Source organism: Thalia democratica, chromosome 4 (assembly GCF_965202585.1).
Source record: "Thalia democratica chromosome 4, ktThaDemo2.hap1.1, whole genome shotgun sequence".
Lineage (NCBI taxonomy): Eukaryota > Metazoa > Chordata > Thaliacea > Salpida > Salpidae > Thalia > Thalia democratica.
The window spans coordinates 51,308,834-51,437,098 of record NC_139168.1 but is presented as its reverse complement, the minus strand read 5'-3'; the positions used below and the strand labels follow the sequence as shown (position 1 = coordinate 51,437,098).

At 25.1% G+C, this 128,265-nt stretch overlaps 5 protein-coding genes across 9 annotated transcripts in view; 3 read left to right on the top strand and 2 right to left on the bottom strand.

The window, feature by feature from the left end:
- Nucleotides 1-9,292: 9,292 nt before the first annotated feature.
- On the bottom strand, nt 9,293-20,158 carry LOC145835006 (uncharacterized). Its single transcript, XM_082942536.1, has 7 exons — nt 19,876-20,158; nt 19,411-19,521; nt 18,667-18,825; nt 16,346-16,506; nt 13,902-14,052; nt 9,622-9,757; nt 9,293-9,397 (listed from the first exon to the last, which is right to left on the bottom strand). Exons 1-7 carry the CDS (start codon nt 20,143-20,145, stop codon nt 9,309-9,311), a joined length of 1,077 nt encoding a protein of 358 aa, XP_082798662.1. The 5' UTR covers nt 20,146-20,158; the 3' UTR covers nt 9,293-9,308.
- A 4,529-nt stretch (nt 20,159-24,687) lies between these two features.
- On the top strand, nt 24,688-30,410 carry LOC145834616 (uncharacterized). The gene is made up of 13 exons (XM_082942088.1): nt 24,688-25,104; nt 25,312-25,518; nt 25,630-25,728; nt 25,830-25,916; nt 25,981-26,028; nt 26,098-26,157; nt 26,349-26,558; nt 26,617-26,886; nt 28,346-28,738; nt 28,796-28,942; nt 29,002-29,149; nt 29,347-29,673; nt 30,001-30,410. Exons 1-13 carry the CDS (start codon nt 24,883-24,885, stop codon nt 30,033-30,035), a joined length of 2,253 nt encoding a protein of 750 aa, XP_082798214.1. The 5' UTR covers nt 24,688-24,882; the 3' UTR covers nt 30,036-30,410.
- A 1,779-nt stretch (nt 30,411-32,189) lies between these two features.
- Nucleotides 32,190-54,543, bottom strand: LOC145834848 (uncharacterized). Its single transcript, XM_082942366.1, has 6 exons — nt 54,255-54,543; nt 42,635-42,749; nt 39,986-40,201; nt 39,591-39,757; nt 35,925-36,009; nt 32,190-32,789 (listed from the first exon to the last, which is right to left on the bottom strand). The coding sequence occupies exons 1-6, from the start codon at nt 54,480-54,482 to the stop codon at nt 32,614-32,616; spliced, it is 987 nt and encodes a 328-aa protein (XP_082798492.1). The 5' UTR covers nt 54,483-54,543; the 3' UTR covers nt 32,190-32,613.
- A 19,383-nt stretch (nt 54,544-73,926) lies between these two features.
- Nucleotides 73,927-93,743, top strand: LOC145834150 (PIN2/TERF1-interacting telomerase inhibitor 1-like). 4 transcript variants are annotated; one of them, XM_082941509.1, is made up of 13 exons: nt 73,927-74,045; nt 74,384-74,490; nt 75,185-75,277; nt 76,388-76,484; nt 76,634-76,669; nt 81,055-81,158; nt 82,322-82,441; nt 84,786-84,848; nt 86,046-86,141; nt 87,386-87,472; nt 89,489-89,545; nt 91,977-92,102; nt 93,348-93,743. In XM_082941509.1, exons 1-13 carry the CDS (start codon nt 74,027-74,029, stop codon nt 93,408-93,410), a joined length of 1,068 nt encoding a protein of 355 aa, XP_082797635.1. In that variant the 5' UTR covers nt 73,927-74,026; the 3' UTR covers nt 93,411-93,743. The 4 variants fall into 4 exon arrangements, with proteins under 4 accessions (XP_082797635.1, XP_082797636.1, XP_082797638.1 ...); XM_082941510.1 differs by having other exon boundaries at nt 91,977-92,110; XM_082941512.1 differs by lacking the exon at nt 93,348-93,743 and adding an exon at nt 87,594-87,628.
- Nucleotides 93,744-112,083: 18,340 nt separating this feature from the next.
- Nucleotides 112,084-128,265, top strand: part of LOC145833866 (T-cell immunomodulatory protein-like) — a 16,862-nt gene continuing 680 nt past the window's right edge. The window contains exons 1-10 of one of the 2 annotated variants that reach the window (XM_082941097.1): nt 112,084-112,160; nt 112,548-112,660; nt 113,135-113,225; nt 115,092-115,259; nt 118,225-118,396; nt 119,717-119,918; nt 121,199-121,356; nt 122,761-122,859; nt 125,634-125,973; nt 126,584-126,676. In XM_082941097.1, coding sequence (XP_082797223.1) covers nt 112,139-112,160; nt 112,548-112,660; nt 113,135-113,225; nt 115,092-115,259; nt 118,225-118,396; nt 119,717-119,918; nt 121,199-121,356; nt 122,761-122,859; nt 125,634-125,973; nt 126,584-126,676 — 1,458 coding nt within the window. In that variant the 5' untranslated portion in view covers nt 112,084-112,138. Of the gene's footprint in view, nt 112,161-112,547; nt 112,661-113,134; nt 113,249-115,091; nt 115,260-118,224; nt 118,397-119,716; nt 119,919-121,198; nt 121,357-122,760; nt 122,860-125,633; nt 125,974-126,583; nt 126,677-128,265 lie in introns of both variants that reach the window. The other variant, XM_082941098.1, reaches the window with a different exon arrangement.

The window sequence follows — 128,265 nt, the reverse complement described above, 5'->3', positions numbered from 1 at the left end:
TAAAAATAATAATAAAGCCAAAATATTTAAGATATTTTTAAGATTTTAAGTCATTATCTGTTACTATATAACATTTTTAAACGGAAATTAAGCTAGAAAATGTTCAAATAACGTTTAGGAAACTACAGTAACTTTATATTTATAAAAGTTAGATTTTAATTTCACACTCAGATTTTTCCTTATAATTACAAAGATTACAGCCGTGTTTTTAGTAGTGATCTACTGGATCTGGGCTGAATTTAGTTTTAGAAAAGTGTCTGGATTTATCTATTTTAAAAAGCTTGAGAGTTTTTTTTTGTAGAAACAAATCATATATACTTTTTATTAAGAAATTTGTAAAAATACACAAGTAAAACACCAAGCATGGAAAATCTACAGTATTCGTTGATATAAAAGTTTCAAACATGTTTAATGAAAAATTCAAAGATAAGTAGTGATCTACAGGATCCAAATCTAGCTTGATTCAGCTATTTTTTGCAAAGATGTGGTTCATAGTTTTAAAAATAGATTCGGATCAATTATTAGAAAAATAAATTTATGTTTTTTGTAGGAGAAAAACTTTTTTATAAAAAAAAACAGTTGCACCAAATTTTTCGAAAAGACAGATAAACCATAGCAGGGACGTAGCTAGCTCAACAAAGTTACGAATCTGCAAAAAAAAATTAAAAATAACGTGTGATGACGTCATAGTGGGAATAGAGTAGTTTTAACTACCTTTAATTTTATATGAAAGTGTGCAGTTATGTTAAAAATTTGAAAATAAATTGAATGTTGAAGTATAATGAACAACTGAATACAAGGCAATTTATTGCCCTTGACCCCCTATAATTCTTTATGTGTTGCAACTCTTGTGAACCTATAAAATATTTCATTTAAAATATTAATTAAGAATTTAATTTTAATAATAATACTGATAGGCCTAAAATATATAACTTTGAAAACAGTTTCCCCAATTCAAAAAACATTTGCTAAAATTGTTGCTTTTATTAGATAAAAATAATAAACTTTAGGGAGTTGAATAAAAAACAAAAGAGATATAAAATAAAAAAGTTCACAATATCAGATAAAATTCAAATGCACAATTACCTTTATTAATGTCAACAATAGTTCATAATAAAATGAAGAGTACACATCTTTCTAAATGTTATTTCTAGCTTTGGTAGCATAAAGATTTAAGCTGAAAAAAGAATGAAACATTTTCTTACTAAAAAAAATTGTTAAATAAAAGCTGTAAAAAGAATCAAACTTTTTTCTACAAATCAAATTTGTTGAATTAAACAACTTAGTTAAATAATCACAAACTTTGAATATTAAACATTAATATTTTTAAGATACAGTGTAATACATATAAATAAACTCAAACATAAAGATTTCAAAACATAAAATATATTAAATTTTTTTCTAAACTTGTTATGAATTAATAATACAACTATACACTTGTTAAAATAAATAGTATTAACTTATTCTTTTTAATCTTAGATTGAAAAAGTTATATAAAACTCATTTTAAAACCTTTCCTTTGAGTGTGTGGCAACAATGTACAACTTAAATCTTTTAACTTTGCTAAAAAATGCAATAAAAAATTTAACTAAGGTAAGCATTTATAAAATCTTTAAAACAAGTTTTGATTAAAAATAAAGTTCTAAAATACAATAAAAGAACTATAAATGGTTTATACTATTCTTGAAAAAATAAAAACTTAAACTAACCTAAGCATTTGTAAAAATTTTAAAAAAAGTTTTAATTAAAAAATTAAGTTTTAGAATAAAATAAAACTATAACTTGTTTATATTATTCTTGAAAAATGTTTATATTATTGGTTTTTCAGTTTGTCTTCTTGTTGCAAGCTATTTGTCTGATAAAATAGATTCTAATCTTCTTAATAAAACTTCAGGAAATGATATTATCATCACTGTTTCAAAGGTTTTTCATTTTTTAATATTTATCAACTACAGGGATTTAATCTTAAAACATTCAACTCAGAGAATCAATTTGATTTAAAACAAAAGTAAAATCTTCATGTAAGTTTACTTTGAGGTTCATCTACTTTAAAATTTATCTTGTTATATATCTTCTATCTGTATTTGCAATTTTGTAACACGTAAAAATATAAATTTCAAAAAATCCTAAGTTATTTTTGACTCACCACAAAAATTTCAATAGTACAAGATCCTCCCTCACACTTACTTTTTTTTATTCTCTGACATCATTTAAACCAAATTTACAGCTTTTAAATTGATTTTTTATAATATTGATAAATGATAACATAAATCTACACCAAGCAATTTGCATACAATTTAGATGTATTCAATTTGTTCAATAATTACAACACTAAAAGTGCTATAGAGTACAGTTAATGTAAACATTATCTCCCAGGAGTGCAAAACTAAATATAAACGAATACTGAAAGCTAAAGAAACAAGGTCCTAAAAGCTGAATAATCGTAACAAAAGCGACTTTTTTCGCACAAATATTTACGTTTCTGTAGATTTGTAGAAACGTACCAAGTTACGTGCCTGTATAGTATTAAGACTTTAACAAACTGCAGTTAACATCTACTTCAGATTATAAAATGTTTGTAAACATCTGTTCGTTGCTATAGAGCAGAGGATGGCAAACTGCGACCAACGAGCATGTAAATCTGACTCGTTAAATAATAATTTTTTGAAAATTACACTAGATATTCTGGGATTTTTAATGAAAATAATTAAATTTACTGGATTTGGTAGGATTTGAATTTAAAAAACAAGATCCGGATCTTAGTTTGTAAATCCGGTAGATCACTAATAGACGTTTCAATTTGCACTTTAATTGAGTCAATAAAAGCATTTTGATTAATTCATATAATTTTTCATGATCCATTTATGATTTTTCTGTATTGTTTCAAACTTAATTGATTATTTAAAACATGTAATTGAATTAATATTTTTATGATTTATTCAACGCTTTATAACAGAGTAAGCAAACTCCTTTAGTCGGCAGGCCAGATATAACAGTCTTTTGTTCACAAAGGCAGGATATATTAGATATAGATTTCGTAAGCCACTTTTATTTTGTTAAGTTGTACTAGTAGAGAGATTTTGGTTTGTCTAAGGACCACAACATAATAATAAGTGGTCACTAAAAAGTACATTTAATTTCAGAGTTATCGTATTTTTAAATAATTAAGCATTTAAAGAGAAATATTTGTTTAGAAGATATTAGTTAATTAAAAAATTATTCGACGGCCGAATCCAACCTGGAAGCCGTATGTTATATAACAAACTTTGTTTAGTTGAAAATAGATAAAAAAGAACTGGTTCAAACTGTTTTATTTAATCATTAACAGAACACAATTATACGTGAAAAATAAATGACAAAATATACAAGTGTACTTAAGTATTAAAATTATTTGGATGAAATTAAATTTTATTTAATTAAAAAGATCCGGTTCGGACGGGTCCTAGATTGTGGATTCCATAGTTATATATTTTTAATTAAAGTGTCTTATTTTTCGTGCTTAAAATCTATAGCTAAAAATAAAGTCTATATTTAATTTTTTGTTCCTAATAAAATGTTGAAAGACCGTTTCTAAGTTTGTAGTTACTATTATGTTTTAAATACATCATGCCTCGTTAAACTGCTATCACCGTTTAAATTGATTAAATTAAGGACTCAATCTTGCTTACAGACTATGTACCTTTTTATTTATGATTTATTAACAAAATTACTAACGAGATTCTTTTTTTAAAGGCCTGTTAAATAACTGTTTTACGAAATAAGCTGGTACTTTATTCAAAAGTGTATAAATATAAATCCAGATAAAAATAGGAACATTTTAAAATAGTAAATAAAGTTCTTATACAATTAAGTACTTTAGTAAATTAATAATTTTTACTATCTGAATGTAGTGTTTATGTCTAATAGAACCACAAAGGTAAATTATATACACCAGATTTATTAATTTCTATTTTGTTTAGATTGTAGAAAAGGCTCAAAGCAATTTTTGACTGTAATTCAAAAATGAGGGAAGTTTTACTTGACATCCAAAAAATTAAGTAAGCTGGACCTTTAATCTAATAACATTTAATCGACTGATACACTTGCGTTTATCTCTATATCCCTAAACTTATAAAAATTTAAATACATAAGTTTATATTGTTATTAATTTAAAATAAAATTTATATGGTTTTTTACATTTAAAAAGTTTAATAAATTTATAATTTTATTCTGAATTGATTGGGTTGCAGTTGATAGTATACTAACTTTGTTTTTAAAATAAATTGCTTGTACAACTTTAGCATATTAAGAAATATAATTAGTTTTATAGCAATATATTATGTAAATTAATCTAACTTAAACTAACTTAATCTATTTAAATAAAGATAGGTTCTGTAAAACCTGTAACATCTACAGTATATCTATAAATGAAGACTTATAGTTACTTGAAGTAATTTCTTGATGAATAAGTAATTACTTTTACAGCACATAGAGTTTATTTTAAAGTAGGCTGAAAAAAGATTAAAGTTATAAAAAATAATTTTTTTGTTAACATTTAAACATATAACATTAAACCTTGTATTAAAAAAATTACAATAAAAACAGGTCCTTACGAACAGTTGATAAATTTACTATAGAACAATGAAAAAATATTAAATTTTTTGAAGAAAATATTCCCATTACTTTTCAAATGCGTTTTAATATATTTTCAATGCTTTTCTTCAGAATGTACTGAATTCTACTAGAATCAAAAATTCAGTTAAAAAAAAAACAACAATTAGAAATTATATTGTGGTTAATGACAGTAAATAAAATACTAATCAACGCTAAAACAGTTACTAATCAAAACAGATTGATCAGTAAATTAAATAAATAAAGATACTTAAAATTCAATTCTTTTTTTTTGCCCGGAGATGTTTCTCGCGGTTCTTATGTTGCCACCTCTTAATAACATATCATAGTTTTATTAGAAGAAAATAAAATTTAAAACACAATCAAGGTATAGTCAGATAAAACTCAGGGCTGTTTTTCTAAACCAACTTCTAGGATTGGAACTCAAGGACCCAATATTCCACCTAGATAAAAGCTTTGTCGTATACATATTTAATTACTTCTGTGTAAGAAGTTGTATAGGGCAGACATCTCAAAACAAGGGTTGTACATATACCTAAATGTGTATAAAATTTCATTGAGGAGAAGACGTAAGTAAGACGAAAGCAGTAATCAAATCAACAAAAAGATCATTTATAGCGCACCATGTGATTGACGACAGAAAATGCTAACTAGATTTAGAGTTGTTAAATATTGTTGTAACTACTTAAACTAGTTAGACTAGAAGCTATTTCAGTTTTAAAAACAAACTTGAGTTATGTAAACAAAAATAGTCTGTTTATAAGTGTCTTTATTTAGTTAGTTGATCAAATCGTTTCGTTTGTACTTAATATAATAATGTATTTGAAATAATTGCTTTTGCATTAATTAGTGTTTTACTTGTGTTACTATCATTAATCGCTTATTATTTGTCTTTTTTAGTTAAAAAACTGTAGTTTTTTTTTAGTAGTCTGCAGTATGTTTCTGAATAAAAGGAGTAAAAATATATTAAAACGTCAAAAAAAAACTTAAAGTATTTTATTTATATACTGATTAGTTTACAAAGGCTTCAGCTTATATTGCTTTATTAAATTTATATAAACTCAGCTGCTTAAAACTCATTTCTTTATAAAAACCTCAAAAGTGATATACTTTCAACAAAAGTACTCTAATTACAAATAAAATAACTAAAGGAAAAAAAAAAAAACTCTAGAAGCATTAATATTTTGTTTTTATGCTATTTAAAAAATTTTTTTTTGAGTTTTTATTACAATATCATTAAATACTTGGAAATCATTTAAGCTTTCCAAAAAAAATGTCGTCATTAGGTATAGTATTTCATTTATAAGCTATTTGTTTTAGTTATTTGAATTTAAAAACACATAAAATTAGTACCTCGCCATTTTCCACCATACAAAGTTGTATATGTTCTTGCAATTTAAGCTACAATCTTCAAAATAAGCCTATTACAGACAAATCTTAACTTATTTTATTTTGAAAAGACTGATAACTTTTAGATTTTATTACTATATGACTTCAAACACAAATGTAAAAGTTTCGCCATTCAGATCTTATGTGGATTTCGGTTGCAAAGTAATTATGTTGAATAATGCCAACTTCATCAAAAATAAGCTTAATAAAACTAAGTCAGCTGCTCGATGCTTTAAATTTTTACTAACTCTAATTAATAAAGTATTATGTATCTAAAATATATATATTAACACTTTTTAGTTTTTTTATTGCTACTTGATTGTTAAATCTGACAGTAAAAATGAATTTTGTGTTGTTATAGTCCTATAACTCGATAACCGAAAGGTTTTTTCGTACAATAGGTCCTAGGACAAAATATTTTTAGCGTATTTTTTGTCGTTTTATAAAAATACAATAATTGTCTGTTTTTTTATTACTTTTTTTAAACAAAAATATTTGTGAACTACGTTTAAATAATTTTATTTAGATTAATGTTTATAAAACTACAAAGCTCATATTTTTTCGTGTCTTCCATTTTTTTTAAATTTCTTTATTTTGTCATGATCTATATATGTTTTAATTACATTAGTTGTTTATATTGTTTTATTAGTTATTTTAATATTAGGTAAACTGAGATAATAACTTACTTTTTTCATAATAAGTTTTAAAATAGTACTAGATTTAAATCTAAAGCACATTTAACAGTACAGTGCTTCCTCGATAATCCGGTCCTCGCTAATCCGGTTCCTCGCTAATCCGGCCGGTTTTAGTCGAGAAGTCGACTTATTTACTTTAGCGTTTAATTTCATTTTACTTCGAAAAAGTATTCAATTTACGTTTTATAAGTACGCAAGCAATATATTGTTACGTCATAATAAAGTATCATTTGTATAATCTTAATTTTTTTTTCATACTTTTCCCGCTCAGTTGTAACAAACTTGTTTATTTGCAATTTTTCTGTCTTTGCTAAGCAAGTTATACTTTAATATACTACAATCAACATATCTGGTTAAAAAATGGATAAGACAGCAAAGAAACGAAAACGCGTTCAACTAACAATTGAAAACAAGTTAAAAGTTTGCGAAATGGCAAACAATAATGTGCCTGAAACTGTTATGTTGAGCTAGTTTAACATTGGTAAGTCAACTTTAAATGACATTTTAAGAGGCGAAGAAAAATTCAAAAAGTTTATAGCCGAAAAGAAGGAGCTGGGACTAATTGGAGCTGCTAAAACGGCAAAAAAAGTAGAGGGAGGCGTCTTTGACAAGCTAGACAGCGCCCTTTACATTTGGTTTCGTCAGGAACGTGAAAAGGGTTGTCCAATAACTGGCCCAATACTATTAGAAAAAGCCTCCGAGTTCCATCGTTTAATTTACGGTGAACACTCAAGGCCCTTTTCAGCAAGTACGGGGTTTCAATGGAGGTTTTGCAGGAGATTTGGCTTGCGTAATCATAAAATATGTGGCGAAAAATTAAGTGCAGATAGTTCAGCTGCTAATAAATTCATAAATGAGTTTTCTGTCATAACTGAGGGCTATTCTGAACACCAAATTTTTAACTGCGATGAAACTGGGCTATACTCCAGAATGTTGCCTGGTCATACATTAGCTTCAGTTAACGACCGGCCAGACGGAACGAAGAAAGCAAAGGACAGGGTAACAATAAACGCATGTGCTAATGCAAGTGGCACAATAAAGCTACCTTTATTGTTAATTGGAAAGGCTAAAAACCCGCGTTGTTTCCGTAACCTCAACAAGGAAGCGCTGCCAGTTGTCTATCGTAGTCAAAAAAATGCTTGGGTCGATCGTGACATTTTTCGCGATTGGTTTTTTAACTGTTTTGTTCCCGAAACAAAACAAAGACTAAGTGAACTTGGGCAAGAAAAGAAGGCAATTTTGTTCCTTGACAATTGTTCTGCTCATCCTAGTGAGGATGAACTTGTATCAGCTGATGGAAAAATCACTGCAAAGTTTCTGCCTCCAAACGCTACTTCACTCGTACAACCAATGGATCAAGGTGTACTCGAGTCCATAAAAAGGGTTTATAGAAAGTTGATTCTTAGAAATCTTATATCGCAATCAACTTTCACAATTGAAGATTTTTTAAAAAGAATCGACATGACAAAAGTTGTCGACACCGTTTCATCTGCTTGGGGTATGGTAAAGCCTTCTTCCATTAGAAACTCATGGAAGAAATTAATGCCATTACAGCAAAGCTCTTCCATGCAAAACATAGACCCTTCAGAAAAAACTCAAGACAACGAGTTTGTACAGCAATTTGCGAGATTAAATATCACATTTACAGAAGATGATATTCAAAGATGGATGAGTTGCGATGGTCCTGGATATGAGCATATGGACGAGCAAGGAATTGTTGAACTGGTTACTGGGGATAACGAAAAAGAGGCTGTTGAAGTTGTTGAAGATGAAATTGGTGTTTCCCAGCCTTCTAAGTGTCCATTTTCTCATGCTGAAGCCATGCAGAAAATTGACGATTACTTAGCTTACTATCGTTGCCAACCAGAAGCCACACCTGAAGATGTGTCAAAACTCATCCAATTTCGTGAGTTTTCTGCTAAGAAACGAGAAAGCACTGTAAAACAATCTTCCATTCTTTCTTTTTTTCAAAAAAAAATCTTAATTTAGTTAAAGTGTTAACAGTGTAGTTTTTTTCCATTAATTTTGAACTTATAAAATTTTGTTTCGTTTAGTTTTGTCTGTTTTTATTCTTTTTTCTTTGAATAAAGTAAAATAAATTAATTAACAGAAATTTTATAGTACGTTTTGTTATATACATTCATAATATAACTAAGGTAGATAACTTGTAAAAAAAGCGATATTTTGTTCTTATCCGGCCAAAGGCAAATCCGGCCGTATTTTCAAAAAAATCTTGTCAAACTTGGCCGGATTAGCGAGAAAGCACCTATAAACAGTAGTTTGTACACTAATAAGTATTAATGAACGTAATATTTAATTTAAAAATAACTAAAATAAAATTCTTTCGTAACAGTTTTAAACCATATGAAAATATTGTTTTAGCAATTACACTTTTAAAATATTTAGAAAGTTAAAAATAGATTTTTTTATAACACTTTTATTTTTCCTATAAAATATCACACTTAAAAACAAAATAAACTACAACAACCATTACTATATTTCAAACGCTATATAGACAAAAACATTCAGTAAAAGTTAAAAGCAATTTTGTAAACAAAAGTTCTAATTTATCAAAAATAATAAATTAAACTATTTAACAAAAGCAAAGTAATTTTAATTAAATTGATATCCAACAGAAATTGCAACTGCATGATGCTGTTCTGATCTGAAGTAAACGGAATACAGAGCATTGACAACGTTCACTGTTTTGTTAATTATACCGTTTTAAAGCTTAAGATGATTTTTCACAAGTTAAGATGCTAAAAAATGAGTATTTTGAATTTTACTATAAATTTTCTTTTCTTCAAGGATTATTATTTGTGTTACTTAAAAAGAAATAGTTTTTTCACTTTTTTTCATACGTTTAAAATTAATCTAAAAAAGTATAACAGTTTAGTGTAATGTACATGCATTAGAAAAAACTAACACACTTGACCCTTTCTAAGAATAACTTTTGTCACAGCACATTTTTCTCGACATTCATGTTTTGGAACAAGTCTGAACTGCATGACACCGTGTATTTGAGCAATCCACATCCCATCCATGTTTTCACGAAAACGTGCCTACAAAATCATTTTTTTCTAAATGAACTGTTTCATACTTAAAAAAAAATATTTCAATCAAAGAATTATCAAACCCTTCAATCAAGAGTATTTGTAACTGTAAATTTACTTATACTTAACATGTTTTGCTCGACTATTATAATTTATATTCTCACTAAATTAATAATTTATTTTTCAAGTTCTGTTCGTGTAGAATGTTTTTATTGAAAAAAAATGCTTTTAGTAGACTAAAAGTTTTATTTTGAAAACTATTTGTATAAAGTAAGGTACTTAAGCGCAAATGTTAAGGTGTTAAGTTTTAGTTTTGTACTTTTATGCAACCCTGTTTATTTCGTTCTTTTTTTACTTAAAAATTTAAAGGAAAATTTTGTTTACGAAAATTTTGTTTTATGTACTTTTTCATTTGTGTGTTATAAAAAGTATTAAATCTTTTATAGAGTCTTTGTTTTTCTTGATATCGAATTTCAAAATGCTGCTCAGATAAGAAAGACATTTTAATGTGTTTGTTTTGAGCACAGTCTTGATGAAGGCATTAATTAATATACTGTAACTTTTAGACAAAAAGTTTAACTTAATCTAAAAAAGTGTTCAGGTACAACATACGTTTTTCAGTAAGTATTATTGTAAAACAAAATACTATTAAAGATCATAATCTGACAATCATAAAAAGACAAAGTAATACATTTAAACATATTATAGCTAATAGCTAAACTTTAATATTTCTTTTCTATCAACGTGAAAAACTTAATCTTGTATTAAATTTAATTCTTTGATAAAGATGTTCAACAGTTCTTAATAATCATAATAGAATAAAGCTACGTAGTTGCATTATTTAAGCAAGAACGAAGTACAGAAAAAACAAGGTAATATTTTAAAAATCTTAAGTAAGATTTTTAAACTTTGAACAAAATGACGTCATTTGAACTTTCCTTTTAATTATGAAACAAATTAGAATTGACTTTACCTCTTTATAACTATAACAAACCTCTATTTAAAACAAAATGATTTTGAATTTGCAAACCATAAACATCAACACACTATTTTACTATCAAATTCTAATCCTTTTATAAATCTAATATAACCACCAAATATAATTTTCAAGTTGTAAGTTTTACAGAAAAAATTCCTAAAGTCGAATTTTTATCACTTACAACCATAGTTCTTATAAGTAACCGAAAAAGCCAAATTTTATTGAGTATCATAAAGAAACAAACATTATGCTAAAGATAAATAGAAAGTTATGGCAACTGTTTTACAGCTTTTGAGTTTTTCATAGGGTTATGACACTGAGACAAAAACAAGCTAAGACTTTTTTTTTGTTGTGTATATAACTCAACATAGATTAAAACTATCATATCAGGAATTCTATAAGTTGTAATAGATTAATTTTTTTAAGATCGAAAAAATAAAACATTTTAAGCAATTTTTTATAGTTTTTACTGTTTGTTTGGTAGATAGCAGGGACGTCGCTTGGGGTGGCACACTGGAGCTGTTGTTCCACCTATCAAAAAAAAAAAAGAAGAAAAATAAAAATTTCAATTAATTTCAGTTTTTTTAACTCTTTTCATTGAATTTATCGATAAGTTTGTTTGTTTTTCTAGCTTTACATTCAATCTTTAAATATTCGGTAAAATGTCGCTGCAAGCTCAACCTGTGTCAGCTGAATTTTAAACATATACAAGTTTCCATACTAAATAATTTTTAAAAGCTTAATTTTAGAGCTCCATTAAATGCAGCGCTATGTGAATTAAAACATTAGTTTTAGAACATAATACATTGAAAAAAGTTAAGTATAAACAAACTGAATATACTGAAAGTATAAGATGTAACGTTAAAAGGCGTTAAATCCTGGAGATCCTGATAAGCTAAGCTTATCGGAATATATACCACAGATGTTTTTGTGTCAAAACTTTATTCCGACTTACGGCGTTTCACTGCTCTCAAATAAATTTAAGAACAGAACTACGGAGTCTCAAAAAAATTATTCTTAGATATTTAATTTTATTCTTAGAGCTTTTTTGAGACTCCGTAGTTCTGTTCTTAAATTTATTTGAGAGCAGTGAAACGCCGTTAGTCGGAATAAAGTTTTGACACAAAAATATCTGTGGTATACTGAAAGTATATATATTGTTTATTGAACGATAAAAAAGCGCTCCAAATGTTTGGTCTAAGGACTTGGTGTACAAAGGAACCTTTTGGTTATCGATTTGGTATTGTTTAGTTTCTGAGTTGAATGTTACAAGATCAAAAGCAAGTGGTCAACACATATACAAAAAAAACTATCAGAGCCAAAAGTTATAACAAGCTTTTAAAAGGAATATTAACAAAATTACAAAACTAAACAGTTTTGTGTGTGTTTTATTGACAATTCTTTTACTAATTGTACATAAAAAACTAAACTACTTTTTCACATATCATCTTTTATTTATCTTAAAGCAAAAGAAAATAAAGGCTAACTTTATTATTTACATATGATACTTGGATTTATTTTAGATAAAATTAGTTTTGTTTTTTGATAGTTTTTACTATTGAAATCAGCTATACGTAGCTAACAAGTTACATGCAAGTTTTAAATGTGTTTGCCCAATATTGTAAAAATAAAAAACATATCAAAAATAAAAAGTACTCGTTATAAATAAGTTTGGTATTCACTTAGTAGTATAAATTTTATGTAAAAATAAAGTCTAAGTTAAGATCCACATCCTTTTACTAATTAAAGTGGGGTGGTGAAAAACTTTTTTTAAGTTGTTTTATAAATCTTTCGCTAGCCTACAAATTCATTTTACTGGTTTATAAAATTCAAATTAACCATTTAGGTAAGACCAGTCAAAGTAAGAGCCTCTTATTGGAGGGGGAAACAGAACAATAAATTTATAGATTTATAAAACTTATCTCTTCTTTTATTATTTAAACTAGCAACCTAAATACTTCAGAAAGTGTTCCTAGCTTGATTTAAAACAAATTTTCTTGGTCTAGTTTAAAAATACCAAGAAAAAAGATTATGAAAAAAGATATTATAAATTTTTTTTAAACTAAAAACATACTCAAAAATTAAAAAAGCTGTTTCTACAAAATTTTAAAGTTTAACATTTTTTAGATATTTTATAAAAACCTTACACTTTTTATATAATTTCTTTTTGATATGATGTATTGTTACCTGTAGGTTGTTTAAAAACTTTTAGATCAAGTCTGAATAAACATTACCTTTTATTTTGTTATTTGTATAAAAAGTTTTAGACGTTTTAGATAAGTATTTTTTTAGTTAGATATTAATAACTCCTTACTTTTCATCAAATTACATGCACAAAGTTTTTTTTTATTATAAAAACCGTTTTTTATTACTAGTTAGTTAAGTATTAATTTTAATTCAGAAAATTTATTTTTGAGCATATAAAAAAATTATAATGAATTTTCAATTCAAAAAAAGTAGTTATGTTGTTAAGAAAGAGTAATGATATATACAGGTATGAGACATTTTTAAAAAATTCATTTATTTTTTATTTAAGATTTATTTAAACAAAAATTTTATAGTTTTTTTTTTAATTAGCCTATTTCTTCATATTCCCTATATGATTTTTATTTAAAGTTTCAAACTAGGAGGTTTTTTAATATTGAAAACGTCAATCTCTAACACCCTTAACAAAAAGACCACGCAACACTACTTGTAGATAGTCACAAGGGAGTCAAAATAAGTTAGTAAATTTAATATTTAAAATGCTTTTAGTAAAGAATATTAATACACAAAGCTTCTAGTGACTATGCTATATGTTAGATTTTTCGAACACAAAATCAAAGTTGCCAAATATTCAATACTTAATGTTGCAAAGTCAGTAAAAAAAAGTATCGGATATTCAAATATTGTTCTTTAGAATTCTTAGTGCTTAAAAATAGTTTAATCAAGGAATTTATTATCATGTATGCTACAAAAGAAGCAGTATATTATTTAAAATATAAACACGAAAAAACTAAGTATGTTGTTGTGTTAATAAATTAAATACAATAACATTGCTTTCAACAAAAGTAACTTAGTTCTTGTTTTTTTTTAAATCGTTAGAAACTACTACTCTTGTTATTTCATACAATTATTTATACACAATTAACCTTGCACAAAAGTTTTTGTTAAGTTAGACTAAGTTAAACTTACCCAAATTGATGTCTCATTATTCTCTATTACGGTTCGACTACTGAGTAAAACAGAGTTTTTATATCGATTTACTTCTGTCATATCAGGTAAGAAATATGCCTTATCATAATAATCCCTTATTGCGTTGTAACTTTTCTTATTGCAGTTTGTCCTGCAGTAATATTTTATCATAAAAAATATAATTAAAAATATCCAGCAAAGCTCAATGTTATAATAATTATGTTGAAGTTGTATAAGTAAAGATTAACATTTGGAAATTATGTCCCAGTTTTAAATAGATCGTTTCAAATTAAAAGCTTTTAAGAAAATTTATGCTTGTAAAATAAAGATTTGACTTAATTTTGAAAAATACGGAACATGAGCTATTTCAAAAATAATAACACTAAACATAAAACTTTATTAATATGTAGTCAAGTACGCAATAGTAGTTTTACTCAAGAGCTTTGCTAAAAGATTTCAAAGCTTAGTAGCTTTAAAGTTTTATAAGCGAATAAAACACTAAAATAAAACTATCTACAGTGTTTATGTTTGATAACATAAAGGAAATAGTAAACTTTTTTTTTTGTTTTATTAAGGTAAAAAATGCACAAAAACAACTATGCATATACTATTAAATATTTTTAAAGATACAAATGGGGAAAGATAAAATTAAACTACGAAAAGTATAGTGAGCTACAAAAAAACTAAATAAGATATTAAAAGTATAGTTATTTTAAGGAATTATGTTTTATTACATATAGTTAATTAAGAGATAAAAAAATCACAAACCGTTTATATAAAAAAGTTTTTGTTTTTAATTAAAGGATTAAGTGTATTGTTTGTTAAAGTTAAAATCAAACTTGTTTTTTGTAATATGACATACAAATTACCTTAAACACTTAAATCAAGGCATAAATTTAACTATTTTGAGGAATTTTAACTTATGTTCGAACATATAACAAAGAATTTTAATTTTATTAATATATTTCTACATTTATTTAAATCATAATCTAGAAACTGATCACTTTGAAAAGGCTAGATTTTAAACTTCAATTGTATAATCGTAACACAGCAGTTATGTAATATTTTATGTGTAATTTTGTTTAACACTTTAGTACATTATATATACTTTTTATCTTGTTATATTTTTAATCAATGTGTATGTCAAACTTAAACTTTTTTCAAAAAATATATACTTTTATACACTTATGCTTATTAAACTTTGGTAGTTAAATGTTGAGTCAATCTTTTTTCCTTTTACATTTATCTATTTGCTTTTCAAATTTACCTATTTTAACTTTTATTTAATTGTAAATAACAGCACTAATTGTTTATTTATATTTTCAAAACACAGAAAATTACTCCTCAAAAACAAAAAAATATAATGAAACTGGTAATTTATTTATTATAAATTTAAAATAGCTTTATTTAAAGGACTTAATCTCTATTTTAAAACATGTTTCACTACTCTATAGTATAAAATACATGTATATGTTGTTATAATATATAAGACGTAACTTGATTAAAATTTTAACAAAACTATTTAATTTCGAAAACTACATTTCTATTGTTTTTTATCTCAAACACGTAAAACAAAATGGTAAAACTTCATTTACTAATTAAAATAACTGCTTCAACTAACTATTAAAAAAATATGGTAATTAAGTTTTGAAAAGTTAGAACTTTATAAACTTTTTAAGCGGTCAAAAAAACATTTAGGAATTATAGAATTTGTTTTGTTTTTCAAAAAATAGTTAGGTTCATGAATTAAAGAATTTAAAAACACTATCTCCATTTAACTTATTGAATTTTATCAACTATTCTATTATAATTTAAAAATAAGGAATTTGTTAAACTACCCAAACTTTTGCTAAGTATATCTGAATTTCAAATAACAAAAAAAGAATCTAAGTTTAAAATTATTAGAAAGTATTGTTAAGACAATCTTATAACATTTTGTAATTAAGCGGTAAATTAATATGTTATAAATGAAGCTAAAATAAGAATAAAATTTTTCAGATAACAAAAATAAGTTAGCATTTGTATAAAAATTTTGATACATAATTTTTTTTATTAACTTTGAACGTTTAAACAGACTTTTTAGCCAATCGTTAGTTATTTTTTTGTTTTACTTCTAACAGTTTTTGCTTTAATGAGCAAAAGTATTGTATTGTAAACACTAATTTAAAATGTTTTACACAGTGTAACTCTGCAACAATTTTTATATTATTCAAGTTCAACTAACTAAGATCTAATTGTTACATGTATTAGATTAAATCATATATGTTTATCCACAAGAAAACTATAGTTCAGTAATAAAATGTATAATGTAAAAATGCATATATATATAAACTTGTAAAAAGATCTATTGTGTTAAACATATACACAAGTTAGGTCCAGTAATCTGAATTAAAAAAGTACTTGAAAAACAAAATATGTATAAATATGTGTATAACAAAACAAACCAAGATGCAGAAAAGTGTAACTCATTTTTATTCCAATTGCTTACAATGTAATCAAATAAGCTTGGTATATTATTAATTGAATTAGTTGAGTTGTTTGACATTTTAATCATTGGGCTACAATACGATGAGCTCCTTCCTAATTCAGGCAGTATGAAGTGGAGCTATTAACAAAAAAATAAACTGTAAATGTATATAAAAACAGTGTCCAATGAATTTAATTAATCAAGATTTACAAAGTTTACTTGCCTCCTTAATAGAAAAAGTATGCAGAGTTTTTAGCTAGCTATAAGTTGCAATACTAAAATTGTTTATTTTAAGTTTTACTTTTTATCTGGATGTCTTTTACTATTAGAGTACGTGACAACAAGCTTAAGTCTTCATAAAATTGTGTAAGTATTAAATAATTCAAATGTCGTAAGTTTTTATAAATCAAGTACACTTATAACTTACTTTTATTTACTTAAAAAAAAATTCAGAAAAATAAGTTTCGCTCAAAGAGCTCGTCAATGCAAAATAAATAATTCTGAAAATATGTGAAAACGTCATACAAGTAAACTATTTACTTTAGTATTTTATCGGTAGGACTTTTTATGGGTAGTTTTAAATTTTGGGTACTTTTGATTGCAGCAATTTTGCAAAAAAAGTACCCAATATTTTGATGACACCATTGACTTTACTTTGGGTAGTTTTGAAGCAAAAATAAAGTATATAGACTTTTTATGGGTAGTATTTTATGGCCACTATTTTATGGGTAGAATTGCTGCAATCAATTCTGCCCATAATTTAATGTGATGTCATTAAAATTATGGGTAGTATTTAGATGTTGCTGCAATTAAGTTGCTGAAATTTATTGAAAAAAAAATGTCTAGGCCTTATATAAATATTATGGATAGTTTTTGTTGTTTTAAATTTATAAACAAACAAATAAAAAATAACTTGAATACACATAAACCAATAGTTTGATTTATTTGTACATTTATTTAAATTATATTTTGTAAACTAAGAGAAGTAGTGGCTAGAATTATTAAAAGATATATGAATAATTTTTTATTTAAGATTTAATAAAGAAAAATAAACAAAAACTTGTATACACTTAAATCAATTGTTTGATTTATAAGTTTTTCTATTTTATTTATATTTAGTAAACTTATAAAAGTAGTGGCTTGGACTTATGTGTACTATTCTATGGGCACTATTTTATGTGTAGAATTGCTTCAATCAATTCTGCTCATAATTTGATGTGATTTCATTTAAATTATGGGTAGTATTGATATGTTGGTCCAATTAAATGAAAAATAAAGCAGTGTCTAGTTACAAATAAACTTATTGTTTGATTTATATGTCCATTTATTTAAATTATATTTTCTTAAAGTTTAATAACTAAAAAAATTGTCAAAATTATAAAATAGTGTCCATAAAATAGTACACATAAGGCCAAGCCACTACTTCTATAAGTTTACTGAATATAAATTACATATATACAATTATAAATCAAACAACTGGTGTATGTGCGTTCAAGTTTAACTTTTTAATTTTGTTTAAAAAATCTTTAATACAATACTATTCAAAATATCTATAATAATGAAAGCCATTACTTTTGCTAATTTACAAAATATAATTTAAATAAATATACAAATAAATCAAACTATTAGTTTATGGGCATTCAAGTTATTTTTTATTTGTTTGTTTATAAATTTAAAACAACAAAAACTATCCATAATAGTTATATAAAGCCTGGACAGTATTTTATTTTTATTTAATTGCAGCAATTTAATTACAGCAACATCTAAATACTACCCGTAATTTTAATAACGTCATATCAAATTAAGGGCAGAATTGATTGCAGCAATACTACCCATAAAAAGTCCTACCAAAACTACCCAAAGTATGGCATGACGTCATCAAAATATTGGAGCCTTTGTTTGCAAAATTGCTGCAATTATATGCTGAAAAGTACCCAATATTGCTCAAAAAAAAAACTACCAATAAAAAGGCCTACCCCACATAATAAAAACTTATACTACATTATAGTAAATTTGCTTATAAAATTTAGTTTAGTAGGAGTTCAAAAGCTGACTTTAATTCGATATATGAAAAATCATTAATAAAAAGAACATCTGTTTACTTCATAATCTAAATATTGTTTAAAAATTTTTAGTATGCTTTCAAGAAATCATAATAAAAACCAGTAAGATAAATAATTTTAAAAGTAGTTTTTATATGTAAACTGTTTTATAGAAGTAATTACACGAGTGCTCTAGTGTTTTAGAATTCGAAACGCTATTGTGTAATAATAACACATTTTTTATACCAAAACATACTTTAACAAACTCTTTTAATCTGAAATCACTAAATAATTTAGTAGAGTTCCATTTTTTCATTGCATCCGTTATAATAACTGGCTGCCAGTCTAATAGATTTTTAGAGAAGTTTTTTGGATCCACATCACGTAACTTTTCGACAACTAAATGTTCACAGAGCTGTTATATAATTTATGATACTTTAGAAAATTTAAAATATGCTTTATTTATTAAATTTTAAGTATTTACAAAACTATGTTTAACAACTAATATTTGAAAACTATAAACATTGAACTATTTAATATATTTTTAATTTTTGTCTGTTCTTGATACAATAAAAAAACACTTATTTTGTAAACATTTTTATCTGAACATACGTAATATAACGAACACATATTTCTTTTCTTACTTACTCTTATTATTTTACAAAATCGAAACTTAGTATTATGATAAACAAATCATGTTAGTTTTTTTACCATGTAATTAAAGTAGTACTTAACTTTAATGTACGAAACAAAACTATTTTTAAGTGTTAAAAACACAATTTATTAATAAGTATGTGTGTGCATTTGGATATTTTAACTTTTCTTTGAATTAGTTCTCTTTCTCCAGCTTTAGTAAAACAGTCTTAGCTTTTTTACAATAAACTAGTTATATCTAGTAGGTAGTCATTTTTGTTAAAACTTTATATTATGTAAAATAAATTTAAATTAAATAGTACATTACACTTTGTTTTAAGCTTTCATTTGTTTACAGTATTCTAACCTTACATGCGGCTGGTTCCAGTCTTCCACTAGCATTACTTTCTTTAATATAGGGATTGTTTATCAAACACTCAGCATCAAAGTACGAGTTGTAATCAAAGTCAGGAAACAACTTAATTTATTTGTACAAATTATTTTATAGCAACATTAAGATAAATAGTAAACTCCAGTTTTAGTTTTATACAATATAATGGTTTTAAATATTATTTTATTGTAGTAAAAAATTGGTTTTTAAAGTGTTAGTGCATAACTTGTATTTTCTAAATTTAGTTTATAAACAATCGACAAATTTTACTTATTATTTAAAGCAACAATATTTATCATATCTTATAACTTGAATACGAATAAGCTTTTTCAATTTTTAATTTAAAACATTTTAATTTTTAAATAGAGCTCTATTATGTGTTCCTAAAAAAAAAAACCGTTTACTGTTCATTTTTAAGTGTATTATATAATTAGCTCGAACCCAAATGAATGATTTTTTAGTTGTTGCACGAATGTAAAACATGTCAGGATCCAACATTATGAAAGCACTTATTGCTACAAAAACTGATAATATTAGCAGTTTTGGTTTTTGATTTCTACATACTTTTTTTTCTGTATATGTTAAAATTGGTTTTAAAAATTGTTTGCGTTTTTTTTTGGGGCATAGTTTGTAAAGATTTTTAAGCCTTGTTTCGATTGATTTCAAATTTTCTTCCGTAGTTGATTTGTTGTTGATTTTGTTATTTTTCATAGCTATAAAAAACTTAAACTGCTAATTTAGTATTTTCATAGAATAATATTTGAAAGTTTAGTATACAATAATTAAAAAACAGAAATCAAATGCAATTTTAAAACATTACACTAAAATTCTAATAAAACTTTTTTAATTTATAACAAAGGTCGACAGCTTTTTAAAACAATAACCAGTATTATTAGAAAAAAAACGCAAGCCGTCAAAATAAAGTTTACAAATAAATTTGTAAAAAAGTGGTTATAAAATCAGCGAAATTGCTTACTAAAAACTATACTTTATTTGTTTTAGTAAGTTTTTGTTTTAAAAACATATATTTTTTTTAATACTTTTTCAACCAAAAGATAATTTGTGTATAGAAAATTTATGTTTAACGTGGTCCGTAATTTGCTGGTCATTTAGTTTAAAAAAATGGGCTCAGCAAAAAAAAAATACAACAATAGAAGTATTATACCTATTTGCTTAAGGTTTACTTTTTCTCAACAAATACTTCGATTTAAAAATTTTAAAGTTTTCAAGTAAACAATAAAATAGGAAAATAACAAAAATGTATAATGATGACAATAAAAACAAAACAACAATTATAATCTTAATGATAGTAGTAAGAATTGTTTAAAAAAACTAGAGACTATTGAAAAACTTAATTTTTAAATTTATTTATTCACAAAGGCAACAATGTTTTACCCCTAAGGGATCTTCAGGCCTGCAAAATAAAATAAACATAAGACGATGGATTACTAAAAAAAATACAATAGTGCAAGAAATTATAATTAAATTCAAATTAAATTAGTTGATGCCTTTATGAATAAATAAATATAAAAATCAACTTTGTCTCCAAACTAAAATTGTCGAGACCTGTTGTGCCTAAGGAATAATCCTTGCATATATACTATTGAAAAACAAAAATAATTGTTTATCACTATATTTATATTTAGATAAAAAAGCGTACTACTTACATAAAAACCGTTTAAATTTAAATCAACTTCAAAATACTGAACATAAATTTCAGATGTAACACTTTGTTTATTTATATTGTATAACGTATTTAACGTATAAAGCTAATAAAATAAGAAGAGGCAAAAGGAAGTTGACATAGTATAAACAAAGCTATACTAACAATAGTATTATTTTGTTCAAACATTAACAAAATGTTACATTAGCACTTAATTTATCTATTTATTGTTTAAATTTTGACAAAAATCTTTAAAGTTTAAAAAAAAACAATATGTTTTTTAACATTTGTTCTGTTTTGTAACTAGATAGGTTCTATATGACTTTTTTCAAAAGGAATTAAATTCTAAAAATACTACAAAAAAACGTTTTTTTTTAATTAGATTAGGTTATTTTTAACTTTAAAACCTTTGTGTGCATTTAATATTGCTAAGTTTAATTTAAAAAAAAATATTGCAAATAAGAAAAGAAGATATCAAAGATGAATGTATGTATAAGCCATAACTGTAGTAGATTACGAACTAATAGTAATTACAATACATATTGATCATTCACAATATAATGTAAGTGTAAATTCAAATGTAAAAATATAAGGAAATAAATAAATTTTAATTATAGTTCTTCAAAAGATTTTATTTGATTATTCTATACAACTTAAATTAGTTACGTACGATATTTAAAGCTGTTTATGTAATTATTTTAAGTTGTAATGAACAATAAAATATAACCGTTCATAGCTCATAGTTTAAGTTTATTATACAATGCTTATCGTTTTACTTACAATTAATTTATTTTACACTGTGAATGACTAGTATGTAATTTTAACACTATTAGTTATTAGTCTATTTTAGTTATGGTTTATAATTAGTTATACACATAATAATCATCACAATTTTTTTTTGGACCTATTGTTTTTCTTTCAGAACTCCGTCGAACTATGTAAAATGTTTAGCACATTTGAATAAACCAAGTTCTGTTTAACTTTTTTTGATAGTTGTAGATTCCAACGAGCTTGTTTTATTAGATCATTGTTAATAATTAGTTTTGAATACTTTTAAGTAATTTTCAACAATATAAGTAACTTTTAATTAACTTAAATTTAAATTTTTGCTACAACAAGACTTCGTTTGACATGAAGTACTAAATGTTTTATGAACATAAAAATGCAAAACAAAAAAGATTTATTGATTACAAATAATAAATTATTCCTTTTTACTATGCTTTATAAGTACCACTAAAAATAAGTTTTCTATATAATTAAAAAAATTCTTAGCTTTCCAGAAATTGTTATGTTTTCAACATAGTATGTTCTAAATAGGAAAATACGATAATTTTTATTATGATTTAATTTTCATATTTAATTAGTATTTAGGAAGTTTTAAATGTTTTTGAGAATAAAATGAAAATATATGATATTTTTAAGAATATAATAGCTATTCATCATGATAAAATATAGATGAGTATGTATGTAAAAAGTTTCAGCCATTTGTAAGAACCTTATTACAATTTTCGTAATTATATAAATATTAATTATTGGTATAGCAAAATACAATTTTTAGGTGTATGTATTAAAAAGATAAATAAAAGAGTCAATATAAATGTAATTTGAATTTATAAAAAGAACTATTTTTCTATCATTTACATATTATTCAATTTTCATACAGAATTATATGTTACTATAAAAGTCTTTGAGCAATAGTATTTGTGATGTTAAGTTTTTTTTTCAACTTCAAGTTATTTTTATATATACAAATAAACTTCAATTAGTTTAGTAATATTCATTAGTGTATATAAACTGAAATTATTGTGTATTTAATCAATTAATTTTACAAAGCAATGATAATTTTAGTAAATCGTTCCTTATCAAATTTGTTACTATTATAATTACTCTTTTGCGTGTTATTGAAATCGTCGTTGTAATGAAAGTTTTATAAACTGTTGTTTTAAATAAAGAATTTTGTAACATTTATCTTATTTAAGTTTTTATAATCACAAATTTCTTAAAACTGTAATGTTTTTTTATAAAGTTAGAACTCAACTAAGTTTATATTAATAAAGCTTTCGATAAATTGTTTATTTGTACCAAACCTTTGTCTTAAGCGTAACCTAAAATAAATTAGTAATCTTACGAAGGTTGGACTAAGCAACTGTGAAGTTAAATAAAATTTCGAAAAAAACTACAAACAAAATATTAGACTTAAATGCAAACAAAAAAGCTAACTTAGCTAAACTTTTTTAGTATAAACTATGATATATATTTTACTGACAATTAAAAACAAAGTAGTGCCACATCATTGTCTTATAACGCCCACTGTATTTTTAATTATTAAAAATTTAATTACTAAAAGCTTCTTTACTTAGCATAATCAAAAAAAAAATTTTTACAACGTTTAGCTTATTGCTTAGTATTGCAACTGTATTTCAAACTACTTCCTGTAAGTTAAATAGATGATCTACAAAAAAAAATAAATAGCTATTACAAATTTAGTTTAACAATTAACTTGTTCCATTATAAATGAAAATTTTACAATAAAGTAGTGAACGATTCACATTAAATGTTTAAGCATTTATTTATTTGCTCTGAAAAGTGTTTTTAAAAGAAATTTTTATTTGATCTAAATGATCTAATTATATTGATATTTTAGCTAAAATTGTACCTGAAATTACAATTTCTATAGTTACTTACTGTAACCAATATCTTAATACAAAAGCAATAAGACCAATATGAAAACAACATATAAACACAACTAAAAAAAGCTTTTATTCTAAAATTTTAGTGTTACATTTAATTTTTTAAAGTCTTTTAATATAATTTTGTTATTTAGAAAGATTATTACTAAAGACAATTAAAAATATAATTTCCGTTAAATAATTTATCATGATATTAATTTTCGTCTGTCTTTACTCATTTTGGAGTCTGTCTTTGAGTACAGCTTTAAAATACTATAACACAAATTTTAGAAAATAAAAATTGTAAAGTATATGAACATAATGTTTTTTAAAGTAATATCTGACTAGAATTGTTTTAAAAGTCGATTGTGTGAAAAATATTTTTAAGATTGATTTTAAATTACTTTAAGTGCACATTTAAAAAAACTTATTACATGTATTACATAGAGTTTAAAGAATTAGAAGTTAATATTCTAAAGCCGATGTATGTAAGTTTTTTAATCTCTAATAAAAAAAATTTATGCCATCAACTGAAATTAGCTTTTGGAAAATGAAGTAAAATAAGACACTTTTCAAATACAACGTATGTACTTACTTAACAAATATTTTTTATGTTGTGACTTCGAAGTTTACGTAGTATAAATTTACTTCAGAAAAACATAAGTTTTTTAGAATTATTAAATAGATATCTTAACCTAGTAATACTGTAATACAAAAATACTTTAATACAAAAAAATTAAATATTTAAACATTTAAAATTTAACGCAGCAATGCAGAAAGTTTGCTGAAAGACATGCTTCACTTCGCATGATTGCGTCAATGAGCAAAAACAATGACTATTTTTAAACAGCTATATATGTAAGCTTAACTTTCTTTCTTTTTTTTTGGTTTCCGGATGGTTTTACCATTATTTAACCTAAGGTACGCTGATGGCTGCAGACGTCACTTGTCGGCATTAAAAGAAGTGGTTGTCAGGCAAATATAAGCTTTGATATAAGGCAACCAAGTCGGACGCCAACGCAGTTTCAGTCTGCGTTCGCGTCTCACGTTAGCTCTTCTGAAGACGCAACGGCATACAATCAGAAGTAATCCGTAAAAATCGGCGCCGGACCAAGGATGCGTCCTTTTTGCCGCATCCTCCTGTTGGTCGTGGTGCTTGGGATTTTAACTGCACCTTTAATCGATGCCAGAGGTAAAGGAAAAAAACGGAAGCATAAAGCAAATCGTAATAAAAGACAAGAAGAACTGAATGTACAGCCGGCAAATGAAGAACCTGTGCAGCCAGTAAATGAGTCACCTGTGCAGCCAGCAAACGAAGAACCCGTACCACCCGAAGAGGTTTTTTTTTACAAAAACAATATTCAAAACATCTTATCTTAAGCTCTAACTTTTGTCAAAAAAATTTAAACTAACAATACGAAAAAATAAAACTTATAGATTTATTAGTTTTTAAATGGAGCTGTTATAAACTCGATAGTTTTTAAATTTCTTTATACGAACTATGCCTCAATTATCTTTAATTCTAAAAATGATAATTTTTAAAAGTGTTTGACATGTCCTGCTGGTCCTCCTGGAAAGCCAGGTGCACAAGGAGAACCTGGAGCAGATGGTCCAACAGGTGCAGCTGGTCTACAAGGACAAGATGGACTACCAGGTATTGACGGAATAAATGGTAGTCCTGGTGTTCCTGGCGTTGAAGGGCCTGCTGGAGTTCCCGGAGCTGATGGCATTCCTGGCATTGACGGTGCTGAGGTTTAATCTTTTTTTCAATGTTTTTTAAAATAGAATAAGTTTGTGTCAAAAGCTTCTTATTTTCATGTTTAGTTTACTTTAAACATCAAGTTACAAAAAGTATGCTTTTAGGGACCTGCTGGTCCACCAGGACTTCCAGGTGAACCAGGATCTGATGGTCCTCAAGGAGAGATGGGTCCTGCTGGAGTTTCGGGAGCAGCTGGCGCTGTTGTAAGTTTTAAAAGTTTTTAAGTTATTGTATACAATTTAGAATTAGCATATACATACAAAAACTTTATTTCACAACAAAACTTATTCTTTCGCTACTCAAGGGTGCACCTGGATCTCCTGGAAAACCTGGACCTGCAGGTGTTGGAGCACCAGGACCCGCTGGACCAACTGGTGAACCAGGACCAACTGTAAGTTAAAATATTTAGTTGAAAACTTAATAACTAACTTTAAAAAATGAATACTATTTTTTAGGGACCACCAGGACCACCTGGCCCGCCAGGACTAACTATTATTGGAGAGGTTATTTTGTAGTTTCTAAACACTAATTAAATATAAAATAATAACTATACTAATTAAGCTAAACCACAGGGTCCTGAAGGTTCCGGTACAGGAGATGGTACCGGAGGAGCAGGTCGAGGTCCAGATATTGTTAGTTGATAATGTTATTTAAACTTCTCTTAATGATCTATGATTTTTTAACTAATAGACGAAAAGCAACCATAACTTTAAAATACACACGGTGGTTTTTTTCTGTAACAAACAAAACTTTAAACGACCATGTTCTTATTGATGCTAAAATAGTTTTCAAAAGCGTTACAAACAATAAGATACACGTACAGTACGGACCTATTGGACCTGCGGGACCACCAGGCTTACCTGGTATTAAAGGCCACAGAGGCTTACCTGGACCAGAGGGGCCAGATGGAAAGCAAGGTCCTCAAGGAGAACAAGGAAGTCCTGGTCTTGAAGGACCTCCTGGACCTGGTGGAGAAGCTGGACCACGTGGACCCCAAGGATTCATTGGACCACCTGGATCTAAAGGAGAAATAGTAAGTACATTTATTATGTCTAAAGAGATTTCGTTTAATAACTGATACATTATTTAAGGGTGAAGCTGGTATTCCAGGTGAATCTGGTAGACCTGGAGAAAAGGGGGCAGCTGGTGATGAGGGCCCTATAGGACCAGCAGGTGGTGATGGTCCTAAAGGAGCAACTGGTGCTCGTGGAGAAACAGGTAACCCTGGGCCACCAGGTATTCCTGGCGAAAGTGGCCCTGCTGGTTTTGATGGTATCGATGGTCTACCAGGAACTCCAGGTATGAAAGGTGTTCCTGGTGATATAGGAAAAACCGGACCAGCTGGAGAGCCAGGTCCTATGGTAAGTTGAGCATTTTTTTCCATATACAACTATAAAGCTCATTCTTTCTAGATTACAAAGTGAACTAAAATAAATAAAGTGTAAAAATAGTCTGATGTTTTATATCAAAAAATTTTTCTTTCTTAATTCTTGTTAAGTTGTTAAAGGTATTTTCTATTCGTTTTTAAAAAACTTCTTTAATCAGTAATTATATACTGTTTATGGCTCTATAAACAGTTTACTCGCCACATTTAAGGTTTCTTATTTGTCAAAAAGTGATCAGACAATTAGTTTTGACAAAACAAAAGTAAAACACAAATTACGAATGTATTAACATTTCTTAAAACCGTTTCAAGTAAAAGATATTTTTTAATTAATCACGATTAATATATAAAAAAACACTTGTAAAGTATAAACTTTTTAACATTTAATTTTATCAAAAAATCGTTTATGTAAAGAAAACTTTTATTTTTTTGACTATTATTAATTGATAGTAATAAACAACTTTACACTAAATTAAATTCGGGTCTTCATTCTAAATCATTGTGATTATAATATTGTTTCTCATCAAGCAGTAATACATTTTAAAAAGGGCTTAACTAATTAATTTTTTATACAGAAAAGATTTGTACGACTATATAAATTCCGGTACTTCAAATTCTATTGAATATGAATTATTTTGAATCATCCTTTCATATAATTAATCTTTTTTAATATTACTATCTTAATCTTTATTAGTTGGGCCTTCTGATGCATTCTTAAATACCTTTGGTTTTAAGTTAGTTTTGAGACAAGAATAAAATAACTTTTAAATTTACTTGAACATGAAACTTTTTAGTAATATGAAATTCCTATTTTAATAAACAATTTATAAACATTTTTTATTATATAATACTATTATATGTTGTTATATATCTAATATGGTATTAGTATAGTTTCTTTAGTTAGATCTTCCGGTATTTTTTTAAATTTAAAATTATTTTTAAGGTATAATTTCTTTAAAAATTCATAAGAATCTAATAGGTCATAAATTGAACTTTTATACTAACTAGAAATGTGTTACTTAACCTTGAACTTGAAGTTGATTTACAGCTGTTTTTAAATAATGTAGAGGCATTGATTTTTAATAACGAAAAATTTTTGCTATGCCATTCAATTGCTTTAAAATTTCCATTAGTAATTCATAACCATAAAAATAAGTTATTAATTTTAACAGTATAACTTAACTTCACTAATATTTAGTTATTATTATTCTTTATTTGAAGCTGTTTGTGTTGATCACTTAGATTTATTTATCTAAACACATTTGCGGTTTGCAAAGTTTTTTACTTTCTGCTAACTTTTTATTTAACTATTGTCGTAGCGTCAAGATACATAATTAATTTTGAAATTAATACGATCATGTTTATTAACTATTTTTAAACTGTTTACAAATTATCTTTTAAGCTTGTTAGTTTTAGGTTTTTATAATTTTTTAAAGGGACCAAAAGGTCATCGAGGTGATGCCGGAGATATAGGTGAGACTGGTGAACCTGGTGTACCAGGTGAGTCTGGACCTCCAGGCATTCCCGGAGAAATGGGAAGACCCGGACAGCAAGGTATTCAAGGGATACCCGGAGAAATGGGAAGACCAGGACAACTAGGACCAGAAGGACCTGCGGGGCCAGCTGGAATAGCTGGACCTAAAGGAGGATTAGGTGATCAAGGAATTCAAGGAATCCCAGGAGAAATGGGAAGACAAGGTATTAAAGGTCACAAAGGACAAACTGGTGATAGTGGTGAAAAAGGAGCGTCTGGAGAAACAGGTGCGGAAGGGCCTGCTGGACCTGCTGGACCAAAAGGAGAAGGTGGAATTCCTGGAGAACGTGGATCCGTACGTTGTTGTATCATTTTATATAAATAATTTTATTTTTTATTTTGTTACAAACAGCCCGGAGTGCCTGGTGAAAACGGCCAACGTGGACCTACTGGAAGTCAAGGACCTTTAGGACCATCTGGACCACAGGGACCACCAGGACCCCGAGGGATACCTGGACAACGTGGACTTAGAGGAAGAAACGGCCGTCAAGGACCTCCAGTATGTTTTATTTTGTAATACTTCAAATTTGCCTCTAAAGTTTTTTTTTTGTCTCTAAGGGACCTGAAGTTAGCGAAGCAAAAATTCTTGAGCTTTGTCGCAAAATTTTGAGAGAAGAAATGAGACCTGTTCCTGCACCTGGCAATTTTAGATCCGCACCTGGAAAACCAGGTCCCCCAGGCCCACCTGGATTTAATGGCCAAGATGGTAAGACTTTTTTCATAAATATTAATTCTAAGAATTTATTTATAAATCATGTTAATTTGTCTATATATATTAAGTTACAGTCATATCAACTTGAAAAAAATAGTTCTTAAACAATTTATACTGTTTTCAAATTAAAGATATTGTTAAAATTAATTTTTTAAGTTCAAATTTAAAATCAACTACTTTAAAAAATTTAGGTGCACCAGGAGCTCCTGGTAAACAAGGACCTACTGGGTTACCTGGCCTCCAAGGTATTGCCGGATCATCAGGTCCAAAAGGAAGCTCTGGTGATAAGGGTGACCGTGGTATATCTCAAGTTGGACCACCAGGTCTTCCTGGGCAACCTGGCCTAAGAGGACCCCAAGGACCAGCTGGTTATGGAAAGGACGGTCGAAATGGTGAGAGAGGCGAGCCCGGTATGCCTGGACCACCTGGATACCCTGGACCTCAGGGAGCGATGGGTACTGCTGGCTACTGTGATCCTTCAACTTGCTATGCTGCCACTGCAAGAAGAGAACTGAAAGGTATACATTGATTTTTTTACGCTTTACTTTTTTTTTGAATTACATCTTGATACATATCTAAACTATTGTAACATTTTGTCTATTGAATTATGATTACGCTCTACGATTTAGAAAATCGTTTAAATTTTTTTATTAAAAACGAACTCATATTATTGTAAAAAAGTAAAGCTATAATACATCTTTAAGAACGCTGTATATGTTAATAAATTAGTAGTACTGTCGTAGTATTTTAATGTCAATAAACTGTATTTTAAATACCTCTAAACTGTTCTTAAATAACTGTTATAATTGATAAGTTGTGTATAAAACTTAATTATTCTTTTATAGGGCCTTCTCAGAAAGGGCCTACCGTCGAAACGTAGAACAACCGCGTGACGTTACAAAAAATTTATCTGAAAACGCCCATAACATGGTTTAAGAAGGTGATCATGCGTGGAGAGTAATAAGTGATGGAACAGTGCATTTCTACGTTGAATTTTTAAGTAAATTTTCAACTATTACAAAAACGAGTGTAATTTGAAAGTGTTTCAAAACATATTTTGTTTAAGTTGTCAAATTATTTGAATATTGTTGTTTTTTGTTCAAAAGTCGTTGTCATCGCAATTTTTTTAACTCGTATAACAATACCATTATAATTGCTATGTGTATAGCTGCTAAAATTACTTGTGCGTAGCGTTTTGTTATTTTTTTGTCGTTTTGATTTTTTATATAAAGTTGTAAACAAAAATGCAAATGCATTTATTTTTGTACCGTTTATTAACAAATTAGTTTTTGATATTTACAAACTTTATTTATCTTTATGTAACTATTGAAATACTTTAAATAGTTTGATACTTTACTTCAATTTACTAGTAAGCTTTAAAAAATATGCTAAAAACTTAGGATATAAACTTTAACTCATTATATGTTAAGTTTAACTAAAATATACTTTTTTAATAGTAATAAGTTTATTAACTTAAGACTTAAAATAAAAAGCTAGTAGTATTGATAAGGTAACAGAAAATAAAATAAATAAAAATTAGATACTAGCTAATTACAAAGCTAAAAAGCGAGCTTATCAATACATAAAAAAACAAAAATTACTTAAAGTTTTGTAGGTTTCTTAAAAAATGAAACTAAAGTTATTAATTCATATAAAATTATAGAGTTTTATTTTTTAAGTATATTAAAACTAACAAATTTATAATATAAACCTGAAAATCGTTAAATTTTAAAGTTTTATTCATACAAATATGACATTTAAAACAGTTAGTTTTGTCCATAACAAAACACTTTTCAATACTTTAGGTTAAAGTTTTTATCAGAAGTAAATAAAAACAGGAGAAAAAGCTAAATCAAATGATAAATATTACTATTTGATTAATCCTACTAAACAGAATAAACTAAATAATGTAACTTGATGTTTATCAAAAACTGAATTGCTTACCTCTGTTTTTTTTTGAGAACTGCTTTAAAAAGCAATAAATTTTCATTAAATCTAATTTAATAAGAAATGTATATTTTGTCGGAGGCTGATTGCTTTTGTCGAAACGTTTTACTTCTTTATTAGTATTATTAGTTTTATTTGTGTTTAGCTATAGATTTTAAACCATTTTTTAATACTAACACACAGGAAAAATAATACTGCATTTTAACTTTATAGGTTTAGGTGAATTCTAGTTTGTTCTGTATAAATCAAATGAATATAATTTTATGTTGTTTATGAGATAAGTACATTTGTGCTTTATACTTATTAGCTTAAGTTTATTCTACTTTTACTTGAACTTGTTATTGGAAAAAAACCATAGTTTTTTGTAATGTTTTTTTTTTTCAAAAACCGCAATAACATAAAAATTAGTGACAAACCTGGGCCGTCTTCTATCATTAAATTAATTAAAAACTATTAAGAGTACTGAGTACAATGTAGTATCGTTTTTTTTTACATATTATTCCTTTCTTTAAACTGAATTCGTTTACATATATAACTATAAATACTAGCCTTTATAATTGTTTTAGTATGAAAAAAATTTTTGCATCGGGTTAAATACAAAACCACAAACTTAACTGCAAATAAAGTTACAACAAAATATTTTGAAAACTACGATACTTTAATTTAAGAGAAAAACATTAAAGAAAAATAGACAACTTACAACGGTTAAAAATAATAAATTTGTTTAAAAAGAAGTAGCAGAGTTACAAAAAAATTTTTACGTAACTGTTTTATGCATAAATAAAATCAACACAAGGTTTTAAATTTTTTTTTCTTAACAAATGTCATATTTTGCAAAAAAAAAACACAGAAGTACTATCTTTTTATGCATTATTGGTTGAAACTTAAAAAATATCATACTTTTTAATTACAAGCTTTATTTACATACTTACAGTTTTGCAATACAAAACACATTCAATACAAAACTTTACATTAATCACTATATTTTGTTAAGTCAGTATAAAATACGTTTTTTATTCAAATAATCAATAAACATAATAAAGATAAAAAACTTACACGAAATTGAGTTTTTTATAAAAAAGTTCGTTTCTAAACTTCCCCTAAAACATAAAGCTTTTACAAAAATATAAAAATAATTGACTTAAAAATAATTTTCTTAAAAAGGCTTATTTTAGCGGCAGCTTTAGACTTTAAATTCTAGTTAATGAAGTAGCTTTAACAATGTGGAGATGTGACCTGCACAGTGCACACTTAAAACTTCACATATATCCACTAGAAATCTAAGTTGTTATTAGTGTAATTAATTCAACTTTATTTAAATTTATAAGTACTGGTGATTTAAATTTTTACTTGAAGTTGAATTTTCAATAAATACACATAAAAAAATTGTACTAATAAAAAATTTGAATTTAGTTTAACTAGAAATATTTAGTGAGTTTGAGTTTACAAGTTTTAGGAAGCTTAAATTACTTATGCACTTAATATATTTTCATAAAACTGCGTCGTTAAATTCAGACAGTAGTAGTTTTTTTTATTGATCGTTTCCACGGAAACAGTATATTTCTCCAATCACGAAAACTGACAATTGTGCAAGTAAGTAACACAATTAAATCTGCATCATATACAATTTGCCTATATAGTGAGTATGAAGCTTGGAGGCAAAATATTATAATAATTCCCATAACACCTGTAATACATGCTTAAGTCAACCAACTAAGTTAAGTCATTTAAATTGAAAGTTTTAGTTAATGTCAAGCGTTTAATTACTACAGAAAGGAGTTAAACACAAATTTGATTTTAAGTAATTTTTAATTAAAGTGTGTAAGTTATTAAAAAGTGTAGTTTTATTGATAGAAAGTATAAAATAACAAATTTTCACTGTACTCTTTCTTTATTAAACTACCATATGTTAATATATTTTATGTTAATAAAATGTTAATATCATATGTTAGTAACTTTTTCAAATAACACATATTTGTATGATCGTCATAATAACTTCTACTATTGATAAACTTTGTCTATAAGTAAATATTTTCTCGACAAATATTTGATCATAAGCCAAATAAATATTCTATATTCTTCAATGTTCCAATTTTGAAGTTAATGGTTTGCTAATAGAGAAGCAAGTTTACTGGAATATATAATAACAAATTTTCACAGTACTCTTTTGTTATTAAACTAACATATGGTAGTATTATTATAACGATCATACAAATATGAATATTTAAAAAAAATATATTTACACACGTCGTATTGAAATGAAACTAAAGCAATTGTAAAATACAACTAGTAAATATATAATCGAGCTGTTTGTTTGTTTTATTTATTTTTGTTAGTTTTCAATTTATTTTAACTTTATAACTTGCATCAGGTGGGTGTCACTTTTGCACAAAGCGTAATTTTTTGCACGGCGTCACTTTTGCACGGCGTTAATTTTCTCGTTTTCACCCTAACCTGGACTCTAACCCTGAACCAAACCAAAACTTTAACTCTAACACTAACTCTGAACTTAAATAAGACCCTAACCCTAATGCTGAGTTTAACTCTAACCCCGACCCTAATTTTAATTCTAACCCTAACTCTGAACCTAGCCCTAACCCTGACCCTTACCTCGTGCAAAAGTGACGCCTTGCAAAAGTAACGCTTGTGCAAAAGTGACCCGTTCCAACTGGCATTATACACAGTTTAAGTATTTAAAATATTTCCTACACTTAAGTTTTGACTATGTTTGTACTTATATAATCTTTCAAATCTTACATTACGTTTGTATTTTCTATCAAGCACTGAAGTTTTAATTTATATTTTAAGCTATCTTTTAAAGTTGGAGATATTATGAAAGAAAGACCAAAAAGTGTTATAGATGACGTTTATATGGGTGAATGACTATTCAAATTCGGACAATTTAAACTCCGATAATTCAAATTCTCAAAATATTTCAAAGACAACCACTCAACCAGTAACATATATTTGAAATATTGCGGTTTTTGGTCTAGTTATTACCTACAGAGCAAAACTTTAAACACTTTTTGAGATATGACTAAAATTTTAATATAACAAATTTTTCAGTGAACTTCATTCGCTAGGATCTCTATTAGCAAACGATTAGCTATAAACTTTAAATATTTAGTTTTAAAATATCATTACAAATTTTCACAGTACTATTTCTTTATTGAAATAACATATGTTTCTGTGTGTTAACTTGTAGAAACTGTAGAGCGAACTTGCTTTGCTAGGATCCCTATTAGCAAACGATTAACTTTAAATTTTGAATATTTGTTTTAAAATATAGTAATTTTCAGTAATTTCTAAAATTATCTTTTGATTTTTTTCGATTATCATAATCTTATTAATTAGACCTAAACCACTTTTTTTTTTTAATATATTACTTTCCAAGTTGTAACCTTTAGAAAAAACTAAAAATTTGAATTGTCAGAACTTGAATTGTCCGAATTTTAATTGTCCTGTAACCGTTTAAATATACAGTAAGAAATTAAATACACGAGGTGAAAGGTATAAATCTTTGAAGAAGTAAATGATGTAGCTGCGGAAGATGACAGCTTCGAATTCAAATTCACACTTTTACCAAAGTCGGTCGGCGATCTCAAAACATGGAAAACTTTTCAAATCGTACTAATGAACCCTGTGCGAGACGGAGTTAAATGTACAAGTTTGATTCTTTCTTTAAACAAAATAAGTAATTTTAATGAAATTTCAATAAAACACTATGAAAAATTATTAAAATTTTAAATTTTTAAAGATTACAAATATGCAGTGGTAAAATTTTAAACGATAGTATAGCAAAAAATAACTTGATACCTTAAAGTACTTGACATAATTATAAACAATTTTAAAAAAGCGCATATAAAACATTTAGATTTGATGAGAAAATCTTCTTAACAAACCCTAAGTGTACACTTAATAACCGTACTAAGTCCGACGTGGAACGTTTATGTAAAGTGAAGATTGACCGCTCGAATAAGGCTGTTTAAATATGTATTTTCAAATGTAAACTAGTGCAGTCGACTGACACAAAGTCTTAAATTAGTTTTCTGGTTTAGACAAAGAAACTTAAAGTTTTATTTTTATATTTAGAGCGAAAAACTAATAACAAAGTCACTCAAATCTGCTGAATATTACACAAATATTCTTATTGATGGTTTAATCTTAAAAAACCTTCAAGTCGATACTAAACGATCAGTAAAACTTGTTGAAAAAAATAATACTTTATCAATTAACATTTAGTCATATGCTCCTTCTATTTTTAAAGTACAAACATTTCTGTTTTAATATCTTCATAATACATTTAGCACACAACTTTATCATGAACCTATGCTTTAAGCAGGGAAGGGCAACTTCTCAAGTTAAAAAGCCAAACGTGACAGTGGTTGGTATACATGACAGATTTATTACAAATATACTTTTGCAAACCTACGTATTTTGTAAACATTTTTGATATCTAATCATTAAATTTCCACAAAATAATCACAAAAATATCAACACAGTTTACTCACAATTAAACAATAAAACCACAAAACAACAAATATGTAGCATTAAATCAAGCTTATTTTTAGTTTTACTCGATTTGAAGTAAGATAACGGCATCGCGTTTTGAAAATAAAAGTTTTTCATTGCTTTCAACTTCGAAGAATCAAAAGTAAACAAAAACATGTTTTCATTTCAGTTTCATGAGTTTAGTGCTTTATGAGAACTTAGTTTGTTTATACTATCTCAAACATATTTATTTAGTTTTAAATTTATTCAGTTACGTTTATACTTTTAAAACTTTTAGTTGGAGTTGTAAAATCATCATTCAAAAAACTACCGTTCCAGCATATGGCAATTACAGCACACATTGAAAGTCTTTTCATTATTTGAAAGTTTATTTTCTGTGATGAATTGAAACTAGCCTAAAAATAAATAACAGACTTTAATAAAGTTTACTCAGATTAATTAAAAAAAAAGTATTTTCATATTTCAAACGTGACCTTTTATGTTAAGTGATAGAAAATAAATATTAATCATTAATACTTATGTAATAACAATAATTAATAAAATCTTAAAATATATATAAATTAAGTTCAATGCAACTATTTCTAATATTTTTAAAACTTTTTAAAGCTTCTAAACTAATCTTACTACAGTAAAATAAGAAGAATTAAACATTATTTTTAGAAATTAGAAAATTTATTTCAAAATAGTAAAGTTGTGAGTACAGTTTCCAAAATTTTAGGTCGTTTCTACCTTAATGTCTGTTACGATCTAACTTTGAAGACATTTTTAGCTTTTAGACTACTTTGCAAAATGTAGGTATCATTTTAATACGCTTTTTTCTTAAATCACATATATATTGTCCTGGAAAAGACGTTGAAAGGTATCCGTGGTGTGCGACTCGGTAACCGTAAGATTTTCTTGTACCAGGTCCTTGGGCCAAATATTTTGAGCGCTTTTATTTTTGTCGTTCAAAAAACAGTATATTTAGAATTTTTAATGCATTCAATCAACTTTATTTTAGAAAAGTATTTCTACTAAACAATTTTTTCTAAAGAGTAGTATTTAGTTTTGCACAAAATGAAAAATATTGTTTAGCATTTTTAAGTATGTATATATATTTTTATTTTACAAAAGTAAATAGGAAAGGACAACCGTAATTGAAAAGGTTAAAAAATATTGTTTTTCAAGCATAAGAAATTTATACCTAGTTTTAAAGTAAGATAAAATCTTTCTAGATTAACTATTAAAAAAATTTACTTAGATATAATCTAATTTTTTTCTAAGCTAGGAGTGGAAAACTTGTTTAGTCAGTAGGCCAGATTTAAGGAAAAGAAATCATTTTCAAGCCGAAATTGTTAAGGGAAGAACTTAGAGGGCCGCTTAAATCATAAAAATTATCCTAAAAGACTTGAATAACATTTAAATAACTTAACTGAAAAAAATTGTTCATCCTATAAAATAATGAAATATCAAAGTAAGAACACATTCTAAAACACTTTTTACAAAAAAAAAGCTATTTTTTTATTTGTTGTACTTAAGTCAGTTTCAACCTATAACGTACGCCTCGGACAAGAGATTTCTGCATTTGGCCTTTATCCGTCCAGCAGCCCTACGTTGGTCATCCCTATTTTAAAGTCTAGTAACTTTTTTTTGATTTGTACAAGCTTCTAAAAATCTAAAACTAATCGCTAATTTTTCACCATGTATTTTTTATGATCAAATTATTTCTAAAGCAATAAAATATGTTCATTTTGTTGAATAAGGAATCAGACTGCGAAAATTATGGTTAAAGATGTTACTGAAATATATTGGATTTGTAAAATGAACATTAAATTGGAAACAAGAAATATGTTAAAAAAGGTATGACTTATGTAATTATAAAAAAGAATCACGAAATTAGTTGATTCTTAAACAACTATTTTTTCTGAAACGAATTGAAAGAATTAATAATTTTTTAAATTTATTTACAACTAATAAACTTGTTATAAATATCCATTAAAATTATATTTTAAATTAAATTTCATATAATACTGAACTCGTAATTATTAGTTTTAAACTATCTTCTCCATTTTAAATTCAGTTTTATACAGTTTACTTATATTGAAATTAATCAAAATATTTTCTTGTTTGAAGATTGTTATATACAATTTTAAAGAAAAAAGTACATTTTAAAAACCTCATATATTGTAGATATTAAATACTTTAGATATCAATTTAATAAGTCTAAACCTTTAAAATACTTTAAGATGAAGCACGTGTAAAACAAAAACACACAAGATTTTGTTCATTTACTAAATCTCGTCAAATTAAAAAGAACAGCTGTTAAAATGCAATAAACGTAAAAAATACAAAAATTAATTTTATATATAGTAAATTGTTTTTTTAATGAATTAATAAAATTTAAAATTTTATAAATCATAAATAACCCAGAAAATATGTTTGACTAAATAATTTTTTTTAAAGTAACTAAATTTTTATGTTTATATGTGTTTTTTTAAACAGTAAGGCATCATCTTGTTTTAATCGAAAATGTTATTTTGACTTTTTTGTTTACTTAATTTCAATTTAACTCAGTGTATGGAGTCTTTGCTAAGTTAACTTTGATTTTAATCTGTTGATTTTAAAATACCTTTTATTTTCTAGTTTCTGTTTATCTGACAGGACGACGAAAACTTCTTTGTATGATCAATCTAGATCGAAAGGCAGTTGGCTATTGCTTTAATGGACTCAGTTTTAGTTACAACGTGACCTTTTTTTAGTCATCATTCAACTTATTTTAACGATATACAACGGAACTTTTTTATTACTCTTCTTATAACTTATTTAAATAGCAGACTAGATTTAAATGCTTGCGGGCAACAATTTTACTTTTCGAGGGCCGTATTTTGTTTTAAAAAACATGCTTGCAAGCCACGGTTTACTGATCCATTGTCTGTAATGAAGTTCTTTATATTTTTTAAAGATCCATGTTATGTTATTTGAGCAAAGCTGATTCGTATGAATTATCTTTAAAATTATGTTATTTGTTGAAAGTTTTACTATCTAGGTTGGTGTGCAGCCATTCTTGTATTAAGTTGTTAAATACCAGTTTACAATAACAGTTTAGGTTTGAGTTGATCTTTATTTTTCTGTTTTCTTGAGTTTTTATAACGCCTTTTTCATACAGCATACTGTTATGACTACCGTGATGGTCACATAGTGCACATTTATTTCATTTCTTACTATGAGAAATATTTTTCTTTCTTTGTTTCACAATGTTGACGAATGTATTTAGTAGCTATTTCAGATTGGAGGGCTTTAAAATAAAAGTCTTCAAATTTAACTAAGTTATTTTCTTCTTTAGCGAACTTTGACAGTTCATTAAACTGTAGCAACTGTGTAGATAAATTCTTATTACTTGTTTTCTAAAAACTATGTTTCTATTTTCTATTGTTTTTGACATATCGTTTTCAATGGTTAGAAACTGATTTGTACATTATAGACTTTAAATGATTGTAAATAAACGTTAGCTTATGTCTGCTTATTTTTTATTGTGTCACACCAGACACTATTTGTAAACTTTATCAAAAAGATGGAACTGTGTCGGATTACTTATTTTTGATATTTGTTATAGACACCAGTTAATAAATGAATTACAAATTCTTATTGAATACGTTAGATTAACACTTATTGTGTGTTTAAGATATATTTTTTTTTAATAATTGACAAACTTCCTTAAAAAGGTGTTTTTTCTTAATTTAGGTGGTTTCAAACCTATAATAAATTTTGAATTTTTTTTTAAATTTTATATGGTATTGCTAGAATTATAAATAATTATTTGTAGTTAGTTTTTTGTTAAGAACAAATAAAAAGTCATTAAACTAGTAAAGCATACTAAGATTAATGTTTATAAGTTTAAAATTATATCTATAATTATAGATTTTGAGGTAGTTTTCTCATAATCTACACAAAAATTTGCTGTAAAGTTAAGTAATGAAGTAAATTAAAACAGTCTTACTGTATTTCTCGTGTGGTGTAATAGAGGAATAACTAGGAGTAAAAGTAGCAATAGTTGAAAAACAAGTGTGTATGTAAAAATAATTACAACTCTCAAGTGTTGACCATTTACTTCTAGTGTTGATTTATATTCACACCCTATGGGAGAACCTTTGTATTTTCGCAAACCTAAATATTTACAAAATTCGTTTTTCTTAAATTTATCTTAATCACTGTACTGATTATACTTAATATTAACACAGTATAGCTTTTTGAATGTTTTTATGATATTGGAAAATAAAGAACTATTTTTATTATTTTATTACAATTTTCTGTTAGTATATAGTGAAAAAATACTTAGTTTTGTATTTAAGCTTTTTCACTGTCATAAATTTTAAATGTCTAAAATAGGTTAACCTAAAAATATTACTAGACAGGCTGCACATGATATTGATATTAGCATTAGAACGAAATAGCTACAGAACACATGAAAGTTGTTCCACCATTCCAACTTCATTGGAAGATTTATATTAAATTTTCTTTGTCTTAACCACAACACAATGTATACAAGGGTTAGAGATGTTATAAGAAGAACTGTTTTGATATTGTTTATAACTGTGCAAAAGGTTTTCCCTGTAAAAAAAAATTTGTTAAATACAAAGTAATAAACTAAAAAATATATACTTTTTAAAAACTATTTTGAAAAGCTAGAGGAAATATAAAAAAGACAATTTCGATTTAAAAATTGTTTTTCAGAGTTTTTTTATACATCTTAAATAGAATAAAAATATAGAAAAAGGATTTTATGATTACTTATACAACTTTATTTCAATTTTTCTGGTAAAAAATACTCTACTCAAATGTATATTGATGCTTAATGATTTATACCTTGGAGATGTTAATTTTTTTTTTACAATTAAAATATTATAATTATTTCAATTAGATACTAAAAAAAACACATATATATCAAGTGTATTTAGTTTAACTGATTATTGTATTTTAACTTTTATATCTATAGCAGGATTTCCCAAAGTGAGCCAAGTGGGCTCCTTAGGGGCCATGACAGAAATTTAAGGAGCCATGAGCAGCAAAGTGGCCACAGGGGGGCATAAGGTCATAATTTGAAACTTACACTAGATATTCTGGAGTTGATGGTACAGAAAAAAAAGGTACTAGGTGTTTTTAATGGTAGTTTTGAAATTTACACTAGATATTCTGTCGTTGAGGGGGCCATAGCTTTTTTATTTTCTTTAAAGGGGACATTTATAAATGTTTGGGAAATCTTGATCTATAGTCTTTTCGACAATAAATAAAGTATATAAGTTTAATAAGGTTTTGAAAAAATGTTTAATTATGAAACTAGATTTAGTTAGCATTTTACAGTAGTTGCTTATGAGCTTACAAACAAAAAATTTTTCATCTAATTACAGAAAAAGAAAAAATGCGTTTTAAAAACTGTACATACGAAATGAAAAACGTTTCATATTAGACAGCAAATTTTGAACACATAATTATAATAACTTTATTTAACAAATCAAGTATAAATAAAAGAATTTAAGGTTCTACCTGTATAGTTAACAAACAAGATGCAAATTTAGTATTTATTCTTTTATTAATTATAACATATTTTATAAGTAGGTTAAGTTAACAAAAGGCTAACCACACTTTTATTAACATTTACAAGCTTATAAAGAACTATTTTTAATTTTTTGAAATAAAATCTAATTTGATTTAGTTAGTTAAAACTTTATATTCCAAAAAACAGTATTCATGATATGGATTTGTATTACTCTACTTGCAAAGAAAGAAACTAACTTTTTAAATATATTCTATATGATTGTTTGAAGCTTTTTACGTAGATTTTACAAGTTATAGTGTAAGTTACAGTTTTGATCCTAGACTCTTGTTATTTTTTAATTTACGTCTGTTTAATATTTGTTTACTTTGAGGTTAATAAATTTTGTTTAAGTATTTAGCAGCGGCAACGCATAGTTTTTTGTTAGTGGTTGCTAAAAAAATACAAGTATTTAAACAACCCCTAAGTTCGATATTTAAACTAGTTTCAACTAGTTTGGTAAATTAAAAAATAGACAATTAAAACGAATCGTATTTAAACAGAAGTTTTTTTAAAGAAAATTAATCTAAACACACTATAAATTATATTTTATTAAAAAATTTCAGGTTGAGCACCTGCTCAAATGCTCCATCCCACATGACTCCCCTTGTATTAAAAATTAACTAATTTTAATTACGTAAATGTTTACTTTAAAAAGCTTTAGATAAATTTTTAAATAGTTACAATTTTTTTTATAAATGCTTCAAATACAAAAACTCAAAAATCTGAATATTAGTGTTAAGATTATAATGTTGTTTGTTAAATACCAATTTTTTTTATTTCAAATAATTTATGACACTTATAATGTAGTATGAGCATTAATCAAGAAACTATTTTTAAACGTCAGGATATTTTAATTTTTTTAGTATGTAATGTAGTCTATAAGACCTATTTATTATTATGAATAAATCATTGTAATAATACTTCCAAAGTAATTACTTAAATTTTACAAGTATTATCTAATATTGTAACTAAAGCAAGTGTAACTATTGTTCTGCTAATAATCTTATTTGATTTTACATAAATTTAAATACAAAGAATGACAACCAAATGTAATATGTATTTTACTATCTCTTTATAAAGGCTTCCAAACTCAATATAGTTACAAGTAAATTGATTTTTGAATAAAATTTATTACAAAAAAAATATTTAGGTTATTTTCATTATATAAAAACCGTAGCGACGAATTGTATTTTTCTTATGGGGTTTGGAAAATTTACAAAAAAAACAAAAAAGTTTTAAACTAATTTAATAAGAAAGAAATGCAACAGTTATAGGAAATCGTTTGTTAACAAATTTTTTTTAGGTAGTGAAAATTTTATCATTTTAGTAATATTGTAACAACTTTTTTATCGGGTGGAGCAACTGCTGCAATGATCTATCCCACGCGACGCACCTGTATAAAAAAATAAACGAAAATATAAAGTTAGTAAGCTATTGATAATCTTTACCCGGTTCATTTTTGTAGAAAATTTCCAAAACCTCCAGAGCAACTTTAATAGTTATAAGTAGGGCAGAAACTGACAACAAGATCCGTGCATTGTTTGTTTTTAAACAACAGTTTTTCTGAAAGTATAAGAGAATAAATTTATAGATGTATTATAATTAATAAATAAATTATAATTAACTTTGCAAACAAAAAATCATTAAACTTTTAAAAAATAAAAGTCTTCAATATCAGTCAAGAGGAATATAAAAATTAAAAATGTACGAGACACGATAAAAATTAAGTATGCTACGGTGTATCGTTATAAATTAAAAATAATAACTAAACCTAAAAACTTAAGGTTAAAACTATAAAATATAAACTAAGCTTAAAGAACAAATAAAAGTAAAAAATGAATTACAACAGAACTAAATGTCTAAATCATTACTTCAATTTTATTTTTACGTTTCTTAAACTAAAAGCTTTTCTTTTACTCATTTGTTATTTAACTCGTGCATCAGTCATTTGTATTATGTAATTTTAGCCATTTAGCAATAACTTATATTTAAAGTATCTTTGATTGTATAGTTTTATTCATTTTCAACGAGTTCTCAAACTTTATAAGTTTAAGAATATATTAAGAAATTTCAATACAAATATCCTACATGTTTAACTCTTAAAAGCGGTAAAGTCACTAGTTTAAAAGCATTTTTAACAAGTTATGCAGATAAATTTATAATATTATTTAAATTTATTTCTTAGTCAAACAGTGAACTAGGGAATTTAATTTCTACCAGGGGCGTCGCGTGGAGTGTTGCACTGCCGCAATTGCACCACCTTAAAATTTTGTGAGTAAAAATTAAGTATCAATAATTTTTTATTTGTTATTTAGAATAAATTCTCTTATAAAACTCCAATTAGACAACGACCATTTTGCTTTTTACACTGCCGCAAACTCGTAGCTGCCTGCCGCACATAAACTCAAAAAATCAAAATTTCTTCAAGAATTACCGCAAAATCAATAAATTGCGGTAAGTAAGCTAAGTTGAAAATTCTTTAAAACAATACAAGAAGCTAAACATTCCAGAAGCTATTGTAAACAAAAAATATAAACAAAGCTAAGCAGAGCAGAGGCGACTCGAGTAGAGGCGACTCAAGCATCGGCAACTCGAGCACGGGCAGCTCGGAAAATTTTTATTTTTATTTTCTGAACCACCTAAGAAAAATACCACGTAACGCCGCTGGTTTAACTATTTAAAAAGATATTGGAACAAAGTATGTTCAATATATAGATATTAACTATAATTTAGTCTGAAAATAAACCCCTAAATCTTAGAATATATTTTAAATTTTATTGCATAGTGTAGACCAGGGGCGTGTTTTGACTGGTTTCCTGTTTCCTGTGAACCCCCTGAAAAAAAAAAGGAAAAACAAAAAGAAAAAAAAAGAAAAATATTTTAATTTAATTGTATAAGTCTAAACATTTTTTTAGTAAAGTTTCAATTTTTAAGATTAAATTACTTGAAAAAAAATATTTTTATTATAAATAGATATAAAAATGTAAAAAGTTTAAAATTTAAAGGAAAAATTTGTAAGAACTCCATCTATACTAACATTTAAATCAAAATTGAAATTCTCTTTACATTTTATTTAAATGTTTTTAACTTACAGATTGTATATCAAAATTCAAATCTGTTATTTAAAATAAAAATATTACAGACATAACTAACTTACTCTATATAAAATTAACTTTTTTATCAGGAAACAATATTATAAAATATTTAAAACTAGAATAAATTTTTTTAATGATATTTTAATTTAATTGTATAAGTCTAAACACTTTTTTTATTGAAATTTCAATTTTTATAGATTAAATTACTTGAAATTTTTTTTTTATTATAAATAGATATATTAATGTAAAGAATTTAAAATTTAATAGAAACATTTGTAGGAACTTCATCTATACTAAAATTTAGATCAAAATTGAAATTCTCTTTATAAAAATTTATTCTAGTTTTAGTCATTTTATAATATTGTTTCCTGATAAAAAAGTTAATTTTTTCTTAAGTAAGTTAGTTATGTCTGTAATATTTTTGTTTTAAATAACAGATTTGAATTTTGATATAAACTTTGTAAGTTTATAACTTTTTTCTGGTTCTTATAGTTTTAATTTATCTAAATTTTATAGAGTATATTAAATAAAAAAAATTTAATATTTTTCTATTACTAATTGTTTTTTTTTTAAGTAGAAAAAAAGTATTTTAAACATAGAGTTTTTCGACTAAATATTGCGTACTTAAGTGGCAAATTAAGAACAAAAATAATTGTGATCGTTTTGAAAAAAGTCTAGAAATGCCCCTGGTGTAGACTGTAGAATATAAAAATGTAAATTTAGGAAAAAGAAACTACTGAATTTGGACAGTAAAATGAGTTCATTAATCAAGGTATACAGCTGTTTTTGAGACTTTTCAAGAAGTTTAGAACATTGCTTTCTTGAAAAAGCACCGACGAAAATCAAATAACGAAAATCGCTTAATCAAAGAATAAGTTAAATTGGTCTAAGTTAGACAGTACATGTAAAATAACAGGGTTCCACACACTAAGTGTACTCAGGATAACTCTGGACAGTTAAAAAAAATTTCAACTCAGGATAAACGTGTTGTAAGAACAGGTGTATCACTGTTTTTATCTGCTGACTTCATCACTGACGACAGATAAGTTGATTAGTTCTTACGACTCCAACTGACTTACCAATAATTGTTTCTTTCTTAAATGATATTGGTGGTAGAGATAAAAATTATCTCAATACAAGTTTTTCATATACTTAAAATATTACAGCAATACAACTAAAGCAATTTTTTCCACTATCAGGCATAAATGGACTTTTCCAAAAAACCTTCTGGTGCATTGGGTCTACAAAACTAGTCCATTATTGGATGCCAACTTAAAACAAAATGCTTTATAAGTTTCTGTCTCAGGAAAACAACATTTATTTAGTTTTTAGTAGTTCCTTCACTATGATACAATTTGAAAAGCATTCACACCAAAAGAGTTAGTAATACAGTGATTGGCTTTCTTCAAAAATAGAACTGTGTATACAGCATTCATAGTATGGCTTTTGCCACTTTTAGATGTAATACAGGGGGAAACGGGTCTAAATTGCACAATGATAAAACTGCACAAGGTTACTAAATTGCACGAGGGGACTAAATTGCACGAGATCAAAGTTGCACGAAAGCACAAAATTGCACAAGCCCAAATTTGCTAGAAGTGAAATTTGCACGAGGGCACAAAATTTCACGAAGACGATTATTGCACCAAATGTCAATTTTGCACGAATTACATTTTTGCACCAGAGTAAAAAAATACAGAAACAAAAATAAAAAATAAACAGAAAAAAACTTTTTAAACAATTAATAAATAAATAAAAGTACTGACTGAGGGTAAGGGTTAGGGTAACAGTGATAGTAATAATAAAAATAAAAAAAGAACTAATAAAAATTATAATTAAACTTTTTTTTTTTAATTTATTAAAACCTTTTTTTTAAGCTACCGACCGAGGGTAAGGGATAGGGGTAATAATGCTAGTAGAAAATTTTTTTTTTTAAATAAAGTTTAAAAATAAAAATAAAATAACTTACCGACCGAGGGTAAGGGTTAGGGGTAACAGTGATAGTAAAAAAATAGAGTAAATAAAAAAGATTAAAAAAAAATATTAAAAAAAAAATAACCCGTGCAAAATTGTCTTCGTGCAAAAGTATCTTCGTGCAATTTTATCGTCATGCAATGTTAGCCACTCGTGCAAAAGTATCTTCGTGCATTTTTGTGCACTCGTTCAATTTTGTCCCCTCGTGCAATTGTGTATGCTCGTGCAATTTAGACAGCTACCCAATACAGGGTGCTACTCATTTGATTGTGTGTAATTTTAAAACTGTCTTGGCAAGCCAATATAACAGCTAGTTTGCAAGCATCATGTACTAGAGCTGGTACTTTATAAAGTTTTTTGTTCTATATCCATAGAAAAACGAAAATTTTTCGAATAAAATATCTTAAAAAAATATAAGTATCAATGAAAAAAACCTTGGAACACAATTTTTTTAAAGAAACTGAAACGGTTTGTTTGTTTTTACATAAACTGCTAACTGTTCCCTAAAATAGTTATATAATGTTATTCCCTATTAAATCAATTGTACTTTAGCTTCAGTAGCTCCTGGCAACGATTTTGGATTTAAAAAACACACTTCAAAACTACAAAAGTACTGATTAGTCATGTGCAACCTTTGCGTTAAGCGCCATGAATCCTCATCTACGGTATCTTATTGAAAAACTAGTTGAAAATCCTTTGAGTTTGTTTAATAATTATACCAGTCAAACAGTCAAAGATAAGGTTGCTTATACTTTAAATCATCAAATGAATCAGGATAAACCCGAAACATTTAAAAAAACAAAACAGTTACCTATATTTCCTGTTAGGTCTAATGAGAAGCAAGATCTAGTAGACTTTGTTAGAAGTAATTCCATGCTTTTTTTAAATCATAGATAAATTTATTTTTTCCTATCAAACCTGCAGAACAATAGACTACCGACAAGTATTACTTAGATGCAAAAGTAATAGTAAAGTACATGAGTGTTGTCAACGACGATGCCGAACGAGGTATTAAATTGTCCAGCAGTTGTGTATCGTTCTTCGAGAAATTAAGACACGCATTAGGATAATCTACGAACCATCGAGAAGGATAGGAAGGACGTACCAAATCTCATAGTAAAGAATATTTCAAGAAACTAACTGTTGTAATTTGTTTAATTTCATTTCTAATTTAAAAAGAATCAACACTCAACGAATGCTTGTTGCTTTTTTAAAAAGACAAAGTTCAGAATAATTGTTCAAAGTTTTTTTTTTTGATAATCAAAAATGTATTCTAAAATCTAATCGCAATATCAAAAAATATTTATAGACTCTGCTGTGAAAATAAGGATAATACTATTTTTTTTAAATACATTGGCTCTAATTTACTGACAGCAAGGAATCTTAATTTTTTGGTGGTTTTTCATTTGAATTTCGAGGCTAAAAGCTTTTAACTAAGTTTTACTACAAAACTTTTATTTATGAAGGGCAACAATGCACCCTACTGTATAGTGTGTAGTCTCAGTAGACAGCAAATGCAAATAAATAAATGATTTTAAAAAATGCTAACTGTAAAAGATTTTTAACAGTTTATTTTATAAATACGTTCAAACTTTTTGAATTGCTCAAGTATGCATAGTTTAGCAAATTTACTTGATATTCTAACACATAATAATTAAAAAAAATCTATAGGTAAACCGAAGGAGAAAATTTTATATTTCAAAAATAATTTATGTTAATTTAAGGACACCACAATTTGTTATCAATATAAATTTAAAGCAACAATTTTCTGGCAGATTAAAGAAAATTACTTTGACTTTTTTACGTTTGCTCTCGTAAATAAATAGGATATTACAAAGTCACTGTACTATTACTTCGAGAGATTTTAGTAAAAACAATTAAATTGTAAGTGGTTTGTAATGCGATATTCTTATCATATTACTTACCTAAGTAGGTAATGCTTGTTGAGATAAATAAACTATTAGAATATTTTTTGAAGTTTAGAAGTGTGTAAAGTCTTACAAAAAGTATTTGAAAGTTCTTCATAACCATTTTCATTTTTTGCTAGAAAAAATTGTTTCTAAAAAGTATTTTCAATGTTTTAAAAGTGTTTAAAATTCTTCTTACAAATTCAATATCTTAAAGCATTTTTTGAAGTATTGAATTTGTGCTTATCTCCTTAAACTCGAGTTGAAAACTCTAGTCGTTGCTTTTAAAGTAAACCAAAAGTAAAAAATGAACATAATAAACAGCTAGATTTCTTATACTTTAAGTACTTTGTATGAACAACGTATAAGCAATTTTTTAATTAATTACATAGAATGTACAATGTACATATTTCTTGCTTTTGCTATATCTAAGATGTATTTTGTTTGTTGTAGTTAAGAAGCAACTAAATTAAAATGATTTATGACAATAAATTTTTCTGTTTTATAGTATCTGCTGTTTGGTTTAGAAAGCGTTTGGTTCATAAGTGGACTTGTACTCTTTTCAATGAAAAGTATGTCATTCTTCTCCAGAATTACTACTTGATGTATAAAACAAAATATATAAAACGAAAAAAAAAGCTAGCTTTCTCAATTCTATGCTATAGAAATCTAAAACAATCTTATTTAGATTTTTTTTATTTTTGTAAGAAATACTTTTTTTCACTAAAAGCACTGGTATATAATATTTTTGTATGTAACAAAACACTACGCAAGTAGTATTGATATAACCTATAGTTTCATGTGCTTGATAAACTAGAAATACTTCTTTTTAAAACTAAATTGACCTATTATAGATATAAAAACCAAACATGTGAAGCTTTATTCACAATTAATTATCTGCTGAAGACAAACTGATAAATAATTCAATTTTTTTCAAGAATAAAAAAAATTGGGGCTGAATATTCTACACATGTGTCGCTGATTGGCTGATCTATTTTCATAGAAATAAAACTATCCAACCGTAAATTTTGATGCTAGTTATCATATTTTGGCACCACAAGTTGTTACAAGTTAGCAAAACACTTAGTTTAAAATTCAAAAGTCTGTTCTCAAATATTAAACCTTACTAGTTTCAGAAATTTGTATACAATTTAACTGTAATACATATGTAGGATAAGAAAAAAATTTTAAATAATAATTTAACTTAGGATTATTTATTTTTACTGCTAATAAAAGGTTATGAGTGGTGGGGTCCATTATTTTTGTATAAAAATTCACAGTAATTACCTAGGATGAAGTTGCACCAAAGTTTTCTCATTTTGAAATATTTTCTCTCCACATTTACAACACAGACACATATCTTTCTTAAAGCACACTTATTTTTAGTTTAATAACCTTTTAGAGGAAATCATATTAATCTTTTTCTTCTTTTCACATTTACCATGCACACACACTTTAGAACAACTTTGTTTACTTTATGTTTTTTCTTTCTTTATGTAAATATGTATATAAAATTAAAAAATAAAATAAATAAAAATATAAAAGTTCTTAAAAAAAAAATATTTTCTTACTTGTAAACCTGTTAAAAAAAATCTTTTTTTTTTTATTTGTTAATACTTTTAAAATATGTACATAAATTTTTAAATTAAAAAGGTTGAGTTAATTTTTGGTTAGTTAAAGGTCAGTTATTCATTCAGGTAATTTTTTTCATATTAGAGTTAGTTTATTAAATTTTTTAAATACTTTTTGTGAAACACATTTAGTCTTTGATTTGAAAAATTTGAGTTAATTTTTGGTTAGTTAAAGGTCAGCTATTCATTAAGATAAAGTATTATTTCTTGAAGTATTACCTTATAATAATTACAGTTATAGTTAATTTTAATTAAGTTCAGGTTAAATCTATAAAATAAAGTTCACAGGGTAACTTAGGTCTCTGAATGTTTTTATAACTTTGTTTTGGATCTAAAACATTGTTTGAACAACAGATATCTAATTTGCCACAAGAACTTTTTTTAAGGGTATAGGGGGTTAAAGCCAATCACTTCCATGTTTTTGTATATTTATATAACTATGATTCTTCCATTAAATAAGCAAAAGGAAATTACAGTTGAGGGCAGGGGATTACATCCATGTAAGGTACTCAATAAATTTTTAAAACAAATATGTTTTATATTTAAAGGGTATCTTTAAGAAGTACGCATCCGTGTAAGGTACGCAAAAATTTTTCAAAATGTTTATCTATTACATTCAAAGAGTATCTTTAAGAAGTATACATCCGTGTAAGGTAAGAATAAACTTAGGGGCATAGGGGAGTTAAAACATTTTTTTAGAAATAATTATTAGTTAAAGGTCAGTTATTCATTAAAATAAAGTGTAACCCCCCTGTAAGAATAAATTTAGGGTGTAGGGGAGTTTAAAAATTTTTTATGTTTTAATGTGATTTTGTTTTGTATAGTTTTTAATAAGCTACAAGTTGTTTTTTACAGATTTTAAAAATTCAAAATAACTTTTGAGATATAGCCGGTCAAAGTCAAAGGCAACAATAGGTTCCATATGGGATGCAAAACTAAAACAGCTAATAACTAGAAATCACTAAAAATATATCTTCTAGTATTCCCAGTAGTTTTTGAGATTACTACCACAAATTTTTAGGAAATGTTCCTTGCAATATTTAAAAATACTGGTGCAAGGAATTATTAAAATTATAAAAAAATATATATATAAAAAATTAAACAATTTTTTTTTGTTTGTTTGTTATGTTTTTTTTTTGCAAAAGACTTTTCTAAACATTGCAAGGAACATTTCCTAAAAATTTGAGGTAGTTATCTCTAAAAACCTAGGAAGAGATAAATTCTTATTGATTTCTTGTTATTTACTGTTTTAGTTGTGCCTCTCATAAGGAACCTATTGTTTCCTCCGACTTTGACCGGCTACATCTCAAAAGTTGTTTTAAATTATTAAAATCTGTAAATAGCATCTTGTAGCTCGGTAAAAACTTTATAAATTAAGATCACGTTGTGAAAAAATTGTTTTAACCCCCCTATGTCCTTAAACTTATCCTTATCTTACACGGATGCGTACTTCTTGAAGATACTCTTTGAATGTAATAGATAAATAATAATAGGCTTTTTATTTATTTTTTTATAATTATATGTGCTTACTTACATAATTTTAAAAATATGGCAGTAGTGGGCTTTGAACCCTAAAACAGGTGTTTCTGAGCAAAAATACGCCGCTTTGACCGCTCGTCCATGTTGCCTGGGCTATAGTCGCACATTTTGCAATTATAAATGTTAAATTTTTAGTAATTTTTCAAAAGTTTTTGCATTGAAATTTATTTATAAATACTAATTCAATAAAAGTATGATAACATAACTAATTATGTACCTATTTTGTTAACATACAAACAAACTAAATCAATATTTGAATTAATTTAATCATTGTATTTAATCAAGTATAATACTTGCTATTTAAAAAAATAAAAAACAACAAAACAAAAACTATACGTAATACACACAACAAGGTAATACATATAACAAACAAGATAATTGACTTACTTAAACTAAATAATAGTAATAGTTATTTTAATTTAAACTGTTATGCCTAAGTATAAACTTAATGTTTTAACCTACAATTAATAAACTTTTTTTAATTCTATGCCTACCCCTTACACTCATTTTATGTCTAATTTATATGGATCTCATAAAATTTACTACTTTGTTAAACTAATTCTTAATTATTTTTAGAATTTTGTTTTTCAATAATTTTAAAACTTTTTTAACTACACTTTTATGTTTATTTTCGCCAAAAAATAATTAATGTAAGTTTATACTAAAAACCTGCTTAATTTTTTTTACTATTTTTTGTTTATATGTGATAAAAATCTCGAATCAAGATGTTTTTTAAGCGTTTTGTGTTACTTTTTATTTAAAATTTTGTTTTCTCTTAGTGTTTTCAATGAAAACAGCTTTAATACAAATGAATTTTTTTTTTTTTAAGTACAAACAATTAATAAAATTTATTACTAAACGGGTTATAAACCAATAAGAATTTAAAATAAAGTTTTTGAATGTACGAACCTTGATTTAATTCCTTTGGTAAACCTGTTTTGACCATATATTTAATACCCTGTCATTTATGTATTAAAGAGTTATAAGTAGAATTCAAAATGTTTTTAAAGTGTATTTTTGTCTCTTTAAACGTTAAATTTTATTTATACCTAGTTTTTTTATTAACTTCTCATCAAAACATCTATTAATAATATTTTGATATTTACATACAAAAAATTAATCTATATATGACGTTTAAACGATGTTTTATTGTTTATTTAATATACAAAATGTACTAAATACCATTGTTTTTGTTGAAACTGATTAAGTTATAAAGTTTATTGGTTTTCTTCTTATTTTTTTGAGTTTTAACAGAAAAATTTAATCACTTTTGATTATTCTTTATCATTTTACCAAAAAATACGTTTCTTTTAACTGTTTATTTATAAATTTACGTATATTTGGTTTTTTATAAGTATTTATTAAAAAATTTAAATAATATTTAGTGGTTTATAAAAACACTAATTTAATTAAATTAAAACTAACTGTTTAATGTTATATTACTTAGATTAGTTATTTTTCAAGCTAACTTAATACATCTAAGTTAAGTTTAAAGTATTAGAGTTTTTTTAGATTTTTTATAAATAATATGTTTGCTTTTTTAATGTTATCGCATCATTTTGTCCCTGTTTTCGTAATAATTTTGAAAAATTTATTAAACTTTTATGCTTTTTAGCGCCACAAATTTTAAACAAATCAGCGACGCATTGGTGGAATATTCAGCAGAAAAAATTGTCGTATATAAATTTCATCGCAAAAAAAGAAAGCTGTTTCAGATTATTTTATAAACCATAAATTTAAACTTGCTCTCATTATGACTAACGATACTTTACAGAAAATAAAATATTTATTTTCTATATTCATGTATGATGTATTTAATTGCCTTTTTTGTGGAAACAAATCAAACTACAAAGAACAAGTATTAAAACACTAAATTTATTTTAATTATTTTTTTCTTTTCGAAGAAAAAAAACGTTTTCTTCTAATTTTTTAAAAGCTTTTTGTACTAAAAGTTTTATAAACTGGTAGCAAGTAACTTTTTTAACCTGACTCTACAGTATAATCTTTTTTTTTAACAGAATAGTATTAGTTAACAGAATAAATCCGGTAGGAAAAAAAAAAATTACATCTTTGAAGTATGAAAACTATTGTTTTCTAGTCTAAACAACTTCTTGATGTTTTATAAAATGTATCTGCTTACAAAAGTTTCTAGGTCTCGAATTGAACAACTAGTTACAGAATTAAGATTTCATTAATACTTTCATTTGTAGTGCTCATCTATGTCGTTGACAAAAAAAGAAAAACATTTTTCTGATCAACTTACCTAACTGTTGTAAAAAACAAGTATAGGTACTACACACTTGGTCAAAATCGCGTTGAAATATAAAAGGGAATTAATGATTTGAAACTTCAGAAAAAGTACTATAAATATTTCTGAAAACTATCTTTTAATGCAGTATAAGACTCAAATGATATTTTTAGTTAACTAGAAAATATATTCATATAACAAAAGTTATTTAATCTTAATCAGAAGCGTTCTAAAATGTTGTTTCTTTATGAGCACAAAAAAGTATTCGAACATAGATGACCACTGACCAGTAATTATACAATAAGATATACAAGACGCACAAAATCAATAAAATTAAATATATTTCGAGCAATTTTCATCAGTAGAGAACAAAGCTAACAAAAGATTAGATCATACAAACTTATATAGTAACCAAGTAATCATAAAGTAATCAAAAACTGATTACTTAAAAATTACTTTGTTACTATAAAAATTTGTAAGATCTAATTTCTTGTAAGCTTTGTTCTCTTTGTTCTCTTTGAAGAGAATTGCTCGAAGTATGTTTAGATAACTTAAACTTAGTTTTAAACTAATTTTGTCTTTTAACAGCTTTTATATGCTTTATAGATATGAGTTATAAGTATATAATGATTAAAAAATACATGTTTTCTACGTAGTTTAATAAAAAATCTTACCTTCATATTATTATTGGTACAATGAGGTTTTCCAGGGTTTGCGATTGAAAACTTCTTGTCATGTGTAAACGAGCTAATCGTAATGTAAAATGATGAAACCAGCATTAATAAAGTTAAAACAGCAACTGCAGTTATGTCTAATAAATCCTTATCATTGGAAGGCAGGGTTGTTTGAAGTTTGCTGTCATATATTTTCTTTACTGTGGTGTTAACAAAAGAATACTCCATAACATTTTTAGAAGAAAAAGGAGCTTTTTTAGTATACTCATAAAACTTCGTTTGAATTATCATTTTGTTTTTGTAATAGCAACTGTGAAAAAAATTTCAAATACAGTATACAATAAAAATTTTTCTTTTTTAAAGATTTATACTTAGATTTTAGTTTTCATTAAGTTTTTAATAAACTATATAAAAACTTTTTATTCTTTATTTTACAATAGCATTGACTTTTTGAAATATTTCTAAAAAAAAAATCTAATACAATTACAATTTAACATGAAAAGTATGTGTTAAGTTTTATTAGGTTGTTTTAAATGTGCTGTAGTTTGATAAGTTAGTTTGTTCTCTTAAGTAAAATAAATTACTGTTAAAACACTTTTTCTTTAGGTTTTAAAGTTGCTTAAAGCGGTTCAAAAGTTTTTTTTTTTGCGTACAAACAGTTTTTAAGAAAATTTGTAAAGTATTAAAATAATTTATTGATAAAATATTTTTAACTAACTAATAATTAATTCTAAAGATAAATAGCACATTAAAGTTAAGTTATATGCTTGAAATTTACAGCTCCTTAAAAACTTAGTCCAATATATTTATAATGTTAGTAAGAAAACACTTATAAGTTTTAAAAAGAAAATAGAAAATTTTCAAACCATTTTCTTTAAAAATATATTTGTACACATTTAAAAAATATAAAAACTACTATTAGTATTTAATTTTATTACACAGAGAAAATAAATGTCAATTTTAAAAAATATAAAGTTTGAAGTAATATTCGTAAATTTAGTTAAATTCAAATGTTAATCAAACTGTAATTTTATGTAGAATATCTGATAAACACGTTTAAATCTCTGTGAACAATAGCAATGCCTTCCTATTTTTAACACTTTCAAAATATATTGAAACTAGGTAACAAAAAGTTATTTACGCCTTACTTATTACTTACTAAAAAATATTGGTTTTAAACAAAATAAAGTTTTTAAGTTATGTTTTTAAAAATTATTTACAGCTTAAAATATAAAGAGAAAGTATTTTTATTTAGACGAAGCTAAAGGCACAAGTTTTTACCCTACTTAGTGGAATAACTATAACTTTCTAATGGAAAACTTTAAAGAAATACTAATATAATTGAAGTTATTAAAAGCTAAGTATGAATTATATATTAAATTGCTGATAGTGATGCTTAATGTTGATACAGTTTCACTTATCAATTTAGGTTTTTGTTCTTCGACCACTTTCGATCTCAGTTTATAATGTTTGCTCTGCTTGCATCGTTTTAAAACTTTAAAACTTCGTACATTTTATGAGTTTAGACAGTTTATCTAGTTAATTAGGTGATCGAATATTACGCTAGTTTTATCACTTTAACAACTGTCTAAAACTCTTTGGAAAACTTGTCGTGATGTCTCTAATATTAAGGAGATGCTCGGATAGACAGACAAGTGAATTTAAAGATGGAAGTCGCATTAAATTTTTCTCACCATTAGCTGTTGATATAGTCAGTTGCTGTTATGCTAGTGTATTGCGATTTGTAAAGTTTAAATTTTTTGAACGACAAAAAAAACCGATCAAAAAGTTTTAAGGACCTGATGTACGAAAAAACCTTTCGGTTATAGATTCATACAAATTGTGCAAATGTGTTTGTATGTACTAAGTTATCGCATTTTATATAAAGCAATTAAGTTTAAACTTATTAACAATTTTTTTATAACTCTTAGTTTGTTTGATATTTTGTTTATGTTTATTTTTTGCTATATAAATGTATTTTATTTTTACTTTTCTCGTTGTGTATCCTGTTTAAGTGGCTCAGGTTTTGATGCCTGAGTCCAACATTGCACAATAAACAACATAATAATAATAATAATACACCACGGATATAATTATAAGTCTTGTGCAATTTTCGATGTTCAGGAGAAATTTTTTTTATGTGTTTTATTTTATTTTAATAAGCAATGACCTACGTTTTTGTCGTAGACAACAATATTTTTTATTTGCAGCATATTTTTAATATTCAAAAAGCAAATATATTTAACGCTAAGTTAGATAAAAGTTTATCAAGTCAATATTTAAGTTCAAATTATAATTAATTAATAATAATTTAAGTTATTATAGTAAGTCAAAACTCTTTACATCAAAGTAAATTGAGCATTCTTTTTTAGTTAAGGCAAATAACTATTCAAGTCAATATTTATAAAATATAGTTTAAGTTATTAATAACTATTTCTTTTATTTAGCTATTATTTCTACTGTTTTACTTTCAAGTTTAAATACGTAGCTGTTGTTTTGCTTTTATAAAGTTTGAAACACATTTTATAAATACAAAAGGGGACATTTGAACTTTTAAAAAATATTTGAATGAGATACACATAACAATTTATAGTTTATTTTACTTTGACAGCGTTTCGACTTTACACCCTTCTATATAAGTAAAATTCAAAAAATATGGTTATCCAAAGAAATTTGTTTATGACGTAATTATAATATCTACTTTTAGTAATAAAGAATGTATTAGTTTATTTTATTAAACAAAAACAAAAAAAAAATTGCTCCAAAAGTTTTTGGTTCAATGACCTGGATAACAAAAAGACCTCTTGGTCATCGAGTGGCATACCCAAACTTAATAAAAATTATAATGAGCTAAAAATAAAAAAGAAGTAAAATTTAAACTCTAAAACGAAAAGCTCTATGATAAATTAGACTATTCAACTTAACAACATTAAATATTTTTCTTAAAAAATACAATAAACAAATATCAAAAAAAAAATAATAATTTTTATACACACATATATCTAACATTATATACACATAAAATATTTATTTAACTTTTCGTTAAAAGGTTAATTTTTTATCTGAAGTTTTTAATTTCAAAATTCATCCAGAATTTTGCAAATAAATAAACCTTTAATAAGGTTTAAAAAAGAGAAAAAATAATGTTAATAATAAAAATATTTGAAGCTTTTTTTTTTTTTTTAATTGTGTTTAAGAATTTCGACTTTACTATCAACTTATTTTAACTTATTAAAAAATAAGTAACAGTAAAATAAAGCTGTAACATTGAAAAAAAAAATAATAATAAAAATAAATAAAATAAAGCTGCAATATTCAAAAAAGTAAAATAAAGCTGTATCCATAAAAAAATTTGCTTAAACTAAATAAAAAGTATAAAATAAATATATCCTTTTTATTAAAACTTTTTTTTTTAACTTGAATAAATGTCTAAATATATAAGTTTAACTATACCAAATAATAATGTAAAGAACCACAAAAAGCACTGAAAAAGGTAAAAAGTTTTTTTTTTGAAAAAAATAAAATTAATAAATAATAATAACAAATAAGATAAAAAACACTAATAATCATAAAATAAGTGAAACCTATTACTAGTTTAAAATTTTATCAGTGATTTTAGCTCATAATTTAAACTTTTAACTTTCTTTGTTTTCTGGCAAAAATATATTAAGAGACTTTTAATTTTATTTACACTTATAATATGTAGACTATAAAATATAATTGTTTACTAATACACTAACAAACTACAAACAAAAAAAATACATATATTACAACTTTCTACAAATTAGACTGGACCAATGCTATTAAAACCCGGTTTATAAACCCCCTACTAAAAAAAAAACCTACTCAGATGAAAAATGGATACTAATCTACTGTTTATTAAAAAAAAAAAAGTTCCTGTTAATCTTATTTAAACTCTATTGAATAAATTGATCGTTAAATAAGTATTCTTTTAGATCAACCTGGAACCTTCCAAAATGGCTTTGGTCTTTTAACTTAATAGGTAGGTCTGTCCAAAGTTTACTACCCTGATAAGCTAGTAATTCATGACTAATGAAAGACTAATTAGTTTAGACTTCAGAAAATACTCTAAAAGTAGCTTACATAGTAATAGTATACTAAGTATTGAATATAAAAACAAAGTAGAAAAAGTTTGCTAGACAAGACGTTAAAAGGTATCTAAGAGGTGTGCGACTTAATAAAAGAAAGGTTTTTTCGTGCACAAGGTCCTCCGACGAAATATTTTGTGCGCTTTTTTGTCGTTCGATAAACTATAATAATAATAATAATAATATAAAAAAAGTTAGACTCTAACATTAGCTTAAATAGTTTTGCTCAAAGAAAAATTTCATTTAAAACAATGCTATACTTTTTATATAAAGAAAATTGCAAAACCAAATCGAAATTTTTCGTTAAGTAAAATCAAAGTTAAATTTACATTAGTTTTTGATTTTTTTTATTTTTACCCGAAATAAATTTAAACCTTTAGCTTATCAAAATTTTTCTGATAAAAACAGTATAGACATGATAACTTAACAAATTATGAAAACTTTCATCTAAAAATAAGATACAGAGCTAATTTAGAACAATAGGCAAAAACTGTTATAAAGCTGCCGCACAATAGATGATTATTTTTTCATCAAAATTTCTTTTATACTTTTTACCATACAATTTTATAACCAATTAAAAATTATGTATAAAACACTATGTTATTTTTTTGACATCCTTCCTGTTCTACCGCGGTACTTGCGAGTCTACTTTAAAGCTTATACTCAAAAAACCATACACTATATTTTAAACTACAAATCCCCGTTGTTTTGATCTGTTTTGATGTATCTTATTTAAATTTGTAGATTTTTTTTTGAGATTCATCTTTACATTAATTTTTTATGAACAGATATTGCCGTGAGAAATTATTTTGTTGTAAATTTGTTAAATAAGTGAAAAGTTTGTTTTATCTCGTTTAAACACTTTAAAACATAAGTATAAGTGTTATGTATAATATGCTTACCTAGTGTTATAACGTAGTCTTTATCCTAAACCTTAACTCTTGTTTAAAATATTGTATACTTTTGAATTTGATGATTTGTTTATTTTTACAACTTTTATTGACTATTTATAGTATGACTTGTATATTTAGGACTAAAAATCTACTTTAAAAACAATTTATATATAAATAAAGTTTACATAACAAAATAAAACTGTTGTCTCTAATTCTATTAGCGGTGTTGAAATTTAGTTTGTTTTAGACCTTCGATCTAGATAAAATTTTGTACTTGATTTATTATTAAAGGTAATTAAAAGTATACACTTAATACATAAATAAATATTATACGCAATTTTTTCATGTTTCATTTTGATTTTTTTTGGTCGGTACAGACTCGCAAAGTTATACAAAAATTTTGGGCAGCGAAACCGCATTAAATGAAAAAAGTACTTTTGTACAATAGTTATGATTTTTATTTTCCTACAAGCTTTGCTCGTTTGACTATCTGTAATTTAGTGACTTATGTTTTACAATAAGAATATATTTTATAAATTTATACTAAGACTTAAATATTTAAGACTTAAATACTATATTTGTTTTTTACATAACTAAAAACTAGCTAAAAGTCTCTAAGCATATATAACAATTTACAATTACTTTAAAAAAAACGAAAATAAAATAAAACCTGCTAACAAGTAGTATATTTTTATTTAAAGCTATTTAAAGTTTGAAATAGTTCATTTGATAAAAAAGATTAATCGATTGTTTTTACAATCTTTAAATATATTAGAATTGATTTTTGATCTGATTGCGTTGAAGTGCGAAGCAAATAAAAATAGGTTTCGATATTAAAACTGCTTCCTAGTTGTAAAATCTTATAATAAGTCGGTAGTTAATGTTTTTTTTTTGAAAGTTTGTATTTTGTTAACTTCTACTTAAAGTATTAGTATTTGTAAAAACGTTTATACATTTTAGCTGCTAATGGTATGACAGAACTAGAGTTTTAACAACTAAGTCCACAATTTAAAAGTTATGCTAACATGTAAGCTTGTAATAAAAAAGTTATATATCAAGTTAAACAGTATCAGTGAGAACTATTTATTTATAATCTAAGTGTATTAAAAAATTATGTTGCTATCTATTACAAAGTTCATTGGTTAGTTTTACAACAAGTTAAGATAACAAGGATTTACAAGCGATAATAATAATAATCTCATAGGTTAAATAATTTAGTTTATTTTGATAAAGAAACTTTTAAACAAAGTTCTAAGAAAAAAATTATCTTAATGCATATAAATTCAAAATTCTAAACTTTTTTTTTAAGAATATCATAACTTTAAATTTCTGCTTTAAAATATTTAATTATATTTTCTTAGTTTTGTAAAATATTTTTTGATAGATGCTAAAGCTTTTAAAATATATATTTAATTCAAACCCTTTGACAAAAACATCATTTTTTCTAGTACTGAAAGAACTTTAAAAACTTTTGGCTTCAAAGAAACTATTTAATTTCAAAAAATTGTTATACAGTTAAGTATTTATTGTTTTATTTTTAAAATATACGTTTTTACTGAAAACTTTTCATTAAAAATAGCAATGACAGAATGAATAATTTGTTTCAAAATTTGTTTGCAGCTGTTTCTGTCACGATATTTTTAATTCCTTAATGTGTAATTCGTGCTCTATAATGAAATAAACTCTTCATAAATTAATTACGTTGAACTTTATTTTAAACTGTAATACAATAACATTCTTTAGCTACAAATATGCTACAAAATACTTATAATGAAATTTTTTGCTAAGAACTACTCTAAATGAGTTTTATAACATTTTAAAGACATGCGTATTATTATTTTTCGCATTTTATATGCTTCATATATACTTAAAAATATAAATATTCTATATTTAATAGCTTTAAGGTAAAAAAACTCGTGTAGGTGTACCGGTAGATTATTTTTCATTAGTTTTGAGGTTTTCACTTTAGCATTTGTTAGGTTAGGTATTCAATGAATACTGGAACTGTTTTATTTAAATTAAACTTATTTAAACTAGATTTGTTGAAACATGAAAATTTACAAAAAAAAAATAGAAGTTAGAATTTTTTTATCTGATTTGAACAGATTTAAAATGTTATGGATAGGAGTTGAAGCAAATAAAAAACAAACCATTCTTGCTTTCTATGGTAATGATTTTTTTATAAGTTGTATTAATATTTATATTCTTTTTAAACATAAATAATAACAAATCTGAACAATTTTTTAATTTTTGATATAGCTAAAAACAAACTTTAATTTTTTATTTTTGCTAAATGTAGTATAAAAATGTATTAATATTTATTACTATTCTAAATTGAAAAATTTGTAGACGTTATATAAATTCTTACAATTTACAGACTTATATTTATATAATACCATTAATACCATATTGTTTATTGTGCAATAGTGGACTCAGGCATCAAAATCTGAGCCACTTAAACAGGACACACAAAAAGAAAAAGAAAAATAAATTAAACTTATATTCAACAACTTATTTATGCACGTATAGCAGTTTTAAACTGTAGGAAAAACAAATTTACTTCTTTTTGGTAAATTGGAAATATACTCCAATTTTTAAATTAAAAATTTTCTAATGTTTAAAGTTCCTTTTTGAACAAAACTATTAAAAATATAAAGTTAAATACAAACAACTAGTTTTAAGTTGAAATATTATTATAATACTAACTTATTCTCAAACAAAATTTTAAAAAACTATTTTTTTCCAAACACTATTAGAAAGATCATATACTTAGCTGTAATTTAAAAAATCACTAGTTTTATTAAATTTCAAAACAGTGTAGTGTTTGTAAAATATAGTCAAATTTTGCTAGAGTGTGCACTTTGAACACAGCCTAAAAGGTATAATTAACCGGAAAAATTAACAAAAAAATTTTGGTCTAAAAACTGTTGCATTAGGACTAGTCTAAGCATGCTAGAAATCAATAATATTATACATTGATTAAAAGATCCCTAAAACAAAAGATAAACATTCACTACAAATATTTTTAACACAAAGCTAATAGTTCTTTGAATGATTTAATATTTTATACCCGTATTTTCATTTTATAGGTAATAATAAGAAACTATACAGTATCCTAATTATATTACACTGACATATGTTTCTGTGTGTTAAACGAGTTAACACACTTCAACAGAGCTCTGTAAAATAATAAATACTGTAAGGAAAGAAAAGAAGCTAAATTATGTACATAAATGTGTCCATTAAAAATAAAAAATAATTGCTTTAGATTTTTATAGGTTAACGATAAATAATAGGTAAAATACTTAATATTAAATCCGACTGTTATTAAACTATATAATGTTTGTAATTATTAAGTCTAAATTAAATAAATTAATATAAAAATATAAAATAAAAAAACAAATCATAATATAAACTACTAAAATGAATATGAAGGAAGTACTAATTCTAAATATTATTTTTATTATTAATGGACAAATGTATATACCTACTTTAGCTTGTATTCTTTCCTTACAGTATTTATTTTTTTACAGAACTCCATTAAAGTGTGCTAACTCGTTTAACTCACAGAAACAAATGTCAGTGTAATAAAAGAAGGATACTGTATTGTTTGTTATTATTATATATTCCAGTGAACTTATTTCGCTAGGATATTTTGTTAAAAAAAGCTTAAATTAATATTTAAAATAGTTATCTTATCGACATTTTTTTAGCTTAAATTAATATTTTAATAGTTTTCTTATAGATAGTTTTTTAGCTCTTAAGGTTCTGTTTATTTAATAAGTGATTAACAAATTATATGAAGAAATTATTAATTTTTGCCCATATCATTAAACTTTAAGTATATAATAGTTTTAGAACAAAATATAGCTCAACTTTAACTTAGTTTTATTAAAAGTTTTTTTCATAAAAGTTATGGTCAACTAACCTTTTATCAACCAACTTCATTAACTATTAATTAAATTTTGTATAAGATTTTGTTTTTTTATGTTATATCTTACTGGTAGAGCTTTTTAGGATTAAAATTAAGTTTAGAATTTAAATTTAATTACGAATTAAATTAAGTTTGCATTTTATAAACAGCCTTTTTTATGAAAACAAAATTATTTTTATCAAAATGTTAAATGGTATTAACCTGATAATTTTCATCAGACTACTTTATATATCTAAACATATAAATAAAACTTTTACATATTTACCAAAAAACAATAAAAGCTTTTAAAATTACTCGTGCTATTAGATTTAACGCTTAGCTTTATTTTAATATACTTTAGCTCTAATCATAAAGAACGTATCTGTAAAACTCATCGATTGAACAAAAAAATTAAGAAAAAGTATTTTTGGAAAAAATACTGAAATCTCTTGGTAAAATCACAATTACAACTATTTAACTAATTTTGTAAGACTTAAAGAAGTTTAATCTTTCTAAAATGTTTAAAACAAACTATTCATAGAAAAGTATCTCAAAAAACTGCAAAAAATTAAATCAAAAACTTTTATTTTTAAAATACTGCTTTTTTTAAATTAACTTTACTAAAATTAAAGTGTGTTATTTTTCGCACTATAAACAAAACATGACAAGATAAAGCAGCAACAAAGTGCAACCTATCTTATGAATTTTAATCGCATGGCTTCGGGCTGCAAGTGGTTTCCATGTTACCTTCTCAAATCAAAACGCTTTTTTTTGTGGAAATTCAGCATCAATTAAAGATAGACTAAGTTATTTTATTTAATACAGTATATTTATTTATACATCTAAAACTTTATTATAAATACACTTAAATAATTAAGTAGTCTTTGAAATTATTCGTTTAGATAAGTAAAAGCGTTCAAAAGCCGTTAGGTAGTATTAAAACTACATCCCTTTTCCGAGTAGTTTAGTTAGTAAAAGTTTTCATTCTTTATAAAAATGATTTTAAATAAGTGTTTAAGTTTTTAAATTAAAAACATAGAAACTTTTTTATTACCGTTTCGTATTTTGGTTTTCAGCTAAACAATTAATAAACAAGGGAAAATATGATTATTTGAATGTTTGTTTATATGACTATAATTTTTTTTATTATCGATTTGTTTTTATGCGTTTGACAGGATAGACTGAAAAAAACACAGATTTTTCTTCCTTATATAACTAGCTTTTTTTATTTTATCGTGCGAGCTATAATTCTTTACAAATCCACATTTTTAAATTATGCTTTTAACAAAACAATAATTAAATTTTTTAGTTTATTTTAATTTCAAGTTAGTTTACATCTTTAAAAATAAAAAACAAAAACATAACTAATAGAAAACTCAAATTTTGTTACTTTCGTTAAAATAATTGATAAGTCATATAACTTTGAAGGTTGCGCATAAAAAATACTAAATGATTAATAAAAGTTTATATCAACCCAATCATAGTTGTAAGTATATATATTTTTTTAATTCACCTATCTTTTTGATTTTAAATTAATTCTTTCTAAGTTTTTGTTTTTACAATCTTTTACATGCTAGAAGTGGCATAATTTTATTGACGCCTACGTAGCCTTCAAATACTTAAGTCTCCTCACAAAGCATTTAAGTCAGGGTTTCAGTCATTGGAAAACTTATCTAGTTTTTTTTTTAAGTTAAAATAGACCGCTTTTTAAATATATTTTCATCTGAATATTTGAAACGTAATGAATATGTTCTACAGTTACCTTACTTTAATATTTTACAAAGTCTTCAGAAACTTTTTCATAACATAATAAAATGTGGATTCGGTCAACTTCTAAAGCTTAACAATCTTAATTCGTCTTTCCTGTGCAATTAAACTGAACTACCTAATTTTAATTCATTTTAAAAGTGTAACAAAAATGTTTATATAAAAATACTTCCTACTTTAAAAAAACAAGTAGTTATATTAAGTGCTAAATTAGTTAAAAAGTGAAAAGTTGTTTTAATTTTTTTTTAGTAAAATTAAAGTTTATTGACTTTTCGATCACCCTGTGTATCGTCAGCTTAGTTTGAATGCTTCAACAACAGACGTAAAATTAATACAGACGTTTAGATTTAAGTTTAATACTAACATTTTCGGTTTAAACTTTCTTTTTAGTTTTCTCAACAATGTTTCGAGAGTTTTTGAGTAAAAGTCTTATTAATAAAACATATTTTTAACTGTTTTCAATATATATCTTGATAAATACTTATGTAAGTTGTTTAATCAGCCTAGCTTTAATTTTTATATGTTCTACTATATTCAAATAATTATTTTAACTCTTTTAGAAAATTGTGATAAAGGTTTATAAGTGGTTGTTACTTATTTTGTTTAAGCTATCAACTCTTTTTGTTTATTTATTTAGTCAAAGTCATATAAAAAAGTTTTATGTTTCAACATTCAACAAAATATATGCTTAATTTTATTAGAACAAAGTTTCGTTTGTAAAATAACTTTTTTACGATGATAAATTTAATAAAGATATTTTTCTATCCAGGCTAATTATTAATATCACGTATTTACCTTTTACAAAACTTCATCGATTATATACATTGTTTATAAAAGTTAAACTGTTGTTTTTATACATTTGAATAATTATCAACAGAATGTTGTAGTTTTTATTAATGCATTAATTTTTTTTTTAACTTTTGTTTTAGATTGCATAAACAAAAAAAAAGGCTAAAATAGTATAGACTAAGGATCTGGGTAAAAAAATATGTTAGATATCTAATCATACACCAGGGATACATTTAAATATCTTTTACAATCAAATAAAAAAACAATAAACTATTCAAACTCGTTTGTAATGTTATGTAAAATACTTACAAAGTATTTATCTGTATGTTGCTCGGTGACAAATAATTTTTTTTTAAGTTAGATCTTTTAATCATATTTATTAGCATCGACTTTTTTTGTGTTCAATAAAATTAATTATCTGAGTTTAATAATAAGTTATAATAATTTTTTAACACTTTTTATTGAAATGAGTTATAAATTAATGTTACAGTTTAAGATACAATCTTTTCGATTGTTAGCTAGGCACCTCAATTGTTGTGTATTATACTTTTTTTAATAAACTATGGGGGAAAAAATTATATAAATTAATTTTCAATTAATAATAAAGAAAACTAACTTACCTAGCTTAAGCGTTTAGGTTCTTATTAAGTATGATTAAAATAATTTTTAAGCATTTAGTCTGATTTTTTTTTTATGTTTGGCTCTGATTAACTTTTCAAAATTTATTAGATATTTTCCAATAAAAAAATGAGCACAGAAAACTCAATTAAAAAATGATTTATCTTCATGAAGAGCGTTTTATTGTAACTATGAATTACATAGTTGACACTCTACAAAGTAAAATAAAAATGATCTGAGTTATTAAGTAAAGCTGAAAATGTATTATTAACTCCTTACATTTTCTATATAACTTTCTTCCATGTAAAACTACGAGTACAATAATTTACAAGAGATTTAAAAAATAACTACTTGAAAATTAGTTTGTTTAAGAATTTTATTTTTATATTACACTAATATTTTTAAATTTATCTTGTAAAAATATACTTTCAAGACTTATTCTTTATACTATCGTTAAAATTTTTTTATTCAGCGTTACACTTAAATATCCTTGAAACAATTATAAAAATTAAAAAGGTGAACGATTGGGTTTATCTGGCACCAGTAAAAATTCTATTAAATTGGGTAGTACTGTGAAGTGGGCTCGCAAGTGCACATTGATATTTTTGGTGATTGTAAAATAAAACCAAATTTTGTACAGCTGATTAAATTTACAGTTAATTCAAGCGGCTTTTGACTTAATTAAAGAGGCATTAGCGTGTAATGCAAGTTTTAAACAAAACATAATTTAAAGCCGCATCACATCTAAAACAATTTTAAACACTTTTATACGTATTTAATACACTAATAGACAAAATAAAGCTATCATATTTGTTTAATAAATTCAACGGACGCCCACGTGTTTTATTTAGTTGTAAAACTTAAAAGCTTTAAAATTATAAAAAGCTGCTATTTTTTTCTAAACTTTTTTATACCAAGTTTAAATACATGAAAATGTTGTTTGAAGAAAAATACTTTTAAGAATTATGAAATTAGTTGAGATAAAGTTTTTTAACATTTAATATAACATTTAAAGTTTTTAATTTCCTTTTTTAGTTTAATCATTTGTCCTGGACAATACGTTAAATGGTATCCGTGGTGTTCGACTCGATATCCGAAAGGTTTTTCGTGCACCAGATCCAAGGACCAAACATTTTAAGCGTGTTGTTTTGTCGTTCAATAGACTATAATCGATTTTAATAAGTCGTTCCGCTATAAAATGTAGTTTTTAATAATTGAATTCAGTATAAAGCTTTTTTATTAAAATATAATTTCAGAATAACGTAAGTTATAGTTTAAAATCAAAACAATATTCATTATAGTTGTGCCGCTTACGCGGTAATTGTCTCTTTTTTACTTTCTTCTTTTCTCTCAAGCGAGTATAAATTCAACAATCTCGCGTGATTTGAACTTCTTTTTGTTTTCTACTTTAGCAAACTGAAGTCAGTGCAGCTTTTCGCTGCACTTAAGTTTTAATGGTTTCAATCTTGTTGTCGAGTTAATTTCGATTTTAGAACACTTTTTGAGTTTGATTTAAACGTTTAATTTTTTGTTTCTTTGATTCGAGTATTGTCGTCTTTTAAAAGAATTGATAATTTGATTTATTAGTGTAATGTTGTGCAGTATTTTATCATCTTTTCGTTTCGCAAATTCATTGTAAATATAATCATTATCACAGATTCGAACTCAGTTTAAATTAGTATAAGTAACGGATTTATTAAGCCTTTAGTAAATAGTAAGTAAGTCATATTAGTTTATTTAAGTCAACTATAATTTAAGCGTTATCTTGGGGCAACTACTATACAAGTTAGAGCGCACGTTGCGTTGTAAATCAGGCCAATACTAGTGTATAAGTAAAATCCTTGGTGATAGCGTCATAGTTTTTGATAAACAAAACCATACTTCTTTAGAGTTTAGACTATGACAAATTAAATATAACTAAAGAGTTAAAAATACAGTAAAAAAATAATTTTTACTACGAATATTGCCAAGTTTTAACAGGTTAAAGCTAAAAAAGTAGACTATGTTAAAAGTTTTAATATTTAAAACATCAATCTAAAAGCTGACAAACTTATTAATCTCAATTACATTAATAGATTTTTTAAACATATTTAAGTTATTTTATTAAAAAAATTCAATTTGTTTTTAGATTATCAAACTTATGAATATTTAAATTTTGATAAAGTACTATAATATTTCACTATTTAAACAAAAAAAATCCTAATTTGTTTTTACTGCTGCGTTTTATCAGTTTTGAAAGGATCATGTGCTTATCTGAAATTTTTAGTTAAAAAGTAATAAAACTTATATTTTACATTCTGCCGCTTTAAACAATTAAAAAAATGCTTTAATGTTTTTAATTAAAGTTTGAAAGCGTTACAATTTTTTTATGCTGCCGTTTTAAACTAGTTTTAAAGGATAAAATGTTTATTTAAATTCTTAAGTTAAACAGTTTTAAACTTATATTAGAGGTACTTCTTTTTTTAACTATTTTAAACTGATTTGCAGTCAATAAGTAAAAAGTTTAATTTCTAGTTGTGTAATTTCAATAACTAAAAATAAATAAGTAGCATCTGAGTAGAATACTAACTGTCTTTCATTATTTATAAAAGAATACTTAATATTTGCTAAGCATAATAAATTATATAAAAATTTTGAGACAACAATTCATTTTGCAGTATATTTTATTTTTGTTAACTAAAAATTTTTCAATCTACCCAAATTATTGTTTGCGTAAACTTGGCTTATTAGTTTTAATAAATATAGAAATTATATTTATTAAAACTAATAAGCCAAGTTTATGCAAACAAAATTTGTTTATAACTCTAATTTGTTTAAATTATTGTAAATTCGCTACTAAGTTTTGTTTTTGTTGTTTAATTTTATTTTAAGAAAGTTTAAATAAGTCGGTTTCCTCTTATTAAAATTGCTATTAATATTTTCAATTTCTATTACTTAAGCTTTATACTTTAAATTTTGTTAAACAACTCTATATTAGCATCGCCTAGTACATGTAATTTTATTTACCTATTATGACGCATAGTCTTACAATTTTATTAATTTTACTATTTTAGAAAAATCTATTTAGTTATCTACAAAAACTATTGAAAAGAATAGATTAAAAAAATCTTTAGTTAACAAAATTAAAATATACTGCAAAATGAATTGTTGTCTCAAATTTTTATATAATGTTAGTACCGAAAAGAAATTATTTAGTACATAATTAATTAAATATGTTTAGAGCAGACGATAATCGTTCTAAAGTAAGGAGAAATTTGAGTTTTTTTAGAATTAAGGCTTCAAAAAACAACAATTTCATGAATCTTAAAGAATGCTCGTTATATAGTTTGTTGCTTAAAGAAAATTTTTGTTGTTATTCTCCATTGATATTGCTTTATTTTTTTGTTTACTTTTTTTTCTCATTAAGTTCATAGTGTATGAATGTAACAGACAACAGTACTTATTTTTATATTATTATACATATAACTTAGATTGAGTTTATGGTTAAATTCACTTCTTTTTATAATATAAAAAAAAGATAATATATATTTTAATTTTAATTTAATTTTATTTAAGTATTAACTTCTTTAAGGATTTCAACCAATAAAAAAAATAAAAAAAGTGAAAAATAGTTAAACTTTTATCATAAAATACTGATAAAATCCAACGTAAAAATAATTCAGCTTTTTACAATTTTACCTTATATAAACTTGTGACCTATTATTTAAGTATTGTCATGTCTGCTATTAGTATTGTTTATCTGATTTTGTAATTCAAGTTTTAATTATTTTTTTAACCTAGAAATGATATTTTCTTCTTTGTTAATTCTTTTGAAGTTTAGGCTTAACTTAGACTGTATTTTCATTTTTATCTTATTAGACAAGTTTTTTAGTACAATAATGAATAAATTTTTTTTATGTAAGCACATAACTTCGTTAATTTTCGTTTAATTTTTATTTCTAATTGTTCATTTTATTGATTGTTTTATTTCTTTTAGGTTTAAAAGTTTAAATTATTTGAATTTTTTTTTGCTCATTAAAAGTTGTAAAAACATGCGGTGTATGACTCGACAACCGAAAGGTTTTTTCGTACACCAGGTCATTAGACTAAAATTTTTGAGCGCTTTTTTTTATAGTTCAATAAACAATTTATGATACAGTTAAGACAATTTTTTATTTTTGAGCTTAGGTCTTTTAGGTCGGTGCTAGAGCCCATAGAAAAAGTGGGACATAATGGCTTTTTTTAGTACTCACAACATATCTCAAAAAATATGTATGGTTTTTAACCATTTTTTTAAACATACGTTAGAGAAGTAACTACGTTGGTGAGAAAATTTGTTTTTTATATAAACTTAATATTTATTGAGATATAGGCAAATTTTATATTTTTGGTTTTTAATTAGGGTCTTCTTGCTTAGTCAAAAAATATCTTTCTAAGAAAATCTAAATTTATCCACTAGTACATATAGATATTTTTGTAAGAAAAAAAAAAAACTTATTTAAATTTTTTTTAAGTAGTAAGAGAGAACTTACAAGAATTTATAGACCCTTCTTTTGTGGTTTCTTGGTTCTCTCAACATATAAAAAGAAAAATTTAAATAAGTATCCTCATAATTAAAAAATGTTTAACAAAAATATCTTTATTAGTGAGTGAATTTAGATATTATGTTCCATTTAGAACTGTTATACAGTTGCCACATACTCAGGGTTCTCAGGATAATTCAGTATATTTGAAATTCTAAAAAGTTTCAATATGGCACCCTTTTTTGGTTTTTGATCTTAATTTATATAGTATTTACTAAGCCACAATGACAAGATGCTTTTTACAGATTTTAAAATTTCAAAATAATTTTTGAAATATAGCTGGTCAAAGTTGGAGGCAACAATAGGTTTCTTATGGGAGGCGCAGACTAAAATGGCAAATAACTTGAAATCACTAAAAATTTATCTCCTTCTACGTTTTTTCAGATAACTACCTCAAATTTTCAGGAAATGTTCCTCGATATATTTAGAAAATTCTGTTGGAAAGAATTTTAAAAAAATAAAAAGATAAAAATTTTATATAAAAAATGAACAAAAAATCATTTATTTTTTTTTTTTTATTATAGAATTTTTATTTTTTAATTTTTTTAAAAGGGGATAAATTTTGGTCTATTTTTGTCATTTTAGTTTGTGCATCCCACAGGGTTGCCACTTGGTCAGGAAATCAGGAAAAGTCAGGAAAAATTTAAGAAAATGACAAAAGTCAGGAAAAGCAGGGTTCGTGCGCGTCAGGCTAAATCAGGCTAAGTCAGGCTAAATCAGTTTTTTGAAAAAAGTTGAAAAACGTCAGGCTAAATCAGTTTTTTATTAAAAATTTGAGATTCTCAGTTTTCTCAGTTCAAATGCTTGAAAATCTTTGATTAAAAAAAATTGAGAAATCTTTTTATGATCAAATTGAAATGTGTTTTTATTTCTAAATAAAGATATAGTTATTATAGACAAAATCAGTCGGTATTTGTAAAAATAAATGCTTAAAACCTTAAATTTTTTTAAGAACCTTCTTTATTTTGTGTTGAGTAGATTATATATGTCATAATTATAAAAATTCATAAAAAACACAGTTTAAATATTACAGTATAGTTCAAAATCTTATCTGTTTGTTTGAATTTGTTTGCATCAGCTATGTTTTTCAGAGCTTAGTTGGTTGAACTGGTTTAATTTATAATTTAAAGGCTTTACACCAATACTTTTAAGATTAAAACACTTATCAGTTTATTCATATATTTTACTATTTGTTTGTAGTTATGGGAGATATTCACAACACTAAAACTTAGCTTGAAGATATAAGTACTAGGTTTTGTGGGAGGAAAAATTTTATGTACAATTCATTTTTCTTTACAAGAACAAAATTTTAAACGTTTTTTCAAATTAAAGTGTAAGCTTTTTAAATCTGATACAACATCAACAATCACTGTATTTATTTAGAGTTTAGGATTTATAATTATGTATCAATTTTAAGTATTAGTCAAAACACTATAATAAACATATTTTAAATATTTAATACTCGTGTAAGCGTTTCATTTTAAATGTTAATAACACACGACAATGCACGTCGTTTTATAATAAATCTTCTGGTTATAATGTTTTTACTTAGTGCTTAATTAAATTGAACAATTGTGTATAGTAATATATATTAAGTTTCTACACTAGTAATAGATTAGATATAACACTTATTTTAAAACTTATCACTGAATTTGTTATGTTAAGGGCATAGGGGTGGGGGGTCAATCACCTTTTTCACAATTTAGTCTTATTTTATTGAGTTGTAACTAAGCTATGAGTTGCTTTCTGCAGATTTTTGAAGCTCAAAATATTTTTGAGATAAAGCTGGTTGAAGTTGGAGACTATAGTAGTACTAATCAAGCCCTGGAATTTTAAATAATTTTAACATTTTCAGTAGTAAAATTTTGATTTGACACAAAAAATCTATCATATAAATAATTTTTTTTTGTCATCATCAAAAATTTTTTGATTAAAAAACACATTTAAAGTAACTTAACAGTATCTTTTCAATGGTTTTATACTATTAAACACAGTTTCTTATATAGAAATTAGCTTAAAACTAAAAATAGACCCAAAAATGTGTACTTTTAAAAACCTGGAAGAAATTTGGAAAACCTGGAAAAATTTTTGAAAAAACAAGTGGCTACCCTGATGTGTAGTTTGTTTAACTTTAAAAGATTATATCAAGCATCTTCAAATAAAAGATAATAACAATTTGTCACAGCCTATCTGCACTACTTTAAAAAATATTTCTAGTCATTTAGTATTTTTATTTATGTAGTTGTTGATCTTGTGTTATAATTTCAATTTTTTCAAAATAACTCAACTTTCAAAAGTTTATGATCCTCTATTTTAATACCTATACAAATACAACTAAAATATTCAAACTTTTAATCAAAACTTAATAGCAAGTGTTAAAAATATACTTTAAATTTGTCATGTTTTTCAAATAAACTTTGTGTTTTGTGGTTGTAATTTTCTAACTTAATACTTATATCAATGTCTTGTTTGTTAAATCATTTGTTTTTAAATAAAGTTTTTAAATAACTAACTATCAGTTGTTACAGTTGTTAAAAATATTCAGAATAAGTTTTGAGATATAAGGAAACAAAGTAAATATAATTCAATAGGTTATTTATGGGATATGCAAACTAAATAGGCAAAAATAGACTATTTCATTAAAAATCTATCTTTAGTTTTATAGCAATTCTTTTAAGGATTTCTCAATCTAATCTTTAATAAACTTGAACAACTTGTAGGAAACAAGTTTTAAAGTTTTCATAACTTTTTAAATAAAATGTTAACAAAGAAAATTTACTTTCATTTTGTGATTTTTTTGAAGATAATTGGCCACGTAAATTTTTTTATCCATACAGTTGTCAGAATTTTCAACAAAAATGGTTGTATCTCAAAAGTCACTTGATTTCTTTTTCATGTTCTCTGAAAAGTGTTTAATATTGCATAAACCAATGTTAATTTTTTATAAAATAAAATGTTGGACCCTTTATGGCCTTGATATAAGTTATTCAGATCAGATTTTTGTTTTTTTTAATTGCAAGTAAAATTTTTAATTAAAATTTTAGATTTAGATTTTTAAAACTAATTCTCATAGAGTCTTATTGCAAACATTTTTTAGGACTTGTTTTTATTCACAAGAATCATGTCTATGAATGAAGCTAGTGAGTTTACACCTGTTTTAAAAACAATATTTTAAAATTGTTACAATAGATAAACTTGTTGTATAATAAAAAAGAAAGATTCGTATATATGTCTATTATTATTAGTAAAGATTATCATTAGATTATAAATTTAGGAAAAGTAGTTTTGAATTCTTACTAAGAATTGATTTATTAAATATTCATTGCTAATTGTATAGCATTTTTGCTTTAAAGCTTTGTAAAAATCTGTGTAAGTTGATAAAAATCATTGTTTTATGTGTAATAAGTTTTCATGGTTATCAAATGCAAAGTCATATTAAATTGTGAATTCAATTAAAACTAATTAGAAAGTTTTTTAGGACACAAGAAATTAAAATGGTCTAGAGATCCAAGAAACTTAAGTTGGGTTCATGATGAAAGCAGGTATTCAGTAACTTTAATGAAGAAGATGGGTTGGAAGGGAAAAGTAAGATTTTTGTTAAATATATTAAGTTGTTGCTACTTAAAGAAAAAAAAATATGTTATTTAATTTATTTTTCAATAATAGTAAACTTAAATTTTGTATATGAATTGATATTTTTATCTGGAAGAATATAAAAGAAAGTTAACTTTAAAAATTCTTAAATAAACATCCTTTTGAAAATTAAGAAAAAGTTAAAATCAAGGTTTAAAATAAGTCAAATCACCCCTTTGGTGATTTTGCCTACCAGTTAAAGAGGTTATTGGGTAAATCACCAGTAAAGTGTTTATTTCTTAAAGAGGACAAAGATTATTTAAAAAAATTATATCAAGTTTGCAAGTATATAAATAAATTTGGGTAACTGTTAGTTAAAGCATATTGCCTACTTTAGAAAACCCTGGTTTAAATCTTTTTTGTGGCTAAAATATTAAAATCCATGTTAAAATTAGTAAAATAGCAAGCTGAAAATAAAACTTCTATGATTACCTGGAAATTAAAAATTGCACCCTAGCTAGTTATTACCAGACCTACTAAAACTGTTCTAAAACTGTTCAAAAATAAGTGATATTTTTCTTTTAAGAAGCCCAGATTTAGAAAGTAATGAATTTATAAAATATATCCTTACTCACCAGCTCCAATGATGAGTTTTTATATTCTTTTCTGCCTGTAACTTTTTGTAATTTTTATTGTTTTTAAACAGGGTATTGGATTGCATGAAAATGGAAGATCACAAAATATAAGAGCTGAAATGCGTCCTAACTTGTTAGGGCTTGGAAGTAATAATGATTATACAGTTAGTACATTGATATAATTAAAGTTAGCTTAATACTTATAAACATTTTATTTTATATTTCAAGTAGCTCATTGGCTGTGCAAAGATAAACTCAGGGCATCAACTTAACTCAGTTTTTATTTTGCAATAATACCAAAATGTCAATTTTTATCAGTTCAAATGCTAAAAACTAATATAAGTGTTAATTTGATTCTTTTTTCTTTGAGTAAATAACTATTTTCTAAATTTATTTAAAAAAAAAATTAGTTTTTGTAACCTTCTTTTACTAAAACAAAGCTTTATTGGCAACATTTCCTTGTGTCAGTAAAGGTGCTGTAAAATTTTCAAATTCTATTCGAAAATTTAAAATCTGTTTGGTTTTTGAATAGATTGTTAAGTTGTAAATGTCTTTCATTATATAAGCATTATACAATATAGGCATTTGGTCTTCATAACCTTAATTTTACTAACATCAAGGCATTATTAGCAAAGTATTATGATTTTTAGTACAAAGGCTACAAAATTTCTTAATTCTAAAACAAGTTTGAGAATCAGTTTGTTTTATTTTAAACATATTTTGAATTATTATTTTGCTTCTAAATAAGCATTGAGTTTTTGTAGCTGAGCACTCTGAGCTAGCACTCTTAAAGTAGAATGTTAAACATGTCTGAAGCAATAACATTACTATTCAAGTTCAGACAATTAAATTTTTAAGATGTTTTAAGGTCCAAAATGTAATAAAATAATTTGAAATTGAAAATTTAAAGCAATACTAGTAAGACCATCTTACTAATAAGATGTGTTTTTTCAACTTATTATAAGCCCTATTGATCGCAACCCAACAAGAATTCAGAAACTGTCAGTCTAATTCGGGCAAGATAGTCTAAAATAGCAAAGTTTCGTGTAGGAAATCTGAAAGTAAAGAGATTAAAAAACTTTTACATGATATAGTTGAGTCTATTTATTTAAAGGTATTAATCACTGTTTAAAACTTTATTTTTTAAATGAATTAAAGTAAAATAGTCGTATCAGTTATAATAGCAGAAATTAAAACTTACTTTAAAATAAAATAGAATGATCATTATTTGATAATGTAATATTTTACAAAATAGTAATATTTAATTTTTGAAGGATACTTGGATGGGCCAACAAGACACATACCGTGCACTTCTTAAAAACTTAAACAATGTCACTGAAGAAGAAAAAAAAAACTTTAAACCAAGAGAAGGTTTGATACAAGGCAAAAGTTTATTTTTATTCAATGATTGTTTAAGTTTCGAACCAAATATAATAAACAACAATAAAATTTAACTAATTTATGTACTTAAGATACTTAAACATTTAGTAAATAAAACCACTAAATTGTTTTGTATACAGTTAAAGAAGAGTACAAGAAAGGAAAATATGGAAAAGGTTTTGTTTTTATTTGTTTTACTACCTATTATTTTTTATTTTCAGTGTAACTATTAAAAAAGTTAAATTGGTTTCTTAACTTATTTAGTATAAACCAAGTAACGTGTCTTTTATAAAGATAATTTGAAATCAAAAATATAGTAAGCCTAGATATATTTCATTTAAATGCTTAATACTAAGTTTTTGTGAACAGTTCACATAAATTTGTATGCTTTTTCTACTTAAAATAAAATATCTTTAAAATAAGACCATTTTACATTTAATTAACAGAGTTATTAAGAATAAACTCTTATATAGCAGTTGATGATCCAAAGTTTTAATAGGGGCAGGGAGTACTTGGGTGATGTTTGCTAGACTTATTAGGACATATAATTCGGATGTGTTTTCGCTTTATTTATAAGGATCTAAAAAAATGAATTTGCAAAAAAAAAATTGCAGAAAACTAATTTCAACACCAAAAATCACATATTTTTCAACTTAAATAGTAATAAAGTTTTTTATACATGTCCTAGACTTATAATTTATATCGTATATGAAAGATTATAATTATAGGTATAAATAAAAGGTATTTCATCAACTGTTTTTGGTGAATTATGACGTCATTATTACACAAAATATGCAAATTTTGTCTGTAAGATCGTACTTTTTTTCTGATATAAAAAACAAGCTCATTCGCTATTTTTATGTTTGTTTTTTTTGATGTTGAATGTAAAATGTGTGGAGAAGAAAGATATTATTATTACTTATGTAAAGTCATTTCAATTGCATGTTGATATAGATATAAAATACATATTAAATCACTTTCCTTTATTAGAAGTTATGATTTTTGAGAGAACCTCTCTAAGAGTAGAAGTACTAGACCTATATATCATAAAAACTGCATATAAGTTTATTAGAATAAGTTTTTTGTTTAAATATAAAGAGATTTTATTTAATTAAACAATAAATAATTATCTGTACTATGTTTTTTTAAAGTTAGCTTTAATTATGTTATTAATTTCACACTACTTTTAGTTTAAGTCTTAAAAATATTATACATTTAAACTAATAAAAACTTAATTTGTTAGTTTGTTTAAATGTTCTAATTCACTAATTTAAAAGCTTTGTATCAAATCCTTTTTAAACTCATAGCAGTTTATTATTGTTGTACTTACTTTGTATAAATACTATTTACAAGACTGAGCAATAAAAGTATAAACTCTTATCTATATATTATATAAAAGCTTATACCTTGCTAAGGGCTATATTATACACATAATGAAATTCCGTTTTACTAGGTGTTGAGTTGATATTAACTATTATAAAAGGGAATAGGAGGTTAGTCACTATAAAAAATTTAATATATAATTTCAAAATAATTTTTGATGTATAGCAGGTCAAAGTCGGAGGCAACAATAGGATCCTTATTGATTTTATATAAACCAGCAACAAAATACAATTACCAGTTTTATTAATATAAAACATCAAAAGACCCCTCTATGCCATTAATTTATTGTTCATTAATAAAGAAACATTAATCTAAAGAATATTCATAGTAAAAATATATTACAAGAAATCTGAGTTAATAGTAGATGTGGTATACTCTTTTGTTAAATAATATCATATTTTTTCTTGGGACACCCTTTTTTTCTCTGTGAATTGCTTCATGTGCACTTTTTTAAAGTAATCAACTACTAATACTTATAAGTTTAATTTTACTTAGGTTTTTAATATAATAGATCCTTCACCAAATGCTTTGGTCCAATGTAAATTGAAGGCTTTCGACTATGCAGAAACACAGTCTTGCATCTTTTTCGATTTTGGCGTACAACAACTGCTAAAGATATTAATAGCAAATAGAACCAAAGCATTTGGTAAATGATATGTTCTATAAAAAACCAAAGTAAAACGAAACTTGTTAGTAGTAGTAATTGATTACTTTAATAGTATTAAACTGTTATATTAAAACTTGGAGCAATTCCAAGAGTAATAAAAAAAGGATGTAAAGAAAATAAAAATATATTATGATGAAGTAATTCAAAAAAATGTGGTGTACTTCCTACCCCTATAAACTGATGTTGAACTGTCGACTAAGACCAAGACTTTAAAAGTTATGTACAAAAAAGAAAACTCAAATATATTTGTGATATATTACTGAGGACGGATTATAAGTCTGAAAACGTTTTGAACTTATGTAATATGCAATAAATTTGTAGATTTTTCAAAACTATCTTTTGATTTTTTCTAATTATTGATGCATAAGAAAAATCACAAAAAAAATTGACTGTATCCTGGACTAATTTAAGTACTTTTTTATAAATCTAGTCTAGATTATATAACATATGAATTTATTCTAATTAAACATTTAGGTTTTGAAGGCAAGGTCTCACTATTTGGCAGTACAAGTACAGTAACCTCTTGCATCTTTACGCACTCGTGACGTTACGCACTCTCGTTTAGTTACGCATTTTAGAATTCTAAAAAATTCAAAAATAAAAATTTTAATTTTTTATAGTATTGCACAAATTAGATTTATTGTATATTTTTATTTTAAAATATGTTTTTAAATGCTAACTCACCTCTCTATATCTTTAGACTTTGTTTACTTATGTTCCTCAACCAATTGATAAACATTTAGTTATACCTCAGTATATCAGAAATTTTGTTAACAATAAGAGATTAAATTAAAATTCTGAAAGAAATATGACTGTGTTAAATAATGAAAGTTTAATGAAATAATAAGAGTTTAAAAGACCAATAAATAATACAGCACTCTTGCCCTATATATGAATAAACATCTAAAAATAAATTTAATGAAGCTTCCTCGCAAAAAGTAGCAGTGATATTTAATAAATACAGAGCTTACACTTATACAAATCTCAATGGTTTTTTTAGTAAACATATCACTTATTTTCGTTTGACGTTTATTTTAGTTAAAGTTCTTCTTCTGTAACACTTGCTTTGCACAGCAAGCGTTGAAATTTTTCGCACGTTGCCTTCAATTCTTCGTAATGCTCACCAGCACTAGTATTTATAAATAAAGTAAACAAATTGTTAAAAGTGGGAAAGTCCCCAATCTGCTTTTAACTAGAAGCAATATCAATAAACAGCCATTATAATAAGTATATTTGGTACCTCTCATGTCTTTACGATCTGTTGTATCTTTACGCATTTCTTCTGTGGACACAATGTGCGTAAATAAGCAAGAGGTTGCTGTACTTAAAAATGTCTGAACTCCAAAAACAAATTGAGATTTTTTTTTAATTTTTGTTTTGAATACATAGTTAAAATGTAAATTTATTTGTGAACAAACCTTGGGTTTTAGCTAAATATATCTGTAGCAGTCACACAACAGTTCAAGTTTTGAAAACTAAAACTTAATGATAATTTTCAGGAACTATATCAATTTAACTAATTAAAAATTGAAAAATTAAAGTATGCTAGAAAGTTTTCTAAGTTCTAAGCTACTTAACTACAACTTATCTAATAGGTTATGTCATTTCATCAGGTTATAAGACTAATTCGGAGCCGACCAACAACGGTTAGGGCAAGTTTTCCCAAACTCATTTGCATAAATGCCCCCTTTACAGAAAAAATAAAAGCCCTACTTTCTAGAAATGGCTCTATTTCAAGTTTAATTACCAATTTAACTTTTTCTGCCTTACTTATTAATACCAACTTCCTGATAGCAAAAAACGCTTTTATCCAATTTGATTTTTTTTTTGTTTAGTTTTAACTAAGCTACAAGTTGCTTCTTACATATTTTTAAATTTCAAAATAATTATTGAGATATAGCCGATCAGAGTTGGAGACTACAATAGGTTCAGTATGGGAGGCGCAAACTAAAACAACAAAAGATACTTTTTCACTAAAAGTCTATCTTCTCCTAAGTTTTTTGAAATAAATACCTCAACCTTTTAGAAAATGTTCCTTGCAATATTTAGCAAATTCAGTCTCTACAATATTTAGAAAAATTTAAAACTTGAAACTTCATAACAAAAATATACAGAAAAATCTGTTTTTTTTTTTATAAAATGAAATTTTTATTTTAAAGTTTATTTTTTAATTTTGTTGCAAAAGAATTTTCTAAGTATTGCAAGGAACATTTCCTAAAAATTATAGGTAATTATCTCAAAAAACGTAAGAGGAGATATACTTTTAGTTATTTGTGGTTTTAGTTTGCGCCTCCTATCAGGAACCTATTGTAGTCTTCGACTTTGACCGGCTATATCTCAAAAGTTAATTTGAATTTTTATAGTCTGTAAAAAGTAACTTGTAGCTTAGTTAAAATGAACAAAATAAGATCAAACTGTGAATAAAATGATTCACTTCCCTATGGCCTTTTTGACTTTTATATTTATTATTGTATTTGTAATCTTTTCATTAATGCCTATAAAATCTTACAGCTAAAGACATCACTACAGCCAACACGAGTGATTTAAAGTGCATATTAGGTGGCATACCAGGCTTAGATTTTGGTTTGCCAAAGCTTGAAAGTATTAAAACAGAGGTATGTTGTACGTTTTAGTTAAATTAAAGTTGTAATTATTTAAAGATTATAGTTTTTTTAAATTTGAATTAGGTTAAATATTGTATCAAAGAAAAATTATAGAGAAAAACGGTTAACAAGAGCAATTTGTTTAAAATACGTTATTATTTTCTTAAAATTAGTTGAAAATTTTTAATAACTAGTTTTAATAAAAATATCGAGTTTAATTATAATAATATAGTATTTAAAAAAGACTTCGAATTAAAGATTAGTGTTATGCAAAGACAGTTGTTGAAGTAATTTTTGACTAATATAACTCCAAGAGGTGACAAAACTTGAATAAATTCTTATGAAAATATATTTTTTTAACCTGAAAAATATATTCCTTGATTTAACAAATTAAATTACTCAACTATTGAAAAAAAAAACTATACTCAGGGTTGCCAAAAAACTTGGAAAAACCCAAAATTTGAGAAATTTTTAAAAAAACCTGGAATTTTGAACAATAATCACAAAGAAGCCTGGAAAAACTTAAAATTTTAAACAATTTTTTCATGTTAAATGGTAAAATTTCAATTTGACTTAAAAAATCTATCGATAAAAAATATTTGTCACCGTCAAAATTTTTTTTATTAAAAAACACATTTAAAAAAGCTTTACGATATCTTTTCAATATTGTTATACTATTTAAAACGTTTTTTTTTACCTTAAACTTAATTTTAAAATAAAAATAAACCGTAAAATAAGTAATTTTATAATATAATAACCTTGAGAAAATTTGCCAAAAACATTTGGCAACCCTGTATACTTGTAGTGTTAGTAAATCTTATAAGTTTTAGATTATAAAGTTAGGTGTAAATTGTGTTCGATAATTGTATAAAAAGTTTTAAATTCAAATTTAGTTTTTTCCTTGTAAAATAATGTATAAATTTGCAACTATAAATGGATTCTAATTTTTCATACTAGGTATTACTTAAAAATTTTTAAAGTACTATAATACAATATATTTTAAAGCTTCTATTTTAGTGTCACTTTTATGATGTATTCTACAACTGCCTATCAATCAAATAATGCTTAGCTTTTCACTTTAAAAATAGCCAAAATCGGCTATATCTCAACAACAAAAATAGTTATAGAAATATGTAAAAATATTCTGAGTTAACTTAAATTGAAAATTATACTAGCCAGTGGAAGAAAATGAAAAGAGCGATGGAAAATACAAAATAAGCAAAATGAACATTTATGAATACTTTGAATCGAAAAACTACGGTCAAAAGCTGTTGGCTGTAAGAACAGGACAATCGGTTTATATTTTGATATTTTAGTTTATTAAAAACTTTAGATGTAGCAATATTTTTTAAGATACAGGGCTCAATGCCTTGAGACTTTACCAGTAGTGACGTAGCAAGTTCTAAAAAGTTATATAGCTACAAAAAAAATATCAGGTACTACAAGTAATGATATCACATGTTGGTACAGAGCAATTTAATTTACCTCGGATGTATTTGTACATAAGATAATTTTTTGCTCTGTAAACAATAATTATAATGTGAATTTTAGTTAGTTTTGTGAGTTACAGCCAACAACTTTAAATTATTTGAGATTTTATAAAATAAATATCAATATTGAATTCTCAACTAAAGTTTTAAAAATAAATTACGAGTCAATTCTGTTTTATCTTTTGAGATATGATCAGTTTTGTAAAAATTTTTGTAAACAAACAAACAATTTGTTTTATCATCAGTTTTGTGGAAAAAACACAATTTTTTTTACCTGTTCATATAAAAAATTATAATACTATTAATAAAATAAAAAAAGTTTCAAAAAATATTCTTAAAATATTTAAAACGCTTTTACACGATGATTAAAAAATAAATTTTTTGTTTCACAGTTTTTCTAAGTACCCTCTTTTTATAGCTATATATTTAAAAAAGTTTAACTACAAATTTAGAAAAAGTTGATAAGAAGTGTTAGGAGGAGATAGATTCTTAGTACCATAGTCTTTATGTTGTTTTTTCAAATTTAAATCTATAATACAGTAGTTGTTTGAATCTTTTTTTTTCAAGTCTTACATCACAGAAAGTACTTCGAATTTAATCTTAATAAGTTTCCAAAGGTATATTTAGAGGTGAAATCATAATATACTGAATAAGATAAACATGTAAAAAAGAACAAGTAATTCATTCAGCTTTTTCTGTAGCCTTTTTTATAACCTTAAATTACCTTGAAAATTTTTATTTATGCATTTAAAAAAACTTAAAGTTTAAGTATATACAAAAAAAGTTAGAATTAAAGCTATTTTAAGAACATTGAATTTTTTTACATGCCTTAATTAATTTACTACAAAAAAAATAATTTGATGTTAAAGTTTGAAAAATCTCAAAAATAAATTTATAAAGAGTATTTATTAAAGAAGCTAAAAAGTTTAGTTGAATTACATGTCCTCCTTAAATTTAAGTTTTTTTAGTGATATAATATTTTTGTTTTGAGCAATGTTCTATATAAAGTCTTCGTATTCAATAAACTCATTCTTTTTGTCAAGGTTTTTTGTTAATTCTGTTTGAAGTATTATATAACTAGCAGTGTTCAAGTCCTTTTATTATTTCATATAATTTGAAAAAGGTCAGCTCGTTAATTTGAAACTATAAATATTTGCATAATTGTTTATCTGGTCAAATGGTTCTTAGATTAATATTATTTTATTGCTTAAGTCGTATTGAACATATTATTTAAATTTTTATGAATGTTTTAAAATATTGATTAAAACTTTTTTTAAAGTTTTGTTGTTATCAAAAGAGATTTCAAATTGCAAAAGGTGATAAAGATGGGACGGGTCTATTTTGTACGATAGATTCCTTTTGCACAAGGCAGGGTTTCTAAAAAACCTGGAATCCTGGAAAAACCTCAAATTTGACAATTTAGGATAGAAAAACCTTGAAGTTGAGAAGTTTTGATAAAAACATGGAGTTATGAAAAAAAATTTAATGAAAATTGGATTTGACACAAAAATCTATCATATAGTTGAAATTTTATTGTTATCATAGTGTTTTTTTTTTAACATTTAAAGTAGCATTATAGTATCCTTTCATACTGTTTAAAACAGTTTTTTACCTTAAACTTAATTTTATAATTAAAATAGACCCAAAATCTTGTACTTTTGAAAACCTTGAAGAAATTCAGAAAACCTGAAAAAAATTTCTCAAAAACTTTTGGCAACCTTGACGAGGTCAGAGTTAGGTTTAGGGTCAGCGTTAAAGTTAGGATTAGGGTTTGAGTCAGGGTTACAGTTAGAGTTATGGTTATATTCAGGGTCAAGATAAGTAAGTGGAAAGTGATCCTGTGCAAAACGGCGCCGTGCTAAAGTTACTCTTCAACCAAAAGTGTCCCTTTGCGCAAAAGTAACACCCACCAATTAAAAATAATGTAAATTTGATCAACAGTGTAAACACTAACTTGAATCAATTTATAACCAAATGGTTTTGTAAATATAAAGTTTATCAACTGTATTTTTGACTTCACAGAAACATTTTACAAATTAAAAAATTGCATAGATTTTATTAGAGATCAAAAGTTCGAACTAAAATGAAATCATTTAAGCTGTCAACGTAGATAATTTTTAACAATAATTAAGCATTGTTTTTTTTACAGTTAGCACAGTTTCGAAGAGTTGAAGAAAAAAATGAAAGTGAAAATTGTATAAACAATGATATGGTAAGTATTTATTTTTGTTTGTATTTGTATCAGGGTGCCTCATCTTTTTCTAAAACTCAAGCTATTTTTTATTTTAGACACAATTTCTAACAACTCTTAAAAACTATTTTATGGCATTTTATTATTTTTTCTTAGGTTGAGTAAATATATTAGATTTAAGCCTCTAATAGTTAAAATTTATACCTTGCTCTAAGCATTAATTAGGTACCTTGTTTTGTCTTTTTGTTTTTTAAAGTAAGATGAACTTATAAAAAAAAACTTATAGTTTTTGCCAGTAATTGCTAGCTTAAGACAGGGTGGCCAATAAACCTGGAATCCTAGAACAACCTGGAATTTGAAAATTTAGGCTAAAAAAACATGAATTTTTATTATATTTTACATGTAAAGTGTAAAATTTCGAATTGACACAAAAAGTTTATCATATAGATTAAACATTTTTGTCATCATCAAGATTTCTTTTTTTTAAACACATTTAAAATAGCTTTACAGTATCTTTTCAATATTGTTATTCTATTTAAGACAGTTTTTTACCTTAAACTTTATTTCAAACTTAAAATAGACCCAAAAAATATCTAGTTTTAAAACCTTGAATAAATTTCTAAAAAAACTAGTGGACACCCTGTAAAAATTTAAAACCCAATTTAAAAAGTAGTTTTATGTAAATATATAAAAATTTGTATACGTTCAGGATTGCCAAAAAACATTGAATCCTGGAAAAATCTGAATATGAACAAAAATCACATAACACCTGGAAAAGCATGGAATTTTACATTTAAGTTGATAAAATTTTGTTTAGGTACTTAAAATCTATCATATACAATATTTTTTTTGCTTCATTTAGTATTTCATACATTATAAAACATATTTAAAATAGCATTACAATATCTTTTCATTTTTATTTTTACTTTTTTAGACAGTTTTTACCTTAAACTTTATTCCATATTGAAATTAGACAAAAACTTGTACATTCTAAAACCTGGAAAAAAAATCAAAACATCTGTGGCAATCCTGTAGGTTATTAAAACTTAGATTTTTAGTTCACCTAAAATAGTATACCTTTTTAAACATACATTTTTCACTCAGTCACATTTGTTGCTCTTTAAAAATACATTTTCATTTTGCTATGCTAGTGTAGTCACACTCATTGATGTATGAACAATTAATAACCAGTTTTATCAACTATTTTAATTTCAATAGAGAGACGTCAAAATCGAGAAAGAATCTATCTTGAAAAGCTTAACTGAAGTTTCAAAGTGTAAAAAAAAGAAGAAGAAAAAACAGAAAAATGAAAAGGTTTTAACGCATGTTTTTAATAAATCTTATTATTAGTAGAACTAGGTTTTTATATATTTTTCAAAACATTTATAAGTTTTGTCAATCATAAATTTATTAGAACACATCTTTCTTTTAGGATCGTTAGTTATACTACTGCTTATTCAAATAGAATCAAGTAATATTCAGTATATTAAAATAAATTTCTGATTAATTGAAGTTTTCTTTTTGATAAATGATCATGTGGAAAACACTTAATTGTTTATTTTTAATATTAAAATTGAATAATAAAAAATGCAAAATTTTGATGCAGTCATAATATAACTTTGTTTAATCGCACAATGGATGTTATACTAAATCTACATTAAATATTTGTCGTTGATTTTTTAAAAGTCTTCTTAAAAGGTGATTAATAGAAGGCGCAAACCAAAAACGCAAAAAATGTCATATGTTTTACTATACTTATACATTTTAGTAAAAAAATAGTTTTTCCTTCACTTTTAAACAATTTTCTTCAGGTTTTACTGTAAGTTCATTGTTTATATTTGAATATTTGCAATGCACGAAGTTTTAAAAAGAAAAGTTTAGCTAGATTTTATTTTGTTTTTTATCTTTAATTTTTTTTTCAATTTTGTTTTTCAAGTTCCAACATTTAAAGTCTTTTAAAATATATGAGGAATTTTTCCTGAAAATTTTAGGTCTCTAGCTCAAAAAGTGAAGGGGATGATAAACTTGTAATGAAATTTTATATTTCTGAAAGAATTGACCGTAAAAAATTGCGGTTCATACGTTTTTATTGGACATTCTTTTTAAATGTCTATATCTTGTAACTTAATTAGTGTAAATTATAAATAAAATTTTCTTCAAGCTTAAATTTTTCAGTTAATGTTATAAATCTTGTTTCGAAAGAGTGGTTTAAGTTCATATATACTTTTATTAAACATAAAGGTTTTATCATACCACCCAATCATCAGACCACAAGCCTTCGGTAGACTGAGACCCGGGTTTTAATTTTATTGAAACTCGTCAATCAGTCGCAACCGAACAAACTTGCATTTGTTGATCACAAACAGTTGATTATGTTTTAGCAAGGAGCTAACGTCAGCTTTGTCTGAGACTTGAGCTTGTCTCACGGCATACGTAAGTCATCTTATAAAAAGGTATATCTATAAAAAAAAGTTTGGCATGGCAAATAATAGTATTATAATGTTATGAAACAAAATTAAGTTTAGATACAATTAAATCTTATTTTGACTTTACTTTAGGTTGAAAAACTTTTAGCTGATGCCAAAGTTGAAAATATGCTTGATAACCAAATTAAAACATTAAAGAAGAAGAAGAAGAAAAAAAAAGTTAGTTCATGTTTTTAGTTGTATATAATCATATTTTTTGGCAGTATACATTTGTGTAACATGAGTTTAGACTTAAGCTTAATAATAATTATTTAAAGTTAATATAATCTATACTCTATAGGCTTATAGTTTGAAAGACAGTCAAATTAGATACAAGTAAGTTTTTATCTTTTTCTAACTCCAGAAATTTTAGCAGTAAGTTATTGTTTTATTGCAATTGATTAATTATATTAATATAACAAGCCCGAGGGTCATCAAATCTCTTCTACCTAACCTAGATAAAAATTTTTACTTAAGTTTATATAAAGTTCAAACTTTTTTAATTACGACTCTAATTACAACTTAAGTTGATATATTTATTTTTTTACAGTTACATTTACTTTATTAAAAATAGTTTTTACGAGCTTTTAATTGTAAATATACTTAATGCTACTAAATATATAAATATTTTTTATATAGTTCTTTTTTTTTTATCGTTTGTGCTTACGTTGTTTTATTTCTTTTTAACAAGGTAAATATAAACTGGCTAATATCACTGACAAATAAAAATATTTTGGTAATTTTTTTTTTAACGAAATGCTAGTTTTAAATGTTCTTAAATGCTACGCAAGCTAAAATATATTTATAGACTCTTTTGTTGTTCTTAGTTTGCGTAGCATACTTAAAAAAAAATGTTTAACATTAAAAAAAATATTTATTAAAAGTTTTTTATTGGTCAGTAAATTTAGGTATAAAAAAATTAATAAGCAAGAATACCCTAATTAAAGACCAAAACTGAAAAAAGCAAAACGGCCAATATTCCAAAAATTAAGTTTATATTTAAAGAAAAAGACACTGACTATTAAAGTTAATTCACTGAAGAACGTTAAAAGAATCTTAGTTAAAAATTGTATATCCTTTTTGAGCTATGATACGCAGACTAAAAAAAGCCAAAATGTTCCACTTTTTCTATGGGCTCTAGCACCTACTTAATAAACCCGAAGTCAAAAAAGCATAATTTGTTTTAGCTGTATCATTTAGGTGTTCAATTTTTAAAAGTTATACTTCGAAAAAATAACAACAAAAGACTGTTGTTTTTTTTTAAATGAAATTTTAAGTCTAAGAAAATTTCTCAATTTTTCCTTTATTTTAAAATGATTGTCGTTTAGTAAATCTTGAGTAATCAAAAAATAGTTCGATTTAAGCACATTGGTAAAAATGTCAAAATAAAGAAGAAAATTTGAAACTAAAATAAATTGAAATAAAATTAATATTAAAAGTATAATCAATTAGAACTGTATAAACACTAAGTTTTGTTTGAAAGAAAATAAGCTTAAATTTCAATATAAGAACATTTTTGTAAAGTTTTGATTTTTTATAAAATAAATCTTGTTTAAAAAAAAATCTAAAAATGTATAAATTTTGACTGAGTGGAAAATAAACTAGAAATGATCAGGTTAAAAATGATCGCGGGTTGGAAATGATCAACTCCCAAGGGGTAACAGTGATAGTAAAAAATAAAGTGTAACTAATAGATTAACTAATTAAAAAGAAGAAAAAAAGTTTAAACCTGTGCAAAAATGTCAATCCGTGCAAAATTTTGCCTTCGTGCGCATTTGACACCTAACCGTTCTTAATTATACCTCACACTAAGATTATTTTTTAATTATTTACAACAAAAAACTTAAATATAACTATTTATTTTATGCTTCATGTAATAAAAACAAAGAAATGAATAAAGCTGAATTTCTATTTAAGTATTTAATTAAACAAAAAAGGGTTTTTATTTAGGGTTGCTTTAAAATTCTGAAATATCCTTTGATCAACAATTGTAGATGAAGAGTTTTACTTTACCTATTTTCTTATAAAAACTAAAAATATTAATACATTTAAGTTTTTATTTTTAAGTTTAAAATAGTGTTCTTTTTAGAAAAAAAAATTAATCATATGATTTTTTTTAAACCTTAAATTAACAATAAGTTATAAAGGTGTTTACAAGTTTAGAATAGAAATTTATTGTGATCTATATTTTTCAAGAATGTGGATTTAGCTAAAGAAGAAATAGAAGATGATGAAACTAAAGTGTCTGAAAAAGTAAGTTTAAAACAATTTTAATTTGTAAAAATATACGAAAAAATAGCGTTTTTTTTTTCAGTTCTATTTTTTTCTATATTTATATTTAATATTATGATTAAATGAACTAAATCACCTTCCACAGAGCCCGTATAAGGGTTTTAAATAGTTTATTGTGATATTGTTAAGCACAGTGGAATTCAATTCGAACTACAGCTGAGGATTAAAATTTTTTTTATTGTTTTTATGTAATATATGTACTCGAATTTTTGCAATAAACTATCTAAAAACCCTTCAAGTGGGCTCTGTGGAAGGTGATTAAGTTAATATAATTATATTATTTTCTATATATACATGTAAACAATTAAAAAACATTTATTGCAAAAATATAAAACTGTAGTTTTGCTATTTAACTTAAAAATTAATGACTATACGTTGAGCAGAAGAAAAAATATTGTACAAAACAATTTTTTAATAAAAACAAAGATAAATAACTCTATTTTGAAAGCCCATCCTAGTTGGCTCAGTGAACAAAGTGAAAGTTTATTTAGTTATACATGCTTATTCTTCTTAATATATAATATATATAAGTATTTTAAAAAAATTATACAATAAAGGACAGTTTTTTATAACTGTTTCCTTTATGAGATATTTCTAGCTTTAAAAACTATCGTTTATTGTATAATTAAATCTTTAGCTCTATTTTTTTGTCAAACACTTTTGACCGAAACTTTAAAATCAAAATATAGATAATTAAAATTTATATATATATATATATAGAATTAAGTTATTTAACTTAATAAATTAAATTTTTGACACTGAGCCCACCTTGAAGCCCAGCCTATCTTTATCTCTTTCAATTATCTGTCCTAATATATAGTTACTCACTGAAGTTATATGAATTTTTGCTAGTTTATTGTCGACTGTTAAATCAATTTTTGCACAAGCCGTTTTGCATGATTTTTGATAGTTTCAAAGTTACGTCATAATCTATTTATGCAAAAAATTTTTAACTCTCATTGGTGATTTTGTTTTGTGATTTATTTTAAACTTGTTTTTAAGCTGATGAGTGAATAGTCACGAAACTCGAGTCCTTTGAGTTTTGCATCTTTAAATAAACCTTTATATATATATATATATATATATAAAATTTTTTATAATAATCGTGACGTAGTAATGGTACAGTTTATTGTACGATTAGCTGAATTTGAAATAATACGCTATAATTGTTAATTTGTGCTTTTAAGGAAAGTTTTGAAAGGTTAATTTGGAAAAATGTTATAAGCTAATAGAAATTCTTTTAGACTGTTGGAAAAATGTTATAAAATACTCGTGTTTTCCGCTTCAATTTTATTTTGTTTTAATATTTAGTTGGTTTTAATTTTGTTAAAAAAGTATTTTTGATAATGGATACATATGTTTTGTCTTTCGCTTTTCTTGTTTAGTGTTACGTTCTTATCTGATTTTTCGATTTCTATTTTTTCTAAGTTACAAAGTTTGCAGCCGAATTTAGTATTGAATTTTGATTTTGTCCTGTTTTATATTTCCTATTTAATTTTGTAGTCTGTATTGTTATCTCTCAAGTTCCATATATAGTTCGCTAGTTCTGTTGTGTGTCTTTTATTAATATTGTTTGATGATGATGTGGTTTCTGTATCTTTGTTTAAAAATATTTCCTGTGGATCCTATATACTGCTTTGTTGTTTTATTTGATGTTACTGTTGCTTTATATATTATATTTGACACTAGGCATTCGTTATTTAAAGGGCAAGGCTCTAAATAACGAATGCCTAGTTAAAAAAAATAGAAATCGAAAAATCAGATAAGATAATAAGATAAGAAATCAAGTATTATGAAGTAGTAATAATGATTGTTTTTGTGCAGTAAGTTAAGTTTGAAGAATACACTGATTTTAGTTTTGTTACTGAACTGGACAAAATAAAAATTTATTACTAAATTCAGCTGCAAACTTTGCAACTATTAAGAAATTGAATTAATAAATCAGACAAGAACATGACACTAAACAAGAAAAGCGAAAGACAAAGTGTATGCATTCATTAAAAATAAATTTTTAACAGAATTAAAACTAAGTATATATAATACTAATATTAAATCAAAGTAAAATTAAGCCGCCAACACGAGCAGTTTAAAACATTATATAATATTTATTCAAAATGCACAAGTTCTTAAACTAGTAACAAAACTAAAATCAGTTTATTTTTCAAACTTAACTTGCTGCACAAAAACAATCATTATTTTTACGTCATAATACTTATAATTTTTTAAGTTATAAATATCTGTTAAACATTTTGAATAAACTTTAGCTTTACTGAGGAGTATAAGGGATAATATGTCTCATATACGAAACAGTCGTATGAATCTATTGTTTGTTATATAGTGGAATAAATAGATTAACAAATATATATGTATACCTACATACATAATAATATAGGAAAACACAAGCTATAAAGTTTTGGAAGATGAAAGTAAGTCTGTTAGTTCAAAGAAAAGTAAAAAACGGAAAATAACAGAAAAATCAAGTTGTGAAGCTGAAACCGGCTCGAAGAAAAAAAGAAAGGTTTAAAAGTTGCGTTTATTATTTTACTACATAAGCTAAATTCATTTTCTTAGCTTTGTTAAATCACAAAACTAATTTAGATAAAATATAATAAAAAGTTTTACTACATTTGTTGAATTTTACAGTGTGTTTGAAATTTTAGTTAAGTGCAGAGGGGACTAAAAGAATTTTTTAACAAGACTATTTTTGTTGCATAAATGGAAGCTTCAAGTATAAACTTTAAGTCAGTTTTAATAAAATTTCAATATTTTAATTATCTTTTGAAAAAATTCAGATACAAATATTTTGTCTAGAATTTTTTTGGAAAATTAAAATTTTACTAAATATCAATCTGCTTCTTCATTTTCAAAAGGATTAATTTCTAATTTTTTTGAAATATCCCTTAAATTTTACAAAAATGTTATAAATGCTGTAAATTTAATACAAATTAGAATGTTTGGCTCAAAAAGAAAAAAAATGTTTAAAAAAAATGTTAATGAGTCTGTTTTTGTTAAAAAATAAGTTGTTTCTAGGTCTTAAGAGTACTTATGTTATTCCGATATGTGAATGGTAAGCACAGTTGCCACAAAACCTGGAATTTGACAATTTAGGCTTTAAACCTGGAATTTGGGAAATTATGAAATAAAAACCTTGAATTTTAAACAATTTTTACACATTAAGTAGTTAAATTTTCATTTGAAATAAAAATCTATCATATCTTTAAAAGTTTTTGTCATCATCAAATATTTTTTTTATTAAAAAACATATTTAAAGTATGATTTCAACGTTATTATACTACTAAACACAGTTTTAACCTTATACTTAACTTTAAACTAAAATACACCCTAAATGCTTTCTTTAAAACAAAACCTGGATGAAATTTTTCAAAAACCAGTGGCAACCCTGAATAAGGCTTAAAAGTCTTGTTTAGAGTTTTTAAAAACTTACTAGGACGTTTAACAACTGCGTTTAAAAATAATGCTGGTTGTAATGAAATAAAAACAAATTTTAAATATCAATACAGTATCTTTTATGTAATTTAAAACTTTCCAAAACGCGTTATTTGTCTCAAGTTTTCTACTAAAAAGGGTAAAAATTTCGTTATTTTAATCTAAAAAGGTTAAAAACAATTTCTATAGAACATGGCCACCTAAAATTTATAAATTTAAACAATGGTTAAAGATCAACATGAGAAATTATATTACGGATATTAAATAAATATTGAAGTAATAATATTCAACTAAATTAGATTTATGATATTTTTAGAAATGTAAAGCAACCAACATTACGAAAAAAAAGAAGACTCAAAAAAAGAAGATTGAAGAATAACGATCAACTTGGTAAACAATTTTTAATAAAAGAACTTTTCAAATGCTTTTTTAAATTAAAAAAGTTCTATAGATTTAAATTAGACCACAAAAAAACTATTGTTTTAAAAAGAGTTATAGAAAATTTTCTTTTGGTTTTCCAATAAGTTTGTTTACTCTATACCTTTAACTACTAATGATATTCTTCTACTTTAAGTATATTATAAGTTCTATATATAGGTAAAATTAAAAAATACTTGTTGAAAATAGGAAAGTTTAAATTTTTTATAGGTAATATTTTGTTAGTTTTTTTCTTTCTTGAATAGAATTTATATTTAATAAACTACATCATGATTTGACCTTTACTATATTTTGTTTATACGAAAATTGCATAAAAAGAATTGATTTTTTGTTTATTATTAAAAACCAAAGTTTAAAACTTAATAAAAGTTACAGCTGTATTTATTTAAACATCTTTTTACAAGACTAAAATGAAATTACTTGTCGCGTAACTCCCTAAATTGAACCCAGTTCAAAAAATCAAAGGTTTGTGGCAGTTTCAAATTTGCTTTAAGTTCAATAACCTTTTTCTCATTTATTTTATATACAGCTTATGTTTACAAGTATACAAATAAAGTGAATATTTTTAATAGATTAAAAAAATATTAATTAAGTGAACTAGTACCAGTTACATAAATAGTTTATTTCTAAGAAATTTTTTCATTGTTTATAAAAGAACATAAAAAACTGAAAATATATTGTTAACATATAACATCATAAACGGTTCTTTAGCAGCTAAATCAATCATATAAAAGTTTAAAATTATTTGTCGAGTCATAAGATTTTTCAAGTTATTCTGGCGCAAATTTAGTTATGCTAGTTAGATTGCTGTACTAGCAATAATTCGAAAGTCTTTTTTAATTTTGAGAGTTAAAGATTTCGCTATTTATTAATACTTATAATTAATTTAAGTAGCTGTCAAATTTTCACGAGAGTACAAAATTGCACGAGAGGACAAAATTGCACGAAGATACTATTGCACGAAGACACTTTTGTACGAGCAGATATTTTGCACGGATTGAATTTTTTTTTTGTATTTATTCTTTAATTTAGTTTATTATTTTAGTTTTTTTTACTATCACTGTTACCCCTTACCCTCGGTCTGTAGCTTTTATTTTTATTTTAAATTTGTCTTATTTTTTTATCTCTTTTTTTTCTGTTATTTTTTTACTCTCGTGCAAAGTTGACCCATGGTGCAAAATTGTCTTCGTGCAAAAGTATCTTCATGTAATTTAGTCCCCTCGTGCAATTTTGACCTGTTCCCATTTAATTTATATTTGTTGTTAATTAGTTTTGTTTGGGATATATGGTTCTTGTAACCAGTAACATAAACTCCTTCCTAGGTATTTTGTAAAAATATAGGCCAGTAATTCTTAACTTGTAAAAAATACTTACTAAACTGATATCCTAAACAGAGGTCAGCTCTGCCTTTCACAGTGTTGAGTAGGATTTAATAGACCAAATTTTTTGCAGGTTTTTATTTTTTCAAGTTTATATCGCTGATACTGATTAAAAAGTAGAAGTTTGTAGATGAAATTTAAAATATAAATATTAATTTTACAGCTATCCAACTAGTAATATAACTTACAATCAGTTTTAGTCATAAATATGTATTACAAAAATCAGATTAAACGTTATAACTGAAAGTGAGTTAAAATTCCTTGTCACCAGCGTACACAAAAATGCGCTCATGGACCATTCATTTTTTATTTATAATATTTAGTGCTTTTTTTCCGTAGTTTAATACATAATATCTATCAATTAACCAATATAAAAAAGTGTTCCTTATCTTAAGTAATTAATTTTTTTTATATACTCTTAATGTTTTTTATTTAACTATTGATAAAAAAGAAATATGTACCTAAAGTTCAAACGGCCTATTTACAGCTCATTTCCTTCCCTTGTTTGAAACTTTTGCGTTATTGTTCAATAAACTAATATATTTAAGTTTTTATAAAGAAGCTTTTACATTTGTTTCAGAGATCTACCGAATCTCAATTTTTAAATTTGGATCCGACCGAGTCCGAATATTTTTTAATTGGAATCCGAAAGATTTGGTCTGCTTGTTATGTAAATACAATATACATTTATAAATGATAATTAAGTATTATATTATTACTTATTTCCTAAAAAAGTTTGAGCATTATCTTTAACGTGTTAATAAATACATACATTTTTATTTTGGAATAAATAATTTTTAGGCGAACAAAAAAAAAACTAATGTCTTGTTGGAAAAAAAAATTGAGCTACATACACAAAACTTAGTTTAAATATTTTGATGATCATGCAAGCAACATGAACTATTAAGTTGTACTTTGGTTATGCAAAATAAATAAATCATAAACTAAAAAATGCTTAAAACAGAAAACAAATCACAAAAAAAGTTAAAACATTTTACGTTTAACTTGGAGTTAGTTCTTATTGTGACCATAAACGAATTAGAACATAAACTTTTGCAAGTGTTCATATTTACAACACAAAGTGTAATTGAAAAAAATGGAGCCGTAATAAATTGAAATATAATACCAACTGTAGTAAAAGCCTAAAAAAGTATAGAAATTGCATTTTTAATAATTTTTTTTTTAAATTCCATTTAGGATTACACTTTTACCATCAGAAAAAAGAAATATAGATTAACTTAAGCAACTGTTTAAACATATAAAACGAACTAATTTAATTTATGGACTGTGGTACACTCATATATTGGTACTACTCATTATAATTAAGTCCTAAGTAATTTAGTAAATATGTTAGGACTCCTAACATATTTACTAAATTCTATTTGAGACTACTTTTTATAATTAGACAAGACTATTCATGTTTTTTCAAGTTGTGGTGGAGAAATAAAAGTTTTTCGCCGGTCTTTGGAAGCAATCGATTGCGCTTTTACTCTTAAAAATTCCCAGCTTCAGAAAATATTCTTCCAGGATACACAGAAGATGATGGTGCAGCACCATATTTCTTTGCAAAACTGGCAAGATGTGGGTGTTTTGTCTTGTTTAAGTTCCATCAGTTTAAGACTTTGTCCTTTCCAGTTTCTGCATTCAATTTTTCTGTAGTTGAAAGGCCCTTTATTTCTGCTTCAATTTCCTCATCATAGAATCCTGTTGCTCGTCCTCCTGTGTAACTGTGTTTGATTCTATTTTAAACAAAGAACAGTAAGTTAAAAACTTATTCGTATCAAAATTTACGGAGTGTTGTGGTTTTGGCTTCTCTGGTGGCAATATAGGAGAATCACCACCTTGATTAGCCTTGAAACAGATATGCTATTTAATATTAAAATTAATTTTATATTTAAAATATTAAAATCAATATTTAATTTTAGGTGCTATTTAACATTATTTTTGAGGTAAGAGGGAAAGCAGAAAATCGATATCGTGGATTAACAGCTATTGTTACTAACAATAATTTGTTGTCAATCGGTTTAAGTTGTTGTTATTGGTATAGAACCTTCTTCTGCAAGCCTCTCCTATATTTTTGGCTAAAGATTACAAACATTTGATACTTACTCTGAATTTTCATAAAAGTTAACAAACTTTGTCAGTAATTTTGCATGCGGGATCACGCTTGAGAGCAATGCATTGTTTTTACTACAAGGGTTGCCACTCGGTCAGAAAGTCAGGAAAAATTTAAAAAAATTATAAAAGTCAGGAAAAAATGGGGGGTTTTGAAAAAAGTCCGGAAATTTGATAAAATTCAAAAGAAATCAGATTTTGTCAGTTTAAATTTACAAAATTTCTTGTTTTCCGAAGCCTTCAAATGGTAAAAATTAATTTAAAGTCAGAAAAAAGTTCCAAAATTTTCCTAGAAATTTACAAAAATATTTAATTTTATTTTTAATGCCTTCATGTGGTATAAATAAGTAAAATATTCTTTACAAAACTGCAAAAATTTTCTATTAACATATTGAACAAGTACCCTACTTGAATAAGCAGATTTTGTAAGCTTTTTAGTATTGATAATTTGTAGCAAGGACACTTCCATAGTAAAACTGTGTTATATACACAAAAGTTTATCTAGTATAATTTTAGAATCAAAGTGTTTTTGTTTAAGTAATTGAGTTCTTTATAACTAAGCAGTTAGTTTAGTATTTTATGTAACAAACTGATGTGTATACTTTACCTCTTTATAATTTTTTCAAAGTTGTTTAAATTTATAAAATAAGTTATTAGAGAGGTATATACCAATATTAAGTTTACTTATTATTTGTATTTTTTGTAGAATAATTTAAGTTTTTAGAATAAATAAGAGTATATTTATTTGTTACAAATTTTATACTAATTGATAAGAGGAAATATTTTATACAACAGATACATAGTTTTTTTTTAGCCTATTTTTACAATTACTTAAGTATATTATTTTTTAATTGATTTTCAATTCAAGGATTTTATATTAAATAGTTTGGGTAGTGTTTTATTAAACTAATTGAACATTTTAAAGAAGTAAAACTGATTTAGAAAAGTCAGGAAAGTTTTGGTAAAAAGTCAGGAAAGTTTTTCTCAGCTTGATCAGTTGCAACCATGTACTACACTCTTTTGTTACAGAAAAAAGGTTCGAGCAGTAGAATAATGTCATTAACCATCTGCCATTTTTCAGGTGTAATATTCGAATCTTGATCGTTTTTATAGTTAGCCACGTAGTACCGGACACTTGGTTTTAGCTTTTTCAGTCTCTCTAGCATATGATATGTTGAGTTCCACCTTGTATCCACATCTTGAACAAGAAGCAAGGCTTTTTGTTTGTGCGTGGTCAAAATATACCTGGATCATAAATAAACTACCACCAACGTTTAAGCTACTCAGGCTTGCCACTCTTAAAGTCAAAAAAATGTCCGGAGTGAACTTAAACTGTCCTGAGTCACCTCGAGATTTTTCAAATCCTTTAAAAAAAATTTAACATCGTTTCGAAATCAATAAAAATTAAGTTCTTAACAAAATTGGTTTTGAAACAAAGTATAAAAATATTGAAAAGATACTGTAAAGCTACTTTAAAAGTGTTAAAAAAATAAAACAATGGCAAAAATTTTATAACGATATGATAGATTCAATTGTGTCAAATCAAAATTTTACTACTTAACATGTAAAATTGTTTAAAATTCCAATTTTTTTAGTGATTTATGCTCAAAATTCTAGTTTTTTTTTCAAAATTTCTCAAATTCAAGATTTTTCCTAGTTTTTTAGTCTAAATTGTCAAATTCCATGGTTTTAGGTTTTTTTGCAACCCTTTCAATAGAATGATATAACTTTAACTACTTAATTAACAATTTTTCATTCCAAAAAATCAAATAAAATAAAAAAATAATAAAAATATGTGAGCTATGGATGTTGGTGGGCCAACATCTAAAGTCTCCGTTGGGCCAGGTTGACTGTCTGTATGTAGATTATTAACTTGACCTTTTTTTCCCATTGTGACTTTCTATTGTATTTATATTATCAAAACTGGACATAATAAACATAAAATACTTTTATACTAACTTGTTATAATGTATCGGTGAATTTTATCTATCAATACTGAAGACAATTCTAGACTGCTTAATATAAATTAGGCAAGATAGTTTTTGGTGAATTATCTATTATACAAAAGAATCAAAAAACAATATAACTAAGTTTCTTACTCAAAAATTATAAACTGCTTTTATGAATTCTATAAATTATTAAACAAAAGTTTTTTGATGATTTGTTAACAGATTTTTTTCTTTAGAGCATTATTTTAAAACAAAATATTAAAACTTTTAAAGTTATAACATATACGTCATAAATTAAAATTATCTATTTGTTAATTGATAAAATATTAACAAAAAGTATATAGCTAAATGTATGCAAGCATCTGCTTTAATGTTAAATATTTAAATTGCATTTTTTTTATGTTGCAGCAATTCATTACAATGAGCAAACATATAAAATAAACATATGATGAATAAATAAGAGCGGTTATCCAAAAAGCTGAGGTTAAACGCCTTAACTATGTACTTAATTTCATTTGAGGGTCTAACAAAAATAATTTATCACAGTTTTTATAATGTGTGCAAAACTCTAAATCAAAATTGATAAGGCTTTTTTAAGTGTGAAAAACTATTTTTTATCCAATCAAGCATCAAATCATTAACTAATTTTACATTTCATTTAACTTTTGACAAATAATTAAGTAAAACTCAAAAAGTTTAAAGTGGTCTACCGAATCCAAAATTTCGAATTCAGCCAATCCGAATTCGAATCTTATTTTGAAATTTAGGATTCGGCCGAATCCGAATCTAATTTTGAAATTGGAATTCGGCCGAATCCGAGTCCAAAAAGGCCGGTTTCGTCCGAATCTTGGATTTAATAGATCACTAACTTATTTAGTAAAAATAAGCTTAAGTAGAGTTTTGCTATTAAATATGTTTTATTCACGACCGGTTTCGGTGGCAAAAAATTGCGACCTTTTCAAGCAAATTAAACATATTAAACTGCACATAACAATGTTATTTATCTATTTTGTTATTTAAAAACTTATTCATGCGTGAAAAAAAAAACAAAAACTAAAATGTTACATATTACATTTAGTTAATGATATTCTTTGTTAGTTAAGGCAAATAACTATGTAAAAGTAAACTAAAAAATTAGAATTGAAATCTATTTTTTCATTAAAACGATACAATTAGGGAAGTTGAACTTTTGCGTAGATTAGCTTTTATTACCTATAAACACGTTCTCACAAGATTTATATATAATTCGCAAATCGGTCCAGGACACAGTTAATTGTTTTTACAAGTGATTTTTTCCCTGCATCAGTAGTTACAAAAATATAAATCTAAGGTTTCGGACAACAGTCCTTCTTCAGTGAACTTTAAACTAGCTGCTAGTTAAAAGTTCACTGAAGAAGGACTGTTGTCTGGAATTAATTTGAACAAAATGTTGCAGTAAAATTTTCAATCTGCATAGGACCCAAAAAATAGTTGGATTTTCTTACATGTGGCAATTATCCCAAAAACATATTGTGCACAATTTAATACGATATAAAAAAATTCCATAGAGGCACTTATGATTTTATGTAAATTTTATCATCTTTTGTAAGTTTCCTTGAGTTTTCTTTTTTAAAATAAAATCAAGAAGTTTTAGCCCTTGTAGCATTAAAATATCTTATATTATTATGTAGTGTTATCCTTAAATTAAAATAACAATTTTTAAGTTATTCCTAAAATAAAAGTTTATTTATTAAGCTGTGGTAGTGATTAATATGTATCTTTAAAGGGCTAAACAAAAAAACTTTTAAGAAATAATAAATATGCCATTATAGTAGGGTTTCCAAAACTGGCCAAGTGGCCCCCTTAGGGCCATGATCAGCAAAAGGGCCAAAGGGGTCATAATTTAAAACTTACACTAGGTATTCTGGAGTTGATGATGAAGAGCAAAAAAAAGGTCTTAGGCGTTTTTAATGGTAGCTTTGTAACTTAAACTAGAGGAAAGTTAGGGAAGTTTAGGGGGCCACAAGCCGTAAAAGGGGGAGCTACAAGGCCATAATTTGAAAATTACCCTAGACATTCTGGAGTTGATGATCAAGAGCAAAGCAAAAAAGGTCTTAGGCGTTTTTAATGGTAGTTTTTTAAGTTTTCTTATTGGAGGGGGCTATAAATTTTTGAATTTCTTTAAAGGTGGTCTTTTGAAAAAAAAAGTTTGGGAAACCCCTGATACTATAGTAATGCTGTAATCAATAAATCTTTAAAAGTTATGACCACCTCATAAGTTCTTAGCGAACATATAGTAAGAAAAAAAACTAAGAACAAGAAAAATTTAAGTATTCAAAAATATATCATTTTTAAAAGCATGCGTTAAGCTATTTTAGTATAGCTGAATACTTTAGAAAATTAACTAAAAACATGATTTCAAAAATTTCTAAAGAATTTTTTGATACATGTCTTTAATTCCTCCAGTACTATTCTTCCAAGCTTTTTTGAGTATTTTAATTTCATGTCTTTGGACTTGTTTTTTCTTCATACAAGTTTTAATAACTTCCTTAGATGCTTGTGCACAATCATTTAAATAACTTTCTTTTAATTTTGAAACTGTCATTATTTTAACTAGCGTTCTCTAATCATTTAAACAAAAAGTAAGAGAATAATTGCTTTTTTTTATCTAGGCATACTGAACACTTTAGTTTTGCATCGTTATTTTTGAATTATTTAACTCTAAGTCAGGAGAACCACACAAATATTAACAGTCTATTATGACTATTAAATAATAATATACTGTTTAGAGTAGCTGAATTATAAGTATGATACTTACATAAAATAATAACTTTACATGACTATTGAAAACGCAAGAAAATTAGTTTGATTATATACAGTTTATTGCATGACAAAAAATACGCTCAAAATGTTTGGTCCTAGGACCTGGTGCACGAAAAAACCTTTTGGTTATTGAGTGGCACACCACGGATACCTTTTAACGTCTTGTCCAGGACAAGATTAAAAGTTGGCATTAATTTTTTGTACTTATATTTAATCTTAATAAACTATTTATATCTTTAAAGCAAGACAAATTGTTAAAACATTTTTTTTTAATAATCTAGAATTTATAACTCAATTTTTATTTGAGTTATTGGAGGTGTGTTCAACCGACGTAATTAAAAATATTGTTTTTCTAGCTTATATTTTTTTTTGTGTTTTTGTTTGATATAAACAAAAAGTGTCATATATATAAAGCAAGACGAATCATTTGAGATGTTCTTTGTCTAATTCAGGGGTCGGCAAACTGCGGCCTGCGGGCCAATTGCGGCAAGAAAATTATGTGGCCCGCTACCATGTAAATGTGGCACGCTGAGCAAAAATATTTCTTTAGTCAAATTTTTTTTCGGTAGTTTGATTTAATTTGATTAATTTCGTTTTAAGTCCCTGTATGACATTATAAAAAATAAAAAGACTTTACTGCTTCGGCTTAGAAATATAAAAATGACAGATTAGCATTCGACTAGTACTTTTTACAGTTTCATAATAACTTTCTTCTTACATCAGCAAGTTATTATCTGAAACAGAGTGTAAAGAGTGCTTGGATTTAGTAAGTTAAATATATAATACTTGTTTAATAAATAAACTGAAGGTAAATGTTTTCCATTATGTACAAGAGTTTATAACAAAAATTCTATTTCTTTACAAATTAAGTATTTAGTTTAAAATGTAATTTTTACCTACGTTTCTGTTATAGATGTTTTATAACTATATGTTATTTTTAAAGTCTACAGAAACACATCTACTTAATAATAAAAACTTAGGTTTATTTTATTTTGGTTTCGACACATTTTGGTTTTTTTGAAGTTTTCTGTGCACTTTAAAATAATTCCTAGCACACAAATGTACGTCGATCCTTTTTTTTTTTGAACCACTTATTTATTTATACTTAGTTTGGTTAAGTTAGATTTATAAATATTTTGTTATTGTTATCATTTCTTCAAGTAATATCTAAGTGTGTACAGACACACTTAAAATAATAAATATGATAGAAATTAAAATATTTTTGTTAGGTATATATTTTCATTCTTGAAACAATATTTTTTGGCAAATTTTTGTTTCTTTTACCTTTTTTTTGCGTTCTTTAACAAACTATAGTAGTTCATAACTTACAGAAAAAAATCAGTTTCAATCCAGCTATCGCACCTATTAAACTTTAGTTATAAATGTACGCTACATTTAAACAAATAACTTTTTTTGTGGAAGTTTTATAGGATCTGAATTTGTTTTCTAATAGTTGAAGGTCAGAAAATCGTGTTGAAAATTCGTCTGAAAAGTTTTTAATTGCATCTAAAAAGTCAAAATCTATTTTTAGTTTGTATTTTCTTTTAAGTTGTGGAATTTTGTATATTTTATTTTTATCTGAAACCCCTTTCGTCTTAACTTTGTTTCAAAAATCATAACATTTTACCATATCTCATAGAGTTTTTTTTTTCTCCTTTTAATACCAAGTTAGGTTATTAAGTGCGATGTAAGACATCCCTAGAAATGCTAAAAATAGTGTCAAGTTTTTATCTTTATAAGCTGTAATACTTATATTTTTATTTTTAAGAAAAGATCCAATTTCATTTCTTAACTCAAAGACACATTTTAACATCAAACGAAAACTTAACCAAAGAACAAGCCAAAAGTAAACTAGGTCAACTTATTGACATTTCGTTTTTCTACTACTTTTCAAAACTGTCAGTGTAAAGTTTGTTTGAAAAAATTGTGTTCACTACTTAAATTGTTAATTTTGTAACTTTTTTAAGCTTGTGTCTTCGCACATAATGCTTCCTGGTTTATCACTAAATGAAGTTAACTTATAAACAACATAAGTCCAAGAACTGGTTTTAAACTAAATCATATACCATCATGTATCTAGTAATAATTGCAGTAACAACATTGTTTACAAAAATTTAAAATCAACACCTATTATACTGGTGCGTTGCACCTTTGTTATTAAAATGTCTTTACCTATTGTTGCGCTTTGCATTGGCATTAAACCTAGAAATTCTTCTAAAATTTCAAAGTTAGTAAAAACACCTCTTATAAAAGTTCTCAGATAAGTAGTATCTGTTGTATCAGTGCTCTCATCTTAACAGATTGATTAACGTCCAAATTTGATTTTTTCGGCTTTATAATCTTCAGACATATTCTAAACACAAATTCTTGTTGTCATTGGAGAAACAAACAAAAATCTTTACTACCGCCAACACATTTTCTTAAAAAAAAAATTCATTTCTAAACTGTATCTCCTTTTTAGTAATTACTTTTGCTACTTTATAACTAGCCTTAACATATATTTTCTGATCATTCTGTAGTTACAGTAAATAATCATGTGCTTTGTTGAAACTGACTTAAGCGGTTTGTTATTTTTCGTTCATCGCAATAACTCTTAACTAAAGTTGTTTAGTTCTTATTACTCGTTTTATATTTTACATTTACTCTTTTTAAACGCAATACTTTATTGTAGATAAAGAATTGCTATGACGCAAAATAAAAAATGGTTTTTCTTCTTTATAAATGGCTTAATGAAGTCTTATACTTTAGTGAAAAATATTTAAGAAACTTAATTGTCCATTCAAGCTGACTTATAATACATATTTTCAAATATATTTGATTAATAATTGATAAAAATTGTCATCTCTTTATTTTGTGAACTTTATTCTAAACAGGGTTGCCAAATAAACAGGCTAATTTAAAAATTTGAAAGACTCAGACTAGGTTAAACTTGTTTAAGACACTTTTTAGAACTCAGGTGTGTGTAAAACTTTTATTTCAAACATTTTGAATAAATCTTCAAATTCTCATAGTAGTTTTTATGACTGTAGTGTAGTTTATTAATTATAATTTTTTTCTAGCCTACTTACATACTACGTACTTTTTTATAATGATAATATTTTAATTAGGTATTTAAGTTTGATTAACAGCAAGTTTTTAGCTTTTTCAACTTTTAATAAACTTAGACTGATTTAATATAACTAAGTAAGTTTTGCTTTTTAAGTGGCAATCATGTAAAAGACTAATTTGTTACTAATAACTTATTTTATTAAAGTATTTGAGTATTAATTATGTTAAAATGTTTTTTTAGTGTTTTTACCTTAAAAATAGGTAAACATTTTATTTAGTTAACTAATTACTGAATTTTTAAAGAGTGAAAACTATTTAAAACGCAAAAATTATTTTCAAAAATTGATATTTTTAAAAACATGAAAAAGCGGTTCATTATATAAAAAATGTATAAAAACGCCCAAAAATCTTTTTCAAGCTCGGTTTTCTTAGAGATCTAACTAGGTTGTAAGTAAAATGATAAAAATTCTAAGTTAAACTTATTTAATTTTTAAGACCGTACATAGTTTGTAGGACTTAATTATATTAGTCAGTGTAAGTTTGATTCCAATAAATATGTATAATTTAAATAGGCGTTTTATGTGTAACTAAAAGTCATTTATAATAATAAACTGAATAAAAGTAAAACTTTTGTTAGTGTGACTAAAATTAAACCAAAATATTACTTAAAGGACACTAAATTTAAAACTCACTGCTTGTCAACCCCTGATATAATTGAATAAGAACTGTAAGCTCCATTTTATTTAAAATAAAACTTTTTTGTTCTATATAGAATAAACTAGAAAAAAGTTAGATGGACTTTTTTGAGTAATAAAAAAAAAGATGTTATTGTTTACTAAAAAGAAGTCATATCTACCAAGCAAGACAAACCCTTTGATCTTTCTTTTCTAAACTGAATAAAAATTGTAAGCTCCATTAAATTTTCCGAAAACGTGTTTATAGCGAATAAGTGTTCAAAAATGCAAATATCTGATTTTGAATATTTGCGAAACTTCAGCTTACTATACAATTGGGTAACTGTCTAATTTGTACGAGCGTACAAAATTGAACTAGGGGACAAAATTGCACGAGAGCACAAAATTGCACGAAGATACTTTTGCAAGAGCAGACAATTTTGCACGGAGACATTTTTGCACGGCTGGAATTTTATGATTTCTTTTTTTTGTTATTTTATTAAATTTATTTGTTTTTATTATTTTTATTATTATCACTGTTACCTCTAACAGTTACCCTTGGTCGGTAGCTTTTTCTTTTTAACTAATTTATTTATTTTATTTTTTTTTAATAATAGTTTTTTTTGGTTGTATTTTTAATTTTTTTTACTATCACTGTAACCCCTAACCCTTACCCTCGGTCAATAACTTTTTTTTTCTTTTTTTATTATTTTTTCTTTTAGTTTTTTTTCTGTTTCTTTTTATATATATTTTTTCTGTTTTTTTTACTCTCGTGCAAAAATGTAACTCTATAAAAAATTACCCTTGGTGCAAATTTGTCTTCGTGCAGTTTTATCCCCTCGTGCAATTTCGACCCGTTCCCATACAATTATTAGTTTACGTGCTTTATTATATAATTAATTTCACTGACTAAAAAAAATTATAAGCTGTTAAGAATTTAATTAAGTATAACGGGTAAAATAATTATTATTTACAATGTTTATACTAAAAACCATGCGCCTAGCTTGGCATATTTCGAAAAATCTGCAGCAACGTATTCATTTTTGCAAAAATAAACGTGCTTTTTAAAATTATTTTGCTCAAAAATACTGCTTTTTTAGCTTTTTATGTTCATTTATACTTAGTTTGACATGAGAAAAAGTTACAAAAATCTATAGCACTTTCAATGTCAAAAAAATTAACGAGTTAAATACATCTAAACAATATACATTTAACACATCCTAATTATTGTTTATCCAAAAGCAATGTATTGTAAAAAGTTTTACAGAAAGCTACAGATTCTTTAAAAGTGAAAGAATCAAATATACAAAGTGAGAGAGGTTTTTATAAAATTGAAGTTTTGACTTACTCGTAAATGAATAATTTTTGGTAACATTCCTTAATTTTTTGTCAAAAAAAAAACAAAGACTAAGGTAGTAATTCAACAAACTATGATTTTTTTTATAATTAGTTTTTCACTTTTAGTTTATTGTACGTTATCTGTTGTTTTCTTTATCTGTTGATTAAAATAACTTTCTAGCTACCTATTTTAAACTGAATTACTCCAGTCAATCTTTAATTCTACTTAAACTTCTTAATTGACTAATAACTATCTTAATACTATATATGTCAAATTTCCATTGTCACTCATTTTTTATTTACTTATAGTCATTGCAAAGGTATGAAACAATAGTAATGTAATCTATACAATTGTAAGTTTTTATTTATTTTTGAAATACTTGCTCGATAAATTTAATTTGATACCTAGCATTCATTGCCAATTGTACATTAAATTCTGCAATTACATAGATTTTTATCTTTACCTGCTTTATTCTTTTGTTTTGTCCATTTATAAAATATTGAGTATACAGCCGTACGAGTTCATTATATCATTTTTATTAATTAGTTTACGGTACACCGTACATGTTGTTTTTTCATATTTATCAAACTGTGCTTAAAAACAAATATTAAAATAAGTTTAATGAACGGGGACTTTAGTATAGTATTTTTTTCTGTTTTATGTCGTTTATTTTTTTTTTAGTATAGTTGCTTTTTAAGTGATTTTTAAAATACGATTTTAATTTTGTAAAATACATTTTTGTACTTAGACAACTTATGCAACCTTTTTCAATTAACTATTGATTGACGACTGCAAGTTTTTCAATTGCGGCTAACTGACGAGTCGTCAGTGACGACTTTCAATAAGAATGAAACTTGGTCCATGTCTACTGAAGGCTTGTGGTCTAATGATAGAATTGGTATGATCAAACCTTATGGTCTGTTGTGCTGGGGCAGAACTAATAAAACAAAATTAAAGAAATCAATGTAGTCATAAATAAAGTAATTAAACGCATTCATTACAAAAAATCAGCGAGACTGAAAGTAATCTAAACGTAAAAGGAACTAAATGGTGAAAATTTATTCAAGTACGAGTTGGGAATTTTTACGATTAAATTTAGAAATAATTTTCTACAAGTAAACTTAAAGCTTTAATTTGAAAATGAAAAAGATAAACAAAGCCATTTAATGAGTTCCTCAAAATCTAACTTTTTCTTATCAAGATTTAACAACAAATATGGTCGTAAATAATTAGCTTAAACAAGGTAGTAAGCTATGGACAAACCTACCTAACAATTTAAAAGAATAAAGCCATCTTAGTAGGTTCGAGGTTGAAATGAAAGATTATTTATTCAAAATGAAAAATAATCAAATACATAAAATTTTGATTAAAAACTAATATATAAAACAAATTGACTAACAAGATATTTAAAACTATACATAAAATATTAAATAACAAGTTATTTTTTGTATTACCCACATATTAATTTTACACTAAAAATGGACTAAAATACTTGTACTTTTAAAACCTGGAAAAAAATCAAAAAACCTTTGGCAACCTTGTTTATGTTTTAATTATATAATTTTATTGTAGTTTATTTGTGTATTAGTAAAGAGTTTCGTTAAACAGTCAACATTTAGTCTGTGTAAATATAATTGCTAAACTGTATACACTTTTTGTCAAAACAAGCTAAATATTTAATTGATAAGGTGAAATTACTGATAAAATATAAAATTGATAATAGGTAATTATTATTTTTTTTTAATATACTCAATATACTATTTTAAGTGAGTTTAATGCCTGTTTTAGTTATTATATTTGTCATAGTCAAATTCATAAATATGTACATGTAATTAAATCAGTAAAACTAATATGAATAAACAAAAGGATATATTGATTTAGCTATTTTATTTATTTTAAGCGCAGTTTTTTGAAGGTTACAGCTTTATTTTAAATTTTAGGAGTTAAAATAAGTTTAAAACAGAATTTAAGTTTTTAAACGTTCTTTTTTAACTTAATACAAAATTAATAAAAAATTAAAATATTTGCTTAAACTATTGATAAATTTAAATCAAAAAAACATTTTAGATTGTAAATGTAATTTTAAACAAAAAGTTCATTACATATTATCTGTGTCTTTTACGTCAGATAGCGTTGCTTATTTAATTACAAGTCAAACTATTAGTTTTTGATGAAAAAATCACTATTATATTGATATTTTTGTTTTTCGGATATTTCTGTTTAAAAATTATTTAAAGTTGTAAGATATTTTAGTCTCATTTTTCAAAATTTCATAAATTTTTATTTAATTAAAGTTAAAATTTTGACTGTTAAGTTTTTATTCATTTTTTAGCTCATTATAGTTTAGAAGTCTGGTGTGCGACTCAATAACCGAAAGATCTTTTTGTGCACCCATTTCCTTTGACCAATTTATGTTAGCACATTTGTTATTCATTTTTGCTAAACAAACTAACGAACCTGTAAATTAAAGTTTTACTAAAGATATAAAACAACTTTATTTGTACAGGTTTGACTCCTACTTGTTTATAGTTTTTACTGAGTGTTAAAAATTAAGTTAAGTAGTAGTTTATAAAATATAGGTATTAAGTTTAAAGGATAAAGAATATTAAGTTGAATAATTTTAAATAAGAGTCTAGTAAAATAACAACCTTGAAATAAAATCCCTATCCCTAGAAAAAAAAAACGTAGTACAAAAGTTTTATTTAATGCACATTAAATTTAGCTTATGTTACAGTTATTTAGCTTATGTATACGCCTATCAATAGTTAAAAAATGCTGTATTGTGTCTTAAACTTTTTTTATTAAACATGAAAATACGTGAAACGCTAATTTTTAATACTAACACTTTTTTTAATAGTCAATTTTGATAAAAAATATTGCAGACTTTTGTAAAACAGTTTTCAGTAAACAATTTATAAGAAAGTATTGATTATGCTTCTTTTAATGCTTGATTAGAATAACCAGTAAATAAATTTAAGTATTTTTTCAGTGCTAATTAATCGACTCTAAAAAGCTTCCTAAAGTATGTTTATTAAAGAAAAAATAGAGCAATTGTTATCAAAAACAAATAGCATACAGTTGTAGACTTTTACTTTCTTATAAATTGAGCATTAAAAGACATGTTTAGAAAGTATTAAAAATTTTTCACTAAGCTGTCTTTGCGAATTATTTTTCATTATAATTTAAGCTTATAGTAAACTTACTTAACAGTTTGATTACCTATCCAGCTATAAATTAAGTACAGTAGTCTTTCTCGTGAGTACCTACTTTAAACACAGCCCAAAAAATATTCAACAGGAAGTATGTACTATAAAAGTCGTGATATATATTTTTTTCACAAAATTAAGTTTAAATATGCTGAAAATTACTAATTTTATAAAGTATATGTCATGTTCTGGACAAGACGTTATAAAGTATCCAAGTGGTGTGCAACTCGATGATCGAGAGATTCTTTGAGTAACGGGTCCTATGGCCATTTTTTGTCATTCAATAGAAAATAATATACTTCTAGATATATAGAATTAAAAAGAGTAAAAAGGCCCAAATTTTTGTTCTAAACAAAATTTTATTCGTTTCATATTGTGTTTAGTATCTCTTGTATTGTGTGTTTTTCTTTTTTTTATACAGTTAAATTGTACAAAACTACTAAATGTTAATATTTAACCAAATTTTTTCTCCTTGTTTTAAAAAACAAAATCGATGAATTAAATATTTGGTGCAAAGCTCGCTGACCTAAAGGTCTTTTGACCAAAAGTTTTTAGCATTGATTTTATATTGTGTTTAATAAATTGAATTATTAAAATAGCTTTATCTAGTTTCGGCCGTAACCATTTTAGGACCCAATAAAAAATGTTTTTATCTGCTGGTTCCGATTCTGTATTTTTTCAAGTTAGGATTTGATCGGACTCGAACATTAACAAAATAAAAAAGACAAATAAAATGTCGGATCCTGGATCCGTTAGACCATTGCTTCTGAAATGGGGTTCCGCGGAACTCTAGGGTTCCGTGACGCCTCTCAGGGGTTCCGCAAAGCCTTTCAAAATTCAAAAAATTTCATTAAAAAATTTAACATTTTATGTAAAACTAAAATTAGGGGTTCCGCGGAAAAGTTGAACTTTGGAAAAGGGTTCCGCCACTAGAAAAAGGTTCAGAAGCACTGCGTTAGATCACTAAAAACTACCTCTGTTACCTCATATTAAGCTCTGTCTTACTTTAAGTTTTCGTATTTGTTCTAACTTTAGGGAAGTTTTTGAAGTTTAAAAACGTCTCTTTTCATGAATCCCCTTTTTTGTGCTTAATAAAGGATTAGAAAACTGATTATCTGGGACACAAAGTTAGTCCAACCTTACTTTTCGGATTCAAATAAATAAAATGCAAACAAATAAATATTTATTTAGAAAAATTTTAATAATTTTAATCAAGCTAAGATTCAAATTACCATGTCGTTTTATGTAAAGTTATTATTTTATAAAAAAAAAAACTAATGAACCTTTATTAAAAAATCTTATTAATTTAAAAGATACAATCTATGACATATGGTTTTGTGATTGAGTAATAAAATTTTTCAATACAAACGTATTGACAAAAAAATAAATAATTGTCAACTTTCTAGGATTTTTGAAAATCTATCTTCTTCTTTGATTTTATTTTTTTTTGGTTAGCTAATCTCAAAATTTCTGGAAGATTTACTTGCTTTAATAGAAAAAAATCATATTTAAATAGTTTCAAAAAGTTTAAGAATTATTTCAATAGAGATATTTATTTTTTAGTTAAGATTAGACTGAAAAATTTTTAGAAGAATTGACCAATGTAGCAAAGCATAGATTTTTAATGAAATAGTTTAATTACTTTAGTCTATCTGTAATGAACCTATTGAAATTTCCAACTTTGTACAATTATATGTCAAAAACTAATTTGAATTTTACAAAGAAGTAAAAAGCAACTGCTAGCAAATTTAAAGATCTTTAAAACAAGATATGCATGTAAGAAAAGTACTTTACCCCCTCTATGGCCTTAATAAATTTTAAGCTTATTCCATAACCTCAGTTTAAGTTGTACTCATTCTGTCTTTTTGTTAATTCAGGTTAGATTTTTTTCAAAAAACTCTTTTTTCTTATAAATGTTATTATTTTGTTTTATTTTGTATATTAATTTTTATCTTTTAAGGTTTAAATTATACCCTTTTATTTAAAAAGTTCGAAGAAACAAGTTGATAACAAAAAAAACTGTGTTTTTGTAACTATTTACATAGTAGTTTTGATGATGAAATAAACAACTTAATTTTTTTTTATTGAAATAATATGAAAACAGAGATTTTTAATTGTATAAGATAAATGGACTATTTGCACTCTGAAATGTAGCTGATGCTAATAATAAAATATAAAAGTAAGTTGTGTGATTTATTATAACAAATATTGTTTTTTAAGTTTTTGATTAAGTTTTTGATGGGATATAATTATTTAAGTTTATATTTGTAAACAAAAAGAAACATAAAAAAATTAATATTTAATTTTCATTTGTTTAAGTCACTTTATTTATAATACTTTCTATCTAAGAATCTTTAAGTAATTTAGAAACTTGAAAATGTTTATTTTGGACCTTAAAGGAGTTTAACTTTATAGGTATATAGATATATATTATTATAACTTCTAGATGTGTTTTTAAACCATTTTGCTTTCAAATGTAATATTTTAACTTTAAGCAAAAAAGTTTGAAGTATAAGATGATTTCAGTTTGAAATAGTACCAAATTATATTGAAAATATTTTTACAGTGGCTACAAGTTTTTTGGAAACTACCCACACTTTAATAAAGATCTTATTAATATGTATGTCAATTTGTTATTGTTTTTCTTCGTCTGATCTTGTCTTTGGAGAGCCAGCACCAGTAAGTTTTTTAAGTTAAAGTTCTATTTTAAGTAAATAAGTTGATTATTTGTATTATTTAAGAAAATTTAAGATTAACATAAAGATAGAACTGAACATCTTTAAAAATGAATGCTCAATTTCTATAAAAAAAGAGAGATTTTCACTGAAATTCTATTTTTGCTCCTTCCATTAAGAACCTATTGAGTTGTAAAATTTTGATCTATTGTATGTATCAAATAGTACTTTGAATTAAAAATTGAGTAAATTGCAATTTTTTAAAAAGTCTAAGAAATAAGACAAATTGTATAAACTGGTCTTACTGCCTACAACCATAGATTGAATTAATATATCTTGTATTTTAACATAATAAGTAAGAATGTTTAGCTAGGTTATTATAAGTTAATGACTCTTTTTAGCAATTTTTATTCAAAAGTGTCACCTTTTTGTTATATGTGTATTGACTTTTTGGTGTTATTTATTTTTAAACTTCCAGATATTTGGGGGAAAAACATCACATGAAGGTACATTAGCTGCTTTAATGGATGTAAATGGTGACCGATCTTCTGATCTTATACTTATTTCAAGTTCGTAAAGAGTGATTATTAAGGTTTTTAATATAATGCCTTATGTTTTAATAATTTGCTAACTTATTATTATGTAATGCAGTAAAGTAAATTTATCTATGAGATTCAAACAAATTTATTAGACACAGCAATCGATCCACTTAGGAGATTAAAAAATAATGATTTATTATTTTAAAGAAAAACAATTACAATGTTTCACCGCAAAGCGGATTTTCAAATAGAATGTAAAATAAGTAATTCTATTTGAATAAGATTTGCAATTTAAAAATCTGCTTTGCAGTGTAACAGTGTAATTGTTTTTGTTTTAAACAATAAATTTTTAAAGTAAAGTGATGTCATAAAATTTAAGTATTATATAATAATTAAACTAGTTAGGAGCTCCATGTGTTATATATAATAATTATAGACAAGTAATATTACCATGCGTTTTAATTGTTCACAAGAAGCAGTAGATTTTTATTTGACCAACCCAATCAATTATCATTATTATCAACTTACTGTATTTTTATTTGTTGTCCTAAATCTTTGTATATATTTTTTTTTAATTATGAAAATAGTTTATATTTTTGTAAGTTTTAATCAACATTATTTGAGGTTTAAGTATCTAAAGCATATATACATTATTTCATTATTAACTGTACATAAAATTGACAGCTATAGTTTGTGTCATAACCATTTTTATTATTTTATTACTTAAAAGTTTAAACTTAAAGTTAAGTTACAAACAATAATAATTGAAAAGAGTTTGTTAATTTTTTTATCTAGTGCTTCCTTGATAAAAAAAATAGTATTATTTGTTTCCAATCTTTATACTAAACAAGTACTACACAAAATTGTTGGTTTACTGACTTTCAAATTGCAAAAGTTCTGCCACTTCAAATTCCTATACAGATTTAATGGGCTGCATCTCAAAAAGTAATTAAATTTTAAAAAATATAAGAATTTCTCATGTAGTTTCAATTAATAAGATTATGACATTAAAAAAAAAGATAAACTTATCAACTAATAAAACTTACTATAAATATATTAATGACTTTAAAAAATGATTTTAGCCATATCTCATAAAACAAAACAAAAAATATATAAGAAGCTTATACTTTTATTAGTATTTTTGTATATTTTATGTGATAAACAAAAAAAAAAAATATTATAAAAAAGTTAAAGCTCACTTAATTTCTACTTATACTTGAAATTTTATGCAATGTCTTATTTTGTGTTTTACTTGTATAAAAATTGTAAAAAGCTAACATTGTTAAACAATTTTGTAAGGCTAAAAGGTGTAGCAGATTAAAGACTTTATATCTTTTTTTATACTATAAGCTTGTAAGTGGAAGCAATTTTTAAGAAACATTGAAATTGGGTTTCATAAAAATCTTAAGGTTATCCTATTTAAAGTTAACTTTTACAAATAGGAAAAACATTTTAAGGTATTGCTTGATATATGATATTTTATGTGAAGTTGATAAAAAGATGATTTTATAACAATGTTTTAAAATATTTTCTTAATTAAATAATTAATATTCTCCACTGATTTAAAAGGTTTTAGTATACCTAAATTTTGGTTTTCATATTTATGCAAAAAACAAGTATAACTTTTAAATAAAAAATGTTTTATATACAAGACTTTAAAATTCTCCAGAAGTAAACATTCAAATATATGATAACAATGCTAAAAAAGATAAAAATTATAAAACTTTTTTTTTCAAACATAAAATATAGTCAGATATATTTTTTCAGTTGTGTAATTAAAACAAATGAACTTAGAAGTTATATTAGTAATTTCACTAAAAACATTTTGCATATCTAGATTCCAAGTTTAAATAAAAAAGAAACTTTAAGTTTGTAATGTACCAATTAATCGTTTAGGTGACAAGTCTAAATTACATATCTTAAAATCAAAAAGTATGCAAGTAAAGACAAATGAGCTTGACGATTTTGAAACAATTGAATTAGGTAGAGTTGGTGCAAAAAGTGTTGTTCCTGCAGACTTTAATGGAGATAAAAAGATGGATTTGCTTATAGTCTATTCAGATGGTTTAAAATCTTGTTATTACAACTATAATGTGTTATTCTATAATATTGAAAAGTTTTCAAAGAGTAATATTTTATGTTTTAAACGAAAAGGTATTCATATCGAATACAAGTTTCTTTTTACAGATTTTTAATGTTTAACCTAATTTTTTAAATATAGCTGGTAAAAATTGGAGGTTACAATAGGCTCCTTCTGGAGGAGAAAACTAGAAGGGTGAATAATAGAAGAAACCAAAAACCTATCTTCTTGTACGCTTTTTAAATAATTAACTCAGTTTTCAGGAAGTGTTCCTTGAAATATTTAAACAAATTTGTAGTAACTAAATATATAAATTTTGATTAAAAACAAAGTTATGGCTAAAAAAACAAAAAAATATTTTTTTTTAAGAAAAAAAAATTAGAAAAAAAAAACCCTACTGGAGACTTTTATAAATATTCCAAAGAACATTTTCAAAAAATTTGAGGTATTTATCTTGAAAAGTTTATGAGGAGATATATATTTTTTGATTTTTTTTTATTAAATGTTTTAGTTTTGTTTTCCCATTTAGAACCTGTTTTACTCTTTGACTTTAACTGGCTATATCTCAATTTTTTTTTGAAAACTAAAAATCTGTAAAAACCTACTTATAGCTTAGTTAAAACTCTAAAAAATAAGATCAAATTAAAAAAAAACCCATATGGCCTTAAGTTATATTTGGACCTTTAATGGTTCTAATGCCATTAAGCATTTTTATAGTTTTAAGATTGTATTATATTCTTATAATATTTGATATAAGTTTGTAATTTAGACCAAGTTCAACTGAAAAGTAGAATAAATTTATTAACACTTGAGTTTTAATAAGTTTTTTGACATGTCATATAGTTGAAGTATTAGATCAACATTTTATAGTTTGTATAAGTTTTAAAATGCTTTAATAAAATACATAATTAACAACTTTAAAAAGTATACAACTAAACATGTTTATGTAAATCTATAAAGATCAGGATTGCCACGGGTCAGGCTAAGTCAGTTTTTGGGGTCAAAATGACCAAAAGTCAGTTTTTTTGGTTAAAATGGCAAAATTTCTGAATTTGTCAGTTCAAGTTTACAAAACTCCTTAGTTTTCAAAGCCGTAAAATGGTAAAAAATTAACAAAATTTCCTTTAAAATCGGACTAAAATTGCAAAATGTTTCTAGAAACATGTTGAACTATTACCCTATTTGAACAAGTAGTTGTTGTATGTCATCTTTTTAGTATTGATGATCTGTGGCAAAGACAATTCTATAGTGAAACTTTGATATGTACACAAAAGTCTATTTTGCAAAAAATATTAGAATCAGACAGTTTTTTGTTTAAGTAAGTTATTAAGATTATTATAATAAAGCACTTAGTTTAGTATTTTATGTAACAAATTTAAGTGTATGGTTTACCTCTTTATATTTTTTTTCAGAGTTATTTGAATTTTATGAATAAGTAAAAGTAGATTGTTTTAATAGCTTTTGTATTTTAAAGATTTCATAATAAATAAAAGGAGGAAGTATTTTGTAAAACAGATGTATGATTTACATAATTATAATTGTTATTAATTTTGTGAAGTAAGGAAAAGTAGAAAAGTATATATTAGATTTTTAATTTCAAGGTTTTATTTTAAATAATATGAGAAAGTATTAAGTTTTCAACAAATGTTTACCTATATTTTTTGTTTCAAGCTTGGTTTTTTTTGTAAACGTTATGTTTTTTACTCTTATTAGTTTACGGTTTATACTATTTAAATTGTTTTTTTCGGACATTTGTACTCTAAAATGTTTCTTAGTTAGAGTTTTATTTTTTACGCATCATGATATCATGAATAGTACATTATTTTAAAATTTATATTTACAAAAAAAAGTTTTAAAAAAGAGCCTTAAGTTTGTTTAGTACTTATACTTACTATTTCATTACATGTTATGTTTTCTATATTTTTGTTTGTTTTTGTAACGTTTATTTAAATACTTTATGTAAGATCGTAGCTATTTTTTTTAGTATACATCATGATATAGTTTTTAAAAAGTCATAACGAAGTTAATTACTAATGTTTAAATTTTAATACCATTTTTCGTTTTAAAGAATTAATTATGATTTAGTTTGAGTATTTTCATTAAAAGTTCTTTGCCAGTAGTTTACTTTATATTTGTGACACTTAGAGATTATTTGCAAAAAGGTAGGCAGTGAGAAAAAAGCATACCTAGTTCAATGCAATTTTTTTTTTAATTAAGTTTGTATTTTTTCTTTTTACATTCCAATAAATTATTATTACAGTTATCTTTCGCTGAAGTACACATTCTGACCACAACAGCTACTCATTAGAAAGTTTGTAGCTAATAATTAAAAGTCTAAATAAAACAGAAACCTGACAGAAATTTTTTATTTTGGTTCAAAAATGTGTACTGAATAAGAAGTGCGTACTAAAATGTGTACTTGTCAAAATATGTGTACTCAAAATATGTACCTATAAAAATATGCGTATTTGAAACGCGTACCTAAGGGAAAGGTAAAAGTCAGGCTAAATCAGGCAAAATATAAAATTCACTATAGAATTGTCTTTGCCACAGATCATCAATACTAAAAAGATGACATACAACAACTACTTGTTCAAATAGGGTAATAGTTCAACATGTTTCTAGAAACATTTTGCAATTTTAGTCCGATTTTAAAGGAAATTTTGTTAATTTTTTACCATTTTACGGCTTTGAAAACTAAGGATAAATTTACTAAGTTTTGCGTGGCAATCCTGAAAGATATAATACTAAGTATGTAAAATTTTATTTTAATTAAATTTAAGTGCTTATGGTTAACAGATTAATAAAAGGTATGCTTTTATTAATTCAACTCATTATTTATATAAAAACTTCCAATTAAATCTCACTAAACTATTGTAAAAAGTACTAATTTATGTATAAGATGTCTATATTTTTCTCTTAGTTTTTATTGAAAAATATTTTGCTTAGGTGAAAACAACGATTTAATCAATATTGAAATTCTATGGGGAAAAGACCATTACAGTTGGAACAAAAACTTTCTTTTCAAGTCTAACGTGTCTATGATTGATGAGCCGCTTCTCGTTGAAGCTAATTTAGATGGAAATAGCGATTTATTTGTTGTTCTTTCAAATGAAAAAAGGTTTTTCTTAGTTTATTTTAAAGCTTTACTAAATACCTAACTACTCCAATCATAAAATTAATTAAACAAAAAAGAGTATTTTTAAAAGTTTAGCTTTTTACCTTGTAAATAGGGACTGCCTACTAAAATTTTATTACTTATTAAAATAAAATTAGTTTTAAACTGTAATTGCAGCAATATGTGTTTGTTTTTTAGTACGCTTTAAACTAGGGGTGGGCAACATAAAAAATTTTTTGTGCAAATTTTGTAATATTTACATTCGCTGACCGGATTTCATATAAAGTTTGAAAATGTTTAGCGGGCCGGATCCGGCCCGCGGGCCGTACGTTGCCCACCCCTACTTTAAACAATACTTTGACCATCAACAATTAGTTGGTAAGGCTGTAAAATGTGAATTAGTAATTTACTAGTAAAATGGCAATATCTAATAAAGGGGGTCAATTAGTTTTTAAATATCTGCCAAGGGAGTGTTAATAAAAATTAGTTTTGGATACTCTGACCTAGTACTACTTCGTCATTTTATCTCTACAACAATTATTTACTTAAGAGTGCACAAAAATTTAAATTCTAACCGTTAACATAAAAAAACAAAACAAGGCACTACATCTTAATAAGTAATTTAAGTTTGAAAAAAAAAACTCATAAGGTTTAATTATTAAGATTATGATAGTAAAAAACTATAAAAATATTGTTAGAAAAAAAAATTACAATTACCAAAAAATTTATTTTTTTATAAGTTTAAAAACTTATTCTAACCATGTCTCAAGAATAAAAAAATAAAAATGTGCTTATGTAGGTCTAGTTAATAAAATTATGATGTAATTTTTTTTTTAAACTTAATAGATAATTCACCGTAACTGAGCATTATTAAAATTTGAAATGTTAGAAATTGAACTGTGTAAATTTAAATTTTCGTGCACTTTTAAGGAAGTAAATTTTAGGGATTTCAGAAAAATTGTATATAATGTTGTACCTTCAAACTCAATTTTTAATCAAAATTTTCAACTATGAAAACAATTTAATAAATGTAGTATATTAAATAATCTTAAAATGTAGAATTTATAAAAGTTTTTTATTTTTCAATGCGTTTAGATATAACAAAACGTATCATATAATAGTTAACTAGATACATTATATATTTTTCATCCATTAAATTAAGTTTTTGTTTAAATAGACGTTTTTGTCATAATGTTTTCCATGTTACATTTATGATAACAACATTTACTATTAGTTTTATAATCACAACTTATGTCTTTTTAATGAACTCTTTTATATAAAACTATCAATTAACTTTAGTTACATTTCTTTTAAAAATTGTAGGCAATTTTGGTTGGGTAAAACTGTCGAAAATCCAGAAAATTTTGAATTTGATATTTATAACCTCGAACTTAATGAGACTGATTTAAGATCATTATACATTCCTCACTCTCATGCAATTGTATCCTTTAATGGAGAACCTGATAGCAAGCTTATGCTAACTGCTAAGGACAACCAAAATCATCTAATAATTGAAGAATGGGAGGTTTAATTATATTATTAGCATTTATTTGTTTATTTGAACGTTTTTACGATTGGGTACAATGTTTTTTATGGTTCAATATAATTATTTTAGATTCGATTAATGCTTAATACAAAATGTTTACGTTTTGTTACGTAAGTTGACTCTAATTTAAAAAAAACAGTTGTGTTGCTAAAGTACAGTTAAAAGGACAAACACTGAAAAAATATATTTATTTAAGACGACGTTTAAACTAAAGCAATTTAAAATTTTATTGATCTTTCTATACAATATAATTCAAGACCACTAAGTTTTACGTAAGTCTGTTACTTTTTCAATAATAACAGTGCAGACTTTGACTCTTATAGACTTTTGCTGATATTTTCTTTGATCGTATTGCAAAATTAGCGTACCAGCTGTCTTGCCAAGTAGAAAATGAATTAGTTACATGACGATTTAAATTTGGACAGTTCAAATTCTTAAAAAAAGTGTTTAAACGGCCACAACGCAAAAAGTAATAAATATTTAAAAGAAAGAGACTGTAGTGGGTCTAGTTAATAAGATTGTAATGGTAAAATGTTAATTGTTTTAATACTAAAAGTAATTTTAGAAGTTTCCTAAAACTACTTTATTTAAAAAAAAATCTTTGGCCATATCTCAAAAAATGTTTAAAATTTTTCAAACTTAAAAAAATTGTATTGTAGGTATTAGTTAGACCCACAAGCTTTTTTTTTTATTTCAAAAAAGTATATAATACCTTTTATGTTGTTACTGTTCACTTTAAACATTTTTTTTTAAAGAATTTAAATTGTCAGAACTTGAATTGCCCGAATTTGAATAGTCGTGTACCCCAATATATAAAACATTGTACGGCAACTAGTCTGATGTAACTAATTATGCCAGCAAACGGTAGCTTTATGGTAAAACATCATAAACTGTTTAATGACCGAAGATCGCAAGTTTTTTGTTGCACCTGATTTAAAATAAAAACGAAACTCTGGTTTCAGTCTACCAAAAGCTTGTGGTCTTATGATCGAAGTGGTTTAATAAAAACTTTATGTTAACTTGAGATTGTCTTACGGCACATTAAATTTCAGGCTTTGACTCTGATAGAGTTTCACCACTGTTTTCTTTGATTTTTTCAATATTGTTTCAAGTAGTAGTTTCCAATTTTGTTTTCTATCAATCTTGCTAACATTATATGCAAGTATACACTTCTAAAGTCTTACATTTAGTTATTATAAAGGAATATATATTAAAATAAACTAATAAGTTGAGTTTAATTTAAAAAAAGTTGTTTCCAGTCTCGAGGAACAGGCTTGTACAAAAGTCAAGATATTAGTTTACCTAACGTCTATACTCAAAATAAAAGTTATAAGACTGGGCAAACTTCTTATTGTGATTTCAATGGAGATGGAAAGATTGATTTGATCATTCCTGTATGCATGTTAAAGGACAAAAAGTTTGTTTCATTATGTTATTACTAACGTTTATGGCTAATTACAAATGGACGCGTGATGACGTCACAATAGGTCCAGAGCAATATAAGCTACGTCGAATGTTGTTTTATTTGATATTAAAATATTCAGACACCTTAAAACTGCAAAAAAGAGTAATATGAGAGTATAAGAGCAAACTACTAAAAGGTAATTAATCTTTCCCGACTTCCCTATGACGTCATCACGCATCGACACTAATAGGTATGATAATAAGAAGTAAAAAAAAAATTACTTTGTAAAGTTGACGTATAATCTGTTGGAGTTATTTTAGCTGGAAAGCATTTTGTATCAAATATTTACTTTAAGATGTTACTAACGTTTTTATAATATATTGTTTTGTTTTATATAATCAGGGTTACAAATAATTAGGCTAATTAAGTTTGTTTTGAATTTTTTTGAGCTTTTTTGAAGAACTCAAGCTAAATTATCTCAGGTTATTTTAGTATTTTTTGTGTCTTAATTTTTTCTATGTGTACATTAGTAGCAATACGTAAGGTGTCATAGTGCGTGCAAAGCAACATAAACTACCTTGTATCCAGTTATGTCTCATAATTCAACATCTTATTTTTTAGTTTTAACATAACTGCATACTTTGCTATAAAGTACAATTCTATTTGAGGTAGTTTAAATTGCTCTGTATTTGCTATGACGTCATCACAAGTCAGTAGATGTTTTTTTTTTGATGTGTAACTTTTTTGAGCTTGCAACATTCTTGGTTTATAGTCATTCAGGCGTATTTTTGCTACAAAAAGTGTTAATCCTGTATAATTCAGCAGCCGATCTCAAATATGCTATGATGTCCTAGTTATATTACACACTAAGTGCTAACTAAATCAATAGACTAGTTTCTAGAACTTTAATTTTGAAAAAAGTTTAAATAATCAGTCAAGTTATCATTTTATATTTTGATTATCCTTCTTGTGACAATTTGCAATCTAGTTTCGTCCGTAATTGGACTCATAAGGTAGACATAGTCACGCTTAGCTGTTTTAATGTTAAAGCCAAACGTGATTAAGTGCTTTTGCACTGAAGCGTTCGTTTGTGGGCACAGCTAAAAAATTGTTTGTGGGTGGTTTAGTCTAGTGCTTATTGAATGATGGCGTAACATCTCAGCTTTGCTGAAGATAGCCTAAGTAACTACTAGTTATTTTTACAACAACTAGTATTTTGTTGCTTGAAAACTACGTCCTGTTAAACAAATTGAAATATCTACCGACAGTAGCTTGTTGTTTAGAGTCTTTAATACTATTTTGAATATAGATTTATTTTAAATATTTTTCAATAATATCAATTACTACTTTTTAATTATCACAGTTTTATTAGTGGTATAATATAAACTAATAAGTTTAAAAATATACATTTTGTAGGTGCACCCAAAGCAAAGTTTTAGTTTATATAAATAAAGTGTGGTCAGTTGCTTATATTGGAAATAGTGATTGGAATTTCATTTATAATGAAGAAGATAAGTTTGTAATACATACTTTTACTATAACACAATTTTGTGTATTAAATATTGTATATAATAAAAAAAATAATTATTACATATTGAAAATATAAGTTCTACATTGAAAGTCTTTTACAAGTTATCATACATATTATAAATAAAATATTCATTAGTGATACAAAGTTACTGTATTTTTATAAGGGTTGCCACGGGTCAGGCTAAGTCAGTTTTTTAGATTAAAATGGTAAAAAGTCAGTTTTGTAAGTCAAAATGTCAGAATTTGTCAGTTCTAATTTACAAAATTCCTCAATTTCAAAGCTGTTAAATGGTAAAGTCATACTAAAATTGCAAAATTTCCCTAAAAATTTACTTACAAAGTCATTAAATTCCAAAGCCTTCAAATGGTGAAATAAATAAAATAGCCTTTTTATAACAATCTTTCTATTGCTATAAAATGTGTCCTGCTTTAATTTCATAGCCAAAGTGAAGTTGAACGCTTTTATTCTAACATGAGTCTGTTGAATGACAACCTGCAATAAAAAACTGTTGTTGCATTAAAGACCACATGCAAAAGTTCCAGCTCAAACCATAACAGGAGAGTTTACTAAAGTTATTACAACTGAAAATATTGGTAAGGTGTGCACGAGAGCGCTATCATGACTGGTTGAGAGAATAAAGAAAACAAAAAATTTGATAGGAAAAAAGGAAAGCAAGAAAGTGAGAAGGAAGATGTTAGAAAACTAGAGTTACAAGATTTGAAGAAACAGCGCGAGAAGGCAAAACGCAAAATTGCTAGCTTAGATAAAGAGATTAGTTTGATTTCTTAAATGAAAAAGGTATTAAAATAGTTGGGGTTTTTTCACGTTTTTCAGCCAATGTTTACCTATATATTTCGTTTCAAGCTTTGTTTTCTTTGTAAACGTTATATTTTTTACCGTTATTTATTTACAGTTTATAGTATTTAAACTGTTTTTTCGGACATTTACACTCTAAACTGTTCCTTAGTTAGAGTTTTATTTTTTATGTATATGATTTCATCAATAGTTCACTAGTTTAAATTAAATATTTAAAAAAATAGCCTTACGCTTGTTTATGAATTATAGTTACTATTTCGTCACATGTGTTGTTTTCTTTATTTTCATTTGTTTTTGTAAGGTTTATTTAAATATGTTATGTAAGATCATGACTAATTTTTTTAGTATAAATCATGATATAATTTTTTTTAAGTTTTAACGAAGTTAATTAAAAATTATTAGATTTTAACACCATTTTTCGTTTTGCAGAATTAATTATGATTTAGTTTGATTTAACTAAGAATTAAAAGTCTAAATATAGCAAAAACCTGACAGAAAGTTTTTATTTTGGTTCAAAAATGTGTACTGAATAACAGGGCTGCCACAAGGTCAGGAAAAGTCAGAAAAAAAAAAAGACAAAAGAAAAGAGTTTGACAAAATTAAAAAAAAAAAAGATATTGTCTGTTTAAATTTACAAAACTCCTTTTTTTCTAAAGCCTTCTAATGGTAAACGACAATTAATTTTTTTTTTCTCAGACTAAAGTGCACAACTTTACTTTAAGTTTACAAAATTATTTAATTTCCAATGCCTTCCTCTGATATAAATTAATAAAATATCCTTTATAAAACTGCAAAATTTTTCTATTAACATATTGAACAACTACCCTACTTGAACAAGCAGTTTTTGTATGCTTTTTAGTATTAATGATATTTGGTTAGGATTTTTCTATAGTAAAACTGTGATATATACACAAAAGTTTATCTTGCAGAATTTTAGAATCAAAATGTTTTTTTTTAAGTAAATAATTAAGTTATTTATAATTAACCACTAAGTTTAGTTTTTTATGTAACAAGTTTATGTGTATACTATACCTCTTTATAAATTTTTTAAGTTCTTAAAAGTTAAATAATAAGTTATAAGAGAGGTATATTCCATTAGAAGTTAATTAATTTGTGTTTTTTTATATAAAAACTTAAGTTTTTAAAATAGATAAGAGAGCATTTATTTGTTACAAATTTTATACTAAATGATAAGAGGAAATATTTTATATAACTGATGTATAGTTTACTTTTGCATGAATTTGCTAAGTTACTTAAGTATATTCTTTTTTAATTAATTTTTAATTTAAGGATTTCATATTAAATGATTTAGGACTTTATGTAGTATTTTAAACTAAGTGAACAATTAATATAACTATTACATGTTTTAGATATATATTTTTAACTATAAGATATGTATATATATTACCTTCTAGGTTATTTTACAACTTTTATGCTAAGTCTGACTTTATTTTGCTGATAGAGTTGTTATTGAAAATACATCAATCATACACAGATGGTTAAAGTGATGTAAGGGAAGTTAGATGAATGAATTCAGCATAAAAAACTGTTGTTATAACCTGTATGAAAATAAGATTAAATGCATTAGATAGTTTCAAGTGTTTGATTATGAATTTTAGAATAAGTTTAAATTAAGAGTTTGGTTTAGAAAAGTCAGGAAAATTTTAGTAAAAAGTCAGGAAAATTTTCTCAGCTTGATCTGTGGCAACCCTGGAACAAGAAGTGCGTACTAAAATAAGTACTTGTCAAAATATGTGTACCTAAAATACGTACCTATCAAAATATGCGTACTCAGAATGCGTATTTAGCTGAAAATGCGTACTTAAAACGCGTACCTAAGGGAAAGGTAAAATTCAGGCTAAATTTAGAAATTCTGCGTGGCAACCCTGAATACGTTTACTTACATGAATATTAAAACTCTTGAAAAGTATTAAATTTGCAGTGAATTGAACCACCCAATAAGATTAGTATGTGGTGATTTTAATCATGATGGCTTTGTCGATGTGGTATCTATAATGGGCAACGAAAAGGGAAATGCGGTGATTTTGCAGGGAGGAATTTGTGAAGATACATGGTGCAATGATGCACAGAGGTCACTAAAGTTAGGCATGCAAGTTAAAACAAAGGATTCAACTATTCTAGCTACTTTAGCTGATGTAAATGATGATGGTGCATTGGATATATTAACAACAGATGTTGTTGGGTCATATCCCAATGTTAACATAGTTACAAGAGCTTATTTAAACAAAATAAACATTGACGACTGTTTTATAAATATTGTTGTTAGTTTTTTTATAAGTAAAATTCTTATGAAACTACTTTAAATGTAAATAATTAACTTTAGTTTTAGTTCTCAATTTAGGTTTAAAAAGTTCTCAATTAACTTTTGTTTGATATATTGAAATTGTCTTTTTCTTAGAAATTTATCTTGATTTTATTTAAGGTTAGTTTAAACTTAAACATCAGTATTCTATTTAAGTTAATTTTACAAATTTAAAATTGTTAAGATCAGTTGTCTTCCACTTATTCTAAAGCTGTGTACATTCAATTACTTTAAAACAAATTCTGTACACACTAGACTTTAAATTCACATGACTTATATTGAAAATTATTTTTTTATGTTTCAAGTTTCTTAATAAATAAAGTGTTGAAATTCTTTCATATTAGATATAAGCTTTTTTAATAGAAAAAGAAAAAAACTAACTTCAATTAAGAAATAATTTAATTACATTAAATTTTTTGTGCACAGTTAAATGATTTCATTGAACACAAATGTTTATGAAGACCACTTGTTAAAAGTATAAATTAAATTTAATAAAAACCAAAATTTACATTAAAAATGTCTGATGCTTTACTTGAAATTCTTATAGTTTATATGAATTTATTTTAAAGGTTTTAGGGAGCTCAGCATCTTCATCTAAAACACAAAAGTTTTATTTACCAACACCTGGAAGTACTGTTATATGTGACACTACTGATCCACAAGTTAGTTAAACCTTTATTTATTTTTTTTATCTAATTTTAAAAGAGTGTTTTTTATGTTAATAATCTTAAGAAAAAAAAGTATTGTCACCTTCCTCTTGAGTTCGCACTTTTTACCCAAAGAAAGTTGTGTTCAAAATTTAAATTCTTATTTAAAAAATCTAACTTAAAAAAACTTTATTTTCTCAAAATCGAATTAACTCTTTCTTGTTTTTAAAACTTCAATATTACAGATTAAGAGCTAATGCTAAAAAATGTATTATTAAGTTATTCAAATAATCATTTCTTATTGAAACTTAAGTGACCAGTAATTATACAATAAGATATACAAGACACACAATTTCAATAAAATTAAACATATTTCGAGCAATTCTCATCAGTAGAGTACAAAGCTAACAAGTAACTAGATTTTACAAAATTATTAGTAACCAAGTAATCAAATAATAATAAAGTAATCAAGAGATTAATAAAAGACAAAAGCAATTAGTACGAGTCAAAATCATTTAAGCTTACTTACATTATAATTGATCTACAGTAAAACTAAACATAAGTAAAATAAAAACAACCCTTATAAAATATTACAAAAACAAAGAAACAGTATAGTCAAAATATTTTTGATTACATAAAACAGGTTTTCTTAACAAAATACAAATGGCTTCTAATTTAATCAAATCGAAAACATTACTACAAGTTTTAATAATTTCAAATCTAAATAGATTATAACTGTTTGCACAAGTTGAATTATTAATTACTGATGAGAATTGCTCGAAATATATTTAGTTTTAATGAAATTGTGTGTCTTGTATATCTTATTGTATAACCATTCATTAAACTTAAGTTTAGAAGTTACAAAGTATATTATAAATTGTTTGTAGGTTTAAAACATTTATTTTTTAGTGTAGTTTTAAATTTGACCCTATTTAATTGCTTCAACATTAGAATATTTTTGATGAGATTTAATTTTATGTTTTTTGGGATTTTGTATTTCTTTTTAACACATTTGGCTTTATAATAATGTTTTATGAAATTACTCATCTTGTAAAAAACAGTATGATTGTTTAGCTGTTTAATTGAAAAAAATAGAAATCTAAAGAGTATGTCATAATTTTAATGCCATTGTGTTCCTTTGAAAATTTAAACTTAAGTTAATTCTAATTTTTTCTGGCTATTTTTAACTAAACTACAACTTGAAAAAAAACAAATTTGCAAAATAACACAATAGCATTAAACTAACTTGTAAAAGACTTTTTAGATTTTTATTTATCTTCAGTTAAACAGCTGTTTATCTTAAACCAAAAAATGAAATTTCTGAACCTCATACATACATGCTTATAAAGAATCAGTTAATATTATATCTATAGTTTTCTAAAAGTTACAATTTTTCCACTTATTACTAAATTATTCATTTAATTTTAAACTTAAGATAGTGATTTAGTTCTGTTTTGTTTTAAAGTAAAGTTGTTTTTGTTTACATTCAAGTATAATAACTATTTTTAAAGCAAAAATTATTTTCCATGACTTTCAACTATACTTTTTCTGAATTTTAATTTAAGCACTGATGAGCTCTTTCAGCAAAATACTTTTTGCGTAAA

Coding starts and splice junctions, on each gene's coding strand:
- LOC145835006 (XM_082942536.1), bottom strand. CDS start 20,145: ATGAAAAATAACAAAATCAACAACAAATCAACTACGGAAGAAAATTTG. Junction 14,053..16,345: donor TTACACTTTTCTGCATCTTG/GTTTGTTTTGTT, acceptor ATATTACTGCAG/GACAAACTGCAATAAGAAAA. Junction 9,398..9,621: donor TCTTAGAAAGGGTCAAGTGT/GTTAGTTTTTTC, acceptor TTAACAAAACAG/TGAACGTTGTCAATGCTCTG.
- LOC145834848 (XM_082942366.1), bottom strand. CDS start 54,482: ATGGAGTATTCTTTTGTTAACACCACAGTAAAGAAAATATATGACAGC. Junction 40,202..42,634: donor TTTCTACAAAAATGAACCGG/GTAAAGATTATC, acceptor TTTTTTTTACAG/GGAAAACCTTTTGCACAGTT. Junction 36,010..39,590: donor TACACCACACGAGAAATACA/GTAAGACTGTTT, acceptor ATTTATTTTTAG/GCTAGTTTCAATTCATCACA.
- LOC145834150 (XM_082941509.1), top strand. Junction 74,491..75,184: donor AGATGGGTTGGAAGGGAAAA/GTAAGATTTTTG, acceptor GTTTTTAAACAG/GGTATTGGATTGCATGAAAA. Junction 75,278..76,387: donor GAAGTAATAATGATTATACA/GTTAGTACATTG, acceptor TAATTTTTGAAG/GATACTTGGATGGGCCAACA.
- LOC145834616 (XM_082942088.1), top strand. CDS start 24,883: ATGCGTCCTTTTTGCCGCATCCTCCTGTTGGTCGTGGTGCTTGGGATT. Junction 25,519..25,629: donor CTGGCATTGACGGTGCTGAG/GTTTAATCTTTT, acceptor GTATGCTTTTAG/GGACCTGCTGGTCCACCAGG. Junction 25,917..25,980: donor CTGGTGAACCAGGACCAACT/GTAAGTTAAAAT, acceptor ACTATTTTTTAG/GGACCACCAGGACCACCTGG.